The sequence below is a fragment of the Chiloscyllium plagiosum genome, unplaced genomic scaffold, assembly GCF_037043375.1.
Source record: "Chiloscyllium plagiosum isolate Xiang-an unplaced genomic scaffold, Cpla_swu_hap1 HiC_scaffold_17, whole genome shotgun sequence".
In the NCBI taxonomy this organism is placed as follows: domain Eukaryota; kingdom Metazoa; phylum Chordata; class Chondrichthyes; order Orectolobiformes; family Hemiscylliidae; genus Chiloscyllium; species Chiloscyllium plagiosum.
In genome coordinates this window covers 9649141-9771036 of record NW_028270155.1, presented here as the reverse complement: position 1 = coordinate 9771036, position 121896 = coordinate 9649141, and the positions used below count along the sequence as shown (strand labels likewise).

Sequence of the window (121896 nt, the reverse complement as noted above, 5' to 3'; positions counted from 1 at the left end):
TTACCCTAACAATCACACTCATAACTTTAGTACACCTCAATCAGGTCTCCTCTCATCCTTCTCTGCTCTGAGGAAAACAATCCCAGCCCATCCAGACTCTCTTTTTGACTGAATCACTTCAGCCCAGGCAACATATTGGTAACTGTCCTCTGCATCTTCACAAGTGTAATCATATCCCTCCTATACTGTAGTGATCAAACCTTCACATAACACTCCAGCTGTGACCTACTAAGCATCCCATACAGCTTATCCTATCTGTCTTTTTATCTACTCGGCCTGCTGTTTTCATAGATAGGCATTCCAAGGTTCCACTCATCCTTCATATTTCCTAGGGTCTTGTCAGTCAACAAACACTTCCTTGCCTTGTTTGTCCTCCTATGGTCAGTCAGCTTTGAAAAATTAATATCAAAGTCCATGCAATCACCTCCCTTATCTCCCACAGCTGCCTGGGATACATCTCATCAGGGCTAGTAATTTTGTCCACTTTGGATAATGTAAATAGCTTATTTGAAACCTCAGCTATGCCTTCCAATTCTATATACAGTTTGTCATTATAATGAAACCTACTCTTCCTCTGTTGTTCTCTTGTCCCTATTATAATCATAAACCACCTTTCGAACTTTCATTAATGTTACTCACCAGTGTTTTTTGTATATTTTCACTCTTCACTCTTCTAATGTTTTTTCAAGTAATCCCTCATTGGATTATACTCCATTACAGCATCCTCTGTTTTGAGCACTTGATATCTGCTATAAACTTGTTTCTTTTTTGCCTTTATCTATTCATAGGATGAGGGCGTTGCTGGCTTGACCATCCCTAATTTCCACATTGTTGTGGATCTGGAGTCACAGGTAGGCCATTCCAGGTAAAGATAGCAGGTTCCTTCCCTGAAGGGCATTAGTGAACCAGAAGGGTTTGTCCAACAATCAACAATGGATTCATTGTCATCATTAGACTCTTAATTCCAGATTTTAAAAAAAAATGAATTCAAATCTACCATCGCAGGATTCAAACCTGGGTCCCTAGAACATTATCTTGGTCTCTGGATTAAAAGTCCTGCGATAATGCAACTGGGTTATTGATTAATCAAATTTTCCACATACTATTGAAATATAGAATAATTGTAGGAAATAGCAAATTTAGATGTGCACTCAGGAGCTTGCAAGGAGGTGACCATATCCAGTGCCATCTTGCATCCAATAAATCAGAGTTGAAATCAGAGATCTCCAAACTTATAACTCACACCATTCACTTTTACAGGTGCATGTTGGCTCTGTGCATTCACTGTTAAACTTACTGATACAAGAAAATAAATTAGACGAAATGAGTTGTGCTGCAATGTCTGGTATCAAAATTCCAAAATTTCAGGAATCTCCACAATCTGTGAATGGTAGTATTGAATTGACTTAGCTTCATTGTCACATATATTCAAATCAGTATGGTGAAATTTTGATAAGTTGCCATTCACAACATCATCTGAGATACAAAGGTAGGTAGCTACACTTCTTCAGTTACTCATTAGTTACAAAGCAAGTGTCACCTACGCATGGTGCCATCTTAGGTACAGAGTACCTAGGTAGAATCCTTAGTTACAGAATAGAGAAATGAAGAAAAAAAGTTACATTGCAGCTATACACAATATAACCATAGGTCAGAAAAACAGGAAGTTAAAAAACAAACATCACAGTCTATCTCCAAGGGCTCTCTGCAGCAGACCAGCGCAGCGGTTCTTCCCATGGTCTGACTGCTGGCTGCCATCACACGCTGCACTGGGTCACTGCCCCCATTTCGCCCTGTGCTGCTGGTCACTGGCGTCTCTGCTTTAGCCCACTGACCACCGACCCCGCTTCAATGGCTGGGAGTCAGAGACCAGGGCCAGGTGTCCGAGGTTGAAAGAAGGGAGGAAACGAGGGAGAAAGAATGAAAGAAGAAAATGAATGGGTGGAGCAGACAAGCTCTGGCTGGAGTGTCCTACTTTGCTGCCATCTTACCTGAACTTGGTAAAATGGCACTGAGAATTAAAGCTGATTTGACATTACCAAAGTCTTTTATCTTTACAGCTAACATTTACAGCTGTCTAACATGGAACATGGAACGTTCAGCCCAGGAACAGGCCCTTTGACCCATAATGTTGTGCCGAATATGACGTCAAATTAAACTAATCCCATCTGTCTGCCCTTAGTCCATATATCCATTCATTTCCTGCATATTCATGTGCTTATCTAAAAGTCCCTTAAATGTCCTTAAGATGTCTGCCTTCACCACCACCTCTGGCAGTGTTTTCCACAGTACTATTATTCTTTGTGTTAAAAAAAAACTTACCCCTCACATCTCCTTTGAACTTTCCCCCTCTCACTTTTAATGCATGCCCCTTGTATCAGGTATTTCAACTCTGGGAAAAAGATTGTGACTGCCAACCCATAATTTTATAGACTTCTACCGAATCTCCCCTCCCCTCAAAGAGAAAACAAATCAAATTTAATTAGCCTCTCCTTATAGCTCATACCCTCTAATCCAGGCAGAATCCTGTAAACCCTCTTCCAAACCCTCTCAAAGCCTGCATATCTTTCCTGTTATGTGGCGGCTGGAATTGAATGCAACACTCTTAAGTGTGGCCTAACCAAAGTCTTATAAAGCTGCAACATGACATTCTGACTCTTGTACTCAATTCCCCGACCAATAAAGGCAAGTGTGCCATAGATATATTTACATATCTATCACTTCTTTATCACAATCTTCATTGCCTTTGTCCTTTGCTCGGGGCATACTCACCATCTATTTCACTTCCTTCTCTTCCCCCGTGTATTTCACAGAAAAAAAATATAACTTTTCAAATCTTTTCAAGTCTTAAAAAGAGTGACATTCAACTCTTAAACAATGTCTGCTCCTTTCTCTCCAGTTGCTTTCAGACCTGCTGAGTTTCTCCTGAACTTGCCTTATTTAAATCAGCACGTAGCCTCCGAATGAACATTGATGTTTAAGGATAGTAAGTTGTAAATCTGGCCCATCACTTTAAGGGCACTGTTTAATCCAATGTTTTATTCATTGGAGGAAATTAGCTGAAATAGCTGATTCCCAGACAATGATCAGTTGAAGTACCAGATAACAACAGATTGTAATCTTCCAGCCGCAGATCAGAAGGTGCTACACCAAAATTAATAATTCTCTCCTTTTTCTGGAAACTGTCTTACATCTGTAATCAATTAAGAACAAACTATCGAAGTTAGACTCAACAATCACTGAAATAATTATTTCAGATACATATATAATCAGCACTATTCACAGATAAATGCTAAAATTGATCACCATTTTTTCTTGCAACTGCCTTTTTATGCAACTTCCAGTTCATATTTCTCTCTGTCCCTCTATTTTATACTTATGGTTGGTCATAACACTTCTGACACTTTTATTGTCCTCTTTTTATCTTTCTGCCTTTGACTTATTGCCCCTTCACTCTTTCCATTTTACTCTTCCGTCGGGTTGATAAAAAGGGCACTGAATTGACCAAGTGTTATCATTCAAAACCAAATGCATGGAGACACCACTTACTCCTAAATTACCAATAACTAATAGCAATAATTTAATAATGACACTGAAACTACAAATAAAATGGAATAATTTTAATGATTAAAATCGTAGGGCTGAATTGTACCATTTTAAAGCTGTGTTATTTTGAGGGAGCATCACGGTGGGTGTACTGACGTGGTTGACAGCTATTGTCTGTTTCTCATCTTGTTAATAATGCAACCGCTCTCTTTGGCATTCTTCACATTCCAGTATGTGGCAGATGAAACAATATTCCTGCCATTGACCGGACCTTCCCGTTCACTGAAATGAGGAGAAACTTCATCACCTGGGGAATGGTGAGCCTGTGGAATTTGTTACCACAGAAAGCAGTAGAGACCAAAGGAACAGTGTGGCTCAGTGGTTAGCACTACTGCCTCACAGTAGCAAGCACTTGGCTTTGATTCCAGCCTTGCATGACTGTGTGGAGTTTGCACTTTCTCCTTGTGTCTGTGTGGGTTCTATCCGGGTGCTCTGGTTACCTCCCATGGTCCAAAGATGCACAGATTAGGTAGGTTGGCTAAACTATAGTGTCCAGGGATGTGCAGACTAAGTGGATTAGCCATGGAGACTGCAGGGTTACAGGGATAGGGTGGAATGATATATTGGGGGTAGTGCAGACCCAGTGTATGAAAGAGGGATTCTATGGTTCACTGTATGAATTCAAGAATGAGTGGATATTATACTTGGGATGAAAGGATATGGGGAGGAAGCAGGAAAAGGCAATTGAGTTCGATGATCGGTCTTAAGTATATTGATGGTGAAGCAGAATCAAAGGGCTGATTGGCCTAGCTCTGCTGCTGTTTTCTGTGTTACAAGCTGTTGTCACCATATTTAAAGCCAAATTGCTGAAAACCTCAGATTCTCCAAGCCAGGAACCAACCCACAAATATACATCACTAGGGATGGCTCAGTGGCACAGTGGTTAGCCTCACAGCGCCAGGGACCCAGGTTCAATTCCTGCCTCAGGCAGCTGTCTGTGTGGAGTTTGCACATTCTCCCCGTATCTGCGTGGGCTTCGTCCAGGTGCCCTGGTTTCCTCCCACAATCCAAAGATGTGCGGTAAGGTGAATTGGCCATGCTAAATTGCCCTCAGTGTTAGGTGCATTAGTCAGGGTTAAATCTTGGGTAGGGGAATAGGCCTGGGTGGGTTGCTCTTCATAGGGTTGGTGTGGACTTGTTGGGCCAAGTGGCCTGTTTCCATCTGTGGAGAATCTAATTTAGTCTCAGAAAGGGAAGCTCCTTCTTCTTTAGGTCCTGGTGGCTGCAAAGGAGGGCCATCATCGAGTGGTGGACCATGAAAGGAGGAAAAGACCAGGTCTATGCTCTCTGGCATTTAGAAGAGTCAGAGGTAATTTAATTGAAGCATATAAGATCCTGAAGGGACTTGACCGGGTCGAAGTGGAAAGGCTGTTTCCTCATGTGGGAGAATCTAGAACTAGGAGTCTTGGTTAAAAATACGGGCTACCCACTGAAAACAGAGATGAAGAAACATTACCTCAGAGTTTGTGAATCTTTAGAAATCCCTTCCTCAAAAGTCAGTTGATGCAGAATCTTTAAATAATTATAAAAACATGACCAAGGGGATTGTCAGATATATGCAGAAATGTAGAGTTGAGGTTAAAATCAGATCAGCCTTAATCTTATTGAATGGTAGGACAAACTCAAAGGGCCAAGTGGCCTACTCATGTTCCTTGTTGATATATTTTTATGTTCAACCACAGTCAGCCTGGATACAGCAAACAATCCAGGTCAGTGTCATCTGTCGAGCCAGAAGAACAAAGAACAAAGAAAATTTACAGCCCAGGAACGGGTCTTTAGGCCCTCCAAGCCTGAGCCGATACATATCTACTGTCTATACCTGTTGTCTAATTCCTAAGCATCTGTAACCCTCTGCTCCCCACTTACTCATGCATTTGTCCAGATGCATCTTAAATGAATCTACCGTGCCTGCCTCTACCACCTCTGCTGGCAACGTATTTCAGAATCCCACCACCCTCTGTATGAAGTACTTGCTGCGTGTATCCCCCTTAAACTTTTCACCTCTCACCTTGAAAGCGTGACATCTCATTATTGAATCCTTCACCCTGGGAAAAAGCTTATCTCTATCCACCCTGTCTATACCTTTCATGATTTCGTAAACCTCAACCAGGTCGTCCCTCAATCTCCTTTTTTCTAATGAAAACAAACTTAATCTACTCAACCTTTCTTCATAGATAGCACCTTCCATACCAGACAACATCCTCGTAAACCTTTTCTGCACCCTCTCCAAAGTATCCACATCCTTTTGGGAATGTGGTGACCAGAACTGCACACAGTATTCTAAATGCGGCCAAACCAACATAGTGTGCAATTTTAACATGACCTGCCAGCTCTTATACTCAATACTCCATTCGATGAAGGCAAGCATACTATATGCCTTCTTGACCACTCGATCCACATATGCAGCAGAGTGAGAGTCAGACATAATGCAGAGCAGTGCAGGATGAAAGCACTCTGCAAGGATATGCACTACCGTCTTCTCTCTGCTTCACTCATCAGGACAATGCTCTCTCCAAAACATCCACCACATACAAATCTCACCAATAATCCTGGACTACCATTCTCAATATTGCAGATATCAGCACCACTCATTGGGTTTCAACTGCCTCATCCTCCACAATGACTAACACTGCTTGCTCTACGGCTAAAAGGCCAAATAAGTCACAGTGGATGGCAGCCTCTAAGTAATTTTAAAATGAATGAGAATTAGAAATGAAGCTAAGAGCCGCAAGATGCATTCAGTGTAGATTCAAGAAAAGGAGGTGTGACACTGTGTAAAGTGATCAGGCAGGAGCATACAGGTTAAATCTCCAAAATGATGTCCTTAAAGTTTGAAGTGAATTCTCGATAGATCCCAGGTCATCACTGAGGCTGGTGGTTTAGAGACAGATCAGTGAGTGTCCTGGTTTAGAAAAAGTGCAGTGAATGTCCTGATTTAGAGAGAGTGCAGTGAGTGTCCTGGTTTGAAGAGAGTGCAGTGAGTGTCCTCGTTTAGAGAGAGTGCAGTGAGGGTGGTGTTTTAGAGACTGCACTGAACGTCGTGGTTTAGAGAGAGTGCACTGAGGGTGGTGGTTTAGAGAGAGTGCAGTGCGATTGGTGGTTTAGAGAGAGGGCAGTGAGGGTGGGGGTTTAGAGATAGTGCAGTGGGGCTGGTGGTTTAGAGAGAATGCAATGGGGCCGGTTATTTAGAGAGAGTGCAGTCAGGTTGGTGGTTTAGATGGAATGCGGTGAGGGTGGTGGTTTAGAGAGAGTGCAGTGGGGCTAGTGGTTTAGAGAGAGTGTGGTGAGGGTGGTGGTTTAGAGAGAGTGCGGTGAGGGCGGTGATTTAGAGAGAGTGCAGTGGGACTGGTGGTTTAGAGAGAGTGCGGTGAGGGTGGTGGTTTAGAGAGAGTGCAGTGTGGCTGGTGGTTTAGAGAGAGTGCGGAGAGAGTGGTGGTTTATAGAGAGTTTGGTGGAGTTGGTGGTTTAGAAAGACTGCACTAAGGGTGGTGGTTTAGAGAGAGGGCAGTGGGGCTGGTGGTTCCGAGAGAGCACAGTGAGGGCAGTGGTTTAGAGAGAGTGAGGTGAGGGTGGTGGTTTAGAGAGAGCGCGGTGAGGGCAGTGGTTTAGAGAGAGTGCGGTGAGGGCGGTGGTTTAGAGAGAGTACGGTGAGGGCGGTGGTTTAGAGAGAGTGCGATGAGGGCGGTGGTTTAGAGAGAGTACAGTGAGGGCGGTAGTTTAGAGAGAGTGCGGTGAGGGTGGTGGTTTAGAGAGAGTGCGATGAGGGCGGTGGTTTAGAGAGAGTGCGGTGAGGGTGGTGGTTTAGAGAGAGTGCGGTGAGGGCGGTGGTTTAGAGAGAGTACGGTGAGGGCGGTGGTTTAGAGAGAGTGCGGTGAGGGTGGTGGTTTAGAGAGAGTGCGGTGAGGGTGGTGGTTTAGAGAGAGTGCAGTGAGGGTGGTGGTTTAGAGAGATTGCAGTGGGGCTGGTGGTTTAGAGAGAGTGCGGTGAGGGTGGTGGTTTTGAGAGAGTGCAGTGAGAGTGGTGGTTTAGAGAGAGTGCGGTGAGGGTGGTGGTTTAGAGAGAGTGCGGTGAGGCTTGTGGTTTAGAGAGAGTGCAGTGAGAGTGGTGGTTTAGAGAGAGTGCGGTGAGGGTGGTGGTTTAGAGAGAGTGCAGTGAGGGTGGTGGTTTAGAGAGAGTGCAGTGAGGGTGGTGGTTTAGAGAGATTGCAGTGGGGCTGGTGGTTTAGAGAGAGTGCGGTGAGGGTGGTGGTTTTGAGAGAGTGCAGTGAGAGTGGTGGTTTAGAGAGAGTGCGGTGAGGGTGGTGGTTTAGAGAGAGTGCGGTGAGGCTTGTGGTTTAGAGAGAGAGCAGTGAGAGTGGTGGTTTAGAGAGAGTGCGGTGAGGGCGATGGTTTAGAGAGAGTGAGGTGAGGGTGGTGGTTTAGAGAGAGTGCGGTAAGGGTGGTAGTTTAGAGAGAGTGCAGTGAGGGTGGTGGTTTAGAGAGAGTGCAGTGAGGGTGGTGGTTTAGAGAGAGTGCAGTGAGATTGGTGGTTTAGAGAAAGTGCGGTGAGGGAGTTGGTTTAGAGATAGTGCGGTGAGGGTGGTGGTTTAGAGAGCGTGCAGTGAGGTTGGTGGTTTAGAGAGGATGCAGTGAGGGTGGTGGTTTAGAGAGAGTGCGGTGAGGGTGGTGGTTTAGAGAGAGTGCGGTGAGGGTGGTGGTTTAAAGAGAGTGCAGTGAGGGTGGTGGTTTAGAGAGTGTGCAATGAGGGTGGTGGTTTAGAGAGTGCAGTGGGGCTGGTGGTTTCGAGAGAATGCAGTGAGCGTGGTGGTTTAGAGAGATTGCAGTGGGGCTGGTGGTTTCGAGAGAGTGAGGTGAGGCTGGTGGTTTAGAGAGAGTGCGGTGAGGGTGGTGGTTTAGAGAGAGTGCAGTGAGGGTGGTGGTTTAGAGAGTGTGCAATGAGGGTGGTGGTTTAGAGAGTGCAGTGGGGCTGGTGGTTTCGAGAGAATGCAGTGAGCGTGGTGGTTTAGAGAGATTGCAGTGGGGCTGGTGGTTTCGAGAGAGTGAGGTGAGGCTGGTGGTTTAGAGAGAGTGCGGTGAGAGCGGTGGTTTAGAGAGCGTGCAGTGAGGGCAGTGGTTCAGAGAGAGTGCGGTGAGGGTGGTGGTTTAGAGAGAGTACAGTGAGGGTGGTGGTTTAGAGAGTGTGCAATGAGGGTGGTGGTTTAGAGAGTGCAGTGGGGCTGGTGGTTTCGAGAGAATGCAGTGAGCGTGGTGGTTTAGAGAGATTGCAGTGGGGCTGGTGGTTTCGAGAGAGTGAGGTGAGGCTGGTGGTTTAGAGAGAGTGCGGTGAGGGTGGTGGTTTAGAGAGAGTGCAGTGAGGGTGGTGGTTTTAGAGAGAGTGCAGTGAGAGCGGTGCTTTAGAGAGAGTGTAGTGAGGCTGGTGGTTTTAGAGAGAGTGCAGTGAGCGTGGTGGTTTAGAGAGAGTGCGGTGAGGGAGGTGGTTTAGAGAGAGTGCAATGAGAGCGGTGGTTTAGAGAGCGTGCAGTGAGGGCGGTGATTCAGAGAGCGTGCAGTGAGGTTTGTGGCTTAGAGAGAGTGCAGTGAGATTGGTGGTTTAGAGATAGTGCGGTGAGGGAGGTGGTTTAGAGAGAGTGCAGTGGGGCTGGTGGTTTAGAGAGAGTGCAGTGAGGCTGGTGATTTTAGAGAGAGTGCAGTGAGCGTGGTGGTTTAGAGAGAGTGCAGTGAGGGTGGCGGTTTAGAGAGAGTGCAGTGAGCGTGGTGGTTTAGAGAGAGTGCAGTGAGGGTGGCGGTTTAGAGAGAGTGCAGTGAGCGTGGTGGTTTAGAGAGATTGCAGTGAGGGTGGCGGTTTAGTGAGAGTGCAGTGAGCGTGGCGGTTTAGAGAGAGTGCAGTGAGCGTGGTGGTTTAGAGAGAGTGCGGTGAGGGAGTTGGTTTAGAGAGAGTGCAGTGAGGGAGGTGGTTTAGAGAGAGTGCAGTGAGAGCGGTGGTTTAGAGAGCGTGCAGTGGGGGCGGTGATTCAGAGAGCGTGCAGTGAGGTTTGTGGCTTAGAGAGAGTGCAGTGAGGGTGGTGCTTTAGAGAGAGTGCAGTGGGGCTGGTGGTTTAGAGAGAGTGCAGTGGGGCTGGTGGTTTAGAGAGAGTGCAGTGAGGCTGGTGATTTTAGAGAGAGTGCAGTGAGCGTGGTGGTTTAGAGAGAGTGCAGTGAGGGTGGCAGTTTAGAGAGAGTGCAGTGAGCGTGGTGGTTTAGAGAGAGTGCGGTGAGGGTGGTGGTTTAGACAGAGTGCAGTGAGGCGGTGGTTTAAAGAGAGTGCGGTGACGGCGGTGGTTTAGAGAGAGCGCGGTGAGGGTGGTGGTTTAGAGAGAGTGCAGTGAGGGTTGTGTTTTAGAGAGAGTGCGGTGAGGGTGGTGGTTTAGAGAGAGCGCAGTGATGGTGGGGGTTCAGAGAGAGTGCAGAGAGTGCGGTGGTTTAGAGAGAGTGCAGTGAGGGTGGTGGTTTAGAGAGAGTGCGGTGTGTCTGGTGGTTTAGAGAGAGTGCAGTGAGGGTGGTGGTTTAGAGAGATTGCAGTGGGGCTGGTGGTTTCGAGAGAATGCAGAGAGCGAGGTGGTTCAGAGCGATTGCAGTGGGGCTGGTGGTTTTGAGAGATTGCAGTGGGACTGGTGGTTTAGAGAGAGTGCAGTGAGGGTGGTGGTTTAGAGAGTGCAATGGGTCTGGTGGTTTTGAGAGAGTGCAGTGAGCGAGGTGGTTCAGAGCGATTGCAGTGGGGCTGGTGGTTTCGAGAGAGTGAGGTGAGGCTGGTGATTTAGAGAGAGTGCAGTGAGGGTGGTGGTTTAGAGAGTGCAGTGGGGGTGGTGGTTTAGAGAGTGCAGTGGGGCTGGTGGTTTCGAGAGAGTGCAGAGAGCGAGGTGGTTCAGAGCGATTGCAGTGGGTCTGGTGGTTTCGAGAGAGTGAGGTGAGGCTGGTGATTTAGAGAGAGTGCAGTGAGGGTGGTGGTTTAGAGAGAGTGCGGTGAGGGCGGTGATTTAGAGAGAGTGCAGTGTGGCTGGTGGTTTAGAGAGAGTGCAGTGAGGGTGGTGGTTTAGAGAGAATGCAGTGAGCGTGGTGGTTTAGAGAGATTGCAGTGGGGCTGGTGGTTTCGAGAGAGTGCGGTGAGGGTGGTGGTTTAGAGAAAGTGCATTGAGGGTGGTGATTTAGAGAGAGTTCAGTGAGGTTGGTAGTTTAGAGAGATTGCAGTGGGGCTGGTGGTTTAGAGAGAGGGCAGTGAGGGTGGTGGTTTAGAGAGTGCAGTGGGTCTGGTGGTTTAGGGAGAGTACAGTGAGTGTGGTGGTTTAGAGAGATTGCAGTGTGGCTTGTGGTTGAGAGAGAGTGAGGTGAGGCTGGTGGTTTAGAGAGAATGTGGTGAGGGTGGTGGTTTAGAGAGAGTGCAGTGAGGGTGGTGGTTTTAGAGAGAGTGCGGTGAGAGCGGTGGTTTAGAGAGAGTGTAGTGAGGGTGGCGGTTTAGAGAGAGTGCAGTGAGCGTGGTGGTTTAGAGAGAGTGCAGTGAGGGAGGTGGTTTAGAGAGAGTGCAATGAGAGCGGTGGTTTAGAGTGCGTGCAGTGAGGGTGGTGATTCAGAGAGCGTGCAGTGAGGTTTGTGGCTTAGAGAGAGTGCAGTGAGATTGGTGGTTTAGAGATAATGCGGTGAGAGAGGTGGTTTAGAGAGAGTGCAGTGGGGCTGGTGGTTTAGAGAGAGTGCAGTGAGAGCGGTGATTTTAGAGAGAGTGCAGTGAGCGTGGTGGTTTAGAGAGAGTGCAGTGAGGGTGGCGGTTTAGAGAGAGTGCAGTGAGCGTGGTGGTTTAGAGAGAGTGCAGTGAGGGTGGCGGTTTAGAGAGAGTGCAGTGAGCGTGGCGGTTTAGAGAGAGTGCAGTGAGGGTGGCGGTTTAGTGAGAGTGCAGTGAACGTGGTGGTTTAGAGAGACTGCGGTGAGGAAGTTGGTTTAGAGAGAGTGCAGTGAGAGCGGTGGTTTAGAGAGTGTGCAGTGAGGGCGGTGATTCAGAGAGCGTGCAGTGAGGTTTGTGGCTTAGAGAGAGTGCAGTGAGATTGGTGGTTTAGAGAGAGTGCGGTGAGGGAGGTGGTTTAGAGAGAGTGCAGTGGGGCTGGTGGTTTACAGAGAGTGCAGTGAGGGTGGTGGTTTAGAGAAAGTATGGTGAGGGAGGTGGTTTAGAGAGAGTGCAGTGAGAGCGGTGGTTTAGAGAGCGTGCAGTGAGGGCGGTGGTTCAGAGAGCGTGCAGTGAGGTTTGTGGCTTAGAGAGAGTGCAGTGAGATTTGTGGTTTAGAGAGAGTGCAGTGAGGGAGGTGGTTTAGAGAATGTGCAGTGAGGGCGGTGGTTCAGAGAGCGTGCAGTGAGGGCGGTGGTTCAGAGAGCATGCAGTGAGGCTTGTGGTTTAGAGAGAGTACAGTGAGGTTGGTATTTTAGAGAGAGTGCAGTGAGCGTGGCGGTTTAGAGAGAGTGCAGTGAGGGTGGTGGTTTAGAGAGAGTGCAGTGAGCGTGGCGGTTTAGAGAGAGTGCAGTGAGCGTGGCGGTTTAGAGAGAGTGCAGTGAGGGTGGTGGTTTAGAGAGAGTGCAGTGAGCGTGGCGGTTTAGAGAGAGTGCAGTGAGCGTGGTGGTTTAGAGAGAGTGCAGTGAGGGTGGTGGTTTAGAGAGAGTGCAGTGAGGGTGGTGGTTCAGAGAGAGTGCAGTGAGGGTGGTGGTTTAGAGAGAGTTCAGTGGGGCTGGTGGTTTAGAGAGGTGAGGGAGGCGGTTTAGAGAGAGTGCAGTGAGAGCGTGGTTTAGAGAGCGTGCAGTGAGATTGGTGGTTTAGAGAGAGTGCAGTGAGGGCGGTGGTTCAGAGAGCATGCAGTGAGGCTTGTGGTTTAGAGAGAGTGCAGTGAGGTTGATGGTTTCGAGAGAGTGCTGTGGGGCTGATGGTTTAGAGAGAGTACAGTGAGCGTGGCGGTTTAGACAGAGTGCAGTGAGGGTGATGGTTTAGAGAGAGTGCAGTGGGGCTGGTGGTTTAGAGAGAGTACAGTGAGGTTAGTATTTTAGAGAGAGTGCAGTGAGCATGGCGGTTTAGAGAGAGTGCAGTGAGGCTGGTGGTTTTAGAGAGAGTGCAGTGAGCGTGGTGGTTTAGAGAGATTACGGTGAGGGAGATGGTTTAGTGAGAGTGCAGTGAGAGCGGTGGTTTAGAGAGTGTGCAGTGAGGGCGGTGATTCAGAGAGCGTGCAGTGAGGTTTGTGGCTTAGAGAGAGTGCAGTGAGAATGGTGGTTTAGAGAGAGTGCGGTGAGGGAGGTGGTTTAGAGACAGTGCAGTGAGAGCGGTGGTTTAGAGAGCGTGCAGTGAGGTTTGTGGCTTAGAGAGAGTGTAGTGAGATTGGTGGTTTCGAGAGAGTGCGGTGAGAGCGGTGGTTTAGAGAGAGTGCAGTGAGAGCGGTGGTTCAGAGAGCATGCAGTGAGGTTTGTGGCTTAGAGAGAGTGTAGTGAGATTGGTGGTTTCGAGAGAGTGCGGTGAGGGAGGTGGTTTCGAGAGAGTGCGGTGAGGGAGGTGGTTTAGAGAGCGTGCAGTGAGGGCGGTGGTTCAGAGAGCGTGCAGTGAGGGCGGTTGTTCAGAAAGCATGCAGTGAGGCTTGTGGTTTAGAGAGAGTACAGTGAGGTTGGTATTTTAGAGAGAGTGCTGTGAGGGTGGTGGTTTAGAGAGAGTACAGTGAGGTTGGTTTTTAGAGAGAGTGCAGTGAGCGTGGCGGTTTAGAGAGAGTGCAGTGAGGGTGGCGGTTTAGAGAGAGTACAGTGAGGGTGGTGGTTTAGAGAGAGTACAGTGAGGTTGGTATTTTAGAGAGAGTGCAGTGAGCGTGGCGGTTTAGAGAGAGTGCAGTGAGGGTGGCGGTTTAGAGAGAGTGCAGTGAGCGTGCTGGCTTAGAGAGAGTGCAGTGAGCGTGGCGGTTTAGAGAGAGTGCAGTGAGGGTGGCGGTTTAGAGAGATTGCAGTGGGGCTGGTGGTTCAGAGAGAGTTCAGTGAGTGCGGTGGTTCAGAGAGCGTGCAGTGAGGTTTGTGGCTTAGAGAGAGTGCAGTGAGATTGGTGGTTTAGTGAGAGTGCAGTGAGAGCGGTGGTTTAGAGAGCGTGCAGTGAGGGCGGTGGTTCAGAGAGCGTGCAGTGAGGGTGGTGGTTTAGAGAGAGTGCAGTGAGGTTGGTATTTTAGAGAGAGCGCAGTGAGCGTGGCGGTTTAGAGAGAGTGCAGTGAGGGTGGTGGTTTAGAGAGAGTACAGTGAGGTTGGTATTTTAGAGAGAGTGCAGTGAGCGTGGCGGTGTAGAGAGAGTGCAGTGAGGGTGGCGGTTTAGAGAGAGTGCAGTGAGCGTGGCGGTTTAGAGAGAGTGCAGTGAGGGTGGCAGTTTAGAGAGAGTTCAGTGAGGTTGGTATTTTAGAGAGAGTGCAGTGAGCGTGGCGGTGTAGAGAGAGTGCAGTGAGGGTGGCGGTTTAGAGAGAGTGCAGTGAGCGTGGTGGTTTAGAGAGAGTGCAGTGAGGGTGGCGGTTTAGAGAGAGTGCAGTGAGGGTGGCGGTTTAGAGAGAGTGCAGTGAGGGTGGCGGTTTAGAGAGAGTGCAGTGAGGGTGGCGGTTTAGAGAGAGTTCAGTGAGGTAGGTATTTTAGAGAGAGTGCAGTGAGCGTGGCGGTGTAGAGAGAGTGCAGTGAGGGTGGCGGTTTAGAGAGAGTGCAGTGAGCGTGGTGGTTTAGAGAGAGTGCAGTGAGCGTGGCGGTTTAGAGAGAGTGCAGTGAGGGTGGCGGTTTAGAGAGAGTGCCGTGAGGGTGGTGGTTTAGAGAGAGTGCAGTGAGGGTGGTGGTTTAGAGAGAGTGCGGTGAGGGTGGTGGTTTAGAGAGAGTGCGGTGAGGGTGGTGGTTTAGAGAGAGTGCAGTGAGGGTGGTGGTTTAGAGAGATTGCAGTGGGGCTGGTGGTTTAGAGAGAGTGCGGTGAGGGTGGTGGTTTAGAGAGAGTGCAGTGAGGGTGGTGGTTTAGAGAGAGTGCGGTGAGGGTGGTGGTTTCGAGACAGTGCGGTGAGGCTTGTGGTTTAGAGAGAGTGCAGTGAGGGCGGTGCTTTAGAGAGAGTGAGGTGAGGGTGGTGGTTTAGAGAGAGTGCGGTGAGGGTGGTGGTTTAGAGAGAGTGCGGTAAGGGTGGTAGTTTAGAGACAGTGCAGTGAGGGTGGTGGTTTAGAGAGAGTGAAGTGCGATTGGTGGTTTATAGAAAGTGCGGTGAGGGAGTTGGTTTAGAGAGAGTGCAGTGAGAGCGGTGGTTTAGAGAGCGTGCAGTGAGGGCGGTGGTTTAGAGAGAGTGTAGTGAGGGTGGCGGTTTAGAGAGAGTGCAGTGAGCGTGGTGGTTTAGAGAGAGTGCAGTGAGGGAGGTGGTTTAGAGAGTGTGCAGTGAGGGCGGTGATTCAGAGAGCGTGCAGTGAGGTTTGTGGCTTAGAGAGAGTGCAGTGAGATTGGTGGTTTAGAGAGAGTGCGGTGAGGGAGGTGGTTTAGAGAGAGTGCAGTGGGGCTGGTGGTTTACAGAGAGTGCAGTGAGCGTGGTGGTTTAGAGAAAGTACGGTGAGGGAGGTGGTTTAGAGAGAGTGCAGTGAGAGCGGTGGTTTAGAGAGCGTGCAGTGAGGGCGGTGGTTTAGAGAGAGTGTAGTGAGGGTGGCGGTTTAGAGAGAGTGCAGTGAGCGTGGTGGTTTAGAGAGAGTGCAGTGAGGGAGGTGGTTTAGAGAGTGTGCAGTGAGGGCGGTGATTCAGAGATCGTGCAGTGAGGTTTGTGGCTTAGAGAGAGTGCAGTGAGATTGGTGGTATAGAGAGAGTGCGGTGAGGGAGGTGGTTTAGAGAGAGTGCAGTGGGGCTGGTGGTTTACAGAGAGTGCAGTGAGCGTGGTGGTTTAGAGAAAGTACGGTGAGGGAGGTGGTTTAGAGAGAGTGCAGTGAGAGCGGTGGTTTAGAGAGCGTGCAGTGAGGGCGGTGGTTCAGAGAGCGTGCAGTGAGGTTTGTGGCTTAGAGAGAGTGCAGTGAGGGAGGTGGTTTAGAGAATGTGCAGTGAGGGCGGTGGTTCAGAGAGCGTGCAGTGAGGGCGGTGGTTCAGAGAGCATGCAGTGAGGCTTGTGGTTTAGAGAGAGTACAGTGAGGTTGGTATTTTAGAGAGAGTGCAGTGAGCGTGGCGGTTTAGAGAGAGTGCAGTGAGGGTGGTGGTTTAGAGAGAGTGCAGTGAGCGTGGCGGTTTAGAGAGAGTGCAGTGAGCGTGGCGGTTTAGAGAGAGTGCAGTGAGGGTGGTGGTTTAGAGAGAGTGCAGTGAGCGTGGCGGTTTAGAGAGAGTGCAGTGAGCGTGGTGGTTTAGAGAGAGTGCAGTGAGGGTGGTGGTTTAGAGAGAGTGCAGTGAGGGTGGTGGTTCAGAGAGAGTGCAGTGAGGGTGGTGGTTTAGAGAGAGTGCAGTGGGGCTGGTGGTTTAGAGAGGTGAGGGAGGCGGTTTAGAGAGAGTGCAGTGAGAGCGTGGTTTAGAGAGCGTGCAGTGAGATTGGTGGTTTAGAGAGAGTGCAGTGAGGGCGGTGGTTCAGAGAGCATGCAGTGAGGCTTGTGCTTTAGAGAGAGTGCAGTGAGGTTGATGGTTTCGAGAGAGTGCTGTGGGGCTGATGGTTTAGAGAGAGTACAGTGAGCGTGGCGGTTTAGACAGAGTGCAGTGAGGGTGATGGTTTAGAGAGAGTGCAGTGGGGCTGGTGGTTTAGAGAGAGTACAGTGAGGTTAGTATTTTAGAGAGAGTGCAGTGAGCGTGGCGGTTTAGAGAGAGTGCAGTGAGGCTGATGGTTTAGAGAGAGTACAGTGAGCGTGGCGGTTTAGACAGAGTGCAGTGAGGGTGATGGTTTAGAGAGAGTGCAGTGGGGCTGGTGGTTTAGAGAGAGTACAGTGAGGTTAGTATTTTAGAGAGAGTGCCGTGAGCTTGGCGGTTTAGAGAGAGTGCAGTGAGGCTGGTGGTTTTAGAGAGAGTGCAGTGAGCGTGGTGGTTTAGAGAGAGTGCGGTGAGGGAGATGGTTTAGTGAGAGTGCAGTGAGAGCGGTGGTTTAGAGAGTGTGCAGTGAGGGCGGTGATTCAGAGAGCGTGCAGTGAGGTTTGTGGCTTAGAGAGAGTGCAGTGAGAATGGTGGTTTAGAGAGAGTGCGGTGAGGGAGGTGGTTTAGAGAGAGTGCAGTGAGAGCGGTGGTTTAGAGAGCGTGCAGTGAGGGCGGTGGTTCAGAGAGCGTGCAGTGAGGTTTGTGGCTTAGAGAGAGTGCAGTGAGATTGGTGGTTTCGAGAGAGTGCGGTGAGGGAGGTGGTTTCGAGAGAGTGCGGTGAGGGAGGTGGTTTAGAGAGCGTGCAGTGAGGGCGGTGGTTCAGAGAGCGTGCAGTGAGGGCGGTGGTTCAGAAAGCATGCAGTGAGGTTTGTGGTTTAGAGAGAGTACAGTGAGGTTGGTATTTTAGAGAGAGTGCTGTGAGGGTGGTGGTTTAGAGAGAGTACAGTGAGGTTGGTTTTTAGAGAGAGTGCAGTGAGGGTGGCGGTTTAGAGAGAGTGCAGTGAGGGTGGTGGTTTAGAGAGAGTACAGTGAGGTTGGTATTTTAGAGAGAGTGCAGTGAGCGTGGCGGTTTAGAGAGAGTGCAGTGAGCGTGGTGGCTTAGAGAGAGTGCAGTGAGCGTGGTGGCTTAGAGAGAGTGCAGTGAGCGTGGCGGTTTAGAGAGAGTGCAGTGAGGGTGGCGGTTTAGAGAGATTGCAGTGGGGCTGGTGGTTCAGAGAGAGTTCAGTGAGGGCGGTGGTTCAGAGAGCGTGCAGTGAGGTTTGTGGTTTAGAGAGAGTGCAGTGAGATTGGTGGTTTAGTGAGAGTGCAGTGAGAGCGGTGGTTTAGAGAGCGTGCAGTGAGGGCGGTGGTTCAGAGAGCGTGCAGTGAGGGTGGTGGTTTAGAGAGAGTGCAGTGAGGTTGGTATTTTAGAGAGAGTGCAGTGAGCGTGGCGGTTTAGAGAGAGTGCAGTGAGGGTGGTGGTTTAGAGAGAGTTCAGTGAGGTTGGTATTTTAGAGAGAGTGCAGTGAGCGTGGCGGTGTAGAGAGAGTGCAGTGAGGGTGGCGGTTTAGAGAGAGTGCAGTGAGCGTGGTGGTTTAGAGAGAGTGCAGTGAGGGTGGCGGTTTAGAGAGAGTGCAGTGAGGGTGGCGGTTTAGAGAGAGTGCAGTGAGGGTGGCGGTTTAGAGAGAGTGCAGTGAGGGTGGCGGTTTAGAGAGAGTTCAGTGAGGTAGGTATTTTAGAGAGAGTGCAGTGAGCGTGGCGGTGTAGAGAGAGTGCAGTGAGGGTGGCGGTTTAGAGAGAGTGCAGTGAGCGTGGTGGTTTAGAGAGAGTGCAGTGAGCGTGGCGGTTTAGAGAGAGTGCAGTGAGGGTGGCGGTTTAGAGAGAGTGCCGTGAGGGTGGTGGTTTAGAGAGAGTGCAGTGAGGGTGGTGGTTTAGAGAGAGTGCGGTGAGGGTGGTGGTTTAGAGAGAGTGCGGTGAGGGTGGTGGTTTAGAGAGAGTGCAGTGAGGGTGGTGGTTTAGAGAGATTGCAGTGGGGCTGGTGGTTTAGAGAGAGTGCGGTGAGGGTGGTGGTTTAGAGAGAGTGCAGTGAGGGTGGTGGTTTAGAGAGAGTGCGGTGAGGGTGGTGGTTTCGAGACAGTTCGGTGAGGCTTGTGGTTTAGAGAGAGTGCAGTGAGGGCGGTGCTTTAGAGAGAGTGAGGTGAGGGTGGTGGTTTAGAGAGAGTGCGGTGAGGGTGGTGGTTTAGAGAGAGTGCGGTAAGGGTGGTAGTTTAGAGACAGTGCAGTGAGGGTGGTGGTTTAGAGAGAGTGCAGTGAGGGTGGTGGTTTAGAGAGAGTGCAGTGCGATTGGTGGTTTATAGAAAGTGCGGTGAGGGAGTTGGTTTAGAGAGAGTGCAGTGAGAGCGGTGGTTTAGAGAGCGTGCAGTGAGGGCGGTGGTTTAGAGAGAGTGTAGTGAGGGTGGCGGTTTAGAGAGAGTGCAGTGAGCGTGGTGGTTTAGAGAGAGTGCAGTGAGGGAGGTGGTTTAGAGAGAGTGCAATGAGAGCGGTGGTTTAGAGAGCGTGCAGTGAGGGCGGTGATTCAGAGAGCGTGCAGTGAGGTTTGTGGCTTAGGGAGAGTGCAGTGAGATTGGTGGTTTAGAGATAGTGCGGTGAGGGAGGTGGTTTAGAGAGAGTGCAGTGGGGCTGGTGGTTTAGAGAGAGTGCAGTGAGGCTGGTGATTTTAGAGAGAGTGCAGTGAGCGTGGTGGTTTAGAGAGAGTGCAGTGAGGGTGGCGGTTTAGAGAGAGCGCAGTGAGCGTGGTGGTTTAGAGATAGTGTAGTGAGGGTGGCGGTTTAGAGAGAGTGCAGTGAGCGTGGCGGTTTAGAGAGAGTGCAGTGAGGGTGGCGGTTTAGTGAGAGAGCAGTGAGCGTGGTGGTTTAGAGAGACTGCGGTGAGGAAGTTGGTTTAGAGAGAGTGCAGTGAGAGCGGTGGTTTAGAGAGTGTGCAGTGAGGGCGGTGATTCAGAGAGCGTGCAGTGAGGTTTGTGGCTTAGAGAGAGTCAGTGAGATTGGTGGTTTAGAGAGAGTGCGGTGAGGGAGGTGGTTTAGAGAGAGTGCAGTGGGGCTGGTGGTTTAGAGAGAGTGCAGTGAGCGTGGTGGTTTAGAGAAAGTACGGTGAGGGAGGTGGTTTAGAGAGAGTGCAGTGAGAGCGGTGGTTTAGAGAGCGTGCAGTGAGGGCGGTGGTTCAGAGAGCGTGCAGTGAGGTTTGTGGCTTAGAGAGAGTGCAGTGAGATTGGTGGTTTAGAGAGAGTGCGGTGAGGGAGGTGGTTTAGAGAGAGTGCAGTGAGGGAGGTGGTTTAGAGAGAGTTCAGTGAGATTTGTGGTTTAGAGAGAGTGCAGTGAGGGCGGTGGTTCAGAGAGCATGCAGTGAGGCTTGTGGTTTAGAGAGAGAACAGTGAGGTTGGTATTTTAGAGAGGGTGCAGTGAGCGTGGCGGTTTAGAGAGAGTGCAGTGAGCGTGGCGGTTTAGAGAGAGTGCAGTGAGGGTGGTGGTTTAGAGAGAGTGCAGTGAGCGTCGTTGTTTAGAGAGAGTGCAGTGAGCGTGGCGGTTTAGAGAGAGTGCAGTGAGGGTGGCGGTTTAGAGAGAGTGCAGTGAGCGTGGCGGTTTAGAGAGAGTGCAGTGAGCGTGGTGGTTTAGAGAGAGTGCAGTGAGGGTGGTGGTTTAGAGAGAGTGCAGTGAGCGTGGCGGTTTAGAGAGAGTGCAGTGAGGGTGGTGGTTTAGAGAGAGTGCAGTGAGCGTGGCGGTTTAGAGAGAGTGCAGTGAGCGTGGCGGTTTAGAGAGAGTGCAGTGAGGGTGGTCGTTTAGAGAGAGTGCAGTGAGCGTCGTTGTTTAGAGAGAGTGCAGTGAGCGTGGCGGTTTAGAGAGAGTGCAGTGAGGGTGGCGGTTTAGAGAGAGTGCAGTGAGCGTTGCGGTTTAGAGAGAGTGCAGTGAGCGTGGTGGTTTAGAGAGAGTGCAGTGAGCGTGGTGGTTTAGAGAGAGTGCAGTGAGGGTGGTGGTTTAGAGAGAGTGCAGTGAGGGTGGTGGTTCAGAGAGAGTGCAGTGAGGGTGGTGGTTTAGAGAGAGTGCAGTGGGGCTGGTGGTTTAGAGAGGTGAGGGAGGCGGTTTAGAGAGAGTGCAGTGAGAGCGTGGTTTAGAGAGCGTGCAGTGAGATTGGTGGTTTAGAGAGAGTGCAGTGAGGGCGGTGGTTCAGAGAGCATGCAGTGAGGCTTGTGCTTTAGAGAAAGTGCAGTGAGGTTGGTGGTTTCGAGAGAGTGCAGTGAGCGTGGTGGTTTAGAGAGAGTACAGTGAGTGTAGCGGTTTAGACAGAGTGCAGTGAGGGTGATGGTTTAGAGAGAGTGCAGTGGGGCTGGTGGTTTAGAGAGAGTACAGTGAGGTTAGTATTTTAGAGAGAGTGCAGTGAGCGTGGCGGTTTAGAGAGAGTGCAGTGAGGCTGATGGTTTAGAGAGAGTACAGTGAGCGTGGCGGTTTAGACAGAGTGCAGTGAGGGTGATGGTTTAGAGAGAGTGCAGTGGGGCTGGTGGTTTAGAGAGAGTACAGTGAGGTTAGTATTTTAGAGAGAGTGCCGTGAGCTTGGCGGTTTAGAGAGAGTGCAGTGAGGCTGGTGGTTTTAGAGAGAGTGCAGTGAGCGTGGTGGTTTAGAGAGAGTGCTGTGAGGGAGATGGTTTAGTGAGAGTGCAGTGAGAGCGGTGGTTTAGAGAGTGTGCAGTGAGAGCGGTGATTCAGAGAGTGTGCAGTGAGGTTTGTGGCTTAGAGAGAGTGCAGTGAGAATGGTGGTTTAGAGAGAGTGCGGTGAGGGAGGTGGTTTAGAGAGAGTGCAGTGAGAGCGTTGGTTTAGAGAGCGTGCAGTGAGGGCGGTGGTTCAGAGAGCGTGCAGTGAGGTTTGTGGCTTAGAGAGAGTGTAGTGAGATTGGTGGTTTCGAGAGAGTGCGGTGAGGGAGGTGGTTTCGAGAGAGTGAGGTGAGGGAGGTGGTTTCGAGAGAGTGCGGTGAGGGAGGTGGTTTAGAGAGCGTGCAGTGAGGGCGGTGGTTCAGAGAGCATGCAGTGAGGCTTGTGGTTTAGAGAGAGTACAGTGAGGTTGGTATTTTAGAGAGAGTGCAGTGAGCGTGGCGGTGTAGAGAGAGTGCTGTGAGGGTGGTGGTTTAGAGAGAGTACAGTGAGGTTGGTTTTTAGAGAGAGTGCAGTGAGGGTGGCGGTTTAGAGAGAGTGCAGTGAGGGTGGTGGTTTAGAGAGAGTGCAGTGAGCGTGGCGGTTTAGAGAGAGTGCAGTGAGGGTGGCGGTTTAGAGAGATTGCAGTGGGGCTGGTGGTTCAGAGAGAGTGCAGTGAGGGCGGTGGTTCAGAGAGCGTGCAGTGAGGTTTGTGGCTTAGAGAGAGTGCAGTGAGATTTGTGGTTTAGAGAGAGTGCAGTGAGAGCGGTGGTTCAGAGAGCATGCAGTGAGGCTTGTGGTTTAGAGAGAGTACAGTGAGGTTGGTATTTTAGAGAGAGTGCAGTGAGCGTGGCGGTGTAGAGAGAGTGCTGTGAGGGTGGTGGTTTAGAGAGAGTACAGTGAGGTTGGTTTTTAGAGAGAGTGCAGTGAGGGTGGTGGTTTAGAGAGAGTGCAGTGAGGGTGGTGGTTTAGAGAGCGTGCAGTGAGGGCGGTGGTTCAGAGAGCGTGCAGTGAGGGCGGTGGTTCAGAGAGCGTGCAGTGAGGTTTGTGGCTTAGAGAGAGTGCAGTGAGATTGGTGGTTTAGAGAGAGTGCAGTGAGGGTGGTGGTTTAGAGAGAGTGCAGTGAGGTTGGTATTTTAGAGAGAGTGCAGTGAGCGTGGCGGTTTAGAGAGAGTGCAGTGAGGGTGGTGGTTTAGAGAGAGTACAGTGAGGTTGGTATTTTAGAGAGAGTGCAGTGAGCGTGGCGGTGTAGAGAGAGTGCAGTGAGGGTGGTGGTTTAGAGAGAGTGCAGTGAGCGTGGCGGTTTAGAGAGAGCACAGTGAGGTTGGTATTTTAGAGAGAGTGCAGTGAGCGTGGCGGTTTAGAGAGAGTGCAGTTAGGGTGGCGGTTTAGAGAGAGTGCAGTGAGCGTGGTGGTTTAGAGAGAGTGCAGTGAGCGTGGCGGTTTAGAGAGAGTGCAGTGAGGGTGGCGGTTTAGAGAGAGTGCAGTGAGATTGGTGGTTTAGACAGCGTGCAGTGAGGGCGGTGGTTCAGAGAGCGTGCAGTGAGGGCGGTGGTTCAGAGAGCATGCAGTGAGGGTGGTGGTTTAGAGAGAGTGCAGTGAGGTTGGTATTTTAGAGAGAGTGCAGTGAGCGTGGCGGTTTAGAGAGAGTGCGGTGAGGGTGGTGGTTTAGAGAGAGTACAGTGAGGTTGGTATTTTAGAGAGAGTGCAGTGAGCGTGGCGGTGTAGAGAGAGTGCAGTGAGGGTGGCGGTTTAGAGAGAGTTCAGTGAGGTTGGTATTTTAGAGAGAGTGCAGTGAGCGTGGCGGTGTAGAGAGAGTGCAGTGAGGGTGGCGGTTTAGAGAGAGTTCAGTGAGGTTGGTATTTTAGAGAGAGTGCAGTGAGCGTGGCGGTGTAGAGAGAGTGCAGTGAGGGTGTTGGTTTAGAGAGAGTGCAGTGAGGGTGGTGGTTTAGAGAGAGTGCAGTGCGATTGGTGGTTTAGAGAAAGTGCGGTGAGGGAGTTGGTTTAGAGAGAGTGCAGTGAGAGCGGTGGTTTAGAGAGCGTGCAGTGAGGCTGGTGGTTTAGAGAGAGTGCAGTGAGGGTGGTGGTTTAGAGAGAGTGTAGTGAGGGAGTTGGTTTAGAGAGAGTGCAGTGAGAGCGGTGGTTTAGAGAGCGTGCAGTGAGGTTTGTGGCTTAGAGAGAGTGCAGTGAGATTGGTGGTTTAGAGAGAGTGCGGTGAGGGAGGTGGTTTAGAGAGAGTGCAGTGAGGGAGGTGGTTTAGAGAGAGTTCAGTGAGATTTGTGGTTTAGAGAGAGTGCAGTGAGGGCGGTGGTTCAGAGAGCATGCAGTGAGGCTTGTGGTTTAGAGAGAGAACAGTGAGGTTGGTATTTTAGAGAGAGTGCAGTGAGCGTGGCGGTTTAGAGAGAGTGCAGTGAGCGTGGCGGTTTAGAGAGAGTGCAGTGAGGGTGGTGGTTTAGAGAGAGTGCAGTGAGCGTCGTTGTTTAGAGAGAGTGCAGTGAGCGTCGTTGTTTAGAGAGAGTGCAGTGAGCGTGGCGGTTTAGAGAGAGTGCAGTGAGGGTGGCGGTTTAGAGAGAGTGCAGTGAGCGTGGCGGTTTAGAGAGAGTGCAGTGAGCGTGGCGGTTTAGAGAGAGTGCAGTGAGGGTGGTGGTTTAGAGAGAGTGCAGTGAGGGTGGTGGTTTAGAGAGAGTGCAGTGAGCGTGGCGGTTTAGAGAGAGTGCAGTGAGGGTGGTGGTTTAGAGAGAGTGCAGTGAGCGTGGCGGTTTAGAGAGAGTGCAGTGAGCGTGGCGGTTTAGAGAGAGTGCAGTGAGGGTGGTGGTTTAGAGAGAGTGCAGTGAGCGTCGTTGTTTAGAGAGAGTGCAGTGAGCGTGACGGTTTAGAGAGAGTGCAGTGAGGGTGGCGGTTTAGAGAGAGTGCAGTGAGCGTGGCGGTTTAGAGAGAGTGCAGTGAGCGTGGTGGTTTAGAGAGAGTGCAGTGAGCGTGGTGGTTTAGAGAGAGTGCAGTGAGGGTGGTGGTTTAGAGAGAGTGCAGTGAGGGTGGTGGTTCAGAGAGAGTGCAGTGAGGGTGGTGGTTTAGAGAGAGTGCAGTGGGGCTGGTGGTTTAGAGAGGTGAGGGAGGCGGTTTAGAGAGAGTGCAGTGAGAGCGTGGTTTAGAGAGCGTGCAGTGAGATTGGTGGTTTAGAGAGAGTGCAGTGAGGGCAGTGAGGCTTGTGCTTTAGAGAGAGTGCAGTGAGGTTGGTGGTTTCGAGAGAGTGCAGTGAGCGTGGTGGTTTAGAGAGAGTACAGTGAGTGTGGCGGTTTAGACAGAGTGCAGTGAGGGTGATGGTTTAGAGAGAGTGCAGTGGGGCTGGTGGTTTAGAGAGAGTACAGTGAGGTTAGTATTTTAGAGAGAGTGCAGTGAGCGTGGCGGTTTAGAGAGAGTGCAGTGAGGCTGATGGTTTAGAGAGAGTACAGTGAGCGTGGCGGTTTAGACAGAGTGCAGTGAGGGTGATGGTTTAGAGAGAGTGCAGTGGGGCTGGTGGTTTAGAGAGAGTACAGTGAGGTTAGTATTTTAGAGAGAGTGCCGTGAGCTTGGCGGTTTAGAGAGAGTGCAGTGAGGCTGGTGGTTTTAGAGAGAGTGCAGTGAGCGTGGTGGTTTAGAGAGAGTGCGGTGAGGGAGATGGTTTAGTGAGAGTGCAGTGAGAGCGGTGGTTTAGAGAGTGTGCAGTGAGAGCGGTGATTCAGAGAGTGTGCAGTGAGGTTTGTGGCTTAGAGAGCGTGCAGTGAGAATGGTGGTTTAGAGAGAGTGCGGTGAGGGAGGTGGTTTAGAGAGAGTGCAGTGAGAGCGGTGGTTTAGAGAGCGTGCAGTGAGGGCGGTGGTTCAGAGAGCGTGCAGTGAGGTTTGTGGCTTAGAGAGAGTGTAGTGAGATTGGTGGTTTAGAGAGAGTGCGGTGAGGGAGGTGGTTTCGAGAGAGTGAGGTGAGGGAGGTGGTTTCGAGAGAGTGCGGTGAGGGAGGTGGTTTAGAGAGCGTGCAGTGAGGGCGGTGGTTCAGAGAGCGTGCAGTGAGGGCGGTGGTTCAGAAAGCATGCAGTGAGGCTTGTGGTTTAGAGAGAGTACAGTGAGGTTGGTATTTTAGAGAGAGTGCAGTGAGCGTGGCGGTGTAGAGAGAGTGCTGTGAGGGTGGTGGTTTAGAGAGAGTACAGTGAGGTTGGTTTTTAGAGAGAGTGCAGTGAGGGTGGCGGTTTAGAGAGAGTGCAGTGAGGGTGGTGGTTTAGAGAGAGTGCAGTGAGCGTGGCGGTTTAGAGAGAGTGCAGTGAGGGTGGCGGTTTAGAGAGATTGCAGTGGGGCTGGTGGTTCAGAGAGAGTGCAGTGAGGGCGGTGGTTCAGAAAGCGTGCAGTGAGGTTTGTGGCTTAGAGAGAGTGCAGTGAGATTGGTGGTTTAGAGAGCGTGCAGTGAGGGCGGTGGTTCAGAGAGCGTGCAGTGAGGGCGGTGGTTCAGAGAGCGTGCAGTGAGGTTTGTGGCTTAGAGAGAGTGCAGTGAGATTGGTGGTTTAGAGAGAGTGCAGTGAGGGTGGTGGTTTAGAGAGAGTGCAGTGAGGGTGGTGGTTTAGAGAGAGTACAGTGAGGTTGGTATTTTAGAGAGAGTGCAGTGAGCGTGGCGGTGTAGAGAGAGTGCAGTGAGGGTGGTGGTTTAGAGAGAGTGCAGTGAGCGTGGCGGTTTAGAGAGAGTACAGTGAGGTTGGTATTTTAGAGAGAGTGCAGTGAGCGTGGCGGTTTAGAGAGAGTGCAGTGAGGGTGGCGGTTTAGAGAGAGTGCAGTGAGCGTGGTGGTTTAGAGAGAGTGCAGTGAGCGTGGCGGTTTAGAGAGAGTGCAGTGAGAGTGGCGGTTTAGAGAGATTGCAGTGGGGCTGGTGGTTCAGAGAGAGTGCAGTGAGGGCGGTGGTTCAGAGAACGTGCAGTGAGGTTTGTGGCTTAGAGAGAGTGCAGTGAGATTGGTGGTTTAGAGAGCGTGCAGTGAGGGCGGTGGTTCAGAGAGCGTGCAGTGAGGGCGGTGGTTCAGAGAGCATGCAGTGAGGGTGGTGGTTTAGAGAGAGTGCAGTGAGGTTGGTATTTTAGAGAGAGTGCAGTGAGCGTGGCGGTTTAGAGAGAGTGCGGTGAGGGTGGTGGTTTAGAGAGAGTACAGTGAGGTTGGTATTTTAGAGAGAGTGCAGTGAGCGTGGCGGTGTAGAGAGAGTGCAGTGAGGGTGGCGGTTTAGAGAGAGTTCAGTGAGGTTGGTATTTTAGAGAGAGTGCAGTGAGCGTGGCGGTGTAGAGAGAGTGCAGTGAGGGTGTTGGTTTAGAGAGAGTGCAGTGAGGGTGGTGGTTTAGAGAGAGTGCAGTGCGATTGGTGGTTTAGAGAAAGTGCGGTGAGGGAGTTGGTTTAGAGAGAGTGCAGTGAGAGCGGTGGTTTAGAGAGCGTGCAGTGAGGCTGGTGGTTTAGAGAGAGTGCAGTGAGGGTGGTGGTTTAGAGAGAGTGTAGTGAGGGAGTTGGTTTAGAGAGAGTGCAGTGAGAGCGGTGGTTTAGAGAGCGTGCAGTGAGGTTTGTGGCTTAGAGAGAGTGCAGTGAGATTGGTGGTTTAGAGAGAGTGCGGTGAGGGAGGTGGTTTAGAGAGAGTGCAGTGAGGGAGGTGGTTTAGAGAGAGTTCAGTGAGATTTGTGGTTTAGAGAGAGTGCAGTGAGGGCGGTGGTTCAGAGAGCATGCAGTGAGGCTTGTGGTTTAGAGAGAGAACAGTGAGGTTGGTATTTTAGAGAGAGTGCAGTGAGCGTGGCGGTTTAGAGAGAGTGCAGTGAGCGTGGCGGTTTAGAGAGAGTGCAGTGAGGGTGGTGGTTTAGAGAGAGTGCAGTGAGCGTCGTTGTTTAGAGAGAGTGCAGTGAGCGTGGCGGTTTAGAGAGAGTGCAGTGAGGGTGGCGGTTTAGAGAGAGTGCAGTGAGCGTGGCGGTTTAGAGAGAGTGCAGTGAGCGTGGCGGTTTAGAGAGAGTGCAGTGAGCGTGGTGGTTTAGAGAGAGTGCAGTGAGGGTGGTGGTTTAGAGAGAGTGCAGTGAGCGTGGCGGTTTAGAGAGAGTGCAGTGAGGGTGGTGGTTTAGAGAGAGTGCAGTGAGCGTGGCGGTTTAGAGAGAGTGCAGTGAGCGTGGCGATTTAGAGAGAGTGCAGTGAGGGTGGTGGTTTAGAGAGAGTGCAGTGAGCGTCGTTGTTTAGAGAGAGTGCAGTGAGCGTGGCGGTTTAGAGAGAGTGCAGTGAGGGTGGCGGTTTAGAGAGAGTGCAGTGAGCGTGGCGGTTTAGAGAGAGTGCAGTGAGCGTGGTGGTTTAGAGAGAGTGCAGTGAGCGTGGTGGTTTAGAGAGAGTGCAGTGAGGGTGGTGGTTTAGAGAGAGTGCAGTGAGGGTGGTGGTTCAGAGAGAGTGCAGTGAGGGTGGTGGTTTAGAGAGAGTGCAGTGGGGCTGGTGGTTTAGAGAGGTGAGGGAGGCGGTTTAGAGAGAGTGCAGTGAGAGCGTGGTTTAGAGAGCGTGCAGTGAGATTGGTGGTTTAGAGAGAGTGCAGTGAGGGCAGTGAGGCTTGTGCTTTAGAGAGAGTGCAGTGAGGTTGGTGGTTTCGAGAGAGTGCAGTGAGCGTGGTGGTTTAGAGAGAGTACAGTGAGTGTGGCGGTTTAGACAGAGTGCAGTGAGGGTGATGGTTTAGAGAGAGTGCAGTGGGGCTGGTGGTTTAGAGAGAGTACAGTGAGGTTAGTATTTTAGAGAGAGTGCAGTGAGCGTGGCGGTTTAGAGAGAGTGCAGTGAGGCTGTGTTTTAAAAAAATTCTCAAGGTCAAGGACCAGGCTCGCAGGAAAGTAGTCTGACACAGAACAAACAGCCAAGAGGCGAGTCTGCTAGAATATAGTTTTATTCCCCGCAGTGTCCCCACAACCAGTCTCGTACTTACAACGGGTCTGGTTTATACTCACTCTACGTGTTACCAAAACTGGGAGCCGTCAGTTCTTGTAGAGCGGTTGCCAACAACCCACGCTCGGCGGTTAAACGTAACCCCGGAGCAGACTCACCGAACTGGAGACTTCTCCAGCTGATATACCCTTTTCCAGATATAAACATTCATGTGAACAGCAGAGCAAGGCTAAAAAACACATTCCATTCTGGTTACATACAGATAAGAAGATTCACACGGGAAGGTGTATAACAAGATTCACACGGGACTAAGCGACACCTTCCATTTTCGGTTAGATTCACACATGTATTGGGACACAATTTTAACCCTTTCACCACATTCCACTGCTTGGCCCAATACATGTGTTGCATAATGATTCACACATGTATTGGGACATAATTTTACACCACATTCCACTGCTTGACCCAATACATGTGTTACATTATGCCCATATGTATTCTTTCTAACAAGCGCCTACGTACACGCCAAATATACAAGCAAGTCAGGACATTACAGCATGTTAAAATCACCAGGACCGCTACCAGGATCGACAAGGGTGGGAACAGGAATGTCCCCGCAGTGGAGGACATACCACTCAATATGTCCCACCAATGATGAGCTGACTCCACGTCCACTACACGGGCAGCATGTACTACCTCCTGTCCATGTATAAAGGTAGACACCGTAACCTTGGTGACATTGGTTTGATGTTTTCGTAATATCTGCTTAAGCTCCTCGGATCGGTCCAATGCCCGCTTAAACCGATCCAGGGAAATGTTCCAGGGATTCCTCAGCACTTTCCACTGCACCTTGGTAAAGTGGCGAGCACTGCTATAAGTGGTAGACATTTGAGAGGCATCCCGAGAACGGTGCTGAGGGAAGCATAGGATGTGGATTATTGGTAGCCACACAGAGCGTGTGTGGCCCAACCTGCCACATCATGTCCCTTGGAGTCTCAACAGTCCATTCGCACAGGGCCGTTCCCTTAGTCAAGCAAGGGTCCCGATACCTGTCCATCAGTAGGCAAGTTTTCCCCTGATCAGTCTGTTCACAAGCGGACAGATCATAGGTAATATTGGTATCTGGGCTAAACCACTGTCCCCTTGTCTTCAGAAAATAATATCCAGAAGATGTAATCACTGGTAATACATAATATCGACAGACCGTAACAGTGTGGGTTACATTCATGGTAACACAGTATCCGTTACACATAGTTGCGTTACACCATGTTCGCTCTGGATGGGTTATCATCCACAATTTCTCAGATACATTCCATAGTCCCCTCCACGCCTGTACATTGGGGGATGTTACCACACGCAAAAAGCGTTCTTTCTGTATTTGAGCATGCAACATTTGAATATGACAGGCAGTCCAATTTAACTGAGCCGTAATGTTCTCAAACAGTTCCTGAGTGGCGCCCCAGACATCCAGTTCCCATTGCAGAGATCGTATCATTATTTCAGCTGTCTCTCCTTGAGTCATCATTACGGATGGCATCCACCTTCCAATAGTATGTAGTCCTTGTGAGGTGGCCTGTCCCGTGTTAGATAATTTAGTACGGGTTACCTCAGAGTCAATGGCATTCGAGATACCCATAACAGTTCCTGCGCCTCCCAGCAGGGTGTCGTACCACGCTCGTCGCCGCCTCTTGGTATGACACTCGGGTATGAGGGGCAACTGTACCCGCCAATGAACATCAGTGTGCAGTACCGCCCGGGCCATCTGTTGACAAGTCGACATAATAGGGGCCAACTGTGTTCGATGCGACCGCACGCCCCCCGTGGCACCCCTCTTCGGTGCTGGCCCGCCCCGCGTGGGGTTTAATAACGCCTCAGACGGGGCGTTCGTCGAGGGCAGTACCATTATTAACCACATGAATCGATGACGATTCCGAATATCGGTGGCATTGCGCAGCCACAGATCTTCCCCCCGAGCTGTGACGCTCCAATGAGTCCCCGTTGTCCCGCATGTCTGGGTGCGTCGGTCCCACAAACACGTCTTGACTTGGGCATTTACCACCAGGGTGCAATTAGGCGGTATGAACGATATGTCATATTTTTCCCCATCCCGGCGCATGTAGCACTGTGCACACGTGTACAATTGACAGTCGCTGGTGAGAGTCAGAACAACGCACTGCTGACCGGGTTCACATGTAAAGTCGTCCTGCGTCCGTCGCTGGCTACTGGCCTCCCACCGCACCTCATGGCGGGCGACCGGTACCAGCGTCCAGGCCGTGATACCGATGCCCTGGAGTGGCCATCCGATCGCGAACATCGCCAATAGGAGTCGCAATCCCCATGACCACCCCATGTTCAAGGCGGAGGGTCAGCCTGCGGGTGCATAGCAATTACAACATTATTTAGGTCTCACGTAAGTAGCACTGGTTCGCCGGGACGTTTGCCCAGGTCGGGTCTCCGGGGTACATAATGGTGACCAGACTGTCCTTCCCCTGTGCTATGATTTCGGCCGGCCTGGGGGGGCCGGTCGTCTGGCGCACCCATACCTTGGCCCCCTTAGTGTCAGTAGACCCAAATCCCCCCGTCCCACGCTCAGTAACCGTAACGGGAGCTCCCATCTCTTCCACCGTTGTAAGGTTACATGGCTTAATGACCAATTGCGCTATTCTGTCCCCCTTCTGTATCACGTAAGGTTCAGCGGTGATGTTGACCAGGATCACCCCCAACTCCCCTTGGTAGTCTGCGTCAATTACGCCTGCCATCACATCAATCCCCTTTAGTGACAGTCCCGACCGCGGGAGGATATGCCCATAGGTTCCAGGGGGACAAATCAACCCTAACCCGGTCTTAATCACCGTAGGTTTCTGTTGGATCAAAGTCTGGGCAGTTAGTGCTCGTAGGTCCAGTCCAGCCGAAGCCGGCGTGGCCCTTACGGGAATATCAGCTTCCTCAGCGAACTTCCACATTTTAATAGGCTGAGTCTTTGGGGTATCACATACTCGTATCATCCTATTCAAGGGTGTTACCCCATTTCCTAATGGGCGGTTATTAATTTGTTTCACCACCCGAATTAGTTGCTTCCTCCAACCTGTTAAGTCATTGCAACCTCCTGCTTTTCGTAGTGAGGACTTCAGAAGCCCATTCATTCGTTCTATAAGTCCCGCAGCTTGTGGGTGATAGGGTACATGATAAACCCATTCCACGTGGTTATCGTGACACCACTGCTTTACCGCCCTTCCTGTGAAATGGGAGCCATTGTCACTCTGGACCTGTATGGGCAATCCATAAAATTGTTCAATCAAATCTAAACATCGCAAGGTAGCCTGTTGATTGTTGTGACGACAGGGATGGGCTACCAAAACCCCAGACATAGTGTCCACAGCTGTACATATGTGGTTACATCCTTGTGAGGAGGGTAGGGGACCCACAAAGTCCATTTGCCAGCTCTGTCCCGGACCATCCCCCCGATGGATATGTCCCATCATGTGTTGGGGCACTCCCTGCCGCTGATGTTGACACTGCTCACACTGGTTTACTGCAGTCTTAACATCATCTACCATAAGATCTATTCCTCGGTCTCGAGCCCAGTGCGAGGTTCCTTGCACTCCCCAGTGCCCAGCCTTAAGGTGTGCCCATCTAGCTAGGTCCACTGAGGTGCCCCTTTGCACCATCATGGTTCGGACGATACCATCCACATATCGGTTATGTAGAGCTTCCACATCATTTCGAGAGGTATGGGCATCTACGTGGGTGATGTATATGACCAGGTATTGAGCTTTCTCCCATATATCCTCCCATAACTGTTTACCCCACACTTCCCTATTCTGGATCATCCACTGATTGGCCTGCCAAGTTGGCATCCATTGTGTCATGCCGTTAACCACTGACCACGAGTCAGAGAACAAACAAACTCCCATGACCCCTGCTTGCATGACTACCATATGCACTGCCTTTAATTCTGCCCACTGACTACTTTTTCCCTCCCCTAATTCTTCTAGGGTAGTGCCTTGTTTTGGGTTAAAGGCGGCAGCTTTCCATCTACGCTGTCCCGCTTTCCATTGGGCTGACCCATCTACGAACCAAGCCGTGGCTTGTTCATCCGGGGTCAGTTCATCATACCGTTTTCCCATCTTAACGGGTGATTCCTTGTATTCAATCACCTCAAACCGCTTTTCCCCTTCCTCAGGGGCCTCCGCCACTTGCTCATGTAGGACTGACACTCCTTTCTGTCCAGTCCGCACTCTCTCCGACACATACCATTTCCATTTAATGATGCTGCTCTCTTGGGCAGTTCCTATTCGGTGGGTAGTGGGGTCACTAAGTACCCACGGAAGAATAGGGATAGCTGTTCTCATGATCACTTCATGTCCAATGGTCAGGGCTTCGGTTTCCACCAAGCCCCAGTAGCATGCTAATAACTGTTTCTCAAAGGGGGTATACCGTTCCCCTGCCGGGGGTAATTTTCGGGACCAAAATCCCAGTGGCTTACGGGTCCTTTCCTGTTTTTGCCATAAGCTCCAATTGGCATAATCCCCCTGTGCTGAGACTTGCAGTTCTACAGGTCCTGACTGTATCTTTCCCAAGGATACAGCTTGCTGTATCGCTTGCTTGGCCATTTCAAATGCAGTTTGATGGACCTCCGTCCATTCGAACGCTGCCTTTTTCCTCGTAACTCGATACAAAGGTTTTAAAATTTGTCCTAAATGGGGAATATGCTGTCTCCAGAATCCGAATAACCCAATAAATTGCTGCACGTCCTTCTGGGTGTGAGGGACGGCAAAGACCTGAATCTTATTTTTAGCTTTCGCAGTGATTTCCCTTTCCCCCTTGTTCCACACGATTCCTAAGAATTTTACCGTTTGTGAGGGACCCTGGATTTTGGCTGGGTTGATCTCCCACCCATATCCTCGCATATGTTGAACCAGTTGGTCCAGCAATTCCTGAACCTGCTTCTGACTTGTCCCCTGTATCATCATATCGTCAATATAGTGCGAGATCATCACTTCGTCAGGCACTTTAAAGGCAGCCAAGTGTTCTGCAACTATCCGGTGGCAGATAGTAGGGCTATGCAGATATCCTTGGGGCAGTCGTGTGAACGTGAATTGTCTACCCTCCCAAGTGAATGCGAACTGTTCCTGCCTATCTTCGGGAATAGGAATTGTGAAGAAGGCATTAGCCAAATCAATTACTCCGTACCACACCCCTGGATGATGTTGGATTCGTCCTATAATAGTGACGGCATCCGGGACCGCTGCCGTCAAGGCCGGAGTGTGACGGTTTAGTTGCCGATAATCTACCGTCATCCGCCATGACCCATCGGCTTTATGTACGGGCCATAAGGGGTTATTCCACGCCGTGGTGCATGTCCTAAGCACTCCCGCTTCCAAATAATCCTTAATTGTGGCGGATATTTCTTTATGTCCGCCGGGAATCCTATACTGTCTAAGACTTATTACGCGATCGGCGATCGGGATGGGGAAGGGGTCCATCTTAACCTTTCCCACTAACACCGTCCTACAGCGCAAAGCCATTTTCGTGATTCCAAATTCAAACTTCCCTTGTTGGAGGTGAAGTGTTAAACCGGCCAGAATGTCCATTCCCAGGATCCATTCTCTAACCGGTGTAATGATAATTGAATAAGTTTTAATGGGCATTGTACCTATCTTTAGGGGCAATTGTACTGTTCTTCCTTCAATCAGATTACCTCCCAGCCCAACCAGCGTGACTGGGGTTCCTTTAAACTTATGGGGCGTCCCATAGATTAAGGTGGCCTCCGCCCCTGTGTCCACTAGAGCCATAACGGTTTGGACGGATTTGCGCCAATAGATAGTCAATGATACATGAGGTCGAATGTCGTCTGCTGACCATTGGCTCGTTCGTGGGCAAACCCTTGGGGCTTGGCCCGATTCCTATTGTTCCTCCCATTCATCTTCCCCAGACAGCACTGGGTAAAGACGTTTGCCTCGCCCTTCTTTGTTCTTGCCTTTCTTACTAGGTTTCCGGCCACGCCTATCCACTTTATAACACTCTCGGAGGGGAGGCCGTACCTCCTCCTCCTCCTCGTCCTCCGAGGATTCCCACCGCTGGGAAGTGGAAGTTCTACCCCTTCGAGGCTCATTAACAACCGGACCCCGTGTCTGACATTTTTGTGTTAGTAATTCCACTAGGTCTTCCATAGTGGGTCGGGACTCCGTCTCTACCCGGGACACCTTCAGTCCCTTTCGTCTGCATAAGTCTTTTAATTCCGGTGTAGGTAGGCCATCAATCTCCGATGCTGGGACCTGCGCCCGTATCAAAGCTTGCCACAAAGCACGCCGTGAGGGGCCTTGGTTACTTCCTTGATTAGGGTTTACTTTTCCCCCTGCTCGAGCCTCAGGGCGACGCCCCTCCGTGCCCCCCTGAGAAGCACGGGTTGTGGGTCCCCAATCCCCCAAACCACCCATCTCCCTCATCATACTACGGGCATCTCCTAGGGTTTCTCCCCGTCCACTCAACATTATGGTTAATAACAGTGGTTTATAATGGGGGGGGGCAGTCTTCACTAGATGGTCTCTAGTCTGTCTACTAACATTTGTGTTATCTACCTCGTCCAGCACTCCCAGCAACAGGGCATCCCGCACACACAAACGGGTTAGCCTCTGAACCCCTTCCTTAATCGTTGTCCAAGTTCCTTCCAAGGGGGGCCAATCGGACGGGAAGGGATACTGTTCGGCCACTGCCCTGGCATACATCCCAAATAGGGTCCCCATACTGCGATCTATTACCATATCCTTGGCTTGGTTGCGGTACCCCAGGTCTATGGCAGCATCCTTTGCTAATCCACCAAACTTGGGAGCATCCTGATAGTCTACCTGCACTTGTTGCCCCCCTTCCTCGAGGAGCCGAATTAGCCATAGCTCTAACGGCTCCCCAGGATTACGTCGGGTTTTCTGGGTGATAAACAGCACCTCATCGGTAGTGAAGTCTTCCGTTAATTCAGAGAATTCTGCGGGAGGCTGGGCCCGCGGTAATTCATGCATAATTGCCTCCCCTTGTTCATTCCGTATAGGGTTTCCTTTCTCATCTAACATTACCTCCCGTTGCACTGGGAGACGTCTCTGAACCTGCTTTCTCCTAACCACTGGTTTAGCTTGGAGTACGGGTGGGTCCTCTTCGTACTGATCATCTAAATCTCCCCAAATGTTCCCATCCCAATGATCGATATCCCACCGATCCCCGTTATTTAACTGGGCTACAAACGCCCGTACTTGTACCGGGTCCGGGGTTCGAGGGACCTTCCTTTTCTCTTTCCGTTTCTTAGCAGACAAATACATAATAGTTCGTCCTGCTAGTTCAGTTAATGCTGTCAATTCAGCTTTTAACTTCATAATTTCCTGCCTCAACATAGAGGCATCTCCCGAACTGAGTCCCTGCTCATGTTTCAGGAGGGCTAATTCTGCTTCAGCTTTTTGGCGCTTGTCTGACTGTTGTCTACAAGCCGCCGCACAGGCCCACATCCTCCGCTGTACCCCAGGCAATGGGTTCTTCGGCAGGACTGGGATCCTCTCAAGGGTGGACAGCAGCGACCCTGGGGTTCCTACGCCCTCGGCCTCCCAGTCCTCCGGTCGCCCCCCACCATTTCTCAAACAAACTGCCACGCCATGCCACGGCCCATGCCATCCCGGGACGGTCAGGACCTCCACAGCTTGTTCCTCTGGTTTCTTAGCCTTTTTCCAAAACATTGTTCTGTATCAAAATCTTTCCTCAATTGCGATTGATCCTGCCGGCTACGCAAAAATGTTTTAAAAAAATTCTCAAGGTCAAGGACCAGGCTCGCAGGAAAGTAGTCTGACACAGAACAAACAGCCAAGAGGCGAGTCTGCTAGAATATAGTTTTATTCCCCGCAGTGTCCCCACAACCAGTCTCGTACTTACAACGGGTCTGGTTTATACTCACTCTACGTGTTACCAAAACTGGGAGCCGTCAGTTCTTGTAGAGCGGTTGCCAACAACCCACGCTCGGCGGTTAAACGTAACCCCGGAGCAGACTCACCGAACTGGAGACTTCTCCAGCTGATATACCCTTTTCCAGATATAAACATTCATGTGAACAGCAGAGCAAGGCTAAAAAACACATTCCATTCTGGTTACATACAGATAAGAAGATTCACACGGGAAGGTGTATAACAAGATTCACACGGGACTAAGCGACACCTTCCATTTTCGGTTAGATTCACACATGTATTGGGACACAATTTTAACCCTTTCACCACAGGCTGATGGTTTAGAGAGAGTACAGTGAGCGTGGCGGTTTAGACAGAGTGCAGTGAGGGTGATGGTTTAGAGAGAGTGCAGTGGGGCTGGTGGTTTAGAGAGAGTACAGTGAGGTTAGTATTTTAGAGAGAGTGCCGTGAGCTTGGCGGTTTAGAGAGAGTGCAGTGAGGCTGGTGGTTTTAGAGAGAGTGCAGTGAGCGTGGTGGTTTAGAGAGAGTGCGGTGAGGGAGATGGTTTAGTGAGAGTGCAGTGAGAGCGGTGGTTTAGAGAGTGTGCAGTGAGGGCGGTGATTCAGAGAGCGTGCAGTGAGGTTTGTGGCTTAGAGAGAGTGCAGTGAGAATGGTGGTTTAGAGAGAGTGCGGTGAGGGAGGTGGTTTAGAGAGAGTGCAGTGAGAGCGGTGGTTTAGAGAGCGTGCAGTGAGGGCGGTGGTTCAGAGAGCGTGCAGTGAGGTTTGTGGCTTAGAGAGAGTGTAGTGAGATTGGTGGTTTCGAGAGAGTGCGGTGAGGGAGGTGGTTTAGAGAGCGTGCAGTGAGGGCGGTGGTTCAGAGAGCGTGCAGTGAGGCTTGTGGTTTAGAGAGAGTACAGTGAGGTTGGTATTTTAGAGAGAGTGCAGTGAGCGTGGCGGTGTAGAGAGAGTGCTGTGAGGGTGGTGGTTTAGAGAGAGTACAGTGAGGTTGGTTTTTAGAGAGAGTGCAGTGAGGGTGGCGGTTTAGAGAGAGTGCAGTGAGGGTGGTGGTTTAGAGAGAGTGCAGTGAGCGTGGCGGTTTAGAGAGAGTGCAGTGAGGGTGGCGGTTTAGAGAGATTGCAGTGGGGCTGGTGGTTCAGAGAGAGTGCAGTGAGGGCGGTGGTTCAGAGAGCGTGCAGTGAGGTTTGTGGCTTAGAGAGAGTGCAGTGAGATTGGTGGTTTAGAGAGAGTGCAGTGAGGGTGGTGGTTTAGAGAGAGTGCAGTGAGGTTGGTATTTTAGAGAGAGTGCAGTGAGCGTGGCGGTTTAGAGAGAGTGCAGTGAGGGTGGTGGTTTAGAGAGAGTACAGTGAGGTTGGTATTTTAGAGAGAGTGCAGTGAGCGTGGCGGTGTAGAGAGAGTGCAGTGAGGGTGGTGGTTTAGAGAGAGTGCAGTGAGCGTGGCGGTTTAGAGAGAGTACAGTGAGGTTGGTATTTTAGAGAGAGTGCAGTGAGCGTGGCGGTTTAGAGAGAGTGCAGTGAGGGTGGCGGTTTAGAGAGAGTGCAGTGAGCGTGGTGGTTTAGAGAGAGTGCAGTGAGCGTGGCGGTTTAGAGAGAGTGCAGTGAGGGTGGCGGTTTAGAGAGATTGCAGTGGGGCTGGTGGTTCAGAGAGAGTGCAGTGAGGGTGGTGGTTCAGAGAGCGTGCAGTGAGGTTTGTGGCTTAGAGAGAGTGCAGTGAGATTGGTGGTTCAGAGAGCGTGCAGTGAGGGCGGTGGTTCAGAGAGCATGCAGTGAGGGTGGTGGTTTAGAGAGAGTGCAGTGAGGTTGGTATTTTAGAGAGAGTGCAGTGAGCGTGGCGGTTTAGAGAGAGTGCAGTGAGAGTGGTGGTTTAGAGAGAGTACAGTGAGGTTGGTATTTTAGAGAGAGTGCAGTGAGCGTGGCGGTGTAGAGAGAGTGCAGTGAGGGTGGCGGTTTAGAGAGAGTTCAGTGAGGTTGGTATTTTAGAGAGAGTGCAGTGAGCGTGGCGGTGTAGAGAGAGTGCAGTGAGGGTGGCGGTTTAGAGAGAGTTCAGTGAGGTTGGTATTTTAGAGAGAGTGCAGTGAGCGTGGCGGTGTAGAGAGAGTGCAGTGAGGGTGTTGGTTTAGAGAGAGTGCAGTGAGGGTGGTGGTTTAGAGAGAGTGCAGTTCGATTGGTGGTTTAGAGAAAGTGCGGTGAGGGAGTTGGTTTAGAGAGAGTGCAGTGAGAGCGGTGGTTTAGAGAGCGTGCAGTGAGGCTGGTGGTTTAGAGAGAGTGCAGTGAGGGTGGTGGTTTAGAGAGAGTGTAGTGAGGGAGTTGGTTTAGAGAGAGTGCAGTGAGAGCGGTGGTTTAGAGAGCGTGCAGTGAGTGCAGTGGTTCAGAGAGCGTGCAGTGAGGTTGGTGGTTTAGAGAGAGTGCAGTGAGATTGGTGGTTTAGAGAGAGTGCAGTGAGGGTGGTGGTTTAGAGAGTTCAGTGAGGCTGGTGGTTTAGAGAGAGTGCAGTGACGGTGGTGGTTTAGAGAGTGCAGTGGGGCTGGTGGTTTAGAGAGAGTGCAGTGAGGCTGGTGGTTTAGAGAGAGTGCGGTGAGGGCGGTGATTTAGAGAGAGTGCAGTGTGGCTGGTGGTTTAGAGAGAGTGCGGTGAGGGTGGTGGTTTAGAGAGTGTGCAGTGAGGGTGGTGGTTTAGAGAGAGTGCAGTGACGGCGGTGGTTTAGAGAGCGTGCGGTGAGGGTGGTGGTGGTTTAGAGAGAGTGCACTCAGGGTGGTGGTTTAGAGAGACTGCTGTGAGTGTTTCGGCTGAGAGGGAGTGCGGTGAGCGTGGTGGTTTAGACAGAGCGCAGTGAGGGTGGTGGTTTAGAGAGAGTTCAGTGACAGCGGTGGTTTAGAGAGAGTGCGGCGAGGGTGGTGGTTTACAGAGAGTTTGGTGGAGCCGGTGGTTTAGAGAGAGTGCACTCAGGGTGGTGATTTAGAGAGACTGCTGTGAGTGTTTGGGATGAGAGGGAGTGCGATGAGGGTAGTGGTTTAGAGAGAGTGCAGTGAGGGTGGTGGTTTAGACAGAGCGCAGTGAGGGTGGTGGTTTAGAGAGAGTGCGGTGAGGGTGGTGGTTTAGACAGAGCGCAGTGAGGGTGGTGGTTTAGAGAGAGTGCGGTGAGGGTGGTGGTTTAGACAGAGTGCAGTGAGGCGGTGGTTTAAAGAGAGTGCGGTGACGGCGGTGTTTTAGAGAGAGCGCGGTGAGGGTGGTGGTTTAGAGAGAGTGCAGTGAAGGTGGTGGTTTAGAGAGAGTGCAGTGAGGGTTGTGGTTTAGAGAGAGTGCAGTGATGGTGGGGTTTCAGAGAGAGTGCAGAGAGGGTGGTGGTTTCGAGAGAGTGCAGTGAGGGTGGTGGTTTAGAGAGAGTGCGGTGTGTCTGGTGGTTTAGAGAGAGTTCAGTGAGAGCGGTGGTTTAGAGAGCGTGCAGTGAGGGCGGTGGTTCAGAGAGCGTGCAGTGAGGGCGGTGGTTCAGAGAGCATGCAGTGAGGCTTGTGGTTTAGAGAGAGTACAGTGAGGTTGGTTTTTAGAGAGAGTGCAGTGAGGGTGGCGGTTTAGAGAGAGTGCAGTGAGGGTGGTGGTTTAGAGAGAGTGCAGTGAGGGCGGTGATTCAGAGAGCGTGCAGTGAGGTTTGTGGCTTAGAGAGAGAGCAGTGAGATTGGTGGTTTAGAGAGCGTGCAGTGAGGGCGGTGGTTCAGAGAGCGTGCAGTGAGGGCGGTGGTTCAGAGAGCATGCAGTGAGGCTTGTGGTTTAGAGAGAGTACAGTGAGCGTGGCGGTTTAGAGAGAGTGCAATGGGGCTGGTGGTTTAGAGAGAGTAGAGTGAGGTTGGTATTTTACAGAGAGTGCAGTGAGCGTGGCGGTTCAGAGAGAGTGCAGTGAGGCTGGTGGGTTTAGAGAGAGCACAGTGAGCGTGGTGGTTTAGAGAGAGTGCGGTGAGGGAGATGGTTGAGTGAGAGTGCAGTGAGAGCGGTGGTTTAGAGAGTGTGCAGTGAGGGCGGTGATTCAGAGAGCGTGCAGTGAGGTTTGTGGCTTAGAGAGAGTGCAGTGAGATTGGTGGTTTAGAGAGAGTGCAGTGAGAGCGGTGGTTTAGAGAGCGTGCAGTGAGGGTGGTGTTTCAGAGAGCGTGCAGTGAGGTTTGTGGCTTAGAGAGAGTGCAGTGAGATTTGTGGTTTAGAGAGAGTGCGGTGAGGGAGGTGGTTTAGAGAATGTGCAGTGAGAGCGGCGGTTTAGAGAGAGTGCAGTGAGGGTGGCGGTTTAGAGAGAGTGCAGTGAGGGTGGCGGTTTAGAGAGAGTGCAGTGAGCGTGGCGGTTTAGAGAGAGTGCAGTGAGCGTGGCGGTTTAGAGAGAGTGCAGTGAGCGTGGCGGTTTAGAGAGAGTGCAGTGAGCGTGGTGGTTTAGAGAGAGTGCAGTGAGGGTGGCGGTTTAGAGAGAGTGCAGGTGAGCGTGGCGGTTTAGAGAGAGTGCAGTGAGCGTGGTGGTTTAGAGAGAGTGCAGTGAGCGTGGCGGTTTAGGGAGAGTGCAGTGAGGGTGGCGGTTTAGAGAGATTGCAGTGGAGCTGGTGGTTTAGAGAGAGTGAGGTGAGGCTGGTGGTTCAGAGAGAGTGAGGTGAGCGTGGCGGTTTAGAGAGAGTGCAGTGAGCGTGGCGGTTTAGAGAGAGTGCAGTGAGGGTGGCGGTTTAGAGAGAGTGCAGTGAGGGTGGCGGTTTAGAGAGAGTGCAGTGAGCGTGGCGGTTTAGAGAGAGTGCAGTGAGCGTGGTGGTTTAGAGAGAGTGCAGTGAGGGTGGCGGTTTAGAGAGAGTGCAGTGAGCGTGGCGGTTTAGAGAGAGTGCAGTGAGCGTGGTGGTTTAGAGAGAGTGCAGTGAGCGTGGCGGTTTAGGGAGAGTGCAGTGAGGGTGGCGGTTTAGAGAGATTGCAGTGGAGCTGGTGGTTTAGAGAGAGTGAGGTGAGGCTGGTGGTTTAGAGAGAGTGAGGTGAGGCTGGTGGTTCTTGAGAGAGTGCAGTGAGGCTGGTGGTTTAGAGAGAGTGAGGTGAGATTGGTGGTTTAGAGAGAGTGCAGTGAGGGAGGTGGTTTAGAGAGAGTGAGGTGAGGCTGTTGGTTTAGAGAGAGTGAGGTGAGGCTGGTGGTTTAGAGAGAGTGCAGTGAGGGAGGTGGTTTAGAGAGAGTGCAGTGAGGGAGGTGGTTTAGAGAGAGTTCAGTGAGATTTGTGGTTTAGAGAGAGTGCAGTGAGGGAGGTGGTTTAGAGAGAGTGCAGTGAGAGCGGTGGTTTAGAGAGCGTGCAGTGAGGGCGGTGGTTCAGAGAGCATGCAGTGAGGCTTTTGGTTTCGAGAGAGTGCAGTGAGGTTGGTGGTTTCGAGAGAGTGCTGTGGGGCTGGTGGTTTAGAGAGTGTACAATGAGCGTGGCGGTTTGGAGAGAGTGCAGTGAGGGTGATGGTTCAGAGAGAGTGCAGTGGGGCTGGTGGTTCAGAGAGAGTGTACTGAGGGTGATGGTTTAGAGAGAATGCAGTGGGGCTGATGGTTTAGAGAGACTACAGTGAGCGTGGCGGTTTAGAGAGAGTGCAGTGAGGGTGATGGTTCAGAGAGAGTGCAGTGGGGCTGGTGGTTCAGAGAGAGAGCAGTGAGGGTGGTGTTTTAGAGAGTGCAGTGGGGCTGGTGGTTCAGAGAGAGCAGTGAGCGTGGTGGTTTAGAGAGAATGCAGTGGGACTGGTGGTTTAGAGAGAGTGAGGTGAGGCTGGTGGTTTAGAGAGAGTGCAGTGAGGCTGGTGGTTTAGAGAGAGTAGAGTGAGGTTGGTGGATTAGAGAGCGTGCAGTGAGGGCGGTGGTTTAGAGAGAGTGCAGTGACGTTGGTGGTTCAGAGAGAGAGCAGTGAGGGTGGTGGTTTAGAGAGTGCAGTGGGGCTGGTGATTTAGAGAGAGTACAGTGAGCATGGTGGTTTAGAGAGATTGCAGTAGGGCTGGTGGTTTAGAGAGAGTGAGGTGAGGCTGGTGGTTTAGAAAAAGTAGAGTCAAGCTGGTGGTTTAGAGAGAGTGCAGTGAGGGTGGCGGTTTAGAGAGAGTGCAGTGAGGGTGGTGGTTTAGAGAGAGTGCAGTGAGGGTGGCGGTTTAGAGAGAGTGCAGTGAGCGTGGCGGTTTAGAGAGAGTGCAGTGAGCGTGGTGGTTTAGAGAGAGTGCAGTGAGCGTGGCGGTTTAGAGAGAGTGCAGTGAGCATGGTGGTTTAGAGAGATTGCAGTAGGGCTGGTGGTTTAGAGAGAGTGAGGTGAGGCTGGTGGTTTAGAAAAAGTAGAGTCAAGCTGGTGGTTTAGAGAGAGTGCAGTGAGCGTGGCGGTTTAGAGAGAGTGCAGTGAGCGTGGTGGTTTAGAGAGAGTGCAGTGAGGGTGGCGGTTTAGAGAGAGTGCAGTGAGCGTGGCGGTTTAGAGAGAGTGCAGTGAGCGTGGTGGTTTAGAGAGAGTGCAGTGAGCGTGGCGGTTTAGGGAGAGTGCAGTGAGGGTGGCGGTTTAGAGAGATTGCAGTGGAGCTGGTGGTTTAGAGAGAGTGAGGTGAGGGAGGTGGTTTAGAGAGAGTGAGGTGAGCGTGGCGGTTTAAAGAGAGTGCAGTGAGCGTGGCGGTTTAGAGAGAGTGCAGTGAGGGTGGCGGTTTAGAGAGAGTGCAGTGAGCGTGGCGGTTTAGAGAGAGTGCAGTGAGCGTGGTGGTTTAGAGAGAGTGCAGTGAGGGTGGCGGTTTAGAGAGAGTGCAGTGAGCGTGGCGGTTTAGAGAGAGTGCAGTGAGCGTGGTGGTTTAGAGAGAGTGCAGTGAGCGTGGCGGTTTAGGGAGAGTGCAATGAGGGTGGCAGTTTAGAGAGATTGCAGTGGAGCTGGTGGTTTAGAGAGAGTGAGGTGAGGCTGGTGGTTTAGAGAGAGTGAGGTGAGGCTGGTGGTTCTTGAGAGAGTGCAGTGAGGCTGGTGGTTTAGAGAGAGTGAGGTGAGATTGGTGGTTTAGAGAGAGTGCAGTGAGGGAGGTGGTTTAGAGAGAGTGAGGTGAGGCTGTTGGTTTAGAAAGAGTGAGGTGAGGCTGGTGGTTTAGAGAGAGTGCAGTGAGGGAGGTGGTTTAGAGAGAGTGCAGTGAGATTTGTGGTTTAGAGAGAGTGCAGTGAGGGAGGTGGTTTAGAGAGAGTGCAGTGAGAGCGGTGGTTTAGAGAGCGTGCAGTGAGGGCGGTGGTTCAGAGAGCATGCAGTGAGGCTTTTGGTTTCGAGAGAGTGCAGTGAGGTTGGTGGTTTCGAGAGAGTGCTGTGGGGCTGGTGGTTTAGAGAGTGTACAATGAGCGTGGCGGTTTAGAGAGAGTGCAGTGAGGGTGATGGTTCAGAGAGAGTGCAGTGGGGCTGGTGGTTCAGAGAGAGTGCACTGAGGGTGATGGTTTAGAGAGAATGCAGTGGGGCTGATGGTTTAGAGAGAGTACAGTGAGCGTGGCGGTTTAGAGAGAGTGCAGTGAGGGTGATGGTTCAGAGAGAGTGCAGTGGGGCTGGTGGTTCAGAGAGAGAGCAGTGAGGGTGGTGTTTTAGAGAGTGCAGTGGGGCTGGTGGTTCAGAGAGAGAGCAGTGAGCGTGGTGGTTTAGAGAGAATGCAGTGGGACTGGTGGTTTAGAGAGAGTGAGGTGAGGCTGGTGGTTTAGAGAGAGTGCAGTGAGGCTGGTGGTTTAGAGAGAGTGAGGTGAGGCTGGTGATTTAGAGAGACTGCAGTGAGGCTGGTGGTTTAGAGAGAGTAGAGTGAGGTTGGTGGATTAGAGAGCGTGCAGTGAGGGCGGTGGTTTAGAGAGAGTGCAGTGACGTTGGTGGTTCAGAGAGAGAGCAGTGAGGGTGGTGGTTTAGAGAGTGCAGTGGGGCTGGTGATTTAGAGAGAGTACAGTGAGCATGGTGGTTTAGAGAGATTGCAGTAGGGCTGGTGGTTTAGAGAGAGTGAGGTGAGGCTGGTGGTTTAGAAAAAGTAGAGTCAAGCTGGTGGTTTAGAGAGAGTGCAGTGAGGGTGGTGGTTTAGAGAGAGTGCAGTGAGGGCGGTGGTTCAGAGAGCGTGCAGTGAGGCTTATGGTTTCGAGAGAGTGCAGTGAGGTTGGTGGTTTAGAGAGAGTGCTGTGGGGCTGGTGGTTTAGAGAGAGTGCGGTGAGGGTGGTGGTTTAGAGAGAGTGCTGTGGGGCTGGTGGTTTAGAGAGAGTACAGTGAGCGTGGCGGTTTAGAGAGATTGCAGTGGGGCTGGTGGTTCAGAGAGAGAGCAGTGAGGGTGGTGGTTTAGAGAGAGCAGTGGGGCTTGTGGTTTAGAGAGAGTACAGTGAGCGTGGTGGTTTAGGCAATAGACAATAGGTGCAGGAGTAGGCCATTCAGCCCTTCGAGCCTGCACCGCCATTCAATATAATCATGGCTGATCATTCCTAATCAGTATCCTGTTCCTGCCTTATCTCCATAACCCTTGATTCCACTATCTTTGAGAGTTCTATCCAACTCTTTCTTAAATGAATCCAGAGAGTGGGCCTCCACTGCCCTCTGGGGCAGAGCATTCCACACAGCCACCACTCTCTGGGTGAAGAAGTTTCTCCTGAGCTCTGTCCTAGATGGTCTGGCCCGTATTTTTAAGCTGAGTCCTCTGGTGCGGCACTCACCCATCAGTGGAAATATGTTTCCTACTGCCAGAGTGTCCAATCCCTTCATAATCTTATACGTCTCAATCAGATCCCCTCTCAATCTTCGAAACTCAAAGGTATACAAGCCCAGTCGCTTCAGTGTTTCAGTGTAAGGTAATCCTGCCATTCCAGGAATTGACGTTGTGAACCTACGCTGCACTCCCTCAATAGCCAGAGTGTCTTTTCTCATATTTGTAGACCAGAACTGCACACAGTACTCCAGGTGTGGTCTCACCAGGGCCCTGTACAGCTGCAGAAGCACCTCTTTGCTTCTATACTCAATTCCTCTTGTTATGAAGGCCAGCATGCTATTAGCCTTCTTCACTACCTGCTGTACCTGCATGCTTGCCTTCATTGACTGGTGTACAAGAACACCCAGATCTCTCTGTACTGCCCCTTTACATAAATTGATTCCATTGAGGTAGTAGTCTGCCTTCCTGTTCTTGCTACCAAAGTGGATAACCATACATTTATCCACATTAAACTGCATCTGCCATGCATCTGCCCACTCACCTAACTTGTCCAGGTCACCCGGTAATCTCCTAACATCCTCATCACATTTCACCCTGCCACCCAGCTTTGTATCATCAGCAAATTTGCTAATGTTATTGCTGATACCATCTTCTATATCATTAACATATATTGTAAAAATCTGTGGTCCCAGCACGGATCCCTGCGGTACCCCACTGGTCACTGCCTGCCATTCCGTAATGGAGCCGTTTATCACTACCCTTTGTTTCCTATTAGCCAACCAAATTTCAATCCAATCTAGTACTTTGCCCCCAATACCATGCACCCTAATTTTACTCACTAACCTCCTGTGTGGGACTTTATCAAAAGCTTTCTGAAAGTCCAGGTACACTATATCTACTGGATTCCCCTCGTCCAACTTCATAGTTACATCCTCAAAAAATTCAAGAAGATTAGTCAAGCATGATTTCCCCTTCATAAATCCATGCTGACTCTCTCCTATCCTGTTACTACTATCCAGATGTGCAGTAATTTCATCCTTTATAATAGACTCCAGCATCTTTCCCACCACTGAGGTCAGACTAACTGGTCTATAATTTCCTACTTTCTCTCTCCCACCTTTCTTAAAAGTGGTATAACATTAGCCACCCTCCAATCCTCAGGAACCGACCCCAAATCTATTGAACTCTGGAAAATAATAACCAACGCATCCACGATTTCCCGAGCCACCTCCTTCAGTACCCTGGGATGTAGACCATCAGGCCCCGGAGACCTATCAACCTTCAGACCTAACAGTCTCTCCAACACCAAATCCTGGCAAATATAAATTCCCTTAAGTTCAGGTCCTTTAGCCACTGTTACCTCAGGGAGATTGCTTGTGTCTTCCCCAGTGAACACAGATCTGAAGTACCCATTTAATTCCTCTGCCATTTCTTTGTTCCTAGTAATATATTCCCCTGTTTCTGTCTTCAAGGGTCCGATTTTTGTCCTAACCATTTTTTGGCTTTGCACATACCTAAAAAAGCGTTTACTATCCTCCTTAATATTCTTGGCCAGTTTACCTTCGTACCTCATTTTTCCTCTGCGTATTTCCTTCTTAGTAATCCTATGTTGCTCTTTAAAAGCTTCCCAGTCCTCAGTTTTCCCACTTATCTTAGCTATGTTATACTTTTTCTCTTTTAACTTTATATGTTTCTTTACTTCCCTCATCAGCCACGGCCGCCCATGCCTCGTCCTGGGATCTTTCTTCCTTTTAGGAATGAACTGATCCTGCAACTTCTGCATTATACACAGAAATATCTGCCATTGTTCCTCCATGGTCATCCCTGCTAAGGTATTGCACCATTGAACTTTGGCCAGCTCCTCCCTCATAGCTCCATAGTTCCCTTTATTCAACAGAAATACTGTCACTTCTGACTGCACCCTCTCCCTCTCAAATTGCAGATTGAAGCTTATTGTATTATGGTCACTACTTCCCAATGGCTCCTTCACTTCGAGGTCTCTGACCAATTCTGGTTCATTGCACAATACCAGATCCAGAATTGCCTTCTCCCTGGTCGGCTCCAGCACCAGCTGCTCTAAGAATCCATCTCTGAGGCACTCCACAAAGTCTCTTTCTTGAGGCCCAATACCATCCTGATTCTCCCAGTCTACCTGCATGTTAAAATCCCCCATAACAACTGTAGTAACATCTTTGCGACAGGCCAATTTCAGCTGCTGATTTAACTTACATCCGACATCCAGTCTACTGTTTGGGGGCCTGTAGATGACTCCTAAGAGGGTCTTTTTACCCTTAGTATTTCTCAGCTCTATCCACACTGACTCTACATCTCCTGACTCTAGGTCCCCCTGCGCAAGGGACTGAATATCCTCCCTTACCAACAAGGCCACCCCACACCCTCTGCCCGTCTGTCCTTACGATAGCACGTGTAGCCTTGAATATTCATTTCCCAGGCCCTGTCCACTTGAAGCCACGTCTCAGTTATCCCCACAATATCGTATCTGCCAATTTCCAAAAGAGCCTCAAGCTCATCCATCTTATGTCTAATGCTTCGTGCATTCATGTATAGTATTTTTAATTTGTTACTGCTCTCACCCTTCCCATCAACCCTTATTTCACTCAACCTTACAGCATGATGCCTTTCCGAGTTTTCTGCCTCATTGATACAGTTGTCTTTCTTGACTTCTCTTGTTCTAACTTTCCCTTCAATTTCCTTTTTAAACATCTAGCTTGTCCCCTCCCCCCCGCTACTTAGTTTAAACGTAGCTGTTTTGCAGTAGAAAACCTGCCTGCCAGAATGCTGGTCCCTAACCTATTAAGGTGCAAGCCGTCTCTCTTGTAGAATTTATGTTTACCACAAAACATACCCCAGTGATCCAAGAACTTAAAGAGAGATTGCAGTGGGGCTGGTGGTTTAGAGAGAGTGAGGTGAGGCTGGTGGTTTAGAGAGAGTAGATGAGGCTGGTGGTTTAGAGAGAGTGCAGTGAGGGAGGTGGTTTCGAGAGAGTGCAGTGAGAGTGGTGGATTGCGAGAAAGTGCAGTGAGGGTGGTGGTTTTGAGAGAGTGCAGTGAGGGTGGTGGTTTAGAGAGAGTACAGAGAGGGTGGTGGTTTAGAGAGAGCGCAGTGAGCGTGGTGGTTTAGAGAGAGTGCACTGAGGGAGGTGGTTCAGAGAGAGTGCAGCGAGAGCGGTGGTTCAGAGAGAGTGCAGTGAAGATGATGGTTTAGAAAGAGTGCAGTGGGCATGGTGGTTTAGAGAGAGTGCAGTGAGGGCGGTAGTTTAGAGGGAGTGCAGTGAGGATGGTGGCTTCGAGAGCATGCGACGGGGCTGGTGGTATAGAGAGAGTGTCGTGAAGTTGGTGGTTTAGAGAGAGTGCAGTGAGGGTGGCAGTTTAGAGAGAGAGCAGTGACGGTGGTGGTTTAAGAGAGAGTGCATTGTGGGTGGTGGTTTAGAGATAATGCGTTGAGGGTGGGGTTTAGAGAGAGTGCAGTGTGTCTGGTGGTTTAGAGAGAGTGCGGTGGGGCTGGTGGTTTACAGAGAGCACAGTGAGGGTGGTGGAGTAGAGACAGTGTAGTGAGGGTGGTGGTTTAGAGAGAGTGCAGTGAGATTGGTGTTTTAGAGAAATTGCAGTTAGTTTGGTCATTTAGAGAGAATGCAGTGAAGATGGTGGTTTAGAGAGAGTGCAGTGAGTGTGGTGGTTTCGAGAGAGTGCAGTGAGGGTGGTTGTTTAGAGATAGTGGTGGTTTTGAGAGAGTACAGAGATGGTGGTGGTTTAGAGAGAGTGCAGTGAGTGTGGTGGTTTAGAGAGAGTGCGGTGAGGGAGGTGGTTTAGAGAGAGTGCGGTGAGAGTGGTGGTTTAGAGAGAGTGCGGTGAGAGTGGTGGTTTAGAGAGAATGCAGTGAGTGTGGTGGTTTAGAGAGAGTGCAGTAAGGATGATGGTTTGGAAAGAGTGCGGTGAGGGAGGTGGTTTAGAGAGAGAACAGTGAGAACGGTAGTTTAGAGAGAGTGCAGTGAAGGTGGTGGCTTATAGAGCTTGCGGTGGGGCTGGTGGTTTAGAGAGAGTGCAATGAGGTTGGTGGTTTAGAGAGAGCAGTGAGGGTGGTGGTTTAGAGAGATCAGTGAGGGTGGTGGTTTAGAGAGAGTGCTGTAAGGGTGGTGGTTAGGGAGAATGCAGTGAGGGTGGGGGTTTAGAGATAGCGCAGTGAGGGTGGGGGTTTAGAGAGAGTGCAGTGTGGCCGCTGGTTTAGAGAGAGTGCGGTGAGAGTGGTGGTTTACAGAGAGTTTGGTGGGGCTGCTGGTTTAGAGAGACTGCACTAAGGGTGGTGGTTTAGAGAGAGTGCGGTGAGGGTGGTGGTTTAGAGAGAGTGCAGTGGGGCTGGTGGTTTAGAGAGAGTGCAGTGAGATGGGTGTTTTAGAGAGATTGCAGATAGTTTGGTTGTTTAGAGAGAGTGCAGTGAGGATGGTTGTTTGGAGAGAGTGAAGTGAGCGTGATGGTTTAGAGAGAGTGCAGTGAGGGTGGTGGTTTAGAGAGAGTGTAGTGAGGATTGTGGTTTAGAGAGAGTGTGGTGGGACTGGTGGTTTAGAGAGCGCACAGTGAGGGTGGTGGAGTAGAGACAGTGCAATGAGAGTGTTGGTTTAGAGAGAGTGTAGTGAGGGTGGTGGTTTAGAGAGAGTACAGTGAGGCTGGTGGTTTAGAGAGGGTGCAGTGATGGATTTGGTTTAGAGACAGTGATGGATTTGGTTTAGAGAAAGTGCAGTGAGGCTGGTGGTTTAGAGAGCGTGAAATGAGTGCGGTGGTTTAAAGCATGTGCAGTGAGGGCGGTGGTTGACAGAGCGTGCAGTGAGGGCGGTGGTTTAGAGAGCGTGCAGTGGGGCTGGTGGTATAGAGAGAGTGCAGTCTGTTTGGTGGTTTAGAGAGCGTGCAGTGAGGGTGGTAGTTTCAAGAGAGTGCAGTATAGGTGGTGGTTTAGAGAGTGTGTGTGGTGAGGCTGGTGATTTAGAGAGAATCCGGTGAGGGAGGTGGTTTAGAGAGAGTGCGGTGAGGGCGGTGGTTTAATGACAGTGCAGTGAGGGTGGTGGTTTAGAGAGAGTGCGGTGAGGGCGGTGGTTTAGAGAGAGTGCGGTGAGGGCGGTGGTTTAGAGAGAATCCGGTGAGGGAGGTGGTTTAGAGAGAGTGCGGTGAGGGCGGTGGTTTAATGACAGTGTAGTGAGGGTGGTGGTTTAGAGAGAGTGCGGTGAGGGCGGTGGTTTAGAGAGAGTGCGGTGAGGGCGGTGGTTTAGAGAGAATCCGGTGAGGGCGGTGGTTTAATGACAGTGTAGTGAGGGTGATGGTTTAGAGAGAATCCGGTGAGGGAGGTGGTTTAGAGAGAGTGCGGTGAGGGCGGTGGTTTAATGACAGTGCAGTGAGGGTGGTGGTTTAGAGAGAGTGCGGTGAGGGCGGTGGTTTAGAGAGAGTGCGGTGAGGGCGGTGGTTTAATGACAGTGTAGTGAGGGTGATGGTTTAGAGAGAATCCGGTGAGGGAGGTGGTTTAGAGAGAGTGCGGTGAGGGAGGTGGTTTAGAGAGAGTGCGGTGAGGGCGGTGGTTTAATGACAGTGCAGTGAGGGTGGTGGTTTAGAGAGAATCCGGTGAGGGAGGTGGTTTAGAGAGGGTGCGGTGAGGGCGGTGGTTTAGAGAGAGTGTGGTGAGGGCGGTGGTTTAGAGAGAGTGTGGTGAGGGCGGTGGTTTAATGACAGTGCAGTGAGGGCGGTGGTTTAGAGAGAGTGCGGTGAGGGCGGTGGTTTAGAGAGAATCCGGTGAGGGCGGTGGTTTAATGACAGTGTAGTGAGGGTGATGGTTTAGAGAGAATCCGGTGAGGGAGGTGGTTTAGAGAGAGTGCGGTGAGGGCGGTGGTTTAATGACAGTGCAGTGAGGGTGGTGGTTTAGAGAGAGTGCGGTGAGGGCGGTGGTTTAGAGAGAGTGCGGTGAGGGCGGTGGTTTAATGACAGTGTAGTGAGGGTGATGGTTTAGAGAGAATCCGGTGAGGGAGGTGGTTTAGAGAGAGTGCGGTGAGGGAGGTGGTTTAGAGAGAGTGCGGTGAGGGCGGTGGTTTAATGACAGTGCAGTGAGGGTGGTGGTTTAGAGAGAATCCGGTGAGGGAGGTGGTTTAGAGAGGGTGCGGTGAGGGCGGTGGTTTAGAGAGAGTGCGGTGAGGGCGGTGGTTTAGAGAGAGTGTGGTGAGGGCGGTGGTTTAATGACAGTGCAGTGAGGGCGGTGGTTTAGAGAGAGTGCGGTGAGGGCGGTGGTTTCGAGAGAGTGCAGTATAGGTGGTGGTTTAGAGAGTGTGTGTGGTGAGGCTGGTGATTTAGAGAGAATCCGGTGAGGGAGGTGGTTTAGAGAGAGTGTGGTGAGGGCGGTGGTTTAATGACAGTGCAGTGAGGGTGGTGGTTTAGAGAGAGTGCGGTGGTCTCAGCTTTGGGGCTGGTGGTTTGCTGTTTCCAACTTCATGTTTAAACAGTAAAAGAGATTGTCCATGAAGCATTCAAGACACACTGATTGAAGTTCACATTAAAATGGCATCCCAGAGAAGTATGGCACAAACTGCGGCCATCGGGTATGGCCCTGCCCTTTAAGCTGGAGACTAGCTCCGCCTAATCTATCAGGAGATAATGGGAAAATTTTGAACCCTGAATATATGACCCTGAATACAGGTTAACTCATATCAAGACTCAAATGCATGCATATATGTTAATGACTGTATTCATGAATTCTGAACTTACAGCTTGGACACCAAGGCGAAAAATGATTTTTCTGATGTCGAGAATCAGATTGCTTCATTTTTCCTGTATTTTCCCAATTTTCTCTCCATTGAACGCACCAATCTAGCGCTGCTATATGTCTACTTATAGTATCTTCCTTGATGTCATTTACACATCCCTAATGGACCTCAAACATACCTTTTAACATTGTCTCAAATCATTTCAAATTTAGAGTTAAGAATCAGGCTGTTTGGCCCTACTAGTCTCTGCTGTACTACAACCTCCTTCCACACTACTCAACTAACCATATCAGTATATTCCATTGTCTCTCCTGAGATAACTCTCCTGCTCATCTTTCAATTAGCACCATAAAACTGTTGACAAGAATCTAAGTTAACATGTCAGGCCTCACATCCAGATTCAGCAGATAATAGGGAAGGCAAATAGAATATTGGTCTTTGTTTAAAAGGTAATGGACTGTACAATCAGGTGGATCTTGCTAAGGTTATACAAGGGATGAATTAAACACATCCAGAACACTGTATACAGTTCAGTTCCTTTATCTGAGGAATGATAGACTGGAACTGGAGGCAGTCCAGAATAGGCTCACTCAACTGGTTGTGTGTATGGAGGGATTTCCTTATGGCAGGAAGTTGAGGAGGGCTTGTACTCATTGAAATTGGATAGAAGGAGAGGTAACATTACTGAAACACTTCAGATTCTTAGGCTTTTGACAGGTTGATATGGAGAGGTTGTTTCCCTTTGTGTGGGAGTCTAGGACCAGAGGACATCATTTCAGATTAAGAAGCCATCCATTTAAGATATCTCTGCAATGAAGAATTTCATAAACTGAATCTCCACTAAAAATGAGAGTCAATCTATGAAATTCTTCATAGTGGAGAGCTGTGGAAGCTGGTATGTTTACTGCATATAAAGCTGAGACAGACGTATTTTTGAGGAAATTGTGGGTTATGAGGAAAAGGCACGAATGTGGAGTTGAGGATTATTAAATCTATCATGATCTCATTCAATGGTAGAGGAGGTTTGATGGGCCAAATGACCTGTTCCTACATCCTGTGATATTGGTTTAATGGCTGGTAACCGTGCCACCACTGACAAGTAACAAGGTAGGTCAGTTCCTGTTGGCAAAGAACCAGAGGTCAATGGTCAAAGAGCAAAAAGCAATGTGACAGTAAAGTTTTTTATACAGCCACTGATTCAGATTTGGATTTGGATTATAGTGGCTGAGTGGTGGGGAGAGTGTTGATTCATTCGTGGATCACAAAAGAAACTGGATCTGAATGTGAATTGAAAACATTTGTAGAGCTCGTGAGAAACTAGTTGAGTTGCTTTGGCAGACGGTTAGCACAAGAATGACAGGCTGAGCTGCCTCTTTCTATGTTGCACCCATTCTGCAATTCCATGTTTTCTTCCAATTCCTCCAGAGCAAACTCAAATGCTTGGTTCATCTACGGGTCAGAAAGGTCTTCAGCTTGACCTTTGTATTTCTTAGCCAAGTTGGAATGTTGTTTTTGCTTTCTGTCTAGTGTGAAAGAGGACTGCTTCTAGTTCTCTTTCAGTGCTGCTTGTTGTAATGTGCATGTGCTCTTTTAAGACGCAGAGACGATTGGATATATTGGGTTGCTTGATAGCTGTCAGAACTCAAAAGTGAAAAAATAGCCACTTGGGAGAGGTTAAAGAAGTCACATCGTACCTCGGGACTGAGCAGATTGTTCTTTGTCATGTATCAGCATGTAATGGTGTTAACTGACATCACAAGATAAGCTTCACCCATCAAGACATAAAAGACTGCTCCTGGGAAGAAGTGATAGGGATTTGTGTCTTAACTAATTCTGCTTCTAGTTCTGTACTTGTTACCAATACTGTATGAGCCTGTTTCAGTAGCAGTACAATGTACTTAATCTTAAATTGAGCCTGATGCCTCACAAGAAATAATGCTCTATCTGAGATGAAATGCAACTAGTTATTCAGTAATACGTGATAAACTCTGTGTTTAATCAAGACCGGGTTGGTTTTCTGTTTGAAAAGTGGGCATTGCTGTCCATCACTGATATTACCTGACAAAGGAGCAGTGCTCCGGAAGCTTGTGATTTCAAATAAACCTGTTGGACTATAACCTGGTGTTGCGTGACTTCTGACTTTGTCCATCCCAGTCCAACACCAGCACCTCTACAGCATTAATATCAGCAGTTTTGACTAATATCAATACAAAGAACTGGTGGTAACAGATCCACCCAATATATGCTGGCACTGTTAACGAGCAATATTGTAAGACCCTCTTGTATTCTGGTACTAAATGTTACCCCTCAAGTATCTCCACAAAACAAAGTAGGATACCTGGCCATTATCATATTGCTACCTGTAGGAGCTTGCTGCATACAAATTGGTCCCTGCATTTCCATCATTACAACAGTGGCTACATGTTATTGGGTGTATTAGTATGTGCAGGGCATCAGGAAAGGCACTATAGAAATGCAAGCCTTTTCCTCCTCAATCATCTCTCAGACAACAATGTCATCGGGGGCACTTCACAGATGACAGGGCATCTGCTCACCTCTCAATTGCTGCCTTGAATATGAATAAAGTGCTTTGAAGTTGAAAGCTCAGCCTGGCTCCAATCCACCTGCCCTAGGCCCTATTTGAAAGATGACCTGATGGTGAGAGTCAGTCTCCTACATGAAAATTAACTATGACACATGAACTGTACTTTCCAATTCTTTTTGTGAACGTGTCAGTCAAATTGTGCTGCATTGGATACAGGAGAGTGGACAATTAAAGAGAACATTTTGCAAAAAAATTGCAAATCATGAACTCTTCAATTAATATTTTATAAACACAAGAAAATGCCTTTGAACCAAATAGCAGAGTGGCAGAGAGTGTATCCCAATGGTACAATATAATAATCCATGATGCCATGAATACTAAACACTTATTTAGTGACAGGACTTCGGAATAGGAAATAGCTGCACAGAATTAATTACCGGTATTTGTAACATCTCAATTGCTCTTCTTGCACCATACTTGTTTGGTGAAGATTTACAAAACATGCTACCACATGTTTGACAAGTTAATACAACTGGAAGAAGATTTCATTTTCAGTTTATTAAAAAAAAAGAAATGAAAAAAAATGCCTGAGCTGTTAAATCACTTCCTCTCAAAGCCTGGCTCCCACACTGAGTCCCATTTACTTTCTTTTATCTCTTTTTACTGCACATACTGTTCTAATAGTGGTGTGCAATGATGTGCATTTATCATTTACTCTGTCTGTGTTCTGTCGATCCTTCTACATTTCTCTTTTTCTCTGTATTTCTCCCTTTCTCTCTACCTGTCATTTCTCTACATAGATCTCTTTATATATCAGACTACTTTTCAACTTTACTCCATTTGGGATGCACGTCTTTCATTCTTTGTTTCTGTTGCTCTATATTTTTTCTCTATTATTCTGTATATTTTTCTATCTGGATGTAGGTTTGCTCGCTGAGCTGGAAGGTTCGTTTTCAGACATTTCGTCACCATACTAGGTAACATCATCAGTGAGCCTCCGGAGGCTCATTGATGATGTTACCTAGTATGGTGACGAAACGTCTGAAAACAAACCTTCCAGCTCAGCGAGCAAACCTCCATTCAGAACCTCAACCTAAGCTTCAAATCTTCTCAAAACTCACTCTCTCTCTCTATCCTTTTTGAACAGTTTTCCTTCTCTATACTATTTTAAAATTTATTTTCCCTTGTACCCTTGTTCTCTATTTTGTCTGTCAAGGTAGATTCTTAACTTTGACGGTTTCTCTGAGTCTGATTCTAACATTATATTTATCAGTCTCAGACTTTCTTTCCCTCTCACAATCTGTATCCTTGTATTCTCCTTCAATTGTGCTCTATAATGAAATGGCAACTCTGCTGCAATAGATTATTTTAACACTAAATTGTCTCCTGCACACATCTGACTATGTTGCCACACATTTGTCGATGTTATAGTCAGTGCCAGGACTCTGTAGTGAAGGGTTTTCCTTGTTATTATCTCTTATATTTTCTGATACATTTAAACTCTGCTTTTGACCTCTTGGATGTGATGTTTAATTAAACAGTGATTCTTCCCTGCTGTCTCAGGGCAAGGTAAAACCTGATGATGCAGATAAAACAGAAGAATTCTTGTTGGTATCCCAACCAATATTTATTTTGCAATGAGCACCATCATGACATTTGGTTATTGTTTCTTTTAGGACCCTGCACTACATTGGCAAACTTTCATATTAAAACATTGACAATGCTTTGAAAGTGACTATCAATAGTTTTGGGGTTGTGTACAGTGTTGTATAAATGCAAGCCTTTATTTCTCTCTTTCCAACTATGGTCAAAATAACTGAGGACAACTAATATTGACAACACTTAGTAATATTGACAATGAAAAATAACTGCTCTCTATCTGTGAGTCAACATTATGCTTAGCGACAGTAGAAATGACCATTTCAATGCTTTGTACATTTATTTTCTATCCAGGAGACAATGTTATCCAAGCAAAAACAAACATTTAATGTTGCATTTTCATCATTTGATTTTGATGAGACCTTTATGGACTAGAAATAGTTTTAGAAAGGACACTAAACTGATTGATAATGGCTGCATTTGACATGCTCAAGACCTGCACAGGGTACATGCAAGACCAGCTACAGAACAATGCCATTTTCATAGAATCACAGGATGTTTGCAGACAAAAGGAACCCATTGTGAGTGCATCGCTTCTCTGATCATTTCAGCGCATTCGGCCATAGAATCAGAGAATCCCTATAATGTGGAAGAAGGTCATTTGGCCCATTGAGTCCACACTGATCCTCCAAAGACCATCCAAATAGACCCACCACCCCAACCCCGTAACCCTGTGTTTCCCATGGCCAATCCACCTAATCTGCACATCATTAGACTGTGGGAGGAAACCAGGGCACTGGAGGAAACCCACGCAGACATGGGGAGAATGCGACAGTTAACCTAGGGTGGAATCAAACCCAGGTCCCTGCTACTGTGAGGTAGCAGTGCTAAGGAATCGTGTAGGGTGGATGGGCTTCAGATTGGTTCCACAGGTCGGCGCAACATTGAGGGCCGAAGGACCTGTACTGCGCTCTGATATTCTATATTCTACACTAACCACTGTGTCACTTTTGCTATCCCAGAGCCTTGAAACATTAAACACCAATGGCTGATCTAATATTGCTTAATTTATTAATTTTTCACCATTCAAGCGATGGAGTTCTCTCCTCGGCTACCGTGGCCTAGGCAACGTTTTCATTGGAAACCCAATTGGTATCAAGAAATATGTGATCTTTGTTTTATGCTCATGTGCACAATAAGTTCACATGATGAGACGTGAGGGGTGAACTCTAACTATCCACCCTGGGATGGAATAATGGAACAGGCGTTGTCTTGAGAAGATGTAATGTTGGTATAATGCACAATCAGTGTGACCAACATGCAAGAGGTTTGGGAAGCTGGGGATTGAAACAGGAAGCTTCAAGTTGAGGAACAGAGATGATCAGCAACAGGGCTGAGGCTTGGTTACTTTGTGAACAGTGAAAGCAGTAATAGTGTCAGGGTCAGGGGATAGAAATTGAGGCTGGGTGACAGGAAGGTAGCGAGGGGAAATAAGACACAGAAAATAGCTGTTTCTTATACATTTTTGTGGCTAATCATGTATTCCTAGTGGCCCTGCTATGGTGCAGTGGTAGTGTCCCTGCCACTAAACCAGAGTGACTCAGGTTCAAGTCCCATCTAACCAGAATAGTTAGGATAAATAATGCAAAAGTCATGCACTCCTGGTGCTGTACAGAGGTAGTGTCCCTGCCTCTGGATCAGGAGGCCAGAGTTCAACTTCTATTTACTCCAGATATGTGTAATAACAGCTCTAAATAGGTTGATGAAAAACAAATCACACATTTGTCATCACAGATTTGCATGCCCCTCCATTCAATTTTGCTCCTCTTATGTTCCAGGAAATTGTCCTTTGCTTATAATCATCTCACTTTTCAAAAGTAAACAGTGGAGACGATTCCTTCCCCAACTGTCAAATCTTCCTTTCCTTCTTTCATTCATTCTTTCTATATTAAGGTGGAATAATTACTGCAAAGCCAGAAACTTTGCATATTTTCTGAAATAACAACTCAATATCAAAACATGATCCTTAAAAACAATGCAGACACTGAAAGATAATCAGTTAATAAAGAGAGGAAAACTCTTAGAAAGAGGGCATGAGCATTCTCACTGACAACTCTCAAGGTCCTTTATGATACAGACCACATATTTTATACTCTGCACAGCTTTTTTTTTGCTGTCAAAAGAACGTTGTACATATTTAAACAGCGTTTACATCTTTGGAAAGCTCTCAGGTTAGAGACTTCAAGTTGTGAACCACTGACACCTGCCAATATGGTGGTTTAAACCAGCAAGCTGTTTCTGACTCAACTGAGCTTTATAAAGGAATAACATTAGCACTCTGCATGCTGGGATCAACCAGCCTCCAGGCGATTGGTTAGCTCAGTTGGCTGGACAGCAAAGCAGCGTATCACCATTAGAGTAAGTTCAATGCTGGTACTGGCTATGGTTTGTGAAGGTCTTGCCTTTTCAACCTTGCCCCTTATCGAAAGCATTGTGACTCACAGGTTAAACTCACCACTCACTAATCATCTCTCTCTAACAACAGAGTGGGGCAATGGTGACTTTAATCCATCCTCAACGGCGTGTTTTGTCATTCACATTTCCTACAATTTGTGGATGAATTTTCTTCAAAACAACTCGTAACTATTTTTAACGCTCATTGATGCATGGATGGTGTCACTCGCTACATGTGATTCACAGGGAGAATTTCAGATGTGTTAAATAAGCTGCATTTGCGTGAGAATCATGAACATTGAGAAAATCAAAATATTTCATGCAAATCATGGGATTCACGAGAGAAATGAATTCTTATAAAGCTGCTTGGTTAAGTGGTAGTACGGGAGATAGTGTCACATATAATTGCAGTAAACTAATCATCCCAAGTTTTGGGTCAATATATTGGATGGTGGAGGGCACTGCTGTGATTGTAACATAATCATAGCAGGACCTCATTGAATATGGGTTCCCTGATTGAGGCTGTTAATCTGGGTCCAACCAGCGAGTCCTGGCTGCCATAAAAGGTGACATGTCAGGGATATTGATCCCTGGAATGCCAGTGAGACGCAGTGTTATTGTCAAAGGATATGTATTTGTTAATGAAAGGTAATTGGTGATGGCTTGCCAGCCTCAGAAGAGTTATTTCAGGCATTGGTTTAAATCGCACCACATTAGCTGCTTGAGCTAAAATCAATCAATAAATACAGTATGGTACATTGAACCTATCAGTAATTCTCAGAAAGTCCACCTGGCTTGCTAAGTCCAAGATGGTGGCATGGAGTAGGAAGTATCGCGTTTCAGTCCAGGGCTCACCCACTCTGTCCACTATTCTTTTTCCTTCTTTTTCTCAGTCTTCTCTTAAAATCTTTTTAGATTTTTTTAGCTTACCTTGTTGGAGTGGCTGTGATCACATCAGAGTGTCACAGCAACTGAGGGTTGGAGCAGGACGGTCATCAGGTCAGGACAGAGTGGGATGGCCAGTGGTCATAGAACATAGAAACGTACAGTACAGAACAGAACAGGCCCTTCGGCGTACGATGTTGTACCGAGGATTAATCCTAATGTAAAATAAACTAACCTAACCTATGCACCCCTCAATTCACTGATGTTGATGTGCATGTCCAGAAGTCGCTTAAATATCCTTAATGACTCTGCCTCCACCACCACCGCTGTCAATACATTCCATGAATTCACAACTCTCTGTGTAAAGGACCTTCCTCTGACATCTCCTCCATACCTTCCTCCTAATATCTTCAAACAATGACCTCTTGTCCCAGTCAATCCTGCCCTGGGGAAAAGTCTCTAGTTATTGACTCTATCTAAGCCTCTCATTACCTTGTATACCTTGATCAGGTCATCTCTTTTCCTCCTTCTCTCCAGAAAGAAAAGTCCAAGCTTAGTCAACCTCTCTTCATAAGGCAAGCCCTCCAGTCGAGGCAGCATCCTATTAAACCTTCTTTGCACCCTCTCCAAAGCCTCTGTATCTTTCCTATAGTAGGGCAACCAGAACTGGACACAATATTCCAAGTGTGGTCTCACCAGGGACTTGTAGAGCTGTAGCAAAATCTCGCAGCTCTTAAACTCGATCGCCCTGTTGATGAAAGCCAAAACACCATATGCTTTCTTAACAACTCTATCCACTTGGGTGGCAACTTTGAGGGATCCCTCTCTTCCGCCACACTACCAAGAATCCTGTCTTTAATCCTATATTCTGCTTTCATGTTCGACTTTCCAAAATGCATCACTTCGCATTTATCCAGGTTGAACACCATCTGCCATTTCTCAGCCCAGCTCTGCATCCTGTCTATGTCGCGCTGCAGCCTGCAACAGCCCTCAATACCATCAATGGCTCCTCCAATCTTTGTGTCATCAGCAAATTTACTAGCCCACCCCTCAACCTCCTCGTCCAAGTCATTTATAAAAACTACATAGAGCAGCAGACCAGGAACAGAGTAAGTAAAAACAATGACTGCAGATGCTGGAAACTAGAGTCTAGATTAGAGTGGTGCTAGAAAAGCACAGCAGTTCAGGCAGCATCCGAGGAGCAGGAAAATCGACGTTTTGGGCAAAAGCCCTTCTTCAGGAATACAGGCAGAGTGCCTGAAGGGTGGAGAGATAAATGAGAGGAAAGTGGGGGTGGGGAGAAAGTAGCATAGAGTACAATAGGTGAGTGGGGGTGGGGATGAAGGTGATAGGTCAGGGAGGAGGGTGGAGTGGATAGGTGGAAAAGAAGATCGGCAAATAGGACAAGTCATGGGGACAGTGCTGAGCTGGAAGTTTGGAACTGGGGTAAGCTGGGGGAAGGGGAAATGAGGAAACTGTTGAAGTCCACATTGATGCCCTGGGGTTGAAATGTTCCGAGGCAGAAGATGATACGTTCTTCCTCCAGGCGTCTGGTGGTGAGGGAGCGGCGGTGAAGGAGGCCCAGGACCTCCATGTCCTCGGCAGAGTGGGAGGGGGAGTTGAAATGTTGGGCCACAGGGCGGTGTGGTTGATTGGTGCGGGTGTCCCAGAGATGTTCCCTAAAGCGCTCTGCTAGGAGGCGTCCAGTGTCCCCATTGTAGAGGAGACCACATCGGGAGCAATGAATACAATAAATGATATTAGTGGATGTGCAGGTAAAACTTTGATGGATGTGGAAGACTCCTTTAGGGCCTTGGATGGCGGTGAGGGAGGAGGTGTGGGCGCAGGTTTTGCAATTCCTGCGGTGGCAGGGGAAGGTGCCAGGACGGGAGCGTGGGTTGTAGAGGGGGCGTGGACCTGACCAGGTAGTCACGGAGATAACGGACTTTGCAGAAGTCAAAAAGGGGTGGGGAGGGAAATATATCCCTGTTCGTGGGGTCCGTTTGGAGGTGGCGGAAATGTTGGCGGATGATTTGGTTTATGCGAAGGTTGGTAGGGTGGAAGGTGAGCACCGGGGCGTTCTGTCCTTGTTACGGTTGGAGGGGTGAGGTCTGAGGGCGGAGGTGCGGGATGTGGATGAGATGCGTTGGAGGGCATCGTTAACCACGTGGGAAGGGAAATTGCGGTCTCTAAAGAAGGAGGCCATCTGGTGTGTTCTGTGGTGGAACTGGTCCTCCTGGGAGCAGATACGGCAGAGGTGGAGGAATTGGGAATACGGGATGGCATTTTTGCAGGTGGTAGGGTGGGAAGAGGTGTAATCCAGGTAGCTGTGGGAGTCGGTGGGTTTGTAAAAAATGTCGGTGTCAAGTCGTTCGTCATTAATGGAGATAGAGAGGTCCAGGAAGGGGAAGGAGGTGTCAGAGATGGTCCAAGTAAATTTAAGGTCAGCTTGGAATGTGTTGGTGAAGTTGATGAATTGCTCAACCTCCTCGCAGGAGCACGAGGTGGCGCCAATGCAGTCATCAATGTAGCGGAGGAAGAGGTGGGGAGTGGTGCCGGTGTAATTACGGAAGATCAACTGCTCTACGTAGCCAACAAAGAGACAGGCATAGCTGGGGCCCATACGTGTGCCCATGGCTACCCCTTTGGTCTGGAGGAAGTGGGAGAATTCAAAGGAGAAATTATTAAGGGTGAGGACCAGTTCGGCCAAACGAATGAGAGTGTCGGTGGAAGGGTACTGTTGGGGACGTCGGGAGAGGAAGAAACGGAGGCCTTGGAGGTCCTGGTCATGGTGGATGGAGGTGTAGAGGGATTGGATATCCATGGTGAAGATGAGGCATTGGGAGCCGGGGAAATGGAAGTCTTGGAGGAGGTGGAGGATGTGGGTGGTGTCTCGAATGTATGTGGGGAGTTCCTGGACTAGGAGGGATAGGACAGTGTCGAGGTAGGTAGAAATAAGTTCAGTGGGGCCGAAGCATGCTGAGACAATGGGTCGCCCAGAGTGGTCAGGCCTGTGGATCTGGGCAGTGCGGGGTTCCTGGACTATGAGGTTAGAAGCTGTGGGTGGGAGTTCTCGTGAGGTGATGAGGTTCTGTATGGTTTGTGAGATGATGGTTTGGTGATGGGGAGTGAGGTCATGGTCGAGGGGGCGGTAGGAAAAGGTGTCCTCGAGTTGGCGTTTGGCTTCAGCGATGTAGAGGTCAGTGTGCCAGACTACCACTGCACGCACTTTATCTGCTGGCTTGATGGTGAGGCTGGGATTGGAGCAGAGGAATTGGAGGGCTGCGCGTTGTGAGGATGAGAGGTTGGAGTGGGGGAGGGGGGTAGACAGGTTGAGGCGGTTAATGTCCCGGCGGCAGTTGGAAATGAAGAGGTCGAGGGCGGGTAATAGGCCAGCGCGGGGTGTCCAGGTGGATGCAGTGTGCTGGAGGTGGGCGAAGGGGTCCTCGGAAGGTGGGCGGGAGTCCTGATTGTGAAAGTAAGCTCGGAGGCGGAGGCGGCGGAAGAAGTGTTCGACGTCACGGTGTGTATTAAATTCATTGATGTGTGGGCAGAGTGGGGAGGAAGGTGAGTTCTTTGCTGAGGACTGATCGTTCGTCCTCAGTGAGGAGGAGATCAGGGTGAATGGTGAAAACTCGGCAGGGCTGGGATCTGGGATCTGGTGTGGGTGTGGACCTGGGAGTGGGGGCGGAGCCTCTAACTGGTGTGGTGGTGGGGAAATGGGGGTGGAGTCATGAACAGGGGTGGTGTTCCCCTCAGGGTTCTGGGGGCAGGGATGGTGACAGTGGGATCTGTGGGTGGGGGCGTGTCAGCAGAATGCAGGTGAGTGGCGTTGGTGGGGCGGAAATGGTGGCAGACACAGCAGTAGGGGTGGCGGAAGTCACTGAACGTGTGACATCAGCGATGGTGTGAGGGGCGGAAGTGATGTCACTTGTGGTGCATGAGGAATTGTGAGGGGCGGAAGTGGCTGTGGAAGCGGCCATGATGGGGGAGGAAGTGACATCATCAATCAGCGTGGGGGTGGTGACTGCACAAGCCGCATGGCTAATGGCGTCCAAACAGTTCCAGAGGCCGGGGGAATCTACTGGAATGTTTGAGGAGCGCTGGTTATGGAGGTGGGTAGATAAAAGTTTGTTGTACTTACAGTTTTTCATGTTTGAGATGGAGTTGAAATACTGTTTGTTGAGAGTATGAATTCTCCTGAGGATGTAGTACAGAAGGGGTCCTTTGCAATTCTGAGACAGTGTGGCCATCAGCTGAGGCAGGGTTGACTGCAGAGAGGAGCGGAGGATCTTGAAGGAGAACTGTTGCTGGAGTTTTTGAATATGTAGTCTGTACCCCCCCATCTCACCCCAGTTCCAAACTTCCAGCTCAGCACTGTCCTCATGACTTGTCCTACCTCTCTATCTTCTTTTCCAATTATCCACTCCACCCTCCTCCCTGACCTATCACCTTCATTCCCACCCCCACTCACCTATTGTACTCTATGCTACTTTCTCCCCACCCCCACCCTCCTCTCATTTATCTCTCCACCCTTTAGGCACTCTGCCTGTATTCCTGATGAAGGGCTTTTGCTCGAAACATCGATTTTCCTGCTCCTCGTATGCTGCCTGAACTGCTGTGCTTTTCCAACACCACTCTAATCTAGGCCCAAGAGCAGAGCCCTGTGGGACACCACTCAACACTGACATCCAGGCAGACTACTTTCCATCTACAACCACTCTCTGCCCCTGTTAGCCAGCCAATTCTGAATCCAGATAGCCAAATCTCCCTGTATCCTGACTTTATGAATCGACATACCATGGGGAACCTTATCAAATGCCTTGCAGAAGTCCATATACACCACGACCTTCATCGACCTGCCTTGTCATCTCCTTGAAAAACTCAATAAGATTAGTTAGGCACGATCTGCCCCTCAGAAAGCCATGCTGACTGCCTTTAATCATGCTATGCTTTTCCAAATAGTCATAAATCCTATCCCTCAGAATTCTTTCCAAAACCTTGCTGACCACAGACACAAGACTGACAGGTCTGTAACTGCCAGGGATTTCCCTATTACCTTTCTTGAAAAGAGGGACAACACTCACCTCCTTCCAATCCTCCGGTATGACTCCTGTGGAGATTGAGGAAGCAAAGATCTTCACCAGCGGCTTAGCAACCTCATTTCTCGCTTCCCGGAGCAACCTAGGATAAATCTGATCTGTCCCTGGGGACTTATCAATCTTAATGCTCACCAAAATATCCAACATATCAACTTCATCAATCTTGATCTGTTCAAGCCTGTATCCTACCTCTTCAAAATTCTCATTCGCAACAAGTTCCCTTTTCTTCATGAAAACTGAAGCAAAAAACTCATTAAGACTTCACTTAGCTGCTCAGACTCCACGCATAAGTTCCCTACGCTATCCCTGATCGGCTCTACCTTCTCCCTGATCATTCTCTTATTCCTCACGTATGAGTAAAATGCCTTTAGGTTCTCCCTAATCCTTCTTACCAAGCCTTTCTCGTACCCCCTCCTGGCTCTCCTTAGTCCATTTCTGAGCTCCTTTCTAGCAAGCCTATAATCCTCTAAAGCTGTGCCAGATCCTTGCTTCCTCCATCTTACGTAATCTGCCTTCTTCTTTTTGATGAGAGGCTCCTCTGTTCTTGTCATCCAAGGTTCCTTAATCTTACCCTTTCTTACCTGTCTCAGAGGAACAAATTGTGCATCACTCGCAACAACTGCTCCTTAAATAGTCTCCACATGTCTGTTGTACTCTCTCTGTGGAACAATTGCTCCCAGTCTGTACTTCCCAACTCCTGTCTGATAGTGTCATAATTTCCTTTTCCCCAATTAAATATCTTCCCTTGGTGACTGCACCTTTCCCTCTCCAAGGCTATGATAAATGTGAGGCAGTTGTGGTCACTGTCACCAAAGAATTCTCCCACACGAGATCTGACACCTGTCCTGGCTCATTGCCGAGCACCAAATCCAAAATGGCCTCTCCCCTCATCGATCTGTCGACATACTGAGTAAGGAAACCCTCCTGAACACACCTGACAAAAATGGTTCCACCCAAACCACCTGCACTAAGGAGGTTCCAGTTGATATTGGGAAAGTTGAAGTCACCCATAACAACAACCCTGTTACATTTGCATTTTTCCACAATCTGCCAGTTTATCAGTTCTTCAATCTCTCTACTGCTATTAGGGGGTCTGTCAAAAAAACCCTAATAGCAGTAGGTGGCTGCTCCCTTGCTTTTTCTAACTTCCACCCATACTGACTCAGTAGGCCAACCTTCCTCAACAACCTTTGTTTCTGTAGCTGTGATGCACTCTCTGATTAGCAATACTACACCACTCATCTTTGTCCGCCCTCCATGTTCTTTTTAAATGTTCTAAACCCTGGAACATCCAGCAACCATTCCTGCCCCTGTGAAACCCACATCTCCGTTATGGCCACAACATCATAGCCCCAAGTACTGCTCCATGCTCTAAGTTCATCACTCTTATTTCTGACACTCCTTGCATTAAAGCAGATACACTTTAACCAATCCCTTTGGTTCATCACATGAGAAACCTTCCCAATAGATTCATTACATCCTGTCACTAACCCATCTACAACTACTCCCCCTCTCAGATATGTAGCTCTGATTCCCATCTTTGTTGTTATGGGTGACTTCAACTTTCCCAATATTGACTGGAAGCTCCTCAGTGCAGATAGTTTGGGTGGAGATGGTTTTGTTAGGTTCAGGAGGGCTTTCTTAGCCAGTGTGCCAGGATGAAGTGTGATGGCTAGAGGTCATTGTGCCAGGACAGAATGGGACGGCCACTGGTCAGTATGCCAAGATGGAATGGGATGGCCAGAGGGCACCTGTCAGGATGGAGTGGGATGGCCAGTGGTCAGTGTGCCAGGATGCAGTAATGTGGCCAGTGGTCAGTGTGTGAGGATGCAGTGGGATGGCCAGAGGTCACTGTGCCAGGATTGAGTGGGATGGCCAGTGGTCACTGTGCCAGGATTGAGTGGGATGGCCTGTGGTCAGTGTGTGAGGATGCAGTGAGATGGCCAGTGGTCAGTGTGTGAGGATGCAGTGAGATGGCCAGAGTGCTCCAGTCAGGATGGAGTGGGATGGCCAGTGGTCACTGTGCCAGGATTGAGTGGGATGGCCTGTGGTCAGTGTGTGAGGATGCAGTGAGATGAAGGGACTGGGGGCATTCTAGCGAAGTTTGCCGATGATATGAAGTTAGGTGGACAGGCAGGTAGTACTGAGGAAGTGGGGAGGCTGCAGAAGGATCTAGACAGTTTGGGAGAGTGGTCCAGGAAATGGCTGATGGAATTCAATGTGAGCAACTGCGAGGTCTTGCACTTTGGAAAAAAGACTACAAGCATGGACTCCTTTCTAAACGGTGAGAAAATTCATAAAGCCAAAGTACAAAGGGATCTGAGAGTGCTAGTCGAGGATTCTCTAAAGGTAAACATGCAGGTTGAGTCCGTGATTAAGAAAGCAAATGCAATGTTGTCATTTATCTCAAGAGGGTTGGAATATAAAAGTACCGTTGTGCTACTAAGACTTTATAAAGCTCTGGTTAGGCCCCATTTGGAGTACTGTGTCCAGTTTTGGTCCCCACACCTCAGGAAGGACATACTGGCACTGGAGCGTGTCCAGCGGAGATTCACACGGATGATCCCTGGAATGGTAGGTTGAACATATGAGAAACAGCTGAGGATCCTGAGATTGTATTCATTGGAGTTTAGAAGATTAAGGGGAGATCTAATAGAAACTTACAAGATAATACATGGCTTGGAAAGGGTGGACACGAGGAAATTGTTTCCGTTAGGCGAGGAGACTAGGACCCGTGGACACAGCCTTAGAATTAGAGGGGTTAAATTCAGAACAGAAATGCGGAGACATTTCTTCAGCCAGAGGATGGTGGGCCTATGGAATTCATTGCCGCGGAGTGCAGTGGAGGCCGGGATGCTAAATGTCTTCAAGGCAGAGATTGATAAATTCTTGATGTCACAAGGAATTAAGGGCTACGGGGAGAATGCGGGTAAGTGGAGTTGAAATGCCCATCAGCCATGATTGAATGGCGGAGTGGACTCGATGGGCCGAATGGCCTTACTTCCACTCCTATGTCTTATGGTCGTATGAGATGGCCAGTGGTTAGTGTGTGAGGATGCAGTGGAATGGTCAGTGTATGAGGATGCAGTGGGATGGCCAGAGGTCAGTCTGCCAGAATGCAGTGAGATGGCCAGAGTGCACCTGTCAGGATGGAGTGGGATGTCCAGTGGTCAGTGTGCCAAGATGTTGTGGGATGGCCAGTGGTCAGTGTGTGAGGATGCAATGGGATGGCCAGTGGTCAGTGTGCCAGGATGCAGTGAGATAGCCAGTGGTCAGTGTGCCAGGATGCAGTGGGATGACCAGTGGTCAGTGTGCCAGGATGCAGTGGGATGGCCAGTGGTCAGTGTACCAGGATGGAGGGGAATGGCCAGTGGTCAGTGTGTGAGGATGCAGTGGGATGGCCAGAGGTCAGTGTGCCAGGATGCAGTGAGATGGCCAGTGGTTAGTGTGCCAGGATGCAGTGGGATGGCCAGAGGTCATTGTACCAGGATGGAGTGGGATGGCCAGTGGTCAGTGTCTGAGGATGGAGTGGGATGGCCAGTGGTCAGTGTGTGAGGATGGAGTGGAATGGTCAGAGGTCAGTGTACCTGGATGCAATGAGATGGCCAGTGGTCAGTGTGCCAGGATGCAGTGGAATGGCCAGTGGTCACTGTGCCAGGATTGAATGGGATGGCCAGTGGTCAGTGTGTAAGGATGCAGTGAGATAGCCAGTGGTCACTGTGCCAGGATTGAGTCAGATGGCCAGTGGTCACTGTGCCAGGATTGAGTGGAATGGCCAGTGGTCAGTGTGTGAGGATGCAGTGAGATGGCCAGTGGTCAGTGTGCCAGGATGCAGTGGAATGGCCAGTGGTCACTGTGCCAGGATTGAGTGGAATGGCCAGTGGTCAGTGTGTGAGGATGCAGTGAGATGGCCAGTGGTCAGTGTTTCAGGATACAGTGAGACGGCCAGTGGTCAGTGTGTCAGGATGAAGTGGGATGGCCAGTGGTCAGTGTGTGAGGATGCAGTGAGATGGCCAATGGTCAGTGCTCCAGGATACAGTGCGATGGCCAGTGGTCAATGTGTCAGAACAGAGTGGGATGGCCAGATATCAGTGTTCCAGGATGCTGTTGGATGGCCACTGTTCAGTGTGCGAAGATGCAGTGAGATGGCCAGAGGTCAGTGTGCCAGGACAGAATAGGACAGCCAGCGATTATTGGGACAGGACAGAGCAGGACATAGTACATAGAACATTACTGCGCAGTACAAGCCCTTCGGCCCTTGATGTTGCGCCGACCAGTCATACCAATCTGAAGCCCATCTAACCTACACTATTCTATGTACGTCCATATGCTTGTCCAATGACGACTTAAATGCACTTAAACTTGGCGAATCTACTACCGTTGCAGGCTAAGCATTCCATACCCTTACTACTCTCTGAGTAAAGAAACTACCTCTGGCAGCTGTCCTATATCTATCACCCCTCAGTTTAAAGCTATGTCCCCTCATGCTCGCCGTCACAATACTTGGAAAAAGGCTCTCCCTGTCCACCCTATCTAATCCTCTAAGGTTCAGCAAGCTGGGGTGGAACAGGATGGCCAGCAGTCAGCAGGCCAGGACAGAGTGAAATGGCCAGTGCTAGGTGGGCCAGTGCAGAACAGGGTGGTCGGTAGGTCACAGTGGGATAGGATAGCCAGAGGTCAGTGGGATAGGACAGAACAGGGCGGTCAGCAGGCCGGGATGGAACAAGATAGCCAGTGGTCAGTGGGCCCAGAATGGAACACGGTGGCTGTTGGGTTGGGTCCGGTGTGGTCAGCCTATCACAGATGGTGGTCAGCAGCTTGTGAGTCCAGCTGGGGTCAGTCCAGTGTGGGGGAAATCCCCCAGTGTGGACTGACTGCAGGATATCAAAGGATTGTAATGCTTTTATATTTTAATGTTATTCCATTATTTCCCTGATTTATACCACAAAGAACTATAACGTAGACTTTTAGATTTTTTTCTTTATTTCTCTATTCTTGTCCCTAATCTATCTTGTGTCTAAGCTTTGCAACTAGGTATTTTATACCTGAGATAATGCTATGTGTGTTGACATTGTACACTTTTCACTGTACTCCTGTAAATTCTTCGAACCCCTACAATGTGGAAACAGGCCCTTCAGCCCAACAAGTCCACACTGACCCTCTGAAGAGTATCCCACCCAAACCCATTCCTCATTATCCCACACTTACCCCTGACTAATGCGTTCTCCCCTTGTCTGCGTGGGTTTCCTCCAGGTGCTCCGGTTTCCTCCCACCGTCCAACGATATGCATGTCAGGTGAATTGGCCATGCTAAATTGCCCGTAGTGTTATGTTAGGGGTATGGGTGGGTTGCGCGTCAGTGTGGACTTGTTGGCCCGAAGGGCCTGTTTCCACACTGTGAGTAATCTAAGTGAATGCACCTAACCCACATATCCCTGAATACCATGGGCAATTTAGCATGGCCAATTCACCTAACCTGCACATCTTGGACTGCAGGAGGAAACCAGAGCACCTGGAGGAAATCCACACACACAGTCACCCGAGGCTGGAATCGAACACAGGTCTCTGGCATTGTGAGGCAACAGTGTTAACCACTGAGCCACCATGCCACCTGAGTACATGTCACAATAAAGCTTAATTCTAATTTGAATTCTTCTAATGTTCTTCAGTGAAGAAAATCTGCCTTTCTTACCTGGTTTGGCCTACATATGACTCCAAAGTTACAGCAATGTGCTCAATATTTACTTGCCTACTGAAATGGCCCATCAAATTACTCAGTGCAAAGGCAAATAGGGACAAATGCTGGCCTTGCTAGCGGTGCCCACATCCCATTACAAAATGAAGAATGAAAAACAAAAAAAAAGTCACTGGTTAATTATAGATTGAAAAAAGACTAGAGAGCAGGATGCCACTTTGTCTCTCTGTGCTGGCCCATTGGTAAAACTGTCTAAATGGTGCCATTCTCCCTTTCATTCTCCATCACCATCCACTTTTATCACTTTTCAAAGTCACATACTGATCAATGATGGGACACTTAGGTTGCAAAATTGTATCCAGACTAAAAGTGAAAATAGATTAGGATAGCAATGCATCAGACAGTGATCAAACTACACCAGGTAATGCTGTTAGGTTTCACTATTTGAGAATAATTAGAACCATTCTGAAATAGGGCCACTGGACCTGAAACATTACCTGAAACATTGCCTTATTTCCTCAGATGCTGCCAGACCTGCTGAATTTTCCCAGCAATTCCTATTTTTGTTATAAATCCATCAAGCTCAGTTTTTTTACATTTTCAACTAACCCAAACCTCAAATGCTTTTGCGGGGAGGGACTCTGACATTTTCATTCAGCCTTGTATTGAGAAGTATTTCCCAAGACCATCCCTGAACTGCTCCTTTCTAATTTTAAGACAATGACCCAACTTTAGACGCAAACTAGAGAATTAGTTTCATTCTGTCTAATTTATTAATTCCTTTTAATCTTGTATATTGCTGAAAATAAGATGCATTTTGTGTTTTGCATTCATCAGGACAATTTGCAAGAATAGCAGCAAGAATAACAACAAGAAAAGCTTCAAAGAAGTATCATATTTTCAGCAATGCTCAAACTTCTTATTGCCAAATGATTACTTCTTTAATATTCTGAAGCACCTCAATTAGACCAATGTCTTATAAAAAACAATGAGTTGTGTAAGTATTGCCTGAATCAGGCTTTGCTTGTTACTGGTCCACTGGCCACATGGGTGTTTTCCTGGTCGTGGAAATATTGAGTAAAGATTTTTGCACATGGTGTCTTTACTGAGTGACTGCACATAAACTACACACAATAATGGTATTGTGGGGAAAAAAAGATAAGCACTACTGCTGTGCAGTGAGTAGTGTGGGGGAAAGTAAAGAAAAACAAGATATAAACAGAACAGAAAACAGAGATTGAGGTTCTGAGGAAGGGTCACTGCCATGGAAATGTTAACTCTGATTTGGCTTCACAGATACTGGCTGAGATTTCCAGCAATTTGCTTTTCAGTTTCTGATTTCCAGTGTGCACAGTTCTTTTGGCTCTTATTCATTAATCTATTAGGCTTGAAACAGCACAACGCCTCAGTAAAACTGTACCTCATGATGTAAGCCTCTCTGTCCCAATTGTGTGCTACATCACTCCCCGGCACCTGTTAAATAGCTAGTTCTTGATCAAGCCAGCATTGAGGCACTGACTCCATCTTGATCGGCAGCGATGGGCAGTGCATGTCGTCCGTATGACCGACACGAGACTCCCCAAGTAGGTGCACTACCTCCAGTTCCGAAGTGGCAAGCGAGCCCCACCTGGACAGAGGAAGTGCTTCAGGGATACCCTTAAGGCCTGACTGGGCGAAATGCAGCATTCCCATTGATACCTGGGAATCACTGGCCCATAACTGTCCAAAGTCGTTAGAGCTCCTCAAGACTTGCCATTGGGAAAAAGCGGAAGCCAAGGGAAACAGGGAAAGAAGTGCTCTGCCACACCCACACCCCACCCACCACGTTCCCATGACCACCACTTGCCCCAAGTGTAACAGAGCCTGTGGTAGCCCCATCAGTCTGTACAGCCACCTACAAACTCACCCTGAGAGTGCAGGGAGTCATCTCATCTGCGAGGCAACACCAATGATGTTGAGTTCTTGATTGCCAAGGTGTTGAAAGGTAATTGGGGAATGGAGAGTTGAAATTAAAATCACATCATGATCTTAGAAAATGGTGGAGCAGACTGTCGGGGCTGAGTGGCAGATTCCTGATGAAGGGCTTTTGCCCAAAATGTCAATTTTCCTACTCCTCAGATGCTGCCTGACCTGCTGTGCTTTTCCAGCACTAATGTAATCTTGACTGTAAGGGCTGAGTGGTCTACTCTAATTCCTTGCTTGTACATTCGTCAAAGACCTTTCCTTAGATGCGGTACTCGAAATAAAGAACCAAACACAATGCTCCGCTGGGTACGTGTGACAAGACTTAAGTGGTGTTGCCCGATGAGTCACAGAGAATGAGAAAAAGCTCACTTCAGTGCTGTGGATGATGAAAGTATTTCTCTGGGGAGTTTGGGGGAGGGGGAGGGATTAGATTGTATTTGCCAACTAGCAGTACGGGTCACGCTCTCAGTCAGAATAACAACTCTCTTGGCTAGGATCAAAGATGTTTTCTTCAGGATGGTCACTGGGGGCCTTTAGTTTTTGTTGTTTATTGCAATGGCTTGCACTTGTGTTCACTTGAGTACAGATAATGACTAGTTCTGTAATGACAGACAAGGACTGTTGAAAACCACAAAAAGCTTCATTCATGTAGTGCTTTGTGAGTCAGCCTGGGGTTTGATAACTGAGGCCAATTTTTTCTGTCTCTCTCTTATCAGATTGCAGTTGTTGCTTTATGCAGTGTGTTAATCAAGTCTCTTATTGAACAGAATTTGGATCATGCCCAGCTGATGGCTCAGTTGATGAACGTGGACCCAGTGTGGAACAGATCCATACGGTTTTAAATCCATCTCCTACTCCCTGATGCCCGAGCACACAAAACTGTTGTAGGCTGTGAATTGTTGGTGTGTAGAACTCTCACCCCCGTTTCCATGACTTGGAGGAGCCGGGATGGACAAAGTTAAAAATCACACAACACCAGATTATAGTCCAACAGGAAGCTTTAACTTTCAGAGCGCCGCTCCTTCATCAGGTGGTTATAGAGGTTAAGATTATACTCACAGAATTTATAGCCAGAGGAGTCCAGTGTCATGAAGATGTGATACAGTAAACAATCTTAGATTAAAACTTCCATCTTTTATAATGGGATATGCTGGTTTCTGTTCTTTGATATGTAAATCCCAGAACTTTTTTTAAATTACATTCCCAAGATAGCTCAGCTTTTTAAACAATAAGTGGGAAGTCTGTCTGTGTCCCAATGCTATGTCAGTTTAAAACTCTGCAAAATTATGCAGCGGATTTGTCAGTCTGGCATAGCATTGGGACACAGACAGACTTCACACCTAGTGTTTAAAAAACTGAGCTATCTTGAGAACGTAAATTAAAAGAAGTTCTGGGATTATTCCACCCCAAATCCTCAGATTGTGACCCCTGGTTCTGGATGCACCCACCATCAGGAACATCTCCCCCTGCATCTACCCTATCTCGTCCTGTTAAAATTTTACACATCTCTAGGAGACCACCCCATCCCCCCTCACTCATCTTAACCCCAGCGAAAACCATCCTAACCTAGTTAATCTCTTCTCATCTCTCAGTCCCGCCATCCCCGGAATCAGTCTGGTAAACTTTGGCTGCACTCCTTTGAGAACGAGAGCATCCTTCCTCAGAAAAAAGAGACCAAAACTGCACACAATATTCCACATTCAAGAATCAACCACATCGCTGTGGGGTCTGCAGTCACATGTAGGCCAGACTAGGTAAGGGTAGCAGCATCCTTCCCTCGAGGACATTAGTGAACCAGATAGGTTTCTTCCAACTATCAACCACTGATTCAAGGTCATCATTACACTCAATTCCAGATTTTTAATAAATTCAAGTTCCACCATCTGCCGTGGCAGGATTCAAACCCAGGTCCCCAGAACATTAGCTTGGTCTCTGGATTAACAATCCAGCAATAGGACACTAGGCCATTGCCTTCCCTTGAGGGAGGCTGAGGGAGAGCTGCACTGTTGGAGCTGCTAACGTTCAGTTCGGTGAAAATGGGCATAAAGATCCCAGTCCATCACTTCAAGGGATAATGGGGAGCTCTCCCGATGTATCCATCAACATATTCCACTCAATTAAAACTACTAAGTTAAAAATCACACAACACCAGGTTATAGTTCAACAGGTTTAATTGGAAACACTAGCTTTCGGAGCGCTGCTCTATCATCAACCACCCGATTAAGGAGCAGCACTCTAAAAGATAATGCTTCCAATTAAACCTGTTGGACTATAACCTGGTGTTGTGTGATTTTTAACTTTGTACACCCCAGTCCAGCACTGACATCTCCAAATCATGAAAACCACTAAGAACAGCTTATCTCTTCCCCCTTCCCACACTGATAGGTAATACATTGTTGTTTGTGTGACATAGCTCGTGTTTGCTCTATGCTGTGCCATTGCACAGGGAATCTGTGCATGCATGCATGCTGGTTAGCTTGCAAATGTGTTGACTCCTATTTCCAGAGATTGCTGCCATGCATCAACCTTGGAGATGGCAGTGCAGCAAGAACAATGAGTTGCACTGCAATCATGCATTCACCAGTACTCGACTTAAAGTCGAAATGGTGCTGACAGTGAGTGTTAGCTTACTTGCTTTTAAAATATGCATCAACCTCTAATCACATTGGCTTTTAAAGTAGTCATTTTCTCATATCAGTCCGCAATGAGAAGTGCAGAATTTTTTTTAAAAATGTGGTCTTTACACACCTCTGAAATCTATGTCTAATTTCATATAATTTCATATTGAAACCAGCCATTCACTTCCCTGTCCTTCCCAGAGCATTACTCAAGTTAAAATAACATTCTCTCTGACTGTGTTCTTTAGATGCTTCTTGAATTGCAGCCTTTGACACAGTTGACTTCATCCTTCTTGTCCTGGAACTCTCTGTGAGACAGTCATTGCTTATTTACACTCTTATCTGCTCAGGTCTTGTTGGAAAGTTTCCCACCTTGCAATCTCTTCCATCCTTGTACCATAATTTCTCATGGATACTGTTCTGCCCTGTTTTTGCTGCCCTAACATGACATCATCAAAAATATTTAACAATTGAAAATTTTCATCTGTTTTCAAATTCTTCCAGAGTTTTGACCAACTCTGATATTTTTTTTCTTCTATTCTATAAGCCTTCGACTACTCTGTATTCTGACAACAGTATCTACTTGATCTACAGTATCACTCAATGTGTCCCCTTACTGGCAGCCATGTATTCAGCTCACTAGGATCTGGAATTGCTTCCTTTTCTTTGAGATCTTCCTTCGACCAAGCCAATAACTATAAGCCAATTTTGCCTTCCTTGGCTACATTATTGAATGTAGCAGATCGACCTTGGAACTTTTGAAATATGTTTAAGACATGTTTAGCAATGTCACTTACTCGGGGACATAGGTTCAAGTAAGAGTGGTAAGTTTAATGGAGATTTAAGAGGCGGGTTTCTTTTTCTGTAGAGGGTGATAAATGCCTGGAATGCTTTGCCCAGACGAGGTTAGGCAAGTGGCTACAATATCAACATCAACATTTCACAGACATCTTGACAAATGTATGAATAGGCAGGGAGTAGAGGGATATGGACAGGATAGAGGTAAAATGCACCATGTTTAAATGCATAAACAAAAACAGAAATTGCAAAAAAAAACCTCTGAAGGTCTGGCAGCATCTGTGGAGAGAAAGCAGAGTCAACATTTTGAGTCCAGTGACCCTCCTCAGAACTGATTGTCGCTAGGAAAGTGTTGATTCTTATGCAGAAGGTAGGGTGGGAGGAGAGGGTAAGGAGAAAACAATCGATGGAATAGAGCCCAAAGAGAAAAAAACAACAGTTAGACAGACAAAGGAGTGGGTAACGATCTGTCTGGGAAGGGGAATAGCTGTTAATGGACACTATGAATGGCTAACAACGGTTGTGTATAATAGCAGACTATCTGAGAATGAGGCCTGGTGTGTGGGGATGGGGGCTCAGACTTGGAGAGTTCAAACCCTAAAATTATTGAATTTGATATTGAATCCAGAAGGCTACAGGGTTCCCAAGTGGAAAATGAGGTGCTGTTCTTCCAGCTTGCGGTGTAATTCGCTGGAGCACTGCAGTAAGCCTGAGATAGAAATGTTAACCAGGAAATAGGGCGGTGTATGGAAGTGGCAGGCAACCGGAAGCTCAGGGTCTTTTTTGCGGGCAGAACATAGGTGTTCTGTGAAGCAGTCACCCAGTCTATGCTTTGTTTCCCCGTCAGGACAGCTTATTGTCAGTGTTAACCAGTCCTGTATTTGTTACCAAGTCAGTATGAGAAAGTTTCATTGACAGTAATGTATAGTCAGTCTTAACCTGAGACTTATGCCTCACATTTCCCAGATCTATTACAACTAGCTATTAAGTAATCTATAATAAACACATTGATTGGTTATCCAGATTGAGGTGAACTTTTGCTAAAAACTTTGTGTGAGGATTTTATCCCACTTGGCATCAGTAGCTTAGAATAACACCAGCAAGAAGGACTAGTGTGAGTGTGAGTCTTAGTTAAGCTTCTCAGACTCTATTATAATAAATGGAACCGTATAAATGCAAGTTGTTATAATCCCATTTCTGTATGCTTGGATCAATTTGATACACTTACACTGGTAAGTCAGGATATTGTTGGTTCTATCGACACTTCAGAACTAGAGTGTGAAATGAAGGTTGACATTTTAGCACAATCCTATATTGTGTTTTGGAGTCTCCACGTGCTTGTCTGAGTAGGTAATAAATTAGCATTGAGTACAGCATTATGCAAAGAAAAAAAGATATTTCCTGCTGTGTGAAACAAGTTCTGTCCCTTAACTGTGACACTTTGCCTTTGACCTGGGTCACACAGTGCTGACTTGCGATTAATAGAAAATTGGGACAAAAAAAGCAGGGGCAGGAGTAGGCCCTTTGAGCCTGCCCCACTATCCAATATGATCATGGTTGATCATGCAATCTCACTATCCCACTCCCAGTTTCTCTCCGTATGCCTTGATCCCTTTTGCTGCAAGGGCCACATCCAGCTCCCTCTTGAATATATCTAACAAACTAACCCCAACAGCTTTCTGTGGGAGAGAATTCCAAAGTTTTACAACTCTCTGAGTGAAGAAATTCTTCCTAATCTCAGTCCTGAATGGTTTACCCCTTAGTCTTTGACTGTAACCACCAGTCCTAGGCTTCTCAACATCAGGAACATTCTTGCTGCATCTAGCCTGTCCAGTACCATCAGGATTTTAAATGTTTCTATGAGATCCCCCCACCCTCATTCTGCTAAATTCCAGTGAGTACAGGCCTAGTCTTTCTTCATATCTCTGTTCTGTTATTCTGGGAATTAGTCTGGTGAACCTTCACTGGACTCCCTCAATAGCAAGAATGTTCCTCCTTAGACTAAGAGATCAAAACTGCACAGAAATACTCAAGGCGTGGCCTCTCAATACACTGTATAACTGCAGCAAGACATCCTTACTCCGATACTCAAATCTTTTCACTATTAAGGCCGACATGTCATTACACAGCACCTGCACGCCAACCTTCAGTGACTGTTCAACCATAAAGCACAATTGAGCACAAAAAATTAGCATTGCCATTTCAGTACAGGACTGAGGGCGTGTTGCATTGTCTGAGATGCCGTCTTTCAGATGTGATGATGAACCCAGTTTTCCCAGTGGACATAAAAGATCCAATTAGACTATTTCAAACAAGGACATAGGTTACACTGGAGGTGGCACCTTAGAAATCAAATCTCTCTGTTACCAGAGTGGTCTCAAAATTGTACAATTATACTAACCATGCAATATTTCACAATTTACCTTTCTTTTAGCAGCATTCAACAGGATCTAAACATTAGGCTCGATTTTGTCCAGAGTTGTATTGAATTCAAATTTCACCTTTTGTCATGATTGGTTTCGAACTCATGACCTCAGAAAATTAGCCCAACAATTTGGATTACATTGTCGAGTGATACTACCACCACCTCACTGCCTCTTTTATTAAACTTATAATGTTAACTTTATTAAACTGATAAGTCCGCTTCATATGATTATGAGTCATAATTTTGAATTCCCTGACATGCAAAGATATCTTTTCACACCTATGCTATCAAACCTTCTATAATTCCGAGCAACTCGTTCACCCCTCAGCTTTCTCTTTGAGCTGCTCGATCATTACCGATAGTTATTATCTCAGTTCAGCTGTGATTCCCGTTAATCTTCTTGTAGCTTCACCACTGCCTTTAAATCCTGTTTTCTTTTTCAGTATGGAGACCAGAATTATGCTCAATTCTTGAGAACATTGGTCAAATCTTGGATTGGATCTCAATTCTCAGTGAAAGTGAAAGGTCAGTGTCTATCTCAGTGCATGCTCAGTACCTTAAGTAATTGGTACTTGTCCATACATCATCTGCCTTTGAGAAAATATATCAGCTTTTGTGCTTTATCTTCATCCTCATTTGTGACAGCACAAATTGACCCAGCAAACGACAGGGGTGAATTTAATCTGTTGTTAATTAAAATACTCTGGAGTATATTGTCGGTTTTGCGAGACTGGACCTGCCCAGAGTCCAGTAAGGCTTCTAGAGAAATACATTAAATATACAGAGATACAAGAGGATGACTGAATAAAAATTAACATCGTCTGAATAAAACCTTCTTTCTCATTACCACATAAGCAACTAATATCCGACTGCTCCCTTATTTCACTAACCCTATTGACCTCATTCAATCATTAACAAAAAATTGCTTGCCTTTTTAGTTTACTGGCCCAGTAAATGATGTTGCGTGCACTGCATATATTAACACAGAGTGCAGGGAACTTTTCAGAGCAATTTGGAAATACAGAAAGTAGGAACAGAGGTAGGCCACTCTGCCCTTTGAGCCTGTTCTGCCATTTAATATGATCATGGCCAATCATCAAATAAAACAAAGGACTACAAATGATGGAAATCTGAAACAAAAGCAGAAATTGCTGGAGAGAAGCAGCAACATCTGTTGAGCAAGAAAGTAGAGTTAATGTTTCAAGTCAAGTGACCGTTCAGAGCTGATAGTAGCTTGGAAAGGATATTACGTGTGCTGAAGATATAGGGATGGGAGTGGGTGGAGGTGGGGAGTGGTTGGTAGGGGCAGGCAAATAGATGAAGCTGGAGTCCAGAGAGAATTACAGTTAGGCAAATGAAAGGTTCCCGTTATCAACCTTTCTTTCTCCTGAGCATATTATTGCTTTTCCACTTTCTCTCCACAGATCTGCTGAGTTTCCTGAGCAACTTCTCTTTTTGTTCCTTTTAGGATCCTAGAAGCCCTACAGTGTCAAAACAGGCCCTTCAGCCCAACAAATCCACACTGACCCTCCGAAGGATAATCCACCCAGACCCATTCCCCTACCTTATTACTCAGCATTTACCCCTGACTAATACACCTATACATCCTGAACATTGTGGGCAATTTAGCATGACCAATTCACCTCTCCTGCACATCTTTGGACTGTGGGAGGAAACCAGAGCACCCGCAGGAAATCCACACAGACGGTGTGGGGGGAAATGTCCAAAATCCACACAGACAGTCACCCGAGGCTGGAATCAAACCCAGGCCCCTAGGGCTATGAAGCAGCAGTGCTAACCACTGAGCCACTATGCTACTCCACTGCTCCTTCCTGCTTCTGCATTCACTGGATATCATTTCATCCCTGAGACCTATATCTAACCCCCTTCTCGAAGACTTCCAGTGTTTTGGTCTGAACCAGTTTTTGTAATATTTAAGTGATATTTCTGTGCATTTGAAGAACGGGCCACAGAAGGAGCTTGAATTGCTGACTCCTCCAAGGGAGGAATGATAATTGTTGGGTGCAGTGAAATTTGGTTTTAGTGATCAGTATTTATAGAGTCTCTTTCTCCCCTTAAAAAAAAGTGAAGAACTGCAGATGCTGGAAATCTGAAAGAAGAACAGAAATTGCTGGAGAAATCAGTATGTCTGGCAGTATCATCATAGAGACAGCAGACTGAACATTTTAAGTCAGTTGACTCTTCATCAATCCAGTTCTGCTTCCTCTGCATAGGTGCTGTCAGACCTGCAGAGATTTTCCAGCTATGTCAGTTTTTGATCTTTCTCCCTTTCTTTTAAATTCATGTATGGGATGTGGGTGTCTTCAGGTGGGTCAGCGTTTATTACTGATTCCTAACTGCCTAGAGGCAATAGGTTTTGAGAAGATTTGTGGCTGAGGTTGAGGTTCTGGATGTAGGTTTGCTCGCTGAGCTGGAAGGTTGTTTTCAGACATTTCATCACCATACTAGGTAACATCATCAGCGAGCCTCCGAATGAAGAACTTTGTGGTGTAGCCTGCTTTCTATTTATATGTTTGAGTTTACTTGGGTTAGTGATGTCATTTCCTGTGGTGAAAGCATTTCCTATGGTGATGTCATTTCCTGTTCTTTTTCTCCGGGGGTAGTAAATGGAATCCTAGTCAATGTGTTTGTTGATAGAGTTCCGGTTGGAATGCCATGCTTCTAGGAATTCCCGTGTGTGTCTCTGTTTGGCTTGTCCTAGATGGATGTGTTGTCCCAGTGGAAGTGGTGTCCTTCCTCATCCGTTTGTGAGGATACTAGTGAGAGAGGGTCATGTTGTTTTGTGGCTAATTGATGTTCATGTACAGGCAATATAGGAATTAATCATATTTCTTGGATCTGGAGTCACATGTAGACCAGATCGAGTAAGGGCTTCAGATTTCCTTCCTTCCTTTGTTAAACAACATTAGTGAGCTCAATTAGTTTTTCCAACAATTAATAGTGGTTACCATTAGGTTGCTTCATAAGAAGAGAGCAGTAATGTGGGGTGGCAATGGTCTCATGGTGTTAACATCAGGCTAGTCATCCAAAAGCCCAGGTAACTTTCTGGTTCGAATCCTGACATTGTAGCGGTTGGAATTTAAATTCAGTTTTCTTTTAAATTTGTCATAAAGAGTACGATGATGACAATTAAAGTATTGTCTGTTGTTGGAAAAACCTATCTGGTTCACTAATGCTTCTAGAGAAGGAAATTGCCATCTTTCCTTTGTCTACACATGACTCCAAACTCGCAGCAATATGGTTGATTTTTATCTGCCCTCTGGGATAGGCAATAAATGCTGGCCTAATCAGTGACTCCTCCCCCCCATTCCTGTGCATTAATAAAACAACACCTACTTGGAGTTTATTGCATTCTAGCAAATAGGCACATGTTATATGAACATCAAAGACCATAAGACCGTAAGACATAGGAGCAGATTTTAGACCATTCAGCCCATCAAGTCTGCTCTGCCATTCAATCATGCTTGACAGGTTTCCCAACCCCATTCTCATGCCTTCTCCTTGTAACCCTTGATCCCTCTGACAGGCCAGAACCTAACTATCTCTGTCTTAAGTGCACTCAATGATTTGGCCTCTGCAGCCTTCTGTAGAAATGAATAGTGGAGTTAAATTCAATGACCTGATCATCATTCCCCAAAAGAAATTACACTATCTGACCATTACCTCTTCGCTGTGTGTGGAACCCTCTATTTTAATTCATTAACACGGCATTTATTGCCTGCCCATAATTGCCCTTGAGGACATAGCCATTTATTCTTCTCTTGAATGTAACTGAAAGGCTCATTAAGCTACTTTCAAGTCATTCCCATTGCTGTTTATCTGGGGACACTTTTAGGGGATATCAAGTAAGCTGATTTTCCTTCCTTAGAGAGCATTAGTGAATAAGATATGTTTTTATAATACTCAGATGCTTTTATGGTCATTGTTACCGATGTTATCTCTTGAATTCACATTTATTTTAATGACTTAAATATTAAAATTCTCAATTGTTGCAGTATGACTTGAAACTCATATCTCAGGTTCCTTTGTGGAGGGTACTAGATTATGAACCCAGGAGCACAACCTTGACATTCATTACTGTTATCATTACTGAATCCTCCACTGTCAACATCCTGGGTGTTATAATTGATCCAAAATTCAGTTGGGCTCGCCATATATTTTGGGCAGTGCAGTGATTCAGTGGTTAGCACTGCTGCCTCACAGAGTCAGGATTCAATTTCACCCTCGATCTGTGTGGAGCTTGCACATTCTCCCTGTGTCTACAATGGTTTTCTCTGGATGCTCTGGTTTCCTCCCACAGTCCAAAGAGGTGCAGGCTATGTTGATTGGCCATGCTAAATTTCCCATAGTGTCCAGGGATATGCAGGCTAGGTAGATTAGCCATGGGAAATGCAGTGTTATGGAATTAGGGTAGGATACTCATCAGAAGATTGGTACAGACTCGATGGGCTGGTCGGGATTCTATGATTCAACCTGTATCCATACCCTCACTACTTGCAAATTTGCTGCTGCAGTGTCCACATATGATTGCTTCAAAGGAGTCATTAATTGCCTAAGTGCTTTGGGACATCCTGATATCATGAAAGCTGCTGTGTGAGTGCATTTTCTTCTTTTGTTTTTTTTTTCACATTTTCAGTTGTGGGCAGAAAACAACTGACACCAATCAATCTGAATTCAACTCCCTCATGTTCAGCAGGATAATGTCACAGACACATGTTCTTGGATTTATCACACCCTCCCAGTTATATATTCCCCACACCTTCAAATAAATAGCAAAGATTAATTGATTTTATAAAAAATCCATCTGTGATGACCAGCAGGAAGGATTCCAATAAATGAAGACTGATAAACGTGCATCATTTGTATCACAGTTGGCGTTCATTGTCTGCATCCAATTTCTTAATCTTTTACCTTCTAGATGAAAGACCAATTGAATGCAAAATGTTATTCTTAACAGGAGTGTCTAAGTGAAAAATAGATCTTGTTTGCTTTGAATCGGAGTTTCTATGTAACTAGAGGCTAAAGAAATATTGGATACTGTTCAGAATTGTAAATGGGAATCAAAAATCCTCAGAGAACTATCTGACCTGGTCTGTTAGGTAGAGTGCTCTGGAGTCTGCCTTGAGTGCATTCATAGTTTTATTGACTTTCGTTTTTTCAATCCATGTTCTTTTGTCTTATACTGGACAAGATTTTCTCAAATCATTTTTTCTTCCTTGTCATTCACAAACCACTGGCTTTTTCATTGCAGTATACAAACTAATCTTGACATGGTCACTTGTTTGAGAGTCACGTTTTACAGGAAGACAGGTTTGCAAGAGTCTCTTGGCTTGTTTGCAAACACACAATGTTAAGGCATCAGTCAAGTCAGAATCCATCTTGTCACCCCGACATAATTCCATTATGATGCTAATGAAGGGTGGATTTCTGGCCCCTAACCAACAGTGGGCCCTGATAATGTACTTAACTGGACTGAAGGGAAGTGGGTCTAATATCAAATGCGGTACTGTCAGTAACACAGCACTGTCTAGGATGCGTTTCTAAACCCAAACATGAGTGAGAATTAAATTAACATGACAAGACATAGTGACCATAACACATTGGCTGGGATTGGTTTCTTTGCTCGACAGTGTGAGAGAGCTGGATTAACATCAGCAAGGAGAAAAAAAAAATATTGGCAGGAGCCCCTCCAGATTTGGTGTTCTGGTGTTCAACTCTTTTCCTAATAGAGGTTAAAATCCCAATGAGATTTCAGCACCATGGTCAGTGACAAAGACTCGCGCGATGAGTCACCAATCTTGGTACTCTCAAGGGGTTGCTTTAGTGTAAGTGATAAAAAACAGTGATGCTAAGCACTGGCGAGACACATTGACTGAATCCGATCATGTAAGGGAGCTGGGTTATATGGAAAGGCAATTTTATTATAATTGTTGTAACTTTATTGGTTATTGTACACATTTAGTACTGAAACATATGGGGTTAATGATTTCTTTCAGTTACACAAATCAGTGTTATCATGTGGTGCTGGTGGTAATCTTGCTCACACTAGGCTATTTGAAAGCTGCAAATTGTGAAGCATCAGGAAATTAAAGTGCTATCAACATGGGGTCCAATGAGCATTGACTTGCCTGAGGCAGGAAGACGTGAAATTTGGCATCGGCTCCTTCCGACACATGTCCTACTCAGAGCTTTTCATCATTGCCCTTTATCTCTTCCCTTTGGCGAGAACCATCATCTAATTTGCTCCCACCCTTCCATCTTATGGTAGACCTGATCACTTTGCTCATTCCCCCCTTCTTCCCTTCCTTCTTCCTTCCCTCACTATGTTGTCATTCCAGCTCTGCACTTGCTTATAAACTGTCCAACCTCAAACTCCTCCAAACTCTGACTACAGTTCATGTTCCTGAACAATTAAATCTCCGTCTCCGTCCACTGATCCCCCTGATTTCTGATTTACAATGTCCATGGTGTATTGTTTTTACATGATCTCCATGTTACTTTTGGCTGCTAATCCAAGAAAGTATGAGACTCAGAGTATTCTTACAGTTCCACCCTTATTGGGTGATGGAAGCTGCCTTGAAGTGAGCTGATGTTAATCCAGCTCTCTCACACTTTCGAGCAAAGCAACCGATCCCAGCTCATGTGTTACAGTAAACTGCCTTCTGGTGGGGACATGGGAGGGGGTGATGTTTCGGGGGCGGCAGAGGCTCAGTTAAGACACATCAATTTCCTTCCGTAAAAGGGCGGCACGGTGGCTCAGTGATTTGCACTGCTGCCTCACAGCACTGGGGTCCCAGGTTCAATTCCAGCCTTGACTTTTTGTGACAAGTTTGGATGTTCTCCCCGTGTCTGTGTGGGTTCCCTCTGGGTCCCCTGGTTTCCTCCCACAGTCCAAAGATGTGTAGGCCAGGTGAATTGGCCATGTAAATGCCCATAGTGTTAGGTGTGTTAGTTAGAGGGAAATGGGACTGGTTGGGTTGGTCTTCGGAGGGTCGTGTGGACTTGTTGGACTGAAGGGCCTGTTTCCTCACTGGAGGGAATCTAATCATTTCACTATAATGCAGCCATTGCTGGGTGTGTTTGGTGACAATAATTTGTTCATTCTTCCCTTAAGTCTTTCCCAGATGTTAACCAGGGAAGGAATAAAGGATATCATGATTTGAAACTGCTGTATTGACTATCTGCTTCCAAAACATTGAACATTTTCAAGAATGAGTTAAATATAGTTCTTTGGACTAAAGTGATCAAAGAGAACGGGCAGAAAGTGGGAGCACGATACTGAGTTCAAAGATCACCTGTGATCCTATTGAATGGCAGAACAGTCTCAAAGGGCTGAATTGTCTATCCCTGCTCCTATTGTCAATGTTTGTATCCCCATTACTACAGATGTTACCTCATCGAGCACATCAATGGAAATGAGGAAAACTAGCATTTTAATAATGTACCTTTCTCAACTTCCCAAGTGAATGAATGAATCATTTATTGTCACAAATATCCAGGCAGGTACAGCGAAAAGCATTCTGTCACCACAATCCAGCTCCATCTTGAGATATAAAAAAATAAAAAGCAAGTATTGAAATAGAGTTCACCCACATCAGCCAGGATCCCAAACACTGCTCCAGGATGTCAGTGAGGTCCCTGTTCAGGGCCTACTGCAGCCAGGAGTCCCTGCTCCAGGCACCGATCCTGCAGCACTCAATGACCCACCACCACCACCAAAAGAGTCCACAATTTGGGCCAACTGACACAAGGATTCACTGCTCTGTCATCTCTGCAGCCAATGGCCCACCACCATTCCAAGAGTTCATGCTTCGGGCCCCTCCAGGATTTCAGAAAGATGAAAATAAAAAGCAAAAGAGAAAGACAAAAAGGAAAGAGAGAGAAGGAAATGCTGATGGCCTGGAGTGGAACAGCTCAGCCTGAACACTACCTACTGTGCCTGTGCCGCCATTTTGGAATTTAGAAGAATAATAAAGTACTTCACAGCCAAAGAAATACTTTGGAAGCATTTCTACTTCTACTAAAATTACATTTGTGACAGGAAAACTATGATTGAACAACTGATCTCACAGCCAATTGAGGGAATTAATGAGGCAGTTAATGAGCTCTGAAGGGCCTCATCCTATTGCTGCTCATATTAACTCAGTAGTGGGCAGAGCTGGCCCTATGCAGGGCTCACACAAACAAGCCTAGGTCCCTCATTCTAGTGCACTCAGGGCCTGAGAGTGGGACCTGGCAACTGAGAGCCATGCCCCTTCCTTTGCTGGTCACATCCCAACGTAACCTCTGCCTGATCACCCAACCTCCTTCCTGTCAGCAGCCCCTGCTCCCTCTCCCCAGCTGATGAAACCTCCCCCACCTTTGTCCAGGCTCGCCACTCGATGCTGAGCTTCCAGCTGGTGTCATTCCAGCAGAAGCTATACCTTCTCAGATAATGCTGCGAGTCAACAGAACTGTGGGCTCCTGATTGGCTAGCAGCTCTCAGTAGGGGGGATTTCTACCTTCTCCTATCTCCCCACGCCGGGCCCTTGATCCTGGGGAATGCTAATTGCACCAAAACATAGAAAATAGGAGCAGAAGGCCATTCAGCCCTTTCACCCTGCTCTGCCATTCAATATGATAACGTTCCGCTACCCTGATCCATTACTGTTTGATCCCTTTAGCCCTAAGAACGGTATCTCACCCTTTCTTGAAAATATTTCATGTTTTAGCCTCAACAACTTTCTGTGGCAGAGATTTCCACTCGCAGGGTGAGGAAATGTCTCCTCAGCTCAGTCCTAAATGGGCCTGCCATTGTTTATTTTATTCATCCATGGAATGAGGGTGTCACTGGCTAGGGCAGCATTTATTGCCCATCGCATGGGACAGTTAAGAGTTAACCAAATTGCTGTGGGTCTGGAGTCATTTGGGGTCCAGACTAGGTGAGGATGTCAGTTTCTTTGCATAAAGAGCATTCATGAACCAGATGGGTTTCTCCAGACAATCAGCAATGGTCTCACAGTCATCATTAATTCTGGATTTTTATTGGATTCAAATTTCACCATCTGCTATTGGCAGGATTTGAATCCAGGTCCCCAAAACAGAATGTGGGTCTCTAGGTTAACAGTCCATGTCAATAACATGACACCAGGTTATAGTTCAACAGATTTATTTGAAAATACAAGCTTTCAGAGCATTGCTTCTTTGTCACTAACTATTTGAAGAATGGGCAGTGCTCTGAAAGCTTGTATTTTCAAATGAACCTGTTGAATTATAACCAGGTGTCATGTGATTTTTATCTTCATCCACCCAGTCCCACACTGGCACCTCCACATCATGATAATACCATAAAGCAGCATTCCCTTGAACTGTGACTCCATGGTCATTGGGAGTATTTTTCCTGCATTTACCCTGTCTAGTCCTGTTAGAAATTATAGGTTTCTATGAGATCCCTCTACATTCTTTTGAACCCCAGTGAATTTAGCCATCACTAATCTCTTCATCTGTCAGTTTTGTCATCTCAGGAGTCAGTCTTGGAAAACTTTGGTGTACTCCTTCAATCACCAGACATCTTTCCTCAGATACAGAAGCCAAAACTGTACTCAATACTAGTCTCACCAAGGCCCTGCTCTTGAATTCTCTTGCTATGAAGACCATCAGATCATTTGCCTTCTTCACTCCCTGCTGCACCTGCATGCTTACCTTCAGTGACTGGTGTACAAGGACACCCAGGTCTTCCTGCAATCTATTGTCATTCAATGGCTGGCCATGTAAGAACTTGGGAGGCATTTGTTGTTGGTAAGCTTCCCCTGAAGTGGTAAACTTTACCAGCTTTGCAGGTGGCATGCCAGATGTGGATGCCTCTATAAAATCATTACCAAAGCCAACCATTCGAATCAACAGAGTGGTGGGGGGGGGGGGGGGAATGTCAGTTAGTTCATTTGAGTGGACAGCTGTTCTGCAAAGCAGAGTGATGTCTGCAGGCTTGGTTCAATTCCCACAATAAGACGTTCTTCCTCAACATTTCTCCTCACCTGTGATGTGGTGACCTTCAGATTAAACCCTCACCAAACACACCCCTCTGATGAGGGAGCAGTACCTAGTGAAGAAGGCATTTAGCCTTCAGATCTTTGAGTATTGAAGTTGGGAAGTCATAATGAGGTTGTACAAGCCATTGGTGAGTCCTCTTCTGGAATACTATGTCCATTCTGGTCGTCCTGTTATAGGAATGGTGTTATTAAGCTGAAGAGGGTTCAGAAAACATTTACCAGGAATTGAAGGTTGGTATTATAATGAGAGGCTGGATAGGCTGGGAGTTTTTTCACTGGAGCAGTGGGGGTCGAGGGATGACCTTATAGAAGTTTATGAAATTTTGAAGGGCATAGAGGAAGTGAATGGCAGGTGTCTTTACCCAAGAGTGGGGATTTCACAACAATGGGACATATGTTTAAGGTGAGAAGGCATAAAGGGGCAATTTTCTTTACACAGAGGGTGGTTTCTGCGTAGAATGAACTTCCAATGGAAACGGTGGATGTGGGCACAGTTAAAACGTTTAAAAGACATTTGGACTTGTGCATGAATGGGAAAGGTTTGCAGGGATATGGGCCAAACACAGGCAGGTGGGATTAGTTTAGTTTAAGATTATGGCCAGCATGGACCGGTTGGACCGAAGGGCATGTTTCCATGTTGTACGACTCTATGATTATGGTGATTTACTGTCATTGAATTATTACTCTGGAAATAATTCAGAGAAATAGTTCAGCCTTTCTATTTTTTGGGACTAATTCGCAATGTTATGAACAAGTCATGGAGATGTGAGATCAAACTGGACAGCTCTTTCCAAGAGTCTAGATTAGAGTGGTGCTGGAAAAGCCCAGCAGGTCAGGCAGCATCCGAGGAGCAGGAAAATCGACATTTTGGGCAAAAGCCCTTCATCAGGAATAGGGCGAGGGGAGCCTGAAGGGTGGAGAGATAAATGACTGGCTCTTTCCAAGAGCCAGCCTGGCCATGAGGAGTTGAATTTCTTCTTAAATCTCTCAGATTCTCACCTATATTCACTTTTTAGCAAAGCTTATCTTAGACAGCACCAACCTAGATCTCTGTTTGCTTGGCAAAGATTATTTAGCACTCGTAACGAAAGGAGTAACATTTCAAAGCTAAGCCCTGTCCTGTGAAGAAAATAAATCGAAAGCAGATGGAACTCAGCATGTAGCACAGTAGAAATACAAATAAATTCTCAGCAATTAACGGAGGGAAATTGAGGGGGCTACAAGGGACAAGGAAATTCAAAGATCATTTGACAATAATCAGAAGCATGTGAAGTACACATATTAAGGAACAAATCAGGCTGATCCACCAACTGTCTCATTAGTCTAACACGGCGAGTGAAATGAATCCTAAGAAGTTCATTAGAAAATTATCTCGAAAGTAAGAATGTGCTGTGAGCCCTTGACACAAGTGTGGAAGGGGACCATCCAAAAACTGTCCAACGTACAGGCTTTCTGAACTTTTACAAAGCATTCACTAAATTCACTGAGATTCAGTTTTGTGTCTCATTGAAAAGTAGACAGTAGAGCCTTCCCCACACATTAGTGCCAATTAAAACAGCCAACTCAAAGGGTCTGGATTGGAACGTGAGGTGGGGACTGACAATGTTTTAAACCAATGATTCTCCAAAGCAAAGATCAGAATGCTCACCCCTGAACGAAAGAAACAGCTTTGAAACATTCCTTTTGGTCTCACCAGTTAACAGATGTTTACACAAATGAATGGGTAATTATCTTTGTTTGTATATGCAGAGACTTACTGTGGGGCTCCCTCCAGTGGCCCTAATAGGGAAAGTCAGAACCTGCTGGAACAGACACTAAGAAAGTCATAGAGTCATAGAGTCACAGAGGTATACAGCATGGAAACAGACCCTTTGGTCCAACTCATCCATGCTGACTAGATATCCTGTATAAAGCTAGTCCCATTTGCCAGCATTTGACCCAACTCCCTCTAAAATCTTCCTAATCATATACCCATCCAGATGCCTTTTATATGCTGTTATTCTACCAGTCTCCACCACTTTCTCTGGCAGCTCATTCCATACACACACCACCCTCTGCATGAAAAGATTGCCCATCTCACCTTAAACCTATGCCCTCTAGTTTTGGACTCCCCCACTCTGGGGAAAAGACCTTGCCTTTTTATCCTATCCCTGCCCCTCATGATTTTATAAACTTCTATAAGGTCACCCCTCACCCTCCGATGCCCTAGGGAAAACAGCCCCAGACTATTTAGCCTCTCCCTGTAGCTCAAACCCTCCAACCCTGGCAACAACCTTGTAAATCTTTTCTGAACCCTTTCAAATTTCACAACATTCTTGCTGCAGGAGGGAGATCAGAATTGCATGCAACACTCCAAAATGGCCAAATCAATGTGCTGTACAGCTGCAACATGACCTCCCAACTCTTATGCTCAGTGCACTGACCAATAAAGGAAAGTACACCAAACGCTGTAGTCACCATTTTATCTACCTGCGACTCCACTTTCAAGGCATGCCAAGGTGTCTTAGTTCACCGACGCTCCCCAGGACCTTACCATTAAGTGTTTAAGTCCTGCTTTGATTTGTCTTTCCAAAATGCTCTCATTTACCTAAATTAAACTCCATCTGCTAAGTCTTGGGTGGTACGAGTTTTGCCCTGTTCCTATTCAGCCCATAACAACTAAGAAGCATTTAACATGTCATCATTAAGTTCAGCATTACCTTGATCAGGGAGGAGCAAAGAATCATGTCAGCTGCATCAGAGCAAAAACCAGCACCCCCTCTTCATGTAAAAGGGCCATGGACATCCAGAATTCTGATTCTATTTCCCCAGGTGGGTGAAGCGTAGACAAAGTAGATGCAGGAAGGATGTTCCTGAAGGAGAAAGTTCTACATCCAGAAGGTGACATATCTGTGGAATTCTCTGCCATTGAAAATTATCCAGGAGACAATGTCATACAATTTCAAGATGAAGTTGGAAATAGCATTTGCAGCGAAAAGCAACAACAGCAGGGAAAAACAAGTACAACTTATTATGTAGGATGATCAGCCATGACCATAACGAATGGCAAAATATCCTTGTGTGCCAAATGACCTACTCCTGCTTCTATTATCTCCATTTCTAATTAGTTTGAACCTGGAGAAAACAAAATCGAGATTGGTTTCTATTCTTTGTCCAGGGAGGACAAATTGGAGTGAAAGCACATCAACAGAGTGCAGGTAATGATCAACTGTAATCAAACTGAATGGTGGGCAAGGATTGAGAAGCTGAAAGGCGTCCTGTTCAGAGATCAGAGACAGAGTAATATCTTTGGTTGTACCGCCACATTCTCTGGGCTCCCAGATAAAAATTAGTCTCCTAGGTCAGATGAAGTTTTAGCCCCTTCTTACGTAGGAGCTGAATAATGTTCATTTAAAGCATGGATGGAAACAATGTAGAGGATACAAACTGACAACAGGATCTAGGGCTCATAGTTTAAAAATAAGGGTCTCTTATTGAAGATAGAGATGAGGAAATATTTTTCTCTGAGCATTCCCTTTCTCAAAAATCAATGGATGCAAAATATTTCAATATCTTTACAGTAGAGGTGAGTGGATGGCTTGATGACAAAAGGGATGACAAATGAACGAGGGATATGAAGAAATGTACACTTGAGGCTCAAATCAGGTCAGAGTGGCCTGCGCCTGGTCTTTGATTGTAGGAAGACATGGACACACTGAGAAATGTGAAATCTCATCTCAGGTGCAATTTGACCCAGAGAAGTTCAAACGGTGTATTTTGGAAGAATAAGGAGCAGCAACCACCGAGGGTCAGAAGGTGGGCTAACAATGGAAAGGGAAATTAATCAACAGCTTGCCTCTAGTTAGAGTAATTGGAAAATACAGTCGAGTTTTTATGTGACAGAAAAGTATCATTGCAACTTAAAGAAAGAATCTATGGGATTGCTGTGAGTGGCAGAGACCTGAAGCAACATCAGAAAGGGAGGGACACAACTCGACACTAATCACACACGGATGCTAAGGTGAATGTGTGGGATAATGAGAAAGGACAAGATCAGGAATTTGCAAATCAAAGACCAGAATGTGGGATCATCACAAAGATGCAGCTGAGAAGAGATTAAAGAGTATAGGAGCATCAGTTGTCGAGAATGACAAAGAAGGAGGGAGGGGGAGAGGATTCACGAGAAATTGTGGATTTCCTCCCCTAACGACATTGTGGGTCTACCTTCACATGAGGTTCATGATTGTAGCTCACCAGCACCTTCTCAAGGGAAACTAGGAACAGGCAGTAAATACTGGCCCAGCCAACGAGAATAAAAGTAATTGAGGGGAGGTGAGTGTTGGAGATGGGAATGTCAGGACTAAACAGTAAAGAGAAGCCTAAAGCCAGGTGGATAGATACAATGATAAGATACTTAAATGCAGTGAAAATGGAAGAGGAATGGGTGACTGATATGAGCAGACGAAGAGTGATGATCAACCAGCATTGAGGTGGCACTGAATAAATCAGGTCAAGTCGAATGAAGGAGTAGCTGAAGAAATACAAACAAAATGGTGCCCATTTAAAAGGAGTGTTGGAATGGAGAGATGGTGGTGTACATATACAAATCTTGGAGGCTGAAAGGAGTTGTTCAGAAGGTGAGTAACAGAACAGGTTGAACACTTTACAATGAGGGTGACATTAAACAAAAGGAAACCATGAAGAATCTCTTTGAATCATTGTTTAGGTCTCAGTTGGAGAACGTGGAGCAGCGGTGGCATCATCAGAGCGGCGGAGGGCTAGAGCAGCGCGGGCTGGCAGCCTGGGTGGAGGGAGAATGGCCAGTGGACTGGGGTCATGGAGCGAAGGGGGGGACGGTCAGTGAGCTGGGGACATGGAGCGGAGGGGGGAGACGGTCAGTGAGCTGGGGACATGGAGCGGAGGGGGGAGACGGTCAGTGAGCTGGGGACATGGAGCGAAGGGGGGGAACGGTCAGTGAGCTGGGGACATGGAGCGGAGGGGAGAGACGGTCAGTGAGCTGGGGACATGGAGCGGAGGGGGGAGACGGTCAGTGAGCTGGGGACATGGAGCGAAGCGGGGGAACGGTCAGTGAGCTGGGGACATGGAGCGGAGGGGAGAGACGGTCAGTGAGCTGGGGACATGGAGCGGAGGGGGGAGACAGTCAATGAGCTGAGGTCATGGAGCGGAGGGGGGGAACGGTCAATGAGTTGAGGTCATGGAGCGGAGGGGGGAGACGGTCAGTGAGCTGGGGTCATGGAGCGGAGGGGGGGACTGTCAGTGGGCTGGGGGCCCTAGCGGAGGGGGAGACGGTCAGTGAGCTGGGGTCATGGAGCGGAGGGGGGGGACGATCAGTGAGCTGGGGACATGGAGCGGAGGGGGGAGACGGTCAGTGAGTTGTGGGCCCGAGCGGAGGGGGGGACAGTCAGTGAGCTGGGGACATGGAGCGGAGGGGGGAGACGGTCAGTGAGTTGTGGGCCTGAGCGGAGGGGGGGGACGGTCAGTGGGCTGGGGGCCCGAGCGGAGGGGGGGACGATCAGTGAGCTGGGGTCATGGAGCGGAGGGGGGGACGGTCAGTGGGCTGGGTTCATGGAGCATAGAGGGGGACGCTCAGTGAGCTGGGGTCATGGAGCGGAGGGGGGGACTGTCATTGAGCTGGGGACATGGAACGGAGGGGGGGACGATCAGTGAGCTGGGGTCATGGAGCGGAGGGGGGGACGATCAGTGAGCTGGGGTCATGGAGCGGAGGGGGGGACTGTCAGTGAGCTGGGGACATGTAGCGGAGGGGTGGACGGTCAGTTAGCTGGGGTCATGGAGCAGAGGGGGGAAACGGTCAGTGAGCTGGGGACCCGAGTGGAGGGGGGGAACGATCAGTGGGCTGGGTTAATGGAGCAGAGAGGGAGATGGTTAGTAAGCTGGAGACATGGAGCGGGGAGGGAACAGTCAGTGAGCTGGGGACATGGAGCGCGGAGGGGACGGTTAGTGAGCTGGGGACATGGAGCGAAGGTGGAGACTGTCAGTGAGCTGGGGACATGGAGTGGGGGGGGGGAACGGTCAGTGAGCTGGGGACATGGAGTGGGGGGGGGGAACGGTCAGTGAGCTGGGGACATGGAGCAGAGGGGGGGACGGTCAGTGGGCTGGGGTCATGGAGCGGAGTGGAGGGACGGTCAGTGAGCTGGGGGCCCGAGCGGAGGGGGGGGATGGTCAGTGAGCTGGGGGCCCGAGCGGAGGGGGTGACGGTCAGTGAGCTGGGGTCATGGAGCGGAGGGGGGGTACGGTCAGTGAGCTGGGGACATGGAGCGGAGGGGGAGACAGTCAGTGAGCTGGGGACATGGAGCGGAGGGGGGGTACGGTCAGTGAGCTGGGGACATGGAGCGGAGGGGGAGACAGTCAGTGAGCTGGGGACATGGAGCGGAGGGGGGGATGGTCAGTGAGCTGGGGACATGGAGCGGAGGGGGGGTACGGTCAGTGAGCTGGGGACATGGAGCGGAGGGGGAGACAGTCAGTGAGCTGGGGACATGGAGCGGAGGGGGGGATGGTCAGTGAGCTGGGGACATGGAGCGGAGGGGGGGGGGGGGGATGGTCAGTGAGCTGGGGACATGGAGCGGAGGGGGAGACAGTCAGTGAGCTGGGGACATGGAGCGGAGGGGGGGGATGGTCAGTGAGCTGGGGACATGGAGCGGAGGGGGGGATGGTCAGTGAGCTGGGGACATGGAGCGGAGGGGGGGATGGTCAGTGAGCTGGGAACATGGAGCGGAGGGGGGAGACGGTCAGTGAGCTGGGGACATGGAGCGGAGGGGGGTACGGTCAGTGAGCTGGGGACATGGAGCGGAGGGGGGGATGGTCAGTGAGCTGGAGACATGGAGCGGAGGGGGGTACGGTCAGTGAGCTGGGGACATGGAGCGGAGGGGGGTACAGTCAGTGAGCTGGGGACATGGAGTGGAGGGGATACGGTCAGTGAGCTGGGGACATGGAGCGGAGGGGGGTACGGTCAGTGAGCTGTGGACATGGAGTGGAGGGGGGGACGGTCAGTGAGCTGGGGACATGGAGCGGAGGGGGGTACGGTCAGTGAGCTGTGGACATGGAGTGGAGGGGGGGACGGTCAGTGAGCTGGGGACATGGAGCGGAGGGGGGAGACGGTCAGTTAGCTGGGGTCATGGAGCAGAGGGGGGTATGGTCAATGAGCTGGGGACATGGAGCGGAGGGGGGAGACGGTCAGTGAGCTGGGGACCCGAGCGGAGGGGGGAACGATCAGTGGGCTGGGTTAATGGAGCAGAGAGGGGGACGGTTAGTAAGCTGGAGACATGGAGCGGGGAGGGAACTGTCAGTGAGCTGGGGACATGGAGTGGGTGGGGGGGGAACAGTCAGTGAGCTGGGGACGGAGTTGGGGGTGGGGGGGGGAACGGTCAGTGAGCTGGGTTCATGTAGCGGAGGCGGGGACGGTCAGTGAGCTGTGGGCCCGAGCGGAGGGGGGGACGGTCAGTGAGCTGGGGGCCCGAGCGGAGGGGGGGACGGTCAGTGAGTTGGGGACATGGAGCGGAGGGGGGAATGGTCAGTGAGCTGGGGACATGGAGCGGAGGGGATGACGGTCAGTGGGCTGGGGGCCCGAGCGGAGGGGGGGACGGTCAGTGAGCTGGGGGCCCGAGCGGAGGGGGGGACGGTCAGTGAGCTGGGGACATGGAGCAGAGGGGGGGGATGGTCAGTGAGCTGGGGTCATGGAGCGGAGGGGGAGACGGTCAGTGAGTTGGGGGCCCTAGCGGAGGGGGGGACAGTCAGTGAGCTGGGGTCATGGAGTGGAGGGGGGGGACGGTCAGTGAGCTGGGGTCATGGAGTGAAGGGGGGGGACGGTCAGTGAGCTGGGGTCATGGAGTGAAGGGGGGGGACGGTCAGTGAGCTGGGGTCATGGAGTGGAGGGGGGGGACGGTCAGTGAGCTGGGGTCATGGAGTGGAGGGGGGGGACGGTCAGTGAGCTGGGGTCATGTAGCGGAGGCGGGGACGGTCAGTGAGCTGTGGGCCCGAGCGGAGGGGGGGACGGTCAGTGAGCTGGGGTCATGGAGTGGAGGGGGGGGGACGGTCAGTGAGCTGGGGTCATGGAGTGGAGGGGGGTGACGGTCAGTGAGCTGGGGTCATGTAGCGGAGGCGGGGACGGTCAGTGAGCTGTGGGCCCGAGCGGAGGGGGGGACAGTCAGTGAGCTGGGGACATGGAGCGGAGGGGGGTGATGGTCAGTGAGCTGGGGTCATGGAGCGGAGGGGGAGACGGTCAGTGAGTTGGGGGCCCGAGCGGAGGGGGGGACGGTCAGTGAGCTGGGGACATGGAGCAGAGGGGGGGGATGGTCAGTGAGCTGGGGTCATGGAGCGGAGGGGGAGACGGTCAGTGAGCTGGGGGCCCGAGCGGAGGGGGGGGATGGTCAGTGAGCTGGGGACATGGAGCGGAGGGGTGGGACGGTCAGTGAGCTGGGGGCCCGAGCTGAGGGGGGAGACGGTCAGTGGGCTGAGGTCATGGAGCTGAGGGGTGGATGGTCAGTGGGCTGTGGTTATGGAGCGGAGTGGGGGATGGTCAGTGAGCTGAGGACATGGAGCGGAACGGGGGGCTGATATTGGACTGGGAACCGAGGCGGGTGGTTAGCGTTGTGCAAGCCCAGTCAGGTGGAAGCCCCATGCGCTGAGCTACTGCAGGCTCTTGATAGAAAGACTGTAATGATTATCTTCTTAACTTTATTTCTTTTATGAATAACTGTACGGTGATGTAACTTTTCTTTTCATTTCTCTCTGTCGTATGTAACATTTGTACCTCGGCACCATGTGTAGTGACAGTTTTCACTGTACTCCTGTACTTCTGCACTTGAATACACGTGACAACAAACTGAATTCCAATTCTAATTCCATGCGCAGTTGAAGATAGCAGCCAAGGTCTTGCAGTGGCCAAGAAGGAGACTCTCTGGATGATTGCTGAGGTCAGAGAAACTGAAGCTCAGAATGTCAGAGAAAGATTCAATTGAATTTTTCAAACTCCTGTAGAGTTTTGATAAAGCTGACAGGGAGCAAGGCTTGAAGTTGACACATGGGCAGGCAAACCTCAAAATGCAGCCACACTGCCCAAGAAAGTCTACTCTTTACAGCAAGCGATGAGAGAAAGGGCAGCAGCAAGCAGCGGAGAGAATCATCCTGTGCTCAGAGGAGTGAGCAAGGCCGGAGGGAACTGGGGAGAAAATGGGAAGCATGGGAAGACTGAGACCGGTAAGGCCAGAGAATGGTGGTGCTAGTGAGCGAGGCCGGAGGGTGGGGGGGGGGGAGGGGGGGGGTGCTCACGCTGGAGACTGAGATCAACAGACCCGGAGGCTGCGAGGGAAGGGAGATTGAAAAGTAGGAGGGTAGAAGAGCTGCAGGGGAGGAGGGAGGCACGATCTGGAAAGGAAATATGCTGATCTATTACAGAAGAAGGCAGAGGCTGCAAAAGGGTGAGGGAGTGTGAGCAAAGGGTGGAGGGGGGAGGTGGTGGTGAACGTGGATTAGAGGCTCTGCTAAGTGAGAGTGAAAAGCTGTAAAGGAAGACTGAGAAGTAAGGGGGAGTGAGGAGCTGTACAAGGGAGGCGGCGTTTGTTAAGAAGGAAAGGCCAGGCTGCAAAAGGGATTGAGATGCTGCAAAGAGGGCAGAGAGTCTGCGAGGTGGAGAAAAAGCCTGAATGGAGACCCGGATGTTGCAAAGAGGGGAAAACATTCATAAAGCTTTTCAATACAGGGATATTCTGATAATGGGGCATAGGAAACTGATCGAATAAATTCCTTTAATTTCTGTCTATCAGTTAAAGCTGCATGGGTCAGGGACAACTGTACTGAGGTGAAATACTCTGGACAAGACTGTGTCAATTTTATCATTTAATACTGGACAGCTTTATTTCATAAATATTTCCATTTCTGCCTCATCAATTATAGAGGACGTTGGTGAGATTGGATCTGGAGTATAGTGTCGAGTACTGTGTCGCTGTAACTATGACAGGATGTTAATGTATTGGAAGCAGTTCATAGAAAGTTCAGAATCGAGGGTGCTGCCTGGATTAGAGGGTATAAGCTATAAGGAGAGACTAGAAAAGCTCGAGTTGTTTTCGCTGGAGCAGCAGAGGCTGAGGAAGACTTGATAGCAGTCCATAACATTTTGAGATGCACAGACAAACAGAATCTCTTTTTCCCAGAGTTGAAGTATCTAATACAAGGGGACATTTTTTAAGGTGAGGGGTGGCAAATTCAAAGGAGATATGAGAGGCAGTTATTTTTACATAGTTGGAGGTTTCTGAAACATGCTGCCAGGGGTTGTGGTAGAAACACATAAAATAGGGGCATTTAAGGGACTTTCAGCTCAGCACATGAATATGCAAGGATTGGAGGGATATGGACCAAGGGCAGGCAGAAGGGATTAGTTTAATTTAGCATCATGTTCAGCACAATATCATGGGCCAAAGGCCCATTCCTGTGTTGTCCTGATCTGTGTTCTAAGGTTTACTCCTCTAAAGCCTGGAATGAGTTGATTGCCTTATGAGGAAAGGCTAGACAAGTTAGGCCTGTATTCTTTGGAGTTTAGAAGAGTCAGAGGTGACTTAATTGAAACATATAAGATCCTGAGAGGACTTGACCAAGTGGATGCAGAAAGGGTGTTTCCTCTTGTGGGAGAACTAGGGGTCAGAGTTTAAAAAGAATTGATGTCCATTTGAGATAGAGATGAGGAAAAGGAGTTATGAGTCTTTAGAATTTCCTTCACAAAAAGGACTAGGTGCGGCATCTTTTAATATCTTTTGGACTGAGATAGCTTGATTCTTGATGACAAAGGGGTAGAAAGATATTGGAGATACGCAGGAATGTAGAACTGATGTTCAGATCAGAGAGGCCATGATTGTATTGAGTGGCAGAGCAGGTTCGAAGGGCCAAGTGGTCTATTCCTGTTCCTTATTCGTATATTTTCATGTTCACATCTCAAAATATCTTATAAATTTTAAATTACCTGAGGTGCATTTAATGTGCTCAAGACTGTGTTCAAATATGCAGCAGTTTAGTTCTGACCTCACAGACTCCATCGAAGGTTTGGTTAGGCTGATGATTCTTCATGTATAAAAATGTGTCTGTTATTATTTTTGTAAACTTGGTATTATTGAGAAAATTTGTGGGTTATGGGTTTAAATTTAATGGAGCAGTATGTATCTGGAGATTATTGATGAATTTTGCTCCTGTATGAGACCAAATCTCTTATATATCAACACAAGTATTTTAGAGAAGGTATTGTTGCTAGTTGAATGCAACATCTACTGAAGAAATTGACAAGACTGAGAAAGAAGCATTTGAAAACGAAAACGTAACCCGTGAAAAGCAAATATAGTCCTGGGAAATCTCAATGTTGCCTTTGGGAGAAAAATATAATTTAAACTCTGGGAGAGAGAAGCTGTTGCCAGAAACAATTCTGAAGAAGGGTCGCTGAACCTGAAATGTTACCTCTGCTTTCTCTTTACACACACAGTCAGACCTGCTGTATTTTTCCAACAATTTCTGATTTTGTTTTTGATTTCCAGCATCTACATTTCTTTGGGGTTTTTTTTGTTTAGTGTTAAATATGTAAGGTTATTGGATGAAGAACCAAACATGAAATAGAGTCATAGAAACATAGCAGATAGGAGCAGGATGAGGCCATTCAGCCCTTCAAGCCTGTTCCACCATTCATCACGATCATGGCTGATCGTCCAATCCAATTGCCTAATCCTGCTTTCTCCCCATAATCTTTGATCCCATTCACCCCATGTGCTATATCTAGCTGCCAGTTGAATATATTCAATGTTTTGGGCATCAGATAGTTCCTATGGTAATAAATTTCACAGGCTCACCACTCTTTGGGTGAAGAAATGTCTCCTCATCCCCATCCTAAATAGTCCACTCCGAATCTTCAGACTGTGACTCCTGATTCTGGACATATCCACCATCGGGAATATCCTCCCTGCATCTACCCTGTGTAAGCCTGTTTGAATTTTATAAGTCTCTATGTGTCAAACAGCTCCTTCAGTCTAACCAGTCCATACCAACTATAATCCCAACGAAACTAGTCCCACCTGCCTGAGCTTGGCCCATATCACTCCAAACATTTCTTTTGCATGTACTTATCAAAATGTCTTTTAAACATTATAACTGTACACACATTCATCACTTCCTCTGGAATTTCATTCCACACACAAACCACTCTCTCCGCAAAAAAATTGCCCCTCATGCCCCTTTCCTCTCTCACCGTAAAAATGTAACCTCCAGTCTTGAAATCCCCTACCCTAGGGAAAAGACCTATTGACCTTATCTGTACCCCTCATGATTGTGTAAACCTCTATAAGGTCACCTTTTAACCTCCTATGCTCCAGTGAAAAAGGAGAAAATTATTTATGTAGGCAAGTTGTTATGATTTAGGAAGCAGGTTCAATTGTAACCGCTAAAAATGTATTTTTGAAGGTGAAAACCAGGAGTTTTTTAGATTAGATTCCTTACAGTGTGGAAACAGGCCCTTTGGCCCAAGAAGTCCATACCGACCGATTTCCCTCAGATTAATATACCTAACCCTACGGGCAATTTAGCATGGCCAATCCACCTAACCTGCACATCTTTGGACTGTGGGAGGAAACCAGAGCATCCAGAGGAAAGCCACGCAGACACAGGGAGAATGTGCAATCTCCACACAGACAGTCATCCGAGGCTGGAATCGAACCCGGGTCCCTGGTGCTGTGAGGCTGAAGTACTAAGGGCTGAGCCAGCCTGCTGCCCCTGTGCTGCTCTTTTGTGGAAAGAGTGGGAGAGAGTGGGGTCAAATTAGATCACTCCTCCAAAGGCACAATGGACCAAATAAGCTCTCTCAGTGCAGCATCGGTCCATCATTCTCCTTGATATCTTAAGTCAAGTGGGTTGAAAGCTGGCTAAAGGAAAATGTGACGAGACTGATTGCTAAACGTCTCTAAGTATGTTCAGATCTACAAGAAAATCATCCAGATGCACTTGTCAAATTAAATACAAGGAAATAACATGCAGTGAAGCAAACAAGAAAGCTCTTGCTCTAGTACAAAGCTCCCTTTCAGTTTTGATCTAAGATACCAACAGATTGAAGAGATGAAACTCGCTGCAATTTGTGTTGGTCTAAAATAAGCTTGATACAAGAAAAATTGGTTTCACCCACTATCAGAATCCCATTTATTTCAGCTAGGTAATTTCTATTAATTCTGACCCACTGATTTTTTGTTCTTATACCTTAACACCAATCTCTCAGGGCTCAGTACTGTGCTGTCTGTCAGCAGAGAGCAAACTTTGAGAAAACGTTTCTAAGCTGTTAATTTAAAATAAGGGAAATAAATAAATGTATGAATTTGACGCATCTGGGCATGAAATTCCAAATGAGATCAGCAATGAGCTCCATCCTACACTTACAAATCAGCTTACAGTGGAATAAACAAAGCAAGGGCAAAAGTGAGTATGGGAGGGAAAGAAGGCCAGCGAGAGATGAAGGGAGGAGAGGGGGTGGAAGAAAGTGATCAGGGGATAGAGATAAGGGAAGGAAGGTAAGACAAAAAGACCACATTGGTCAAGAGATTGTGAATGAAAGATTATGGAAGAAAAGGGAAGCTGAGACTGCATTGGAGTATTTTCGTGCAGAGGTGAGAATGGAACATTGGGACAAAATCTTCAAATCTCCAATCTTCAAGATGGCATCAGAGTAGGACTCATATGCCACAGCTCATCTGCTCCTTCCATTTCTTTTCTTTAATTTTTCTGTTTTTTGCATTTTTTTTCTTTTCACTTCCTGTTCTCACGCAGTATCGGCGATGTCTAGAGGAAAGTCAGCGTGGATTCTAAACCTCAGCGTGGACTCAGACTCCCAGCCTCAGCATGGACTCAAACTCCTAGACTCAAGCTCCTGGCTTCAGCATGGACTCGAACTCCCAGCCACAGCATGGACTCGAACTCCTGGGATCCGTATGGACCCGAACTTCCGGCCTCGGTGTGGACTCAGACTCCTGGCATCAGTGTGGACCCGGACTTCAGATTCCCAACGTAGAGATGAAGCCTGGCATGGTCTGGGTTGGGAGGACTCTTATTCTGAACTCTTACTTCCCTATTTTTCAAATTTGTTGCTGGACCTTTTGTATCTTTATTTTTCCTAATTTGTTTTTCCATAAGAATCCATGCTTAAGAGTCCGTACCCAGGTACTTTGGTGCCATAAGTGGTGACTTGTAAACTTTCACTGTGCTCATGCACACTCGTGACAATAAAACTCATTCTATATTCTAAATTCTAAATGACGGGTTTCATCTGTCGATAGGCTGAATTTGTATTGGAAACAAGCTGTATTATATTTTGGTTTCAAATCTTGAATGATAATGGGCAAAACACGTCAATACCTTTTCTCTTTTTACCTTTGGAAATTTCTTACCTCTTTCCCTTTCTTTATTGTTTGTTTTCTTTCCTCTCTTTTTCTTCTGATATTGAGTTTATAAACTGAGAACATTACTCTCACTGCAAAACAATCCTTCAACATGCCTGTTGTTGCAATTTGCCAACCCATCTACATTGTCTCCTATATCTTTCTCCCAATTCACTGCCTCAATCTTTACTCACCTACCACAGAGCTGAAACAAACCTAATCAAAATTACCATGGTGTCTTCTCAGGCTGTGAGCTATCTCCCATCCCTGTCCAATCCAATGTATCTGTAATCTTAGATATGGGCAACTACACCAACCTCCTTTGAAATCTCTCTTCGGTTTTGCATATCTTGTTTCTGCTCCCATGTGTCTGATGGGCACTCTAATTTTCACCACTCAACCAATTGAACAGCATCCTAGTTGACTCGGCATTGAGCCCTTGAACTCTGCCTCTTAAACCTTCAGGTTGTTCAACCATACTATCCCCCTTGACAAGTGTTTTCTTTGATATTTCCTCATTGAGTTCATTAATTTTGACAATACCCCTATACTGTTGAGGTGTTAAGTGATGGGAGATAAATTTTGTCCCAGCCAGCAACACCCCACATCCCATAAATGACCACATTTTTGTTAAATTCACTACATCAGTGTGAGTTGTTGTTGTAATGATTCCCTATTAAACTGATCTGAACATTCATAGAGAGGATGGTGAGGCTTTTGATTAGTGATAAGCAGAATATTTTTCTTAAGGTGTGGGCAAGAGGAATAAAATAGCACAAAGCCACACAAAAGGCCCTCAGTCAAGGTCTGAGAAAAGCACTGAAAGGACACGATCAATGGAAGAAAATCAGCAGAAACATCAGGATGACAGCTCTCACTGCTCCTTGGTTATTGCAAGTCGGTTCAATGACTTTGATGAAATTGACTTTCCTGCAATGGCTCAGTGAATTTAGCCAGCCCAGACAAGAAAGGGTCCAATTTTAAGTCCACCTCTGTGTGGCAACTTTTTCAAGCAGAGGGTGGTGCGTATATGGAATGAGCTGCCAGAGGAAGTGGTGGAGGCTGGTACAATTGCAACATTTAAATGGCATCTGGATGGGTACATGAATATAAAAGGATTAGAGGGATATGGGCCAAATGCTGGCAGGTGGGACTGGATTGGGTTGGATATCTGGTTGGCATGGATGTGTTGGACTGAAGGGTCTGTTTCCATGCTGTACATTTCTATGACTTTATGACTCTCTGACTCTCAGTTACCAAGTCTTAGCCAAAACTCCACAGAACAATGTAAAGTACCCCATCTGAGATTGCATGCCCTGACAGGGACAGTTTAAACAGACGGAAAGGAAAATGAATGCAAAATAAAGAACAGGCTAAATGTCAGCAATTTTACCTCAGCTTTGAGATGAGTTAAGGGGTTAGAATTTGAGAGTCTCCAAGCTCATGTAGATTACAGCAAACCAAGTCACCTGGGGAGGTGATGATTACAGCGAGACTACTAATCCAGGACTCAGGCATCAAATCCTGCCATTGCAGGTTGTAGAATTTGAATTCAATAAAAATCTGAAAGTAAGATTCTAATGATGAACATGAAATTGTTGTCAAATATCAGGAAAATCTATCTGGCTCACCAATGCCCAAGACATGACTCCAGACCCGTAACAATGTGGTCGACTCTTAACTGACATTGGGCAATAAATGCAAACCTGGCCCGTGAGATGCATAATTATGTAGGTGTATTTTTTTAGAATGTGAACTTGAGTATTGGAAATTCTTACACCCTGTAGGAACATAGAACAGTCCAGCACAAGAACAGGTCCTTTGGCCCACAATGTCTGTGCCAACCATAATGATCTGGAGACACTGGTGTTGGACTGGGGTATACAAAGTTAGAAATCACGCAACACCAGGTTATAGTCATTTGGAAGCACTATGTTGCGGAGCGCTGCTCCTTCATCACCTGATGGACTGCCTGTACATGGTGTGTATCTCTCTATTCTCTACCTGTTCATATATCTGCTTAAATATATGTAGCCTTGCTCACTGAGCTGGAAGGTTCATTTCCAGACGTTACATCACCCTACTAGGTAACATCTTCAGTGGGCCTCAGGCGAAGCAGTGTACATGATTCCTTCTTTTTATTTGCATGTTTGGGTTTCTTTGGGAATGACACCACAGGAAATGACATCACCAACCCAAAGAAACCCTAACATATAAATAGAAAGCAGGAATCATGTACACTGCTTTGCCTGAGGCCCACTGAAGATGTTACCTATTAGGGTGATGAAACACAATCTCAGTCTGGAAATGAACCTCCCAGCTCAGCGAGCAAACCTACATCCAGAACCTCAACCTGAGCTACAAATCTTCTCAAAACTTGCTAATCTTTTTAATTCCCTTATAAATACTGATATCAGATTTGCTTGCACGATTTCCGTGGGCCATCTTTCACTCATCAGGACAGCTGTGAGATTGGCACCTTTCAAAGGAAGCAGCAAATGGAATTTGATACAAAGCCAGATGAGTGTTGGAGAAACTTTGCAGATCTCGCAGCACATGTGGGGTAAGAGCTAATGTTTCAACTCCAATATGCTAGTTGATCTAATTGTTATTGAGTCTGAAGAAGAGTCATATCAGATTTGAAATGTTAACTTCGTTGATGACCTCTTGAGTTTCTCCTGCATTTTCTGTCTTTGCTTCTGATTTCCAGAATCTGCTGGATTTGCTTTTAAGTGAAATTTGGTATTCTTGCATCTCTCCTGGTAAGTACAAGACACAAAGCGTCGGGAACATACCTCTGTTTGTAGAATTGTGCTAGCTCTGTATTCCCAAGCAATGACAGGGAAATTGTCTCTTTAGCAAATTGCAATGGATTAGGGACTGATTACACATTATCAATTATGTGCATAAAATCAATCTCAGTGTAGTCATCAGGCACGACTGACATGGGAAATGGCCCATAGTCTCCACCCCTGTCAGGAATAGTGGTGCCATTCTGCACAAACAATTATGAGATAAGGTTGAACAAGTTCGTGGTGGTGGTGGTGAGGAGTGGGGCAAGACTGATAGAGAAAGTGCAAGCAATCTGATAGCAGTCGTAGATGTTCCATTGGTAGCAGCTATTAGGAGTCAGTAACTGTTTCACATTACAAGTCATACACTTTAATAGAAGTGCAAGTTAAGCAAGAGCTATAGATAGCACTGGGCACAGCCATAGCAGTTAAAAGGTGAAGCTAAAATAATAGAATACAGAAAACCTACTTTCATGCCTCAAAATAGCAATGGAACTAAAACTAAGATTAATTAGCAGGTTTCAAGTTTGTAATGGGCAGAGTTTGGTTGACCAGCCTTTCAACGTAACACACAGGATAAATAAAGAGAAAGGCATTACCGCTTAAAGTCATTCCCAGTTGTGCAGTAATGGAAACGTCCAGAGTTTAAACAGTAAGCCATTTTTAGAGATAGCTTTCTACATCTCTGGCTGTCCAGGCATTCAACATTAGAGAGTATTTTTCTTTTCCTGCTTATCAATAGGAGACAGTGAGCAGCAATGGGTGGTTCATTTTTGCAAAGAATATTAGATTCAGTTACAGAATACAATGACAGCTCCTGATATTATAAAGGAATGTTCCTAACCTTTCTCCATCTCTCTCTGTCTTCCCCCTCCCAATCACTTATTTGGTGAACACTGACAACCTTTGGCAGATCTGACTGAAAGGCAGTATTCCCAGGACTCCCAGGCAGACACCTCTTTTGTGTGAATCAATAATCAGAATGCAGGTTATGAGAATCAGGAAGTATTAATGGTGTCCATTCAGTGAAATGGATTTTTACATTGCCAGGGGCTGAATGGAAACATTTGCACCACTTAGCTGCATCCAAAATGAATTAACGAAAACGTTTCAGTTTGCTTTTAAAACATTTATAAATTGGACGGATTTTTTTTAAAAATCCATAATTGACTACCCCATGGCCTCGTAGATATTGACACTACTTGATATTCTCCCCAGCCATGCAGGTTGGCTTCATCAATGAGTCCTGAGGCAGTCAATGGCTGCTCTGATTTATGAGGTTAGTGAGGACTCATACAGAGGGTGTCCAAGGCAAGGAACTCTCTTTAACAATTGATGCTACTTCAAAAATTCTCAAGATCACTAGGAACAGGCCATAAATGCTGGTCCAGCCAACAGCACCCATATCCCATGAGTGAACAAAAAAAAAGCTAAGTAATCCCAAATTGTTAGATGTTTTGCTAACCGTATTATTAAGCATTATGAAGGTGATTTTCAGAGTTGGTTCATTTGCAATATCGATAAATAACAGAACAGGTACAGGGGCTGAATGGCCTCCTCCATTCCGCTATGTTGCTAGTTTTGTTGGGACAGGGAGGAGAGGATCTGCCAGCTCCTTGTACAAAGTGTGCAGTGTGGAGAATGGTTAACCCTTCACCCCTGTCTTATACTCCATAAACTCGGGTTGATCAGAGGCTCCAGTGTGTTGTACATGGTACGGAGATCTGTTCACCCCACATTCCTGCAATCACTGACAATCCAGAAACACCTTGACTTTGAATTTCTCAACCTGTCAAAATAAAGGACAAATCTTCAGAATCCCTCTTTCTGACCCAGATGAGACAGCAAATTACCCATTTTCATTGAATCCCTACGTGTGGAAAGAGGCCATTTTGGCCCAGTTGGGTTTGCACTGACCCTCCACCTGGACCCCTACTCTATCCACAAAACTCCACATTTAGCATGGCCTACCCACCTAACCTGCACATCTTTGGACTGTGAGAAGAAACCAGAGCACCCAGAGGAAACCTACGGGGAAAATGTGCAAACAGTCACCCAAGGTGAAATTGAATGCGGATCCTTGATGCTGAGCCACCGTGTCACTCCTCCCTCCCCTCACCCCTGCTTTTTCTGGCCGAACTCCCCACGCAGGAGTCTTCCCAAATCAAAGCGGCACAGTGGCCCAGTGGTTAGCACTGCTGCCTCACAGCGCCAGAGACCTGGGTTCAATTCCCGCCTCAGGTGGGAGTTTGCACATTCTCCCCGTGTCTGCGTGGGTTTCCTCCGGGTGCTCCAGTTTCCTCCCACAGTCCAAAGATGTGCAGGTCAGGTGAATTGGCCATGCTAAATTGCCCGTAGTGTTAGGTAGGGGGTAAATGTAAGGGTATGGGCGGGTTGCGCTTCGGCGGATCGGTGTGGGCTTGTTGGGCCGAAGGGCCTGTTTCCACACTGTAATGTAATGTAATGTAATCTAATCTAATCTAAAGCAGTCCCGTCCAGTCCAGCAACCCACACAGGCAGCAGTGAGGCAGACCTGTGCTGAAACTATGCTGCCATATTGTATGATCGAAAAGCCACTTTGACGGTGACTGACAGAAATTTAAATGTGTTGCCAGGAGGAGGGGGCTTTGTTCAGTCAGTGGAGAATTAGAGGATGTGAGGGTCAAGTTGGACCATCTCAATCTGGGTGGCCCTGACATATCACACATTGAGTCAAACTGGTGCATAGTGGGGTGTATTTGTGTTTGTCAGTGAGGGGGAGAAGAGGAATTGGATAGTAAAGTGTATAGAGTACTGGTTATTCATTGGGCTTTAGGAATGGAGTCAATGATTGGGTCATCAGTTTAATAATTAGGAGTTACAGCTACTTTACTTCTAACCTTTCCTGGCTAACTATTAAGGCATGTGAGTTGGAGCCATCTGAAGTCTGATACTAACTCACAATTGACAACCTTTCTTGTTGAGGGATTCTCAATCATGGGTAATTGCCCAGTGGCCACTTCAACTTCACAAGTAATTCCCTCGGAGTCAGGTGCACTGGGATTGCTGCTTGGTGCAGGGATGCATCCAGAGTCTATGCTTCAGCTACAACGTCTTCCTATCGAGAAATCTACACCTTATCTTTCAGAGTTAAAAGAAAGCATGACCACCTGGCGAAACTAGCAAAGGAGAGTGGGCACTGTAAAGACAGAAGGTATATCAGTCTATCAGATGAAATTCAGGATGGTAGGCAGTGAGAGTAACTCCTATTCAAGGGAACTCCAATGTTGAGATCAGTGTTTTCACCGAAAACAGATAGGTGGCCTTCAGTAATAATTGCTTACAACCAAGTGAACCTCAAAATTCTGTTGCTATCATTAAGCTATTGCAGTAGGACTGGGGTGTGGGAGTTAATAAAAGAGAGAAAGCATAGTCATTTCCTTCATTATCTCTTGTCAAACATCAGCCAAAAGTGTGCAGGAGTTGTAAGGAAATAGAACTGGAGAAGAAATAACTAATGAAGAAAAGGAAGGTCATTTCGCAACCAAACAAAGAGGAAGGCAAACTCACAAATATGCTCAGACACAGATAGACACGAGCAAACAGGCACACACACAAACATTAAAATACACACACGCACCTACAAACACACAATCTCACATACACAATTACAAATGCACAGGCATGCATTTACACATACAAGCTTACAAATCACACATATATACATGCAATGTGTACACATGTGATTGACTGAGGTTGCTTTTGGCTGCTGCAAAATCACAAAGGTTAAAGAGAAAACGCAGACTGAATTCACCTCAGCTTTTCTGTAAGTGCAAATGTATTGCAGATGCTGGATCAGTGACAAACTGCAAGATTGCTGAATTCCTTGAGGAGAATGATATTTGTCTCTGCAGTCAAAAAATCCTCTTCTTTTAAGCCACAGTCCACTTCACCCCTCGAATTCCTCGAAGTTATTTATCCTCTCTCTGCCCTAATGCCTCGTATTTCATTGTTGGGTTTTTTTGTTTACTCTCTCATACTGCGAAGAGAGAATTGAAATTAGTTCCATTCCCCCACCTCTCTCTCTTTCTCTCCCTCGCTATTGTGTTTGAGCACTTGCAATGACATTGAGATCACCTTGTGTCGGAAGAAAAACATCGAACAATTTTACAGCACAACAGACCCATTTGAAGTGGATTTTCTGATTTGAGAGTAATGTGCAAAAATAGGCGAGGTAAAGGTTGTCAAAACAATTTGCAGCAGGTGGTTTATTGCAGGACTGCGTTAACAATGAATGGAGGGAGGGGAGAGAAGTGGAGAGATGATATTCTGTGCCCAATAAAGCTCTTAGAAAGAATATATTCTCTTGTCCCTTCTCTGCCAAAACCTTCTTTGCCTCCACATTCCATGACTTCACTCCACTTCACCCACTATTCCAACTTGTGTGGCATGATAGTGAGTGTCAGGGAGCTATTTGGCTATGCAGGCATCACAAGCAAGACCAATACTACCATCCTCCCAATGGGATTAACTCCCACTAGTTCATGCATTCAGACAGAAAGTTGCTATATTAACTGATTTGTGTTGACAACTGGCTGAATGAACCTGCTGAAGAACTTTGCATCAGTGCGATGTCTCTATTGCAGCTGGAGGAAATGGAATCTTAGAGCAATGGTGCATTTCATTTATTAAATTTCATTTATGATGGAATGCTCTCCCTTGCCTGGATGGGTGCAGCCCCAACAACACTCATGAAGCTTGACACCATTCAGGACAAAGCAGCCCACTTAATTGGCACTACACTCACAGCATCCACTCCCTCCACCACCGGCGCTCAATAGTAGAAGTGTGTACCATCTACAAGACGCACTGCAGAAATTCACCAAAGATCCTCAGGCAGCACCTTCCAAACCCACAGACACTTTCAGCTAGAAGGACAAGGGCAGCAGGTACATGGGAACACCAGCAGCTTCATTTCCCTGCAAGCCACTCCCCATCCTGACTTGTAAATATATCGAGGTAAAAACAATGACTGCAGATGCTGGAAACCAGATTCTGGATCAGTGGTGCTGGAAGAGCACAGCAATTCAGGCAGCATCCGAGGACAGGCAAAATCGACGTTTCGGGCAAAAGCCCTTCATCAGGAATAAAGGCAGAGAGCCTGAAGCGTGGAGAGATAAGCTAGAGGAGGGTGGGGGTGGGGAGAGAGTGGCATAGAATACAATAGGTCAGTGGGGAAGGAGATGAAGGTGATAGGTCAGGGAGGAGAGGGTGGAGTGGATAGGTGGAAAAGGAGCTGGGCAGGTCGGACAAGTCCGGACAGGTCAGGGGATCGAGTTTCTGGAGGTTAGAAGCTAGGATGAGGTGGGGGAAGGGGAAATGAGGAAACTGTTGAAATCCACATTGATGCCCTGGGGTTGAAGTGTTCCGAGGCGGAAGATGAGGCGTTCTTCCTCCAGGTGTCTGGTGGTGAGGGAGCGGCGGTGGAGGAGGCCCAGCACCTCCATATCCTCGGCAGAGTGGGAGGGGGAGGGGAAATGTTGAGCCACTGGGCGATGTGGTTGATTGGTGCGGGTGTCTCGGAGATGTTCCCTAAAGCGCTCTGCTAGGAGGCGTCCAGTCTCCCCAATGTAGAGGAGACCGCATCGGGAGCAACGGATACAATAGATGATATTAGTGGATGTGCAGGTAAAACTTTGATGGATGTGGAAAGCTCCTTTGGGGCCTTGGATAGAGGTAAGGGAGGAGGTGTGGGCGCAGGTTTTACAGTTCCTGCGGTGGCAGGGGAAAGTGCCAGGATGGGAGGGTGGGTCGTAGGGGGGCGTGGACCTGACCAGGTAGTCACGGAGGGAACAGTCTTTGCGGAAGGCGGAGAGGGGTGGGGAGGGAAATATATCCCTGGTGGTGGGGTCTGTTTGGAGGTGGCGGAAATGTCGGCGGATGATTTGGTTTATGCGAAGGTTGGTAGGGTGGAAGGTGAGCACCAGGGGCGTTCTGTCCTTGTTGCAGTTGGAGGGGTTGGGTCTGAGGGCGGAGGTGCGGGATGTGGATGAGATGTGTTGGAGGGCATCTTTAACCACGTGGGAAGGGAAATTGCGGTCTCTAAAGAAGGAGGCCATCTGGTGTGTTCTATGGTGGAACTGCTCCTCCTGGGAGCAGATACGGCGGAGGCGGAGGAATTGGGAATACGGGATGGCATTTTTGCAAGAGGTAGGGTGGGAAGAGGTGTAATCCAGGTAGCTGTGGGAGTCGGTGGGTTTGTAGAAGATGTCAGTGTCAAGTCGGTCGTCACTGATGGAGATGGAGAGGTCCAGGAAGGGGAGGGAGGTGTCAGAGATGGTCCAGGTAAATTTAAGGTCAGGGTGGAATGTGTTGGTGAAGTTGATGAATTGCTCAACCTCCTCGCGGGAGCACGAGGTGGCACCAATGCAGTCATCAATGTAGCGGAGGAAGAGATGGGGAGTGGTGCCGGTGTAATTACGGAAGATCAACTGCTCTACGTAGCCAACAAAGAGACAGGCATAGCTGGGGCCCATACGTGTGCCCATGGCTACCCCTTTGGTCTGGAGGAAGTGGGAGGATTCAAAGGAGAAATTGTTAAAGGTTAGGACCAGTTCGGCCAAACAAATGAGAGTGTCGGTGGAGGGGTACTGTTGGGAACATCTGGAGAGGAAAAAACGGAGGGCTTGGAGGCCCTGGTCATGGCGGATGGAGGTGTAGAGGGATTGGATATCCATGGTGAAGATGTGGTGTTGGGGGCCGGGGAAACGGAAGTCTTGGAGGAGGTGGAGGGCGTGGGTGGTGTCTCGAACGTATGTGGGGAGTTCCTGGACTAGGGGGGATAGGACAGTGTCGAGGTAGGTAGAGATGAGTTCAGTGGGGCAGGAGCATGCTGAGACAATGGGTCGGCCAGGGTGGTCAGGCTTGTGGATCTTGGGAAGGAGGTAGAACCGGGCAGTGCGGGGTTCCCGGACTATGAGGTTGGAAGCTGTGGGTGGGAGATCTCCTGAGGTGATGAGGTTCTGTATGGTCTGGGAGATGATGGTTTGGTGATGGGGGTTGGGGTCATGGTCAAGGGGGCGGTAGGAAGAGGTGTCCTCGAGTTGGCGTTTGGCTTCAGCAATGTAGAGGTCAGTGCGCCAGACTACCACTGCGCCCCCTTTGTCCGCTGGCTTGATGGTGAGGTCAGGATTGGAGCAGAGGGATTGGAGGGCTGCGCGTTGTGAGGGTGAGAGGTTGGAGTGGGGGAGGGGGGTCGACAGGTTGAGGTGGTTAATGTCCCGGCGGCAGTTGGAAATGAAGAGGTTGAGGGCAGGTAATTGGCCAGCGCGGGGTGTCCAGGTGGATGCAGTGTGTTGGAGGTGGGCGAAGGGGTCCTCGGAAGGTGGGCGGGAGTCCTGATTGTGAAAGTAAGCTCGGAGGCGGAGGCGACGGAAGAATTGTTCGATGTTCGATAAATATATCACCATTCCTTCACTGTCATTGTTAAAATCCTGGAATTCCATCCCTAATGGCATTGTGGATCTACCCATAGTGGGTAATTTGCAGCAGGTTAAGAAGACAGCTCACCATCACCTTCTCAAGGGTAACTAGGGACAGGCAATAAATGCTAGCCCAGCCAATGATGCCTACATCCCACAAATAAATAAATAAAAGAAAATGTGTGGCCATGATTCTCACTTGATGTAGGCCTGACTGAGGGATTCAATGCTGGACCTGTGTTTCATATTTTTCAGCATGACAGACGTATGGTTTAATTGTGAACTGAACAGGGCAGTAGGGGTCAGGTCTCAGGGAGGGTGGTGCGATCAAATGGGGGCGGAAGTGGGTATTGCAGATGGTGGAGATTAGAGTCATGGTTAGAGTGGTGCTGGAAAAGCACAGCAGGTCAGGCAGCATCTGAGGAGCAGGAAAATCGACGTTTTGGAAAAAAGGCCTTCATCAGGAATTTTCGGATGTCTGAAAGGCTGACCTGTGCAGCTGGAGAGAGTTAGGCCTCACGGGGTGTCTTGAAGAGCTTCTGTGGCAATGTTCAGGGGACTAACATTGACGTAACAGTGGCCTTTGTGTAGGGGGAGCAGATAGGCCACAATAGATAGTAGACGAAAAGCCTCATTTTCCCAAGGGTCAGAGAGGGAAATTCTGATGGTGACTCTGTGATCCTTGTCATTCCTTTGCAGAGCCATGGATGGTAAATGTGCTTAGGCATCAGTTTTTTAAAAATTATTCATTGACAAGATGCGACCATTTCTGGCCAGGACAGCATTTATTGCCCATCCCAAATTATTCAGAGTAAACCTCATTGTGTCTGGAGTCACGTGTAGGCCAGACTAAGTAAGGTTAGCAGTTTCCTTCTCTGAAGGGCAATAGTGGACCAGATGGGTTCTTTTTTTCTTGACAATTGATAATGGACCATCGTTAGACTCTGATTCCAGATTTGAATTCAAATTCCACCATCTGCTGAGGCAGGGTTCAAACCCAGCTCCCACAACATTACCTGGGTCTGGAGTCACTTGTACCCCAGACCAGGCAAGGATAACAGATATCCTCCTCTAAAAGGAACAAAAAACCAGATGGGTTTTCCCAATAATTGGCAGTGACTTTGCGATCGTCATTAGACTATTAATTCCAGATTTTTGTTGATTCAAATCACACTGCTGTTATAGGATTTGAACCCAGGGTCCCATGATAGTTTTCTGCATCTAAGGCCAGCAGTCCAGCAATGAAACCAGTAAGCCATCACCTCCTCTGTCACTGCCCTCAGCTGATGATCCTGGTTTAACCTTTCTCTCTCAGTCACTACCCTTGCCCCATGACCTTCATCCCCTTGGGGATGCCTTTGGTGCTTTGGTGACCCTAGATGTCTGGTCGGCATGTTTCCAGACACAACCATTGTTTCTGCAGGTCCTTTCACATAGAGTGTCATCAGCTCTTGTGCGGGTATTGCGTAGGGTAGGGTCGGGGGGAAGGGGTTGGATTAAAACCTTTGATTTCCTCAGGAACTTGGGCAGCCTAGAATTCCATGTTCCTTTGTACTTTCACAGTGTCTGGGACAAGTAGAGTCAACGTGGTCGATGATGCTCTCCACCGCATCTCCTCTACTTCCTGCACCTCCGCCCTTGAACCCCGCCCCTCCAATCGCCACCAGGACAGAACCCCACTGGTCCTCACCTACCACCCCACCAACCTCCGGATACATCGTATCATCCTCCGTCATTTCCGCCACCTCCAAACAGATCCCACCACAGGAATATATTTCCCTCCCCACCCCTATCAGCATTCCGGAGAGACCACTCCCTCTGCGACTCCCTCGTCAGGTCCACACCCCCGACCAACCCAACCTCCTCTCCCAGCACCTTCCCCTGCAACCTCAAGAAGTGCAAAATTTGCGCCCACACCTCTCCCCTCACCTCCCTCCAAGGCCCCAATGGATCCTTCCATATCCGTCGCAAATTCACCTGCACCTCCACACACATCATTTACTGTATCCGTTGCACCCGATATGGTCTCCTCTACATTGGGGAGACAGGCCACCTACTTGTGGAACATTTCAGGGAACACCTCTGGGACACCCGCACCAACCAACCCAACTGCCCCGTGGCTGAACATTTTAACTCCCCCTCCCACTCTGCCAAGGACATGCAGGTCCTTGGCCTCCTCATCGCCAGACCATGGCAACACAACGCCTGGAGGAAGACCGCCTCATCTTCCACCTAGGAACCCTCCAACCACACGGGATGAATGTAGATTTATCCAGCTTCCTCATTTCCCCTTCACCCACCTTAACTCAGTCCCAACCCCAGATTCAGCACTGCCCTCTTGACCTGCAATCTTCTTCCCGACCTCTCCACCCCCATCCCCTCTCCGGCCTATCACCCTCACCTTAACCTCCTACCACCTATCGTATTCCCAGCGCGCCACCCCCAAATTCCCTCCCCTCTACCCTTTATCTCAGCCTGCTTGGCACACCAGCCTCATTCCTGCAGAAGGGCTTATGCTCGAAACGTTGATTCTCCTGCTCCTCGGATGCTGCCTGGCCTGCTGTGTTTTTCCAGCACCATATTTTTCAACTCTGGTCTCCAGCATCTGCAGTCCTCACTTTCTCCCAGGCAGAGTCAGTCCCTGATGAGTACATGATCGAGAAACTTCAGTAATATGTGACTCTTCTCATCAAGATTAAGATTCCATCACACCAAGCACACTGTTTGGTGTAGGCTTTAGGTTTTATCATATTTATGACTAATAGGGAAATACAGTTTTCCATATCTTTCTTTCAACTGTATATTTTTCACATTGAGCATAACCACTACGTCTATAGTTGCCCATTGTCTAATGACCATTGTCTTTGGTTGGCAGGAGGTGGCCATGAGTATTATCTTCGAGAGATTGTTTCATTGTTACTGCTCACTTTTGCTCGGTCATGTGGCATTCCTACAGTTAAACAGAAATCAAATGCAGATGGTGGCGATATTGGATGAAGTACTGACTATCAGGCTGGAACTGTTGCTCTCTACAGGCCCCTTACAGTGACTGTGGTAACTTATCGTCACGCATCTGCTTTCAAGTTTCATTCTAATCCGGCCACTCTCCATTGTCTGCTTCTGGGACACATTTCAAATCATAAATGAGATTTCATCATATATAGAGGAAATCTGCTTTGGCTCACACTCAGCACGCTGCCTCCCAAACCTTTTCCCCGTGACTCCATGATGAGTCGTGAACATTGCTCTAAATCCTGAGCAAAAACTATAAGATTGGGAGAGACAAGTGAATGTCAGTTATTACTTGGTCAGATTCCCACAGTGTGATCCAAAAGTTTCAGCTCATTATCACAAAAGTTTCAGTTCGTTACCTCCAAATTTTCAGCTCGCGACTCCATTGAGGTCCTGACCCCCAACTTTGGAATAGTCCCCATTAGCAGCTATTAATTCTGCCATTGTCCCTACAGTGGGTTACAGTTTGGGTTCACTTTTAATACTTAAAAACCGAAAGAACTGCAGGTGTTGGAAATCAGAAACCAAAACAGAAATTGCTGGAAAACTGAACAGGTCTGACAGCATCTGTGGAGAGAAATCAGAGTTAACGTTTCAGGTCAAGCAACCCTCCTTCAGAACTGATGACAGCTCAGAAAAAGTTGATTTTTCTGCAGAAGACAGAACGGGTGATGGGATAGTGGGAGGAAGGGAGGAGGTAAGGAGAAAACAATAGATAGAGAAAGAGCTCAAAAGAGAGAAGAACAGAATTAATAATGATCGGCCTGGCAGAATTAATAGCTACTAATGGGGACTATTCATGGATGATGATGGGTTATGTGTGATAGCAGACTATGTGATAGCAAATCTGTGGGGGTGGGGGCAAGTGTGGGGAAAGGTAATCAAGTCCTAAAATTGTTGAACTCAATATTGAGTCCAGAAGGCTGTAGAGTTCCCAAGTGGAAAATGAGGGATAGTTCTTCCAGCTTGCACTGAGCTTCGCTGGAGCACTGCAGCAAGCCCGAGAGAGAGAAAGATGTTGGCCAGGGAATTAGGTGGTGTGTTAAAGTAGGAGCAAGTGAGGACTGCAGATGCTGGAGATCAGGGTCAACAAGTATGGTGCTGGAAAAGCTCAGCCAGTCAGGCAGCATCTGAGAAGCAGGAGAGTCGACGTTTTGAGCATAACTCTTCATCAGAAATATTCCTGATGAATAGCTTATGCTTGAAACATCGACTGTCCTGCTCTTCAGATGCTGCCTGACCGGCTGAGCTTTTCCAGCACCATACTTGTTGACTCTGATGTGTTAAGGTGGCAAGCAACTGGTAGCTCAGGGTCTTTTTTACAGACAGAATGTAGATATTCTGTGAAGTGGTTACCTAATCTAAGCTTCTTTTCCCTAGTGTAAAGGAGACCACATTGTGGGCAGTGGATACAGTAGACTGAATAGAGTGAAGTGCTTCTTCAGTTGGGAAGGCATGTCAGAGGCTTTGGACGCTGAGGAGGGAGGAGGTGAACTGGGAGTGGAGGAGGATTGGATCAGGGTGTTCCAGAGGGAAGAGTTGGCATTACTGCTTTTTAAGGATCATGACTCTGTGGAATTCACTGCCCCAGCACAGGACACCGAGACATTGGAAAGCTGGAAGGAGGGGATAAACAGATTTTTAATTAGTAACAGTTGAAGAATTATGGAGAGTGAGCCGGAAAATGGAGTTGAGGCCGCGATGGGATCAGCCATGATGATATGAAATAGCAAGCAGGTTCGAGGGACTGAATTATATCCAAGTTCGTATGTTCTAAACATCAACTGGCCTCTCTATATGCTGTATTCAGATTTTTTGACTCTATCAAAATATTGAAGCAACATTTTCCATGAATTAAGACAACTTGGATAAATGCACTTTTAAGGGAAAGCATTCCAAAGCTCATGTTGGAATATAAGTATCCAGCAATCTTTTTGCTACACAGCAGGGCGTATTTAAGCAATTACTCATCTGCTATAATGCCAGCATTGCTGGCATCTGTTGTAGAGCTTCAGGTCATATTGCAGACCCCACAGCAAAACGATTTGAAAATGAACGTACTTGTCGAGTAAGCTTTTTGTCAGAATGCCACATATTGTCTGAGTAAAATCAACTCATCGTATTGATGACATTGGGAACTCATCAATGGAAGGGCCAGTCAGTTCCACTGGTGCTCCTCTTTCAGAAAGTTGTAGATTTCAAATTCCGTTCCAGAGAACTGGACACAATATGTTGACTGAACCTTCACTGAAGTAATGATGGAGTGCTGCACCCTGAAGGCGCTAATATCAATGTAAGATGTGAAACTGAGGCCCTGTCTACTCTGTCAGGTAGACAGAAGGTGACAGTAGGCCATTCTGCTCATTGAGCCTGTTCCATCATTCATTACAATCATACCAAATCCTCTATCTTTATGCTATACAATTGCTTAGTGCCTATACCTCTCGTGTTGACCCATAGAAGTCTATCTATCATTTCTTCAATAAATTCAATAACTTGGCCTGCACCACCATATATGGTAGAGAATTCTACAGGGTTACCAATCTCTGTATGAACTTATTTCTCCTCATCTCTGTTTTAAATGGTCTGCCTGTACCCTGAGATCATGATCCCTTGTTCTGGACCACCAGATCTTGGGAAAACATACTTACTGCATCTAGTATGTCTATACCTGTCGGAATTTTATACTATTCAAGTAAATCACCTCTCGCATACTTCTAAACTTCAATGACTATAGACTCAGTTAACCTAATCTCTCAAGCCAGCCATCTCAGAACCAACCTGGTGACACTTTCCTGAATTCCTTTTACAGAAAGAGTTATAAAGTGTGACACTGGAAAAGCACAGCAGGTCAGGCAGCATCTGAGGAGCAGGAGTGTTGACATTTCGGGCATAAGCCCTTCATCAGGAATGTGGGAGTACGGGAGTGAAGGGTGCTGAGGATGGGGTTGGGGGAAGATAGCTGGGAAGGCAATAGGTAGAGTTGAGGGTGTGTTGCTGGAAAAGCACAGCAGGTCAGGCAGCATCTGAGGAGCAGGAGAATCGAAGTTTTGGGCACAAACTCTTCATCAGGATCTCCCTCCAACTTCTCCTCCTTCTTAATATTGATATGCATTGAATATCAAGATACCCCTCCCTAATCCATCATCCATGTCCTTCTCTTCTTTCAGGCCAACATTTGTTGTCCATCCCTAATTGCTCTAAGGTAGTTAAGAGTCAATCACATTGCTGTGGATCTGAGTCACATGTAGACCAGACCAAGTAACGATGACAGTTTCCCTCCCTAAAGGACATTAGTGAACCAAATGGGTCTTTTCAACAATCAGTAACTACCATCATGGTCATCATTTAGACTCCTAATTCCAGATTTTTTATTGAATTCAAATTGCAATGCCTGCCATGGTGGGATTCACACCTGGGACCCAGAACATTACCGAGGTCTCTGGATTAACAGTCCAGTGATAATACAATTAGGCCATCACTTCCTTGGTGAATACCAATGCAGAATACTCATTAAGGATCTCACCCAATTCCTCTGGTTCCACACATAAATTTCCTCCTTTGACCATCTGTGGACCAGCCCTTTTTCTAGCTAGCATCTTGCTCCTAATATGCACATAAAGTGCCTTCAGATTCTCCTTAATCCTACATGCCAATGACATTTCATAGATCCCTTTAGTGCTCTTTTACTGTGGTTTAATTATAGATTTCAGCATTTTCCTACTGTTGATGTTCACCCGATTGGTCTGTAATTCCCTGTTTTCTTCATCCTTTTTTTTTAAATTGTGGGGCTGCATTTTTCACTCTCTAATCTGTAAAGATTATTCCAGAAATTACAGATTTTCAGAAGATGACAACGAGCAGGTCCACTATGTCCATGGTCAGCTCCTTCACTATCCTGGGATGTAGATTATAAGGTGTGAACAAATCTGTGGTGCTTGATGATGGGCATCTTTCCTTCAGGCAGCATCATTAAAGCAAGTGACAATTTTCTGTTTGTGAACTCTTACTCCGAAAAAAAAATTGGCCACTAGTTTTCCTATGTTACAACAGTGACCACACCTTAAAAGTGCACTGAATATCCCAGAGCTCTTTCCAACTGTGGTCATGAGAGGCAGTGTGGAAGTGTAAATATTTCTTTATTGAACATGTTAACACTAGAGTGGAAGAAGTACACAAGGTTAATTGTATAATGTGGTAAAAACAATGATTGCAGATGCTGGAAACCAGATTCTGGATTAGTGGCGCTGGAAGAGCACAGCAGTTCAGGCAGCATTCAAGGAGCAGTAAAATCGATGTTTCGGGCAAAAGCCCTTCATCAGGAATACGGCTTTTGCCCAAAACGTCGATTTTACTGCTCTTCGGATGCTGCCTGAACTGCTGTGCTCTTCCAGCATCACTAATCCAGAATAACTGTATAACGTCAAATGCCTGAGCCAGCAGCATGTTATAATGATGGGATTGAGATATCTTGGCAAGGTTCATTGTTACCAAATCTCCTTCTTGGTATTAGACAATATTACTACTAGCTTCTGTAAAGGATGCCCACATAAACTCACCAGAAGAAAAAGTTTCAACATTGGTAAACAGGAAACATTTATTCCATGTGGTTTGAAACCACACCATGAACTGATGACAGACTTGTTGAGGAGTAGCCAAAGTCAAGGTCTTTGAGTGTAGATTCCAAAGTAACACTGTAGGGGGTGGTGTAATTTTTAAATCATTAACTGCTGTAGTAAGCACATAGTAAGTACAAAGCCACCATTTTAGTCTTCTCTACCTTGTAGTAAGCAGAGCAGACACTCCCCCAGATTTTCATGAATGGAACAATGGAAACAGCTTTCCTCCTGGCTGAGGGACCGCCCACAACCACGGCTGTACGTCATCATCCATATAAGGGAGAAGCGGGGAACTCGAACACTGATTGGCTGGGTGAATAACCAAATAATCTCATCCATCAGGAGGACAGTGGGGAACTTTAACACTGATTGGCTGAGACAGTAGAAGGCCCAGCCCACTCCTACATGTATATAACGTGCGGGGATTACAATCTGTGTGTGTGCCTCGTGGGAAGCCATTGAGGTAACACCCGGTTCTGCAGAATTGAATAAATAGTTTTGGACGAACTCCTCCGTGTCTTTGTTCTTGGGAAGGGAAGCAGAGTGCCTGATGGGGGGGTCGCAGAGTCCCCTATCCTGCACAATTGGGGGCTCTTCCGGGATGCAATAATTATTGCCGGGGCTCTCTTCGGCTCGTGGATCAAGTCTGATACAAAAAGACGCGTCTGGTATATATTTATACTGCTCACTGGATCGGCTTGGTCCGTCAGCCGTCGGCCAAGAGAGTGACCCGGCTCATTAAAATAATTTTGGATCCCGAGAAAAGGAACACACGGACGAGTGTTGGGACGACCGGTTAGTGACTATACGCGGGGGTACACACATTTAAAAAGGCCAGACAACTCCGTGCACGGATCAAGGTAAGAGATTTTTTTTGTTCTTCCTTGTTGGCCGCGTGGTTTTGACGGTCATCTGTGAGAACGCTTTAAGCGTTTAAGACCAAGACCGAAGATAGACCATGGGAAATTGTGGTTTTGACGGTTATCTGTGAAAATGCTTTAGGCGTTTAAGACCAAGACCGAAGATAGACCATGGGAAATTGTGGTTTTGACGGTTATCTGTGAAAATGCTTTAGGTGTTTAAGACCAGGACCGAAGATAGACCATGGGAAATTGTGGTTTTGACGGTTATCTGTGAAAATGCTTTAGGCGTTTAAGACCAGGACCGAAGATAGACCATGGGAAATCAGACTTCTAGGTCCACTAAGGACAAGTCAGGGAGGACTGTAAATGGAAAAGAAATACCCCCCCGATAGTCCACTAGGTCGGAAATTGAGTTTATGGATGGAAAGCAGTAGGACAAAGGACTTAAAGAAAGAGACCATGATAAAATATTGTTGTTTTATATGGACCAAAGAACCTATCCACGCCCCCTCGGTAGTTTGGCCCGAGTATGGGTCTGATGAAGACTGGGTGTGTCAACTCCTAAATATATATGTTAACAGAAAACAACCGTTTGACCCAGAAGAGAGCAAATACGCCGCCGCCTGGTTGGCGAGTGACTGCGGGGACCCCACGAGTCTCTATCCTCTGATTCCCCAAACAGACCCGAGAAAGCCCCAGAAGTCTTGGGACGTCCTCACAGACGGTTTGCCCCCTTCTGCCCCACCCCCGTATGTACAACCCGCGCACGGCCAGGCGTCCAGCGCGGACCTCCCTCCTGCGTCGGATAATCCCGGTTCCCGGCAGGTCATGCTCAGTGAGGGAGAGCCTGCTGGGGGGGACACAGGAAGGGAAGAAGAGCCCACCCCAGGCATTAGGAGATCAGCCCGAATTGAGATGCGGAGAGATCAAGAAGAGAGATTCGGTGCTGAGAGGGTTAACAATGTTGAACAGATGAACCCTTTACAAGAGGTGCCGTTTGGGAACGAACGGACCGGATTCGTAGTACAACCTTTAAATTCTGGGGATATCCGACAACTCGTAATGAACTACCCCGTCTACTGGACGACCCTGTCAGTGTGGGAACACAATTAGATCAATTTCTGGGGCCCAGTATATACACATGGGCCGAATTGCAGGCCATGATGAGAATACTATTTAATTACGATGAAATTGTCATGATCCGGAATAGTGCAATGGCCATTTGGGATAGGGAGCATCAGGACGGCCCTCAGCATGGAGAGCAGAAGTACCCTTTAGAGGACCCCCGGTGGGATCATAATGACGAGGGGGGACGGGCTAATATGACAGACCTCAGAAACCTTATAATCAGGGGAATCAAAACCTGCGTGCCTAAACAGCGGAATTTAGCGAAAGCATTCGAAGTTGGACAGAAAAAGGATGAATCCCCGAGTGAGTTTTTAGACCGTTTGCGGGAATCCATATGAAAGTATTCGGGTTTAGACCCCGATGGGGAAATAGGCAAGGGCATGCTTAAGGTGCACTTTGTGACTAAGTCATGGCCTGACATTCAGAAGAAATTACAGAAAGTGGAGGAT

At 47.8% G+C, this 121896-nt stretch overlaps 1 long non-coding RNA gene across 1 annotated transcript; it reads left to right on the top strand.

Moving 5' to 3' along the window:
* The first annotated feature begins 590 nt into the window (after positions 1–590).
* LOC148147280 (uncharacterized) lies at positions 591–101387 on the top strand. The gene is made up of 3 exons (XR_015759847.1): positions 591–851; positions 77563–77644; positions 100966–101387. It is a non-coding gene; the product is annotated as an uncharacterized LOC148147280 (long non-coding RNA).
* Positions 101388–121896: the final 20509 nt, after the last annotated feature.